General features: G+C 37.2%; 1 protein-coding gene across 1 annotated transcript; it reads right to left on the reverse strand.

Moving 5' to 3' along the window:
• Positions 1-25300: 25300 nt before the first annotated feature.
• On the reverse strand, positions 25301-26450 carry FTMT (ferritin mitochondrial). Its single transcript, XM_037508250.2, has one exon. The coding sequence runs from the start codon at positions 26351-26353 to the stop codon at positions 25625-25627; it is 729 nt and encodes a 242-aa protein (XP_037364147.1). The 5' UTR covers positions 26354-26450; the 3' UTR covers positions 25301-25624.
• Between the last annotated feature and the right edge of the window lie 117729 nt (positions 26451-144179).

The raw sequence follows: 144179 nt of genomic DNA on the forward strand, positions 1-144179 counted from the left end.
AGGCACTCTTGCAGAGGTGCACAAATATGCTCACACATTGACATTTTTTTCAGAACTCTAAATTGCCAAAATAATGTTTTTCTGATATTTTATGAAATAAGTTCTCCCTAGGCTATTTTGTTGTCTCTTGAGCATCTATATATGGCATAAAAGAATAGCTTGTCATAGTGTTTTAAAATTGCATTTTTAAATTCACTTACATTATGAATATATCAGGTTCTATATAGATAAAAATAAAGATAATGATACATAAATAACTCCTTTTGGAAGTTTTTTTTTTTATTTTGTATTTCATGTAGAAACTATTTTTAAATGGAAAACCTTTTAGATACATACATTACAAACAACCTATAATTCTTTATCATTGAGGAAGAGTTCTTTTTGTAAGAAGATAATGCTGATTATTGTGGTCATTGAAAGCTGAATTTCATGTGCTAGAACAGAAAAAATACTTTTCATTTCTTTGATCTGGAATAAAGTCATTTGAATGAAGCAAAATATGAGCTTTCATCAACTGTAGAGAATCTACACTACACTTACCCTGTAATTGGTACAGGACAAGCATGATTTTTATTTCATTGTTACCATTATTCTTCTTATGTAGATCTTTCCAAATACAAACTGAAGTTTCCTGTTGTTGTATTCAATCGATGCACCAAAGAAGACTACCATGGAATACGGAAAGATATTTCCATAGCTGCATTTTGAGATATATCCTTCTGTTCTTCTGTATTCCTCTGCATTTTCTTTTCTTTCTCCTCATTTGGGAAGATTTCTTCTCCTTCAGTGGTAGAATTAATTTTGTGTGTAAAGGAGGGCACACAGTGCCTCAGATGCTAATCAAGTTTAATTTCCAGTGGAAGCATTTTTCATGTATAGTTAAAACATTAAAGAGAGATGTGAATAATTTTAGCCAGAGAAGAAACCACATTTTTCATGAATTTGGTGTTCATTCATTCAACAACTACTTCCTGATGCCTGTAATTTGCAGGGCACAGTGCACACAGATTCATATATTAATTAGAAATTGTTCATGCCTTCCTGTAGCTTATTTACATTAGAATTCTGTAAAAACATCGTAAAACCATTTTTTAGAGCCAAGAATTTTCCCTAGAAGAGAGATAGTATTTGAGCTGGATCTAAGATACAAAAAACAGTTTTACATGGAATAATAAAGGAAAGGACATCCCGAGGAGGGAGAATAGTATCTTCAATCACAGGGAAGTAATTCCTTAGGAAATATCAAGAATTGTGGTAGGGTATGTACATGATCTCTTTTTTTCCCCCAGTTCACTGACTTTTCTCCAGTCTTTGCAAACATCTTTATCCTGTTATGGCCTGCTTCAACTAGCCCTACCATGTCACTCCAGCTAGACGTCCTGGTACATCTTTGCTAAACCTATAGACCATTTCAGACTAGAGTAAAAAAAAAATATGACTATTTTGTTCCCTGCAATAGATAGAATCTGAAATTTGTCCTATTTACCTGGATCTAGGGTCCACTTTTAGGGTGACTGACAATGAAGAGGGCCCTGAATTACAAATGAATTCTACCCATTTCTTTGGTTTGTAGTGCTGAACTTCACCCCCTCAGATCACTCATGTTTTCTTCCTCTGGCAATGGCACCTGCTCCCAGCATTCTTGTTACTGGTTGGTCTACTATTTTAATGAGATTGATTAGTCCGCAAGTACAACACAATTGCTCTTGTAAAATGTAGCTCCTTCTATTTGTTCTCCTGATGTACGTTTTCCTGGCGTGTACCCACCTCATATAAATTATTGACAACCAGACTAGTGTGACCTAAACAGTCAGTACTGCTCCTGATACATTGACTTTGAGGATTTGTGTCCCCCCTACACAGAAGCTAGTTTTGGTTTCAGGTCATCTATCAGTAAAACACTTGGGATGCTTGAATAGAAGTAACAGAAACTTATATAAGAGTGAGGCAGAGATATATTTTTTGGGAAAGCTTATCAGTCCCAGACAAAAAACAGCTGCACAATTAGGTCTTGGAAAAGGACACTTGTGAGGGGAGAAACATCAAAGTGATAAAGCGCCTCCCTTGTGGCGCAAGGGGTTAAGCACAGCACTATGAAGCAATACGCAGCCTCTACAGCATGAGTTCTATCCCTAGCGGCCAGGGAGCAACTCACATGGCTCAAAAGACCTCTCCTGTCTCACGTGATGCTCAATCTGCCTGTTCTGTTCCCCACTCTGTCTCTGGTGAATCCTTATCACCCCACCCACACCTCTGGCCTGTACCCCAACTCTCGTATGTACAAATAAATAAAAATCTTTTTTTTTAAAAAAAGAAATGATAGACTGTTCAGGTTACCACCATCATTTAGATGAATTAGCTCCATATCTTTTTTCTCTTTCAACTGTGACCTAAATTCCTGAGAGAAACTGTGCATGTTTTTTGTTTGTTTGTTTGTTTTGTTTTTGTCTAGATTGAAATATGTTTTCCAGTTCCCTTTGAAAAGGTCAAGTCAGTGTCCCTTAAATGATGTACTAACAGGACCAGAGTTAGTAGGAACAGACCAATCCCCTAAACAAATGTTAGTGCTGATACATAAGAAGCTGGAATGAATACTGGGCAAGCAAAACCAATACTGTCAACTGTACTTAGACTCCTTACTTGCTTTCAGTCTAAGTTATTCCCTCCTCATGTCCTGTGATATTTGGACCCATTATGCATTGAAACCAACCTCTGCCAGTTTATAATGCTTTTGGAGCTCCAAAATTACTTTCTTCTTTATTACACTTCTTCTTGGAACATGCTCATTTAAAGTTGGGTCAGATTTGGGTTGCTTGCCTAACATAATCAGAATCGAAAATCTTCTAGCCAGTGGATCACTTTTATTACTGTTAGTCTTCAGAGGAATAAGATGCAATATCCTACCTATCTATAGCTACAAAGCTTCATTCAGGTTAAAAAAAAAAAACAAAAAACAAATTTCAGACATAACATCAAGATTTCCTAACTCTGTAAGTTATAACTAATTCTGGTAATGTCTTCTGAAGCCTGAAAATGAAGAATGTAATTTTAATTCAAATTGCATTTGTGCCTGTTGTAGCTTAATATATTTTACAACTATGAAATATTTTGCTAATAAGATTTGATGTTTCCATTACTGACTTTAAAATTAAATATACCTTCTCAGAAATTCTCTTTTTAAAATCAATAACAGGGGCCTCCCCGGTGGCGCAGCGGTTGAGCGCTGGGTTGCGAAGCTGCCCGCAGCCTCTGCAGCGCCAGTTCGATCCCCGGCTGCTCCCCTGCCACCGGAGGAGGGTCCCACATGGCGCGCAGACCTCTCCTGCCGCCCGCTGCTCCCCTCAGCAGTGTGCTTCGGTCCTTCTGCCTGCTCTGCTCCCCACTCTGGCTCTGGTGAATTCTCTCACCCTCCCGCGCTTCTGACTGTACCCAGTGCATGTATAAACAAAACAAAGAAAGAAAGAAAGAAAGAAAGAAAGAAAGAAAACATGCCTCTCTATAAAAAAATAAATAAATAAATAAATAAATAAATAAATAAAATCAATAACATTGTAACTTTTTAAATGTATGCAGTCCTTGTTAAAAAAAAAAAAAGGCTTCTGATACTTACCCTAAACTATTTCTCATTCTTCTCAATTGGATCACTGATGAATTTATTTATTCATTGATTTCACTTGAACAAATGATGAGTGGCTAACAATTAGGAGAAGATGATATAAAGGGCATTTTCAGTTAAAATAGTCAATGATTCTGTGACTCTTAGTATTTTATTTGGCTGTTATTTCCTCTTGTGAAGAACATCTTACTATACATAACAATGTTTAATTCAATACATTGTAGCTAATTATGTCTTCATTAACTTCAAATCTGATGTCAATTAGGTAAAAATGATTGATTTAAAAATTATGTAAACCAGACGTTTTTGCACAGATCTTCTTCCTCCTCTAGTCATTCTCCAATTTAATATCCCCTCTCAACTACTTTCTGGACTTGAATAGATATTCCTTGTCACAATGGAGTACCAGGTAGGTGAACAATTCAACATAACTCCTAACAGGGACTCTAAAGATGATAGTCCTGATATATTATCTCAGCTGTTTGATTGTGGTGCATAGAGAGGTGGTAGAATTGTCAAGTTGTAAGAACCTTGACAAAAAGGTAAACAACATGGCAAGGAGTTGGAGAAAATGGAATACTTGAGCACTGTTGGTGGGGCTGTATACTGGTCCAGGACCTATAGAAACAGTGTGGGGATTTCTCAAAATATTAAAAATAGATGTATGTCCCGAAGCTCCACTCCTTGGTATCTATCAGAAGGACACAAAAATTCTAATTCAGAATTTGCACTCCCATGTTCATTGCAGCACTATATACATTAGCCAAGTTAAACAACTTAATTGCCCAAACACAGATGAGTGGATTAGGAAGATGTGATATGTATGCACAATGAAATACTACCCATCTATTAAAAAAAAAGATAAACTCTTGCAATATGCAACAACACAGTTGGAACTGTAGGGGATTAAGCTGAGTGAAATAAGTCAGAAGGGGAAAGACAAACACTAGATGATGTCACTTATAGGTAGAACATAGTGAAACAAAAGAAAGGGTCAGATAAACCCAAACCAATAACATACCCTAGAAATCTGACTGTAGGTTTGAGGTTACAAGAGAGGGAGGGGGTGGGGGATAACAAATCAGGGAGGGGGAACAATGTACCATGCTGTAGGGAAACCATGGTGGTGGGTGTGACATGCTAATATATGCCTGAAAGGCAAGGTCCTATACCTCTAGATCATATATAATATTGTAGACCAATGTTGCATCAATTAAAATACAAGGCAGAAACATTGCAGCCTCTGCAGCACCGGTTCGATCCCCAGCCGCCAGGCGAGGGTTCCACATGGCACGCAGACCTCTCCTGCCGCCCGCTGCTCCCCTCAGCAGTGTACTTCATCTGTCTGCCTGTTCTGCTCTCTCCTCTGGCTCTGGTGAATTCTCTCACACTCCCGCGCTTCTGACTGTACCTAGCATTTGTATAAATAAATAAATAATATCTTTTAAAAAAATTAAAAAAAATACAAGGCAGAAACAAACAATAGCAGTAACAGAAAAAAAGATAATTTCAATTTATTTCTTGTATTTGAGTTACTATTTATAACAATAGTCATCACCATCATCTTTATCATCATCATTATCTGGTGATTTTGACCACACCTCAGTTTCTTGTGCAATACACTTTAGAAATATTCCATAAGGACAAGCATAGATACTGAATTTTCTTGGATTAAAGGACAGTATACACACTGATGTAAGGAAATGAGAGGTGAAAGAAGCCATTTATGTTCAATGTAATAAGTTTTATGACTAGACTTCTAGAATGCAATAGAATATTTTTAATCTGAATTCAACTCCATTGTTTTCAAAGAATGCTTAATATAAATGCACTGGATCAATCTGGATACAGTTGAAAGCAATATCATAATATACAGAATATTTCTATCAAATCTTTGCTGCCAGTGACTCGACTCATGATAGAGTGCATTATTGATTTCAATAAAAAAGTTATTAAATTGATAGTATAAGTATATAAAAATATACTTTAAACAATTAAGCAAGGCTAATATGTTTTTGAAAGATATATATTGGAACTAACTCAAAATGGGATACATGACTCTTTTCCAAGAGGCATAGTATAAAAGTGTGTTACCACAAGAAGAAAAATAAATGTAATAGTGATGTGAAAGCAATAGATTTATGAAGGTCTTTATGAAATTCACTGATACATATTAAGTGCCTATCATAGGTCAATACTGGGTGAACATGCTGGAATAATGATTTTTAAAGGGTAGTGTTGGGGATGTAACAGGATATATCATGCATTTCTCATGTAAATGCTCCTCAGAAAGGTAAGTGACATACAGCACTAATCTTGAAAAAGTTACCACCTCACTCCATCAAAGTCCTTGGCCTGAAACTGTTTGCAAGTTTGCAGGAAGAAACATCTTTTCATAGAGTTAGATTAAGGAAATAGATGTTCAAGCAGCCAATCCATAGGTAACCTTGAATTTCCAAATGTGATTTCTTACCCAACCCTTTCCAATGACAGTCAAGTTCTACAACTATTTGAAAATAAAAACCACCCTTAACTCCTAGTCATCTAAACAAGTGATACACAAGAGGCAGAGGGCAACTGCAGGCCATTCCTCCAACCCAGAGCCAGTCAGTTAGCAATTGCCTAAAGTCAGCCAAATTTGAGAAAATGAATAAATGGAAGTACGTAATTTACTAGAAAAGAGTTTTCTCTTTACTAAAGTTTAATCCCTTTAATATGCTACCCCTTCCCCTAAGAAATCTGCCTAGTAAAAGCAAAAGAAAAAAAAAAAAAAAGCTTCTGATACTTGGCCTAAAGTATTTCTCATTCTTCTCAATTGGATCACTGATGAATTTATTTATTCATTGATTTCACTTGAACAAATGATAAGTGGCTAACAATTAGGAGAAGATGATATTAAGGGCATTTGATTAGAAATGGTCAGAAATGGTTAAATAGGTTAGAAATGTTTTGCTGCCATAAAAGCCAGTAAAAAATTACACTTATTTTGTGAAAGAATTTAGATCTTTGTCCACATATGTTACCTTCGTTTTTTTAATGCAATATGATCCAGTTATGATAGATGAGAAAAACATGAAATGAAGACAAACCAAAAGAGTTCAAATATTTTGTATGTACTAAATCTCCCCGTCAAAAAAAAAAAAAAAAAGAGGTTTATACTTCTATGTACATTAAAAAAAAAAATCAGATTTTCTTCCTCCAAGGTTAATGTTAAATTCATATTTAAAGACTGTGGATTTGATGGAGTCTTAGGTTTTAAGGCTGTTTGGGGTATCTTGATTTGCCTCCAACTTATATATGGAATAAAATCAAGATGGTCTAGTACAGTCACTAGTAATTATGATGAGAAGGACGAATTCAGGGAAATACTGAGAATTGAGCTTACTCTTAAAGTGAATTAAACTGGGGGAAAATGGTGACATTAAGGGGATTTTGGCTTATTTTCGAAGACTTTTTGTCCATTTGTGAAATACTTTTGTTTCAGGTAACTAGATTTAAATTTCAATAAATCTATAGTCAAAAAAAAAAAAAAAGAAATCTTGTCATTTGCAATAATATGGATGGACCTTGAGGACATTATGCTAAGTGACTTAATTCAGTTAAAGAAGGGCAAATTAAGAATACCTTATGATCTCACTTATATCATGAATCTAAAATAAACCCCAACAACTCTAGAGAACAGACTGATGTTTGCGGGAGGTGAGTGGATAATATGGGTGAAGGTGGTCAAAATGCACACACTTCCAGTTATAAGTCCCAGTAAAGAACGGTAAAGAACCGTGGGGACACTATAGTTAGTAATACTTCATTGTATATTTGAAAGTTGCTAAGAGAGCCTATCTAAAAGGTTCTCATCACAAGGAAAAATGTTTGTAACTATGTGAAGGTAGATGTCAACTAGACTTATTGTGGTGATTATTTCACTATTTATGCAAATTTTGAATCATGTAAAATGAATATGCTATGTGCCAATTATATTTCAACAACATATGCACTCATAATGTTTCACATTTTCACCTTTTTTTAAAAGATTTATTTATTTATGCATACAAGAACTGGGATTCAGGCCAGAGGTGTGGGGGTGAGAGGATTCAGCAGAGACAGAGTGGGAAACAGAGCAGGCGGATTGACTGAAATACACTGCTGAGAGGAGCAGCGGACAAGTCAGGAGAGGTATGATGCACCATGTGGGTTGCTCACTGGCCCAGGATTAAACTTATGGTGCAGCAGCTGCAGATAGCTTCACAGGTTGCATCTTAACCCCTTGTGCCACCAGGGAGGCCCTCACATTTTCACTTTTAAAGAGTCATATATTAAGTAAGATGTTGTGGTCTGTCTTTTATATTCCTTTGGGCTTTTCATCAAGACATCACTTTTATAGCTAAAATATTTGAACAGACTGCTCAACCTTTACTCACCACATTAACTGAAGCAGCATCAAACCCATTACAGGGAAGGTAAGCCAGCTACAGGGTGAAAGTTCTCGTAAAATAGTGTCATTATAGTCTAATGGTCTGTGAAGATTCAAATCGTTCAAAGAGTCGAGTGCGTTCTGTTCTGTGTACTATAGTGTGGGTGGGAAATACAAGTTGTTTTAAATCTTCATCATTTAAAAGAAATCTAGAGGAAATCAATTCAAACTCCATCAAAGTACCATTTAAGTCTTCTCCAGAGTGGATATTTTGTGAGCATCAATGCAGAACAGTATTTTTTTTAAACAAATATTATGAATGATGGCTATTTCACAGTCTGGTTTATTTTCAGGCATGGGAGGAAGTGAAATTAAATAATATCCATTTATTATAATTATAATAAACTATCATTTTTTATCATATCCTGCTTGACATAGACCAGTCATTGTGATAAAATGCCTTACATACTTTAGCACTTTCAAAACCCTGTAAAGAAAATGAGAAAAACAATGCAGAAGTTCAATAACTTAACCAAAGTTATTGACAACAAATAATAAATGAAGAAGTTAGAATTCAAAGTCAGACCCATCTGATAAAATCCAGTTCTTTTAATTCCTTCTCCACTAAGTGGATATAATCATTTTTTCAGTCAGGTGCTAGTGTGTTAGTCAAGGGGGTTTATTGAAAGGGATAGAACCCAGCTAAAAATAGCTTACTCAAAGAAAAAAGTGAAAATGTGTTGGAAGAATATAAGACAATCCACAGAAGTTTAAAATGTGCTAGAAAACCATCATAGTTGTTTCAGAGGTCAGGGAATAGGAATCAAATCAAGTTCATTTCTCTTCATTTCGTAGTGATAAACAGAGAAATTTTACACATACTATTATATGTCTTTGCAGACATTCTTTGGATAAGCTTCCATTATTTCTTTTGACAGCAGTGATAACTAAGACATAGTAAGTGGACTGGTTGGTGCCAGATGGGTGGCTGATTGGCCACAGAGGCTTAGAGAATTAGAGGCCAACCCTCTAGACACTTGCATAGTGCTCCAACAATCTACCTGTGTTTTATAAAGCCCAATTATATCAGTTTCCCTATAAGTTTTAAAGCCCCTTTTTATGTTAGATAAATAGATAGGCTAATGGAGACAATAACACTTTTAAAATACAAAATAACTTTGATATGTGAGTCTCAAGTGCCTCAGAGACCCCTATGAATATTGACTGTATGAAACCTTGGAATGTGGGCAGCTACTCTACATATTATCTAAAGTACTCACTGCTATATTTTAGTAGTAAATGAAAGGTTAGCTTTACTAATGGGGTTTTATAAAATTGTCTAAAATAATTTATTAAAATATTTTTCTAACAGATACCTATTTAAGAATGTAACATTTGGCTTATACATGATGCTCACGGGGGAATGGCTCTTTCGATAAAAATAAGTATTTAGTACTTTTTTTTAACCTTAACCTTATGTAGGCAGACTAATAAAATAAATATTGGTTAATTCATGCTATACTGAGATCTCATTTTCATTTTTGTTGTGAAGGTGATTTCAAATGTACAGAATAAAGATAAGCCTCATCCACAAGATGGTGTCCTAACATTACCAACCAATAAGTTGATCTTGCAAATAAAATTGACTTTACGTGGCAAAAATGTTTTTCAAGTTGAAAATGCCAACTGCCCATGCATAAAAATAATTACTCCTTAGACTGTGGTTTTATGCAAAATGTACTTGGGAGAATGTATTGTTCAACTCAATTTGATTAACTCTCTTTGTCGTAGATTTGTATTTATTTACGTTAATGCTAGACTGGCATACTCACTTCATTAACTTCTAATTTAGCTAAAACAGAGAGGAAAACTGTTTTCCCTGCAAATCACAACAAATTTTCAAATGGCAAAATAGCTGAACTTGGTGTGATGTGCGTTTTGTCCTATGTCATTAGAAAGAGACTTAGAATTTAAGGTTGTTTATTTTGTTTTATTTCTCTATAATGGTTTGCTTTTGAAATCAGGCATGGTAATGTCTAGTTAATCTTGCACATGACTGCATTTCAAATTTGAAGATGGTGAGTTGTATGTTGTTTTCTCTACTGAAACTGGTTGTTTTCTGCTTTTTAAAACCAGTATTTAGCTCCAGAATCCTGAGAAATTTCTGGCTCTCATAGTTCTTTCTGGTTATCACTGACTTTGAAATACATCTAGAAATTTTGTAATACAAATACTGGAGGTAAAGGAGATTGACTGTACTATATTGCTTTTAATAGAACCTGAAAAGATAAATTGTTTTAAATAAAAATTGGTAGGCTGATAATGACCTCATGCCCTACCATCGAAAGAGGTACTTTGGCTGTTAAAAAAGATTTTTTCCATCCTTGTATTATCTTTACCAGGCCATACATTGTTAAAAAGAAGTTGATTTTAGACCTCTCTTTATTTTCATATAAAATGAAACTTCATATAAAATCACTTGGTTATGTCAGAGGATAAGAAAGAAATACATTGTGAGATACAGTGAGATAAGCCAGAGGAAAAAGAAAAACATCACATGGTTTCACTTATAGCAGGAATATAGGGGAACCCAATAAGACATCAGTGTAAAAAATAATAATAGTACAAAGCACAACAAAGCAAAAACAGACAATTATAAATCAGAGACATCCTGCAGAGGGAGAGGGATCAGAGGGAGGGAGGGAGGAGCACAGGGGACTGAGGTGATGGTGCACAGGTGCATTGGGGAAGGAAACTATGGGGATACACCTGAGGGGGTGGGGGGAAGCAAATATTGTTTAAAAATGAACAATGAGTTAAAAAATAATTATAAAAAAGAAATAAATACATTGTGAGATATACAGAATCATTTTAAACATATTTATCTGCATTAATGGTCTAAATATGAATTTTACAGAATATTGGAAACAAATATGGCAATGCCTATCACTCATGTACATTTTCTTACTAGTCCCATCTTTGGATATCCATTCAGCAGAAATAAAAAAATACCAGATTACAAGGATAAATATACTATGATGTTTACTCCTGCGTTGTTTTTATGGAAGCCCAAACAAAACAAAACAATACTGTAGCAAGATAAATGTCCAACAAAAGATGAATGATTGAATACTATTGAAACTATACAAGTTGCCTGAGGATTTTACACTGCATATCGTTGAATGGGAAAAAATAAGAACTGTATAGTGAGATCCCATTAAAAAGTAAAGAAACATCTTATCATATTTACAATACATATGCGTTTGATTATACCTGTGTGATTAATTATATGTATTAGGTATATATAATGTATATTTATTGTAGATGATTAAGTCATTATGGAAGAAAGTATGAGCAATTTACATTAGTTTATTTACACGGGATCCTTCTTGAGGTCCCTCACAGGGGCTCAAGCAAGCAGACTCTGAAACAAATGTTGGCATGCAGAAAGTTTATGGGGCAGTGTTCCTAAGGTTACCCAGTGTAGGGGAAGAAACAAAGTAGATTAAGTAGAGGTGGTGTCTGGACTACAAAGCAATCACAAGGAAGTCCTCAGCTGATCCCACAGGAACCCTGGAGCTGGGGGATGTTTCTCCAGTCATCACAAACTACAACAGTGGCCCTTTTTGGCTGCTCCTCTCTGGACATCCTGCCTACTAGTCTTTGTATTGACTAGCTATGGGTTTGGACCGCCCCAGAAGGAGGTTGTGATGTAGCAGCAGCTCTTTTCAGCCGAGGGTAATACTTTGAAGGGAGGATTCCTCTGTAAGTGTCATCAACTGTCCACATTCCCAGCAGCTGAAGGAATAAAATATTTTAGTTCCGAAAGGATAAGGAAATCTAGCTGGCACACCGTAACATCCTCTAAAGGGCTGGCTAAAGAATGATATGCTTAAAATGGTGGAAGACAGAGGTAGCCAAAAGTTAATGAAAAATTATTTTAATAAAAGCATTTCAGTGTTAATGTGCATCAATTATGTGTGAAGGGAGTAGCAATACTAGGAAAATTAATAATGTTTTACTTGGATAAACCTGCTTCCAAAACCTTTCTTGACCCAATTTTCTGGGTCTTCCTTACTTTCAATGTACCATATTTGCTTTGACAAAACTGAAGGGATAAAGGGCTCAGTCAGGGAGGATTGAGAAGTAAGATTAGACATTTTCATTTTCAGAAGGCTGATGAAGGCAGGGCGCATTATCCTCTGCATTTATTGCAGTATTTTGGCTCTGGCAGCAGTATTCTCACTAAGATGCTGAATTTTGAGGGAAAAAAAAAACAGTTGTAGGTAAATAGATAAGCATGTTGATAATACACTGTGCATGCTTTATGTGTTATGATAGAAAGGCTCTGAAGTACTTTAACTAGGCTATTCACATAGCTTTGTAATTTAATCCATTTATTGAATAGCTATCATATGTCTGTCAGGTAATTAAGTCTTGGGGACTAAAAACTCAAAACTACTGATTCAGAGCATTTTAGGATGGATGGGAAAATTAACCGACAATCACGGTGTGGTAAAGGATATGGTATAGATGGAGTGCTGTGGGATCCCCAGTCACTACTTAAACACAAGCCAGAAGACTGCAGGCTGAGAGTGTTAAAACTTCCAGGAAGAAAACACTTCTGATATCGGGGGATGATATTGGGACAGGTGAATAATAAGGGCAGGTGAAGCTCTGGGTATAATAAGGCACTCATATGGAGTTGTAAGTAGCCTATATTGCATGCAGTTGCAATTGAGACTGCAAACTATGGATTGGGATGAGGGCAACGTAACAGTATCAGAGATTATCTTGGAGACAGAAGCAAGGGCTGGAGAGGAATTAAGGGCACAATCAAAGGATGATTTCAAGAAAGCATAAGAATGCATCTGTTTACAAAGATGTGGTAGAATAGTCAGGTAAGGTTTGAATATTTCCACCCCATGTCTAGGACAGTGAGAGTAAGAGGGAGTTATTAGCAGTTGAAGACAGAGTCTAAGTAGAGGGAGCTGCCTTCCTTACAGGAGATAGCAGTTCCTCCAAGGGGTGAGTGGTATTGAAAGGAGGAAATTCTAGAAAAATGCCCCGCCCCCGCCAAGGGATCACAAGGCAGATGAACCCATAGTTCTGTAGGCTAGAAAGGAGAAAAGTGATGAAGAGTAGACAGTGGTACTGGAGGAGCAAACAGAAGATCTCTTCTGTTGCAAGTGGGAGATTCAGTGGGAGCTAGGTAGATGAGGAAGGGAAGAAGCAAATGCCAAGCAAATGGAACAATATGCCCAAAGAGTCTGTGGTAGCAGAATGTATGGTGAATCTAGAGACTAAAATAATGCTAAAACAGCTAAGATGGTGAGTGCAAAGAGGTGGGACATAACATTCTAGAGCTAGCATGCGGCAGGCCTTACAGGGCCTTTTATGCCAAATGAAACAATTTTGTCTTTGTCCCAAGAGCAATGCCACGCCACCAGAGAGTCTGTTCATGGGCACCATTATCAGATACTTGTTTTGTAAAAATCACTATCCCATTGAAAAGCAGACCGGGCATGTGTAGTCCCACAGTGGAGGTGGGAAAATGGTGTAGAAGACAGTCACAGTGGTCTGGGAGAGTGATCTTGGTGGCTTAGATTAGGGACATAATGGTGGAGATGCAGAGAATGGACAAACCCAAGAAATGTTTAGGCGGTAAAACAACAGACCTTGGTGACGGTTTGAATATGGAGGTAGAGAGAAAAGGAATTAGTAATCATGGTGATTAAGTTTCCGACTATACCAGAAGCACTTTCCTAATACTTAAACTCTTATCTATATCCCCATTAACTCTTCTCTCGACCTAATATTTTGTAATGCTCATTTCTTATGCCTAACAAGTGTTCCACTGTTACATAATGAACTTGTTCCTTTTCTTACTTACTATTATGTTTTTTTTTTTTTTTAAGATTTATTTATTTTTATACAAGAACCAGGGTACAGGCCAGATGCGTGGGAGGGTGAGAGAATTCACCAAAGAGAGAGTGGGGAACAGAACAGACAGACTGACGAAATACACTGATGAGGGGAGCAGCAGGGGAGACAGGAGAGGTCTGCTTCGCCATGTGGGACCCTCACTGGCTGACTGGGATCGAACCCTGTGCTACAGAGGCTGAGGACAGCTTCACAGTGTGGCAATCAACCACCTGTGCCACCAGGGGAGGCCCACTAATTACTATGTTTTAACAGATTTTCATTCATACATTTCTTCTTTTAAGAATGTTTACACAGTACCTTACTTTTTCCTGCTTGTCCCACCTTTGGATTCAATCTGTGTGGAACTAGTAATGGATAGCAGTAGCATGCTACCTATTAGAATTGTCACTAAGTTTACTTTAGGTTTGTGACATGGAAATGACTCTTACTTACTTTTATCTGTTATAAGTTACATCTTCTCGAATTCTCTCCTTATCAAAGTGAATTTTATCTTCTACTTTTTCAAGATTATTAATATTCAATGTCTAAAAATAATATGGCCCTTCCTCAAATGGGGAAGCTTTTTTCTCAAACACACTTTGTATTTATCTGTAAGGAAAATATTTGAAATAAATATATCAAACATTTTCTTACTTAATCATTGATAGACTATACTGAACTCATGTCAATAAAGGAGACATTAAAGGGAATCCACACAGTCATTTTGTGTGGATCCTGCTCAGTTATAAGAAAATCATGTTTTTCCATATAACTTTATTAATCTAGTAGTATATATATCTCATAACACAAAGAATTATAAGAGATTTCTATAAAATTCAGGTACTGTTCACATTTATGACATTTTCTGTGCAAATTAATGTGAGTGAAAACACATCTAGCGGTTAAGAATATGACATCATTCTAGTCCTTTAATAGCTATAACTAAACCAATAAATCATTTCTTCTTCAAAATTAAGTGTGAAGCTCATATTCACTGGAAGTGGGACATAACATTCTAGAGCTAGCATGCCAATAAGTTTGAAAAAGTTGGCAAGTTTCTAGATTAATATAGTTTACCAAGAATAATCCAGGTAAGATATAGTTGATTTGAACAAAGTTATCACAAGCATGGAAATTGAAAAGGCAATTAAAATCTTCCCCCCCAAAAAATAAAAAATAAAATAAAATCTTCCCCCCAAGAAAGTGACTTTCAAAATATATTTTATCAAAATTTTAAAGAACTAAAGCTCAAGTTGTTTTTAAAAGTACAAGAAGAAAGGATACTCCCTGGTACATTTTAAGATGCCAACATTACCCTGATATTAAAACCAAATAAAAATAGCACACAAAAAATAAAAAATTATAGACCAATATCCCTAATGAACATCAATGCAAAAAATCTTTAACAAAACACTAGCAAATTGAATTCAGCAATGCATCACAAGAAGTATATATCATGATCCAATTGAATTTACCTCAGGGATGCAAGGTGGCTTAATACACATAAATCTATCAATAGAATACATGATATCAACAAAAATAAAGATAAAAAATTATACAATAATAACAATAGAAACAGAAAAAAAACATAAGATTCAGCACCTATTTATGAAAAAAATCTCTTAACAACATGGGAATATAATGAATCTACCTTAATATAATAAAAGCCACATATCTCAAACCAATAGCCATTATAATGTTTAATGGTAAAAAAAAAAACTAAAACCTTTCCCTTTAAGATTAAAACAATACAAGTATGCCTACTATCACCTCTTTTGTTTAAATTAATATTGGAAGTTTTGTCTAGAGCTATCAGACAAAAACAGAAATAAAAGGAATGTCAATTAGAAAGGAAGTAAAACTATCACTATTCTGAGATGATATGATAGAAAATCCTAAAGAATCCCCCTAGAAACTATGAAAGCCATATGTAAATACAGCAAAATGTCAGGTTACAAAATCCATATACAAAAATCTAGGGCTTTTATATATACAAATAGTGAACAAGGAGCAAAATGAATTAAGAAAAAACTCCACTTGTAATTGCTTCAAAAAGATACTTTAGAATTAACCTAACTAAGGAGGTAAAGGACTGCTAAAATATAAAACAGATGTTATTCGGAATTTAGGGGGATGGAAGTATATCTCATGCACATGGATGGGGAGAATCAATATAACTAAAATGACTACCTTGTCTAAAATGATAATATACATAAAATGAAATCCTGATCAAAATAACGGCATTATATTTCAAAGAAATTGAAAATATATTAAAATAATATGGGACCACCAAAGGCCTGAAATAGTAAAAGCACTAGTGAAAAGAAAAAAGTAGAGAAACAAAACCATCACCTTACCTAACTTCACACTCTACTGTAAAGCAGCAGTACTAAAAATGGTATGGTATTTGCACAAAAATAGAGATACAGATTAATGGAACCGAATCAAAAGTCCAGAAGTAAATCATAACACCACCTAATCTGTGGCAAAACAGCTATATTCTTACAATGGGAAAAGGACAGATTTTAATAAATGCTGCTGGGAAAACTGGAAACACACACAGAAGGATGAAGTTGGACTGATCTTCATACAAAAATAAATTCCAAATGTATTAGCGATTTAGCTATAATACCTGCAGTCTTAAAATATACAGAAGATAACATTGGTGATACGTTTCATGACATCAATAAGGATGTTTTTAAAGACTCCACCCTATGACAAGGGAAACAAAACCAAAAAGAAACAATTAGAATTACCTCAAGATAAAAAGTTTTTACACAATAATAGAAAAATCATGAATATTAAAAAAGATATCCTACTGAATAGGGAAAATATTTATAAAATATATAAATAAATGATAAGATATATGAAAAACTTATATAACTCAAAAATAGAAAAATAGGGGGCCTCCCTGGTGGTGCAAAGGGTTAAGATGCAACCTATGAAACTGTCCGCAGCCACTGCACCACGAGTTCCATCACCAGCCAGGTAGCTTCCCACATGACACAGCAGACCTCTCCTGTCTTGCCTGCTGCTCCCCTCAGCAGTGTATTTCAGTCAGTCTGCCTGTTCTGTTCTCCACTCTGTCTCTGGTGAATCCTCTCATTCCCCACACCTCTGGCCTGTACCCCAGCTCTTGTATGCATAAATAAATAAATCTTTTTAAAAAATAGAGAAATAACCCAATTAGTTACTTGGCAGCAGATATGAACAGATAATTCACCAAAGAGGAAATCTGAGAAGTCATTACATGTATGAAAAAATGTTCATCACCACTTCCAGTAAGAGACTTTAAAATCACAGTGAGATTCTATCTCAAACCTGTGAGATTGAAACATATTAAAAAAAAAATCTAACAAGAAGTGTTTCTCTTTCTGGATTGTCCGATATTGTAAAATGTTACTTAGACATCATTGGGAGGCAGAGGGGCATCATGATCATATACCTAACTGTCTGAAGGTAAATTAAAAAACAGATGTACAAGGAACAATTACAAAAAGATTGCGTAAGAAGTAGTATGATTAATAATGAACTGATCATGATGAGATCTGCTGATTATGTAATTATTTGTGGATTAAAGAGCAAATAGTTTGTTCTTCATGCAAATTCTTTTTTTTTTTTAAAGATTTATTTATTCATGCATACAAGAACCAGGGTATAGGCCAGATGTGCGGGAGGGTGAGAGGATTCACCAGAGAAAGAGCGGGGAACAGAACAGGCAGACTGACAAAATACACTGCTGAGGGGAGCAGCGGGCAAGACAGGAGAGGTCTGCCGCACCTGGAATTCTCGCCGGTGGAATTCTCGCCGGTCAGCGGGGATCGAACCTGTGCTGCAGAGGCTGCAGACAACTCCACAGTGCTGCGCTCAACCACCTGCACCATCAGGGGAGGTCCCATGCAAATTCGTATAGCATAGTAGCTAAAATTTGAACCATGTTGCTGAGGGATTGTTTTTATTTAACTAAAATGTAGTAATTGAAATTTGTACATATTGGAGCAATGTGAAATGAGGATGTGTGTCCATTTACTCAGTGACTGAGGAGAAAGCAAATCAAACAAGCAAACACACAGTTTTGAGAAATGCCTTTGGCTAGATAAATAGGAGAGTATAATGAGTTCTCTTCCAACTTTCTATTTAGATTACTTCTTAATTTAATGGGGGGACACATTATAATGCAATGCAGCATATGCACACATTTAGAAGAGAGTAGCATATTGATGCTATTTATTTGCTGCATTTAAAATTTATGGCTTTTTAAATAAATGATAACTTCAAGTGGTTAAAATTTCAGGAGAAACGAAAGGTTGTTTCATTCAAAAAGTGTTACATGCGTCCTCTCAGCTACAGTTTCTTTTCATTGATGGCAATGACAGCAGACATGGTCTTTGCATATACAGGCAAAGTATTCATAAACACATAATTTTCTCTCCTTTTAAAAGACCAGTTCTATACAACTAATTTTTCTCTCATTTATTTTTTTGTATTTTGCATCATTGTTTATTTTTCAAAGAAATGCATGCTTTCTCCTCTTGTGTGTAGTCCCCATAAAATTCCCATCACTAATTCACCCGTGCACCATTACCTGGCTTATATCACTGAGCATGATCCCTTCCAGCTCCATCCAGGTTGCTGTGAATGGCAGGAGTTTATCTTTTTCGATCGTTGAGTAGTATTTCATTGTGTATGTATCCCATGTCTTGATCCAGTCATCTAGTTTTGGCATTTGGGTTGTTTCCATATCTTACCTACTATAAATAGTGCTGCAGTAGACAGAGAAGTGCAGGTATCCTTTTGAATTAAAGTTTTTGTGTTCTTTGGGTAGATACTCTAAACAACTAACATTTATCAAGCATTTGTCTGTACCAGTCAATTTACTGAACTTTATGTCTCATTTAATTGCTACAATAAACCTTGAGATAAGTTGTTATTATATAGCTGGGGGAAATCTGCATCTGAGTATTTAACTTTTTTTCTCAAAATCATGCAGTTGGCACGTGGTGGAGCAGCTTGTCTTACCGAGACATTCTGAATTTCCAACTCCCAGGCTTTTAATCACCAAGCTACACTGTCTACGATCAGTGTATGTCATGCAATAGCATTTGATTAGTCTAGCAATTCTTTTATGGTGCTGAAAATTCCTTTTGCTAACTCAGTTTATGAAAACATGGTGCACAAGGAGCTTGAGGGAGACTAAGGTATGTCCAAAAGCATTAGATCTTTCTTAGGCGATTGTTTGGCCACCATTTGTAGTGGGAATTTGGCCAACTTGCTTGGAAGGAGTCCAAACCTGAGTGTATGATTATGATCTGTTATCTGGGTCTGCCAAGTGGTCCCTCTCTTTCTTGGGCATTAAGATTCCATTTGACACTAAGGTTGTGGATGAGTGTGCACACATATAAAATTTGTTCATGTATTCATAAAAAGATAAACTCCTTTAGGCGTCTTAATAATGCAGAATAAAAAAATGTAAAGTTTAGGAAAGCTAGCAACATACACAAAAGCCTCCGCACCTTTCTGATTTCATAAACTGAGTGCTGCTTGATGGCTTGCTGGTTCGTGATTAATAGTGTCTTGTACGCAGACATGCTCACTCCCTTTATGGTTTTGGGTTAGCAGTTGTGCATGTTTCTCCTCTGCTTTCCAGCTGTGTCTTGTGGCACACTTTTGGAGGGAGTGCATGTGTGAGTCTTGTAAAAAGTCCTTTTCACCACTATGTGTAACTCTCTCCTTTCTTTGTTACAGTGGAGGTGAACGTTTTCTGTTGCCTTTTGAGTGGAAATCTTGAAGTTGAAGTTTTGAAACGTCAAGTGAATTTTCTTGACTTCAGAAACTCTGAGTCACAGAGTTTCTGCAAAACCAAAGTTTCTACAACACACACACACACACACACACACACACACACACACACACTCTGTCTTTGACTATTCTGGCACATAGATTAAGTGCTTCTCCAAGGAATTTCTTCCCTTTTAAATGTCCTGCACAAAACATGTTTACATTTGAAAGTGAAGGATGATGATTTTCAAAAGCTGCTTGTATTAGGGATGATATGCTATGTTTTCCTGTTAGTCTGCCACCCAAACATCTTGGCATTACTGGATGTTTTTGTACGAGAGTGAAACAATCTGTCATGATATTGAGGGACTGAAAGCCATTACATTCTGTATAGTAGGTTTTTGTTTAGATATTGAGCCTCCATTGGCTCAATTCCAGATACTCTAATTCATGAAAGCTTTTGTCTTTATTTTATTTATTAAATTACAGTAAAGACTATATTTCACCTTTAATAACTTATATTTACTAGTTTTATAACATCTGCTAAATGAAATTAAAATATTTCAATATAGAGAGGTATTTCAGAAGTTGATCTAATTTACTACTTATTTGGAAGTTTGAGCTCACCCAATGTAAACACCCTGTATGTGTCCTTTTCTTATCTTAAAATTGATGTTTCTTCTATGGATGCTGATTGGAAAGGTTATGTCCCTCAAGGTTATACCTGCATTCTTTATCTCATGCTCCATTCTCCCCTCCTGCCTCATGCTATCACTTGCTTTTAAAATCTCTCCTTTTCTATAGCTCCTTTCATAATTCCATCATTCCTCTGTGGCATTTGATGAACTCTCTCTCATCTCGTGCTTCCAAGACCAGAGTTGTTAATGACCTTGCTATTTTCATTTCTTTTCTGTGTGCCGTCAAGGGTTCTATATCTAAACTCCTCTAAATATAAAGCTCCTCCAATTTTCCAAGTTTCTATATTTGATTCCCTCTCCTGTCTTTCTTTCTTTTCTCTCCTCTTTGTGATTTAAGTCTTTCCCCAGGCTTACTTATCATTTCTGCACAGGCAACTTCCAGATTCACTTCTCTGAATCTAACTTTTTGAAAGATTCTGACCAATCAGCTCTTTCAGCTTGCTTCTGGATATCACTCACTCACTCACTCACTCACTCTCATACATTACTTTCATTGAGAATGCACTGAAAAAATAAATACTTCTTTGGAACTGTGGAGATAGTTGTGGAAAAAACACAGATCCTCACAGAAATTTCATGCTAGTGAGAGAGAGCATAAGCAAATAAAAATTGTGTCAGGATGTGTCAAATTCTGTGGAGCTAAACAAATCCTGTAAGAGGATAGAGATGGGAATCATGGAGACTAATTTAGTTTGGATCATCAGTAAAGTCTATAAGATGCCACTTGACAGAAATCTGAAGGAAGTGAGACACTGAAGAAAGTGAGAATGTAAACCATATTCATGCTGGGGGGAAAGTTTCCTAACAGAGTAAACAGGTACAAGGAAGCAAATGCAACTGGAGTAGTCAACAAAACAGATGTTCCATCTTTCACTATGTAATATGGAGGTAGATATATCTGATGTGGGGGATGGTGGTGAAATACCTCTTTGTCCTAATTTTATATGCACTGTCACACACAGATAATAGGCACAGAGTTACCGGGTGCTTACGTCACATAGGACTTCAGAGGATATGATAAGTACTTTGACTTTTATTCCAAGTGAGAGAAGCCATTGAAGGGTTTTGAACAAAGAAGAAAGTTCCACTTAAAATGAAACACTTTGGCCACTTTGTGGAAATGTGACCCAGTGCAAGCTGTTAGTCCCGTCAAGAGTGTCATATAAAATGTACTTATGAAGGTGAAGACGATACCTGTACAAAGTGGCAATCATGAATGTTGTAAGAAGAGGTAAATTTCAGCATTTATTTTGAAGGAACAACTGAAAGGATTTTCTGAAGAACTGGCATAAAGTATGAAAGAGTAGTCAAGAATGAGTGAACCTCAGAAAATAGTAGAATAGAGCTTCCATTTATTACACAGTCAAAGATTTTGGGTGAAACAGCTTGTGGGGGTTATTGAAGTCATCAAGAGTGTGGTTTTGAACATGTTAAATATGAAATGTCTATTAGACATCCGAGGATAAACATTAAATATTTAGATGTGCAAGTCTGGAGTTGAGAAATGAGGTCAAGTAAACTATATCAACACATTCTCAATGCATATTTAAATAAAAGTCATACAGCTAGATAACTAGGTAATAAATACAGATAAAGAAGGGAAGAGCTTCAGAAGTGAAGACCAAATTCGAAAACATGCTTATGCTTAAAGTTCAGATAATTGGGGGAGGGATGAGACAGAGATATAAAACTTTAACAAGTGCTTCAAGAGAGACATAGGAAGTCTTGCTCACTGGTTGAGTAAGAAGACTGAGAAATGCCTGTTGGATTTACCAACATGGACATTTCTAATGACCTTGACATAAAACAAAATGAACTGGGGCTAGGGAGTAGAACTCTTAAGAAATTTTGCTGTAAAAGAAAACAGTACAAAGTGGTAGCTTTGTATTTGCTGGAGGGGATAAAAGTCCAAATGTGACTTTTTTTAGTGTGAAAAAATAACACCATTTATTGCTTCTCATGGGAACCAACAAATAAAAAAGGCAAACTTGATGATGTGAGTGAGGATAGTTATAAGTGTGATGTCCTTGTGTCCTTGGGTGGATAGAGGGTTGGGCTTCAGGCCACTGTGGGAAGGTGGTTTTGGGAAACAACATAAAAATACTTCAACCATGTACCAAAGCAAAACCACACTCTTGATGACTTCAATAACCTCCACAAGCTGTCTCACCCAAAATCTTTTGCTTCATTTGTGAATACAGATTATGTGATTGATGCAATGATAAGAGCGTGTAATTTTTTTCCTATGATTACTTCTAAATTCCCAGTGAAATAAGAGGATTATCAACTAACAGTAAGAAGGAGGAGGAGGATTGGGAGATTTAAGGAATACTAAGTATGTGTGAAATTATCATCTGTGGTGAAGGCTATTACATGTTTTTTTTTTTTTTTTAAACAGTAACATAGAATTAAAAAAAAAAAAAGACTATCCAGCATGCAAAGGCATGAACACACACACACATATACACATACCAAGAATTTCAAGAGACTTATTTCACTTTCATTTTAATACTATTTAATTAAGGGAAGGTGGATAGTGACTTACTAATTTCATGACATAGTAATGGTTTGAAAACACTCATGTAGAAGAACTGGGACAATGATCTGAAGAAATCTGAGTCTTTTGTCACACAATAAAACAGTAAGGATGGAATGTAAAGTGATATTGTTCAGCATAATCAAATGTGAAATCTTATGCATTCTCTTATCCCCAATACCTCCTCCTGTAGAGACCCCTCTTACTCTCAACTCCCGTATTTTACAGTAACTCAGGCTTGAGACCTATCAGTTTTCTTCCTCTGCCCATTTTCTGTAACTCTCTCCTTAAATTTGCCATTGAAAAGTTTCTGCCTCTAAACTCTCACGAGCTTCTTTTTCTGTTTTCATTGATTTCACCCTAATCAGACTCTTATTACTTTCTCTTCATCTATTATTTGTACTTTTATTATGATAATAATGGGTGTCCAGGATGAGATATTTATTTTTAAAAGACAAATTACCAAAGAAAATAAAAGTCATGCTTTCATTGTTAAGAGATTGTCCAGTTTCACATGTTGGAATATACAATTCCATATATCTTATGTGTTTATGTGTTATGTAATTTCCTTATAATTGTTTATATAATTATACAGTGTGACCCTGACTTGTAATATGCTTGATTTTAGGAGAAAACATTGTGAATCTCTGCCGATATCATTACATGTTTGACGAAAAACATATTGAATAGTTGTAGAACATTTCATGCATGGCATTTTAATTTAAACCATTTTGCTGAATTTATAGTTCTTTGCATGTTCTTCTCAGACCTGGGGCTGCAGGGAGCTCAATTTGCCATGGGCTTCCAGGCATTATGCTCTAAAATTAGTCAACTCTTAGTCTGTTGCAAGGTACAACTTCCTATGGGTCACTCTTAGTCAATAACAGAGTGCTGGAAATGTAAGTAGACAGACCCACTTCTTGGAGACTTGGGGCTCCTCTGATGTGTCATGTTAACTGGAGGTCTTCCTGATAGCCTAGAAAAACTCTCCTGAGATCTATTCCCAACTTTCCCTTCTTCCTTCCCTCCTGAGACTTGCAAGAAATCTGAAGGTTTTCCCCACTCCTTTCCCATTATCTCTTAAAGCCCTGTCTTTTTCCCTCTAGTGATTTTTGTGCACTTAATTCCTTGGAGCATCTATTTCTCAAAGGACCCAAACCAACACAGACATTAAAGTTGTTTTCAGATTTTTATTCTGTACAACTCAACATATGATTACTCTACTCTTAGCATCTTAGCGTTTTCCTGTTCGGAGTCCTTCAAAGCACCACCCTTGTCCACTAAATTAAGACCAAAGTCTTCCTCCTCACCTCCACAGTATGGTCCTAGCCCATCTTCCCAAACACCACCAATATTTTGTCGAGCCCAAGACCTGCCCACTAAATATTCTCCCTCTTATTTCATTCCCGCACCCCCAAGCCCCAAAATACATCTGTCCAGGGGAAACCTACCTCAGTTTAAATCCCTTCTTGATTTTTTTCACCCTAATGTTTGTTCTCCTCAATTTCTGCAAAGTATTCACTTTTTGATATGTTAAAAGGGAGGTAATGTAGGTCAGTGTTGAAGTGTATATAGTCTGTTTTGTAATCAGACAGACCTGGCTAGTTATGTCATCATGAAACACATAAAAAACCCAGACAACTAGTTGAAATTGAATGGGTGATTGGAAACACTAAGTAAAATACCTAAATTTAAAAATTTCACATTTTTTAGTTTTCTCTTTGTTTTTAATTGCAGGAATTCCCAGAGCCCTTAAAAGGCAAATATAACTTGTGACTCACATCATTTATCTCAAACTTACTTGACATAAAATTCCTCTTAAAAAAAAAATATATATATATATATATATATCTCCAGGGCCTCCCCTGGTGGTGGCACAGCGGTTGAGCGCTGGTCTGCAAAGTTGCCCACAGCCTCTGCAGTGCCAGTTCGATCCCAGGCTGCTGGCGAGGGTCCCACATGGTGCGACAGACCTCTCCTGCTGTGCTCGCTGCTCCCCTCAGCAGTGTGTTTCGTCAGTCTGTCTGTTCTGTTACCCTCTCTGGCTCTGGTGAATTCTCTCACCCTCCGGTGCTTCTGACTGTACCCAGTGCTTGTATAAATAAATAAATCAATAAATCTTTAAAAAAAAATCTCCAAACCCTTTTTTTTTTGGAACACACTTTGGGAAAGGGTAAAGGTGGTCATAACACTTTGAATGTATGGTTTTTACAGTAATATATATATTTTTTATCTTGTTGTAGTTATTTACTTTACACATTTTTTCTACTTTAGCCTTTAGCTTAAGAGCTTGAAAGTAACTGGCACTTATTAAGTTGAAAATCAAGGACTTTTAGTGAAGATTCATGGTCTGGAATAATATTTATTAACAGGAGAAAGTTTGCATTTATTTTCAGTAGCCTTTTTTGCAACCTTTTTTTTTTTTTTTCCTTTAGTACCACAGTATCCTGGGTAACCTTGCAGACTAGGGGAATTATTTTGATACTGGACAGAAAGTCCTTGTTAGCATGAGGCTAAATACATTTTCTCTACATGTCTTTTTATTGGAGGAACAGTGTAACCAAAGAACATGAAAGTGGAAGAACATTTTAAAATCAAGGAAGCAGGAGGGCTGAATCTGGGTTCTGGCACCCCTAGGTGGTAGGGAGGCTGCCTGTGGCTTACTTCTGATTGTTTTCATTTCCAAGGGTATGTTTGTCAAAAAGGTACTCCGCCAGACTAGATTTGGGGGCCCCCATCTTAACCAAGTTTTGCACGTGGTCACCTAATTCTTTGATAGACTTCACCTGCTCATTCAGATAGTGGGTTTCCAGGAAGTCACACAAATGGGGGTCACCTTTGTCTGAAGCCAGAGTGTGCAATTCCAGCAAGGACTGGTTCACATTCTTTTCCAACAGCAGCGCACACTGCATGGCGTTCAGTCCGCTTTCCCAGTTGTCCTGGGCTGGTTTCTTGATGTCCTGCAGGCATATCTGCCCTCCCCGCTGGTTTTGCAGCCTCATCAGTTTTTCTGCGTGCTGGGTCTCCTCTCGCGACTGGCGAAGGAAATAGTTGGCGAAGTTGTGCATGGCCACGTCATCTCGGGAGAAATAATAAGCCATGGACAAATACACATAGGATGCGTAGAGCTCGAGGTTGATCTGGCGGTTGATGGCAGCCTCGGAGTCTGGATGGAAGTTCTGGCGCACGCGGGAGGAGGCCAAATTCGGTTGGATTGGGTCCCCAGAGGAAGTGGCAGCGCTCAGCAGTCGACGAGGGGCAGTGGGCCGGGGTTCCAAGGGTCGCCCTGCGGCGCAGCGCAGCGGGAGCGCAAAGCCTGGGCACCATCTGCGCAGGGACACCAACGAAGTGCTGATGTGCTTGGAGAGGCACAGGAAGCAGGACAACATGCCTTCTCCTCTTTACAAGCGTGGAAACTGACGCCAGGCCTGCTCTTCTAGCGCGCAGTGGGGCGCTGGGGAGATCAGGTCTGAATCAGAACATGGCCTTAGGCCACCTGCGATGCGTCATAAACCTTTTCACATCACCAAGTTCCATGCTCGGGGAGGCCCAGGGCATGTGCACCTTGTGCTGCGGGCTAAACTTGACAGTCGAACAGCTCCATTTATCTCGGTAGTGCCCCCACTGTCAACGCCAGATTTCCCCTCTGGGGCATTCCTAATTTACTATTTCACCTTAATGGAAAAAGCTGTCAGGGAATTAGTGTCACTTGCCAAAAGAGGACTGAGCCAGCCTTGCTTGGCCTCTCTCTCGGCCTCTTTCTGTCCAAAGGCCAAGGGAAAAGGCGGAGGCTAGGGAGCAACCTGAGGAAAAGTAAAAGTCACCACCAATGCATTTGATGGAGTGAAGGTCCACAATCAACGAGTGTTTTTATAAATTGACTTTCTGGCTATTATAACAAATTTAGGTAAAGAATTGCCAGTTTAGTTACATTTTCAAGAGACTATGATAAAACCGTGTTTTCTTTTAAGAGACATTTTATTTTTAGGGCCTCCCCTGGTGGCGCAGCGGTTGAGCGCTGGGCTGCGACTCTGCCCGCAGCCTCTGCAGCGCTGGTTCGTTCCCCGGCCGCCGGCGAGGGTCCCACAAAAAACAACATAAAAAAAGAGCCATTTTATTTTTAATTATAATACTTAACACACATTATAAAGAAGATGCTGTAAAAATAGGAAGAATATATAAACTAGCTCTACACTTGATGTTACCTTCCTGCCTTTTGTTAATGCAGATGCATATTTTTAATTTTTAACAATATTTTGTTAACATTACTTTGCATGGTGTTTCACACAATGCATCATTATAACATTCCACATCTATATATGCTGCATGAAGTATCATTCACCATACAATGGACCCCTTTTACCCACCTCCTTCCCCCTTCCTTCCTGGTATTGTAGTATTATGTAGTGTATATGCACCACATCTTCTTAATCCATTCCTCTGTCCTTGGGCACTTAGGTTGCTTCTATAACTTGGCTATTATAAATAGTGCTGCAGGGCCTCCCTGGTGGTGCAAGGGCTTAAGACACAATCTGTGAAGCTATCCACAGCCACTGCAGCACGAGTTCGAGCCCCGGTCTGCCAGAGAGCTACCCTCATGGTGCAGCAGACCTCTCTTGACTCACCTGCTGCTCCCCTCAGCAGTGTATTTCAGTCAATCTGCCTGTTCTATTCCCCACTCTGTCTCTGGTGAATCCTCTCACACCCCCACACCTCTGGCCTGTACCCCAGTTCTTGTATTCATAAATGAATAATCTTAAAAAAAAATAGTGCCGCAGTTAGTGTTGGAGTGCATTTATATCTTTAAGTTAGTGTTGTTGTATTGTTGAGTAGCTACCTGGGGGTGGAATTGCTACATGATATGGTAGATACATTTTTAATATTTCGACAAATCTCCATGGTGTCTTTCTGAAGAACTGGACCAATCTATGTTCCCATCAGTCATGTACATGGTTCCCTTTGCTCCAAAGCCTCACCAACAACTATTGTTTCTGGTGATTTTGATATGAGCCATTCTTATTGGTGTGAGGTGGTTGCTCATTGTGCTTTTGCTTCCCTTTTCCTGATTGTTAAGTGATGATGAACATTTTTTTCATATGCCTGTTGGCCATATTTTCTTTGGAGTTTTATGAAATTGATGTAATTTGGATTTTACTGCTAAAAAGGACACCTTTTTTAAAAATCCAAAAGGACACCTTTAAAAATATTAAATTTAGTTTGTGTTGTAGGGTATTGAGAAAAGGAGGACAAATAAACAGAAGAAATTTTCTTTAAATTCTTAATTCTTTCTCTATTCATTGTTAGATGTTGATGCTACTTCTTCAAGATTTAAAAAAACAGTAATAAAAATGTATTGCAGAAAAACAAAAGCAAATACAAACATTTTAACAGCTTTATACAAGTATAACTGACACACAATAAACTTAAGTTGCCTTAAATGTACAACTTGATAGGATTTGACATATGTACGCATCTGTAAAACCCTCACCAGAATCAAGATAATCAGAATCAACATTTCCATCAACCCAGTATTGTACAATATATATGTTTCATCAATTAGAAATAGAAAACTACGTGACGGTGGGTTGCTATTCACAAAGTCATGTTTTAATGCAATATACAGATAGCATCTTATATTATTTTCTTTGAGACATTTTATATTAAATACTAAATTACTAAGAATTTAACTACCTTGGAAAATATTTAAAAACACTCTCTACCTTTACATTAATAGGTGGAAGTTGAGCATAAATAAATATGGATGCCCAAGCTATAATTGTACTTAAATTTTGCTAATAGAATGTGCTTGATATTCATCAATTTCTCACTAATATTTGCTTTTCTACACCCATTTTTGCTTCTATTTCCCCCAAACTTTTGCTACTTCTAAAATGTACTTCCCAAAAGAGAGGTTATGAAAATGATTCTTTAGAGTGGTATTAAAAGCCGACTGCTTCTACTAGCGTGTTAAGAGAAATAATGCTTTTCATATAAATGTTTATCCCTAAGGTAATAAAAAGCATAGATATAAAACAAATGCAATACATGAAATGTAATGCAAAACAATGCCATAAAACAAAATACACATTTAAATATCCCATGTTAATTTGTCAAAAATGGTTCTTCTTCCCATTACAAAGTTTGTCATATATTTTGCTAGCCTTTGAAAATGGAAGGACCTGGAAGATTTTTTTTTTTTATCCTTTGGGCATTTCAATTTCTATATTCATAGCAAAATTAATGTCCTATCAAAAATATAAACCTGGACCCCTCTTCACGACTCATTTCTTTCTCACTTTTAGTGGCTTCTTCTGTTTCTTGATTCACCCCCACACTCCAAGCTTTTATGATTCTCTGGGGTTCGCTTCCATTCTCACATTCCTCTCCTTCCTGACTAGCCATCTTTCTTTCTCATCTTTTTTCACTCCCTCATGAAATCCATCTCATCTTTTAAGTTCTGTATAATATGTTATCTTTTCTATAACTTCTTACAAAAACTCATTTGAAATTAATCACTGCTTTTTTGTTGTTGTTGTCAAAGTATTTTGTTTATATTGAGTTGTATCATATTATAGTTACTTATATATGCATTTGTAAGTGTGTGAAGTGGGTGTGTGTATGTATCCTTAAGGGTAAAGCCTACTATTTTATTTATTTTAAAATCCACAAGCCTAGCATAGTGCTTGAAACTTAAAACACATACACATAAAAATAGACTTTTTAAAAACTGAAATGAATAGGGATAACATTCTTATTTTATATAGCACATCAGATTAGCCTAGTAAACTTTGATAAAATATATTAGGAGATATCTTTGCTTTAATTTAAAGTACTTGAAGCTAGCCAGGAAATTTCTGTGTTTTGATGATATCAGTCACCAAAGGAATAAAATATCCACTGTTTGCCTTTCTAGCTATTTTAGCAGAAGTGTTTATTTTATATATAAAATGGTTTGCAAATTGGAAATTAAAGAAGTACATAAATGTGAATGTCTTTTTTTTTTTGGCTTTTTTGTAGTGCTTTATTATTTCATATTATGAGAAGAATATTTTTCCTGAAACTCCTGGAAATTGCCCTGCTGCCAGAAAGACAAAGCAATAATCAAATAATACCTGGTAAGTGGAAGCACCAAAAGTCTTACAGAATAGGTAGACAATACACCTACAAGATTGTAGCGCAGAAGCCACACAACTAACCTCATGGAAAACCTTATTTGTTGCTCCTTAGCCTTTCTTCCTTTCTTTCTTTCTTTTTTTTTGGCAGTCTATATTATTATTCTTTTTTATAAGTTTATTATTCTTTTTTAATAATTTATTTTTAAAACATTTTACATCATTGTTCATTTTTAAACAATATTTGTTTCCCCCACCCCCTCAGGTGTAGTCCCCATAGTTTCCTTCCCCAAGGCACCCGTGCACCATCACCTCAGTCCCCTGTGCTCCTCCCTCCCTCCCTCTGATCCTTCTCTGGTTTGTCTCTGGTTTATAATTGTCTGTTTTTGCTTCGTTGTGCTTTGTACGGTTATTATTTTTTTGCACTAATATCTTATTGGGTTCCCCTATAGTCCTGCTATAAATGAAACCATCCAATATTTTTCTTTTTTCTTCTGGCTTATTTCACTGACCATTAATTCCTTCTAGCTCCATCCACGTTGCTGCAAATGGCATGAGTCTGCCTTTTTGATCGCTGAGTAATATTCCATCATGTATATATGCCACATCTTCCTGATCCAGTCATCTATTTTTGGGCATTTGGGTTGTTTCCAGGTTTTGCCTATTGTAAATAGGGAGTGCAAGCTGGTCCAACCACTATGGAAAGCTGTTTGGAGGTTCCTCAATCTACTAAAAATGGAGCTACCATATGACCCGGCAATTTCACTCCTAGGGATCTACCCAAAAGACACAAAAATATTGATCCAAAAGAACATGCTCCTTTGTCTTTTTACTGACTTCCACCATCTGTCCTATGAATGTTTTTTGCCAAAACCTGTGATTTCATTGTGATATATGCCTATTAGATATGGCTCATAAAAAATTAGGGACAAGTAACTTAATGGACCCACCATCCTCCAGGCTATGGTCTTCACCCCCTCCCAAGTTCTGTACTCAGAACCTGCTGCTCTTCTTCTTTTTCTTGTCAGGAGTTTTCCATGTTGAGATTAATTCCTGTTTACTCCTCCTGGTCTATCCCAGCTGTGGCCTCCTACCCATCCTCTCCACCACTCACCTCCAGGACTGCTTGCAGCTGCAGACCTGCTTCCCTTCTTCTTTTGTTTTTTCAGGGCTGCCCCAGTCCCCGCGATTGTCCGCAGGGCCTCTGAGAGCAGGTTCTGGGAAGAGAAGGAGCAGTGGCGGATGGGAGGGTCTGATCATAGAAAAAGGCAGGCGTGGGTAGTATAAAGTGGGTCATTATTTGTGAAATCATGTTCTGATTTTTTCAATCTATTGATTACATTTTATGATATGTTTTGTAGAAACCATTTTATTTTAAATGGTTTAAACTATACACTTTTACATTACTACATGGAGCAGAGTCAGATGATGAGGGACAGGAAAGATGAAAAGTAACTGCATCCTTTGTATTTATAATGAAGCCATTTTTTTCCTTTTCTCATTTATTTTTATTTTTTCTTTGACATTTAAGCAAGGTTAGACACATAAACAACTCTTCATTTTAATTTCTGACCCTGGCTCTTTGTAAAATTATTTGTCAGAATCCTGGGATGTGAAAACACCAGGGTGGAGGGAAGTCCATTGATCACTATGGGTTATGACTTGCTGTTAATGGAATATTTGAAGGTTTTCAATAGCGAACAACAGGATTTTGACTAAAGAAAAGAGAAAAACAGATCATTTATGTATTTCTATTTTGTGTGTTGTCACTGGGAAATCTCTGGTTTCTGAAGAAAGTGATTGGACTTACCTGGAGTGCACTTTCTTGCCTCACTCTGGGATCCTCTCAAAACTGGGAAACCTGGGTGACCTCATAAGTGAGCCAGAACCAAATTCCTGAGTGCAATATCTGTAAATCCAGAAGAAGTCTAAGAAAACTCTGTTGTTCATTCAATTTATTCATTTAGAGTCAGAGAAACAAGGTGCTTTTTTTTTTTTTTTTTTTTTGAAATAAGAGTCTTCCTACATAAAATCAAGTTAAAATGAGATCATACTGGATTAGGGTGTGTACTGTTTCAATGACCATTGTTCTTACAAGAGGAGAGAAATTTAGTCAGACACATGGACACATAGGGGAGGAGGCCATGTGAAGTCAGAGTCAGAAGTTGAAGATACGTGTATAAAACCCAACGAGTGCTAGAAACCAACAGAATTAGCTTTTAGAGGCATGGAAGGAATCTTCCCTAGAATCTCCAGAGAAGAGTATAGCCCTTCCAGCTTGCCAGTTTTGAATTTGTAGCATGTAGAACTGTGAGGTAATAAATTTCTATAAAGATACCCAGTTCGTGATATTTGGTATGATGAATAGAAAACTAATAGAAGGGTCCAGAAGAGATGTGAGTCAATTTTGAGAAGACAGGCATTGTCCTGTAGAACACCTATCTTTGTCCATATCTCTGGGTAGTCTCTAGACAAGGTGGACTGGAGCATGACTGTCCATTCTAATAAGAGACAATATTCTGCAAGACAAGAAGATTTCAGGAAAATCTGCCAATGGAATAAACTTAAGTGTATCTTACCCACATGACCCCATCCCAAATCTCAGTCTATCTCTATCAACTCCTGATTTTGATTAGGAGCCTGCATTCAGGCTTCACTCATTCCCTCCGACTTTTACATTCAAGTCCTAGGCTTTGTTTCCAGCTCAGGCCACTCTAAGTTGGTAGAACAGTGATTCCCAAACGTTTTCAATACAGGACCAGATAGATATTTTACATTTTGTGAACCAGATGGTCTCTGTTGCAGCAATTCAGCTCTGCTATTGTAGTATGAAAGTAACCATAGATTGCATGCTAATGTGTCAACATGTTCTAGAAAACTCTGTGTGTTCAAACAGTGGTGACTCAGACTTGGACTGAAATTTGAAGTTTTCTGACTCCTGTTCCCAGAGATGAGGACCTCTTTAAATGATGTGATGGAGTCTTTCTTATGTTCACACTGTTACATTGGTAATTAACTCCATTGTACCTATCATTTTTCTCTTCTTAACACATCAACAAAACCTAATCGATCCCACATTTCCACTATAGTCCTCAATCAAGAGTGATACTGTATAAGTCAAACATCTTCTTTTATCTGTGTTGCATTTATATGCTAGAAATCTTGAAATTACAATGCTACAACATTCAAGGAGCTACCACACTCCTTACCACCAGTGTAGAGGGCATGGTTAGGGTGATTTTTATTATTTGATCAGTAAGGTGATACAATTCCTGAATCTTAGATTTGCTTCTTAGGAACATTTCCAATAAAAACAGTTTTACAGTGCATTCCTAAGCAAACTTTAAGAACAGGACTCATTTGTAAGTGACTTATTGAGAAAATGCTGTCAGGGGGGAGTCTGAAGGAAATAAGAGAAATGTAAGAGGGGAACAATAATGGTTGTGATTTCAGCAAAATTAAGTACGAATACAGTTGGCTTTGTGACTCTTTGACCACATAGGCCCCAAACTCAGAAGCTCTCTGTGCTCTTTTAATGTTCTGCTGCTAAAGTCTTAACAGTCACAATCATTTTGTTTTTGAATTTGTATTTTATAAGTGCCATCTGATGGGACAATGCAGTATGCACATGAGCAGAGAGGTGTGCTGTCATTCCTTGCCTCCCATTCAGATGTATCATTCACGGCTCCATGAATATAGAATTTTGGTGGAACAGCAATGAGTAGTTTACAAGACTCAAAGCAAATGTGTTGAGTCTGTGTCTGAGTAAGTAAATGGGGATGCCAGCAGGCCTGAGAGGCTGACTTTTCCCTCTGAAACAAAATTTCTTTGGAATACAGAAATCACTCCTAGAAACACGAGCAATCAAGGAAACATATCTGGTCTTTTCTTACTAGTGTCACTTACCTGTGACACTTATTTATGCTAAAATTAATAACCTAAAAGAAATAGGGAAATCAAGCAATCCATAGTTCATTTTGTTTTTAGTCCTTCTTTACTAACTGGTAACCCAGTGCTAGATTTTTGGTAGGATGTGTGCTTATCACGAAATGGACTTAAAACCACATCAGTTAATTAATGTGCAGTATTTCCACTGTTCTGGCAAGAATGAAATAAATGTGCATGTATAAACGATGGAACATAGTCGTGCAATTTCATTCGTATGCAATATTTCTCTTATATTAATTAATATAAGAGCATATGCAATTGATCTTATATTAATTAAAATAGGCATGCAATATAAAAATGAACATTAATATTAATGCATAGAATTTAAAATTTTAAGTTTTTCTAAACTTACAATCACATTAAATGTAAATAAAAATCAAGGGCGTCCACAGAAGACAGGAAAATATTTTATATTTCATTATTCTTAATAGGCTCCCCTCCTCCCTTTTGAGCATATTAGACATATATTCTCCTTTCACTGGATTCTGAATGTACAATAATTTCTGTTGATGCCACAGGGGAATGCTGGAGCATAAGCTTGCCTCAGAAATTGTCCTAAACTAGGGAAAAGAGTTGTTTACAAACTCTTGCTCCAGCCAGTCATTTTTAAGGACTGCTCTGTCTGCATGTCCTTGCAAAACAACCCCGATAGCCTGATGGCTGTCTTACTAATAGTGTGAAACACTCTCTTGTTAGAAGCAGCATCCAGAAGAGGGGTATAATCACCAAATGGTAGAAGATTTCCAAGGGGATCTGGAAGAGGAAACTTGTATTACTATTGCCTGATTGTGATCAGTGCAGGCCTCTGTAGAAAATAGCATCCTTCAATTAGAATATTTCCTCAAAGGTTTAGCATGAGTGTCATATACAAATATATGGAAAGGGAAATCAGAAAAGACAGTTTACTACCCTGGAGCTGGTCTCAAGGGGAGTGGTTACCAGAACCCAGGTGAGAATGAGCTGTTCAGAGAGAACCACCTAGAAATTTGCAATGACACCTGGCTAAGAGGCAGAGCTAACTCAGGTAAACTTGAATGGAAGAAACCAGAGGAATAAATATTCTGGCCCCACTTTCTTCCTTCCCTTGGATCTCTTGCTACAACTCTGCATATATTGAACCTAACGTAAAGCCACAGTGTAGGGAACTTGTTGTAGAGCATTTGGATCAGTCCTTGGGAAGATAACAGGATCAGGGTGGTTGGAGGATAGATCTGTAGGGACAAACATAAGCTATCAATTTGTCTTGGACTCTTCCAGTCCACTATCCACAGAGTGTCTGCCGATGGCCTACAGAAAAAAACGAGACATGGGTTCTAGAACCCCTTCAGAGAGAAGAAAAAGTAGTAGGACCACATTCAATCACATATGGGGAGAAATGAACATATATAAATAAATCTTTAAACATGGCAAATCACTCCAGCCTGAAGAGAGTCACTCATGGTGGCAAAAGTGTGAGAGTAAGGTAGAGTTGATGATAAGAAAGAACAATTTTTTTTTCTTTTTAGAAATAACAGTTTCTAAAGCTCATGGTTCAGGATGTGATGGTAATGTAAATTAGCAAATGTTATTAGAGAATTATGATAAAATATATCAGAAATATTTTCAGTCAATCTTTTATGAATTGAGTCTACTTAACCATGCCTTATAACAGGTAAGCAAATACAGGTTTTACTTACATCTTCTCTTTTTGGGTAAAAATTATACAAAGTTCAGCTCAATAACATTTGCAATAATTTCTACCTTTGAACGTGAATAAATTTTTGCCCAGAAATCTGGAATGTGCCTTAATAAATCAGAGTTTTGTGGTTCATTTAATTGGAAGCCCAAAGCTAAGCTGTGTATTTATCTTCATGATACAGAAAAATGGTGTTATCAAACTTCTCACTCACTGAATTGATGACATGCAGTCATGCATAACTACTGGAAAAATGCTAACTAAAATAAAGGAAATCTGGATGTACTTTAGGATACTGCATGCAGGACGCTTTTGAGTCTGTGCCTCTTACCCTAATAACTATTTCTGTAACTGTAGAAATGATTCATTTTTTCCTAATTAATTTTTGTATATCTCGCTTTTTTCCTCCTTCTGATAAGGTAGGATTTTGTTGTTTTGCATTTAGTAAGTACTCATCAGATACTTGGCATTCACAACTTATGTTTCTCTTCATAGTATAATACATTTAAGATCCAATCTCCAACGAGGAAGGCTGGTAGAAGCAGGTATATAAAGGTGTTCTACTAGTCCTGCTTTTTCTAGCAGAAGCAGGTATATAAAGGTGTTCTACTAGTCCTGCTTTTTCTAGCAGAAGCAGGTATATAAAGGTGTTCTACTAGTCCTGCTTTTTCTAGCAGAAGCAGGTATATAAAGGTGTTCTACTAGTCCTGCTTTTTCTAGCAGAAGCAGGTATATAAAGGTGTTCTACTAGTCCTGCTTTTTCTAGCAGAAGCAGGTATATAAAGGTGTTCTACTAGTCCTGCTTTTTCTAGCAGAAGCAGGTATATAAAGGTGTTCTACTAGTCCTGCTTTTTCTAGCAGATAAAAGATTTCCTGAAGCAAAACCAATCACAAAGATAGCTGGAATTGCATTGTTGTGGAATTCATACTTATTGACATCCCTTGCCCCACTTTGGAAATCTTCTGACCATTCTCCTTGATCTCCAAATTGGCCTTAAAATCTCCTAGACCTAAAATCTTCCCAGATTAACTATTTGGATTATGGAAGTGGTGCTAAATTGGTGTGTTTGTTGATGATGTGTATTGATCCCCAATAATTCTGAATCCCACTACCTGGAATGAGACTGCCACTTATGATTATACTCTTTGTATACACTGAGGGGCCAATAGGTGACCAAAACCCTATCTGCGCTTGTTACTTAGCCTGTATCCTTTGAAGAAAGCGATACTCATTGTTACCACCCTGTTTATGTGTCAATCTGGGTCGGGAGTGTTTGCCATTTTCAAATTTGCACAAAGGTAATGTATAACCTACCAGCAGCCCTGACTTGAAGGATTTTAATTTTGCTCTGCCTTATGGCATTTAAACTATGGTAGTGATTGTACTTCAACCTTAAATCTGAATATCGAAATTAAAAAAGTTCAAATTCAGTTCTCAACCATGAACTGTTCAAGAATAGGAACCTTGTCTTTCTCATTTCTAAATCCCCAATATCCTGCATATTGTTTGGCGTATACAACAATAAACAGTTGATGAATAAATGAGTAAATAAATGTGAAATGGGTTGATTCCTTCGGATAACTTCAAATGTTGCATGAATGGATGAAGATTAAGTGAAGGGGAATGGCACCCTTATAAGACACTACCCTGGGTTGCTATGAAAAATTAGCAAATGTTTTGCTTTATTTTCTGATGTATATAAAATCAGGAGATTTTACTAAGGAAGTGTCATTTGATTGCTCCAATAATGAGTATGTATACCAAGACACATGTCTAGAAGTAGGTGAAAATCTGTGATGGGGTACAAATGGAATGTTCTAGGCTTTCTAGAGTTGAATAACTTCTGGATAAACTACAGAGTTTCTGTAAGACCCTAAAATCTAGATTTCAGTATGGTGGTTAGTATTTTATGTCCTATCCCAATCCACATGTTGAAAGTCTCAACCCTCCAATGTGACCACACTCAGAGACAAGGTTTTTCAGGATGTAATTAAAGAGCCATGAGATCACAAGGATGGGGCCTTAGTCTGATAGGGTATTACAAGATTTATCTTATAAAAGAGACATCAGAACTGTATACTACACACAGAACTGTGTATAACTATACCAGAGCTCTATACTGTGGGACAAAGCAAGAAGAGAGCTCTCCATAAGTCAAGCAAAGAGATGTCAGCAGAAACCACCATTACTGACAGCTTGATCTTAGAATTCTAGCCTCAAGATCCTAGTGGCACAAGCAGTTAAGATGCAACCTATGAAGCTATCCTCAGCCACTGTAGCATGAGTTCAATCCCTGGCCAGGGAGCTACCCACGTGGTGCAGCAGACTTCTCCTGACTCCCCCGCTGCTCCCCTCAACAGTGTACTTCAGTCAATCTGCCTGTTCTGTTCCCTGCTCTGTCTCTGGTGAATGCTCTCACCCCCCACACCTCTGGCCTGTACCCCAGCTCTTATATGCATAAATAAATAAATCTTAAAAAAGATGAAGATATATGTGAAAAAAATGTTTCTATTCTTTAAGCCACCCAATCAGTGGTGTTTATTATGCAGCCTTGGAAGAGCAATCCTTTGCTACTATTACTCTGCAATTTACTTTCACAAGAATTCTGTGGAAACTGTTCATGAAGAGATAACAATTGGAGAATGGATACATTAAGACCTTGCAGAACCACCAAAGAAATATGACAAGACACAGAGTATATTGAACACTTACTTGATTCAGTCATTTTTCAGAATTTAGTGATAGTAAGAAAAGAAAGTTAATACAGTTAGAGGAAAACACAAACAATAATCTTTTTCAGATAAAATCACTAAGTGGTTTATCATGTCAAGGAGAAATGATGACTACATTGTAGTATTAGAGCAAGACATACAAAAGGCAAGTTAGAGACCATATAGGGCCAGGTAATCTAACAAGTAGTCACTGCGGGCCTCCCCTGATGGCTCAGTGGCTGAGCACTAGGCTGCGAAGCTGCCCACGGCCTCTGCAGCGCTGCTTCGATCCCAGCCCCCAGGCAAGGGTCCCACATGGCGCGCAGACCTCTCCTGCCACCCGCTGCTCCCCTCAGCAGTGCTTTCTGTCTGTTTGCCTGTTCTGCTCCCCGCTCTGGCTCTGGTGAATTCTCTTACCCTCCCGTGCTTCTGACTGTACCCAGTGCTTGTACAAATAAATAAATAAATCTTTAAAAAAAAAAAGAAAAAAAAAAACAAGTAGTCACTGGTATTCTTTTGTAGAGTAATATATGTTTCCATATATGAAAGCTTCTATTTGGGGGGTAACTGATAAAAAAAATGACTAAATAATATGCACATAGTTCAAGTTTGATACTCTTTCTGAAAATACAGGCCTTCTTGATGCCAAGGCAAGTTGTATTCTATATTTATTAAAGTTTTGAGGAAGGCTTTATTTTCACGTTAAGGAAGTATCCCCTGGGGAAAAGGACTGCCATATTATTTCAAGTGTAGAGCTGATAAATCCACTTACTGGTCGAAAGAGCTATTTTCTGATAAGAATTTAAAGAGATTTGTATTACTTTATTGGCATTTGATTTTGTTACTTTTTTTGGTTTTTGGAATGAATTTAAAATTTTAAGACAAATTTACTTCTTAGACTAATTATTTCCCCTTCATATAGTTTAATTTGAAATCTTAGCAGTGTAGTGCATAGATATTCATGTGAGTGTCATTTAGGCTTTGGTAAAATTATTTTTCAACATTACCTCAAATGATAAAGTATTTCATTATTCTTCACAGTATGTATGAGCCTGAATATAATATATATTTATTCATATAAGCATTGTTCATAGAAATCTATACATTTCTGAGTGAACTTGCATGATCATTTCTGAATAAGTTCTAAATTAGGAATAATATATCCTACTTACATAATGAAAGCAGTTGGGGAAATAAAGTTATCTTTATAATTTAGAAGCATCGAATTTATAGCTTTCTCTGCATGTGCCTTATTTGATTGCTAGAAATATTTAAAAATGGTATTCTTGAAAGTCATAAATCAGTTCAAAAGAGGGGCTTCTGAAAGCCTTGCAAAGACTACTGTGCTATGAGGTATGATTTTAGCAGATATGCATCATCATTAATATTTATCTTTTGTCTCATCCAACGGCTTTGGCTTTAATTCACAATCAATCACAGGCAGAGCCAGGTCAGGTAGACAGTTGCTCTGAAATGATTTAGCCCTCCAATCATGACATCCTCTCAAATACCAACAGGTCACAGGATTGGCCTGGCCCTTCTTATTTAAAAAATAATAAGTGGTAGGGATCCATTGTGGTTCTCATGGTCTGATACCATAACTTCTGACTCAAGAGAGTCTAAAAAGGAACAACCTGATATCGAATGTATAAAAGAAAAGATCACAACTTGGCAACGTGTTCCCAGCTAGAGTAAATAAGCCAACTACATCTACAATAAACACAGTTAAAATTATTTTTTTTCTTCTATATAAAGTTATATTTGCTATGTTGTGAGGCAGAGCGATGAGTGAGCGAGCTGATGCAGGTGTTCTGAGGCTTAACAACAGCTATTGGATGACTTGGGAGGGCATCCTTCCCCAGTTCAGTGATGACAAGATGTCCCAGGCAACAGCTTGGGAATAATTTCTTGAATGACTCTGAACTAGAGGCAACAAGGTAAATTGCACCTGGAGTCCTGAGCCACAGAAACTGAGGGATAATAAATATATTTTTGCTGTTAATTTTGTTTTGTAGCAGTAATTAATATACTGTATTTATTAATTTACTAATATTACTTCATTAAACCACTTGTCATTTATTTTAATGGGTGTAATTTTCAAATGCTTTCTTAATAAAGACAACATAAATTGGATAATGCAGATTTTCTCCATAGAGTTTGCATTTATTTACTGTTTATATTATTAGTACTTTTAAGGGAAAATTATGTTTAAAAAAGGATTGAAAAGTCTTGTATTTGTTACATATGATTATTAAAGTTCAGGCATACTTATATTCAGGAAGGGAAAAGTAAAAGATTTAGAAATAAAAATTATAAAATGAAGTCATCAAATCCATTTATTTTAAGATTGTTGTAATCTTCGAACATGATTTTTTCTAGCACTTCCTCATAACTTGCTTCAGTGGATCGATGCCTGTTATATCTAAAGATAAGTAAATAAAATGGAAATATATATCAATGTACGTTCTATTAAGGATTTAGTTACAGATAAGTATTTGGTCAGGGAACTTATTATCTTCTAACTATGGAGGACATCAAACATTCATAGTGCATCTGAATGTGTATTGATATACTGTATGGTGACAAATTGATTATGGCTGTTTCCACAAGTGAGCTCAAAGCACTTTTTCAGAGTAAAATTGCCATACCCAGTGCAGTTCCAAAATACGGTAACAACCATTCTATTGATTTAAAGAGTAACCTGAATTTTAAACCTCTATCAATAAAACAAGGATGCATAACGTAGTGCAAGAAAAATACAGTAATATGCATTTGCTTCCCACCTCTCCTCGACTTATAGAGAAAATTCCAAGCCTTAGATCATATCGATGGCTTAGCTGAAATGAATAGTAACACACGTTAAGCAGTGGACTGCTCTGTTTTTTCAGTGTGTATTATCACTCCCTTGTTAGGTTTCTACTTTTCAAAGTGAAGCAGGTGCTAGATTTCCTTGAAATATGGATGAAAATATAAATTATGGAATGTAGGCAAAATCTTTAACTCTAGAGAATGCAGACCATTTCGGAATAAAGAATAGACAAGCAAATGTGCTTGGATTTGTCATTCAAGCCTATCTTGAATCACCAATTACAAAGGCTGTTCTGGTAGTATTCTGGAGATGCTGATGACTGTCTGGAAAATGGCTACACTGCTGCTTATGCTTGTGACTATCCTATGGTGGCCTTAGCTCCAAAGTACATGTCAAGAATTTTGTCACTTCTTTTTCTTTTTTGTAGTATGGTCTGTGAATTGGAAAAACTTCATTTCCTCAGTCTAGTGCAAACATGGGGACTTTTAGTTGGCAACAAAGTACTGAAATGTCAGCCTTAATGAGAAAGGGAAAGCTTCATGCAGCATTTGTGAGCATTTACACTCCTTTGAAAAAGCATCTTCCTAATCAGGCTAATCAGGTTTCACCATGACACTGCAGGGTAATGGAAGGATATTAAATAATTCTTATTCTTCCTCTCTCTTGCATTGAATGAGCTTTGGAAAGGTCAGAGGAAACTGTCTGGAAGAATCAGCTAAGTAAGTGATTAAATTCTTGATATAACATGAAATAAAATGTAATAGTCACAATACTGTGAATTTAATCATTGCTTTCTTGCAAAACTATTATCAGCTTCTCTACCATCTCGTTGAATGGGGTGACAGAACAGTGAGGTGCACAAATCCACAGTATTGGGAGAGGTGACAGGGCAGAACTTTGGCATTTGCTGCTTCAACAGCATTTCTAAAATCACTGTCATAATTTCCCATTCTTCTAAGACTTGAATTTTAATTGTGTGTCCATGTGGAGAGTTAGATGTGGGAAATGAGTTCTCTAGCTGTTGTGGGAGCTCTGCTTCATTTTAATATCTGTAGTCCAAGAAAATTTCATTGGTCTATACTAGAATTGAGTATTACTTTTGAGCTGCTATGGGATTGGATGATGTGGGAAAGTGCAAAAATTCTTCAGATTGGTTCTATAAAAATTCCAGAGGCCTACTGGCAGCTAGAGGCCAGGTTACCAGAGGTCCCTGAAATCAGTAGAACCATCTTTCAGAATTGGGCATATAATTTATTAAAAAATTCAAGGAAGATATTTGGATTTTCTGATTGGCTTAGAAAATTCTTCCCAATTAGAGACTGCATATAAACTGGCTAAAGACAAGGCTCTTTTCTCAATTGATGATCCATAAAGAGTAAGCTTTCATAATTCTCTAGATACTCTATGTAAATGTTACTATCCAGAGAGAAGGAAGTGGTGAAACAGTTGGTGGTGGTTACTGCTGTAGGTTTATGGAAAATGTAAATTTTTATGGTCTTGTTTGTACCTCGTGGTCTATTTTTCTGGCACTACTATGGTCCCTGAAAATCATGGTGTATTCTGTTTTCTGCAGGTATTCCATGGGAAAAATTTTTCTTGTGAAAAAACTTAAAAAAAAAAATTCTTTAAGGTAACTTTTGGTGATTTCTTGAGAGGTAGAAATGGTGATAATTTGTACAAACTGCACTTGAACAGTAAAGAGGTAGTCTTTTTAGTATTTCTAAAATACTAGTATTAGTATTTGATGCTTTTTAAATCATAGATTGTGAGAGACCATGTTGGGAATTTTATCATTACACTGTTTGACAGTGATCCAAAAGTCCTTGCTAGACACCTAGAGCCTATACTTGACTTTTTATTTTTGATTTGTACAAGCCAAATGCAATGATGAACTAACAGTCAAAATAGGAGAGTTAAATTATGCTTAGCAGTAACAACAATATTCAGAAAAAATGTGTTGTAAGGGCAGATCATGAGTGGAGAAAATAGGACTCTTCATATCTTGGCCAATGGTTATGAATGGTAAAATCAAATTGCTCCTAAAGGGTAGACTACCAAAAAATAAAATTCTTGATCATTAACTAACAAGACCTCAAGTGGTTGGCTAAAAACTTTATTTTATCTGAATATTGATGATGCAATATTATACATTTTTCGCCACCAAGCCTTAATAACTTTTTCCCCGGGGCAAAGAAAAATAGTCTACATTAAAATGGAAAAAAAGAAAACAAATAGAAAAAAATTAAGACAACTACAAAGACTCTTGCTCTTGCAAGACAAGCTAAGCGGAATTTTAATGTCACTTACTGGTCATAGTTGATGAGTCCTAGATGGTGTTCTGACAGCCATTCTTTGCAAGTTCAAAGGAACTTTATGGGAGATGTCACCTTCCCAGAAAGCACAGGATATATCTGTTTTCTTATCTCAATAGAGTCCACTTTCCTAATGTACCTGGTACTGCGAGATGCCTGTTTCTTGGAGTCCATGGGCTGCTGATAGCAAAGAAAGAGCTTCACTCTGGTTATTTCCGGTTCACGGCCCTTTGGAAGCTATATTGTTTCTGTCCCTGGGGGCCCTCTGTCCTCTGTGACAACCCATTTATGTTAAGTACACATGGCATTGTCCAAGAGCAGAAACATATATCAAATTGACATTAGTCCAGTTCCAAATCATAAATCAATTTGACAAAAGTTAAATTTAAAAACGTATGAGCAGTCCAAGACTGTGATCCTTTGAAGCTATTTAAACAGAAAGGTTTGGAGATAATACTTAATTCAGGGAAGATTTTTAGGGAAGGTTGAGAAATATGCTAAGAACTCTCCAGAATCCCTAAGAAACATAGCCACCACTAAAATAATTTCTTTTTAGTAATAAAAATTGCTCATGATAACAGTTACATTGGCTTATTCTTATTCTTATACTCATCCTCAGGTATATATTGGATATTGTTATGAAAAATTCTATTGTTTCTTTTATTAAAAAAATTGTGTACCTTAAATACATCCTGGATTTATAGATGTCCTTACATTCCTTAATGTCATATTTTTCACCCTCATTTATAATTGCCAGGCAGAGAAGATAACCTTTCAAATTTAAGGTTTTAATATTTCAAATCATTCTACACTGCCTGAATAAATCACTCTGTGCCAGGAGATCCTTTCCTGGCCAGCAACTAAAGACACCTTATGTTAGGGGATATAATTTTAGACAGCTATTAAAATACAGTTCTGAAAATGTTTCCCTATAAATGGTGAAATGTTGTTTTAATATAGTTTTTTAGTTCTTATAGGCACTTCCTGGAAGCCCATGATGCATCTGGGCTTAGTAGAATTTTGTTCTCTAGTACTGGCAAATTCATAATTTGGAGGATTACTGTATTTGGATACATGACGGCATTTAACAATTTAGTCTCACTTTCTGTGACCAAACTGTGGAAATCCAACTTTTCTTACTTATTGTATATACCTTAATGTACATATAGAGAACAGTAGCAATATTCTGTAGGAAATTTTCTGATGCTTTGACTTCTGTAAAAGTTATAGAAGATAGGAAGAAGGAGGAAGGGTGAATTCTTAGGGGGAAATGTTTTTATATATTTCAAGAAGGTGGAGGTCTTCTTACGCTGGGTGTGGTGTGCTTAAGACTGCATTTGCAAACCCACTCTCAAGGCTGGGTTATATCTTGCCTATATACAATGATCATGGCAGCCTGCATTATTTTTTTCTTTCCAAAGGCCTGCACCAACCCATCTTTCCAAACCCATGTAAGTGGAAGCATGCATCATAGGTGAAAGAGGCCTGGGACACGAAATAGTGGACTCAAGGCCCACAGTGGCTGTGAAACTTTGAACAAGCAGTTGAGCCTCCCTCAGGCCCAGTTTTCTCATCTAAGATGACAGTTGCAACCCTGAATGCTAAACTTTGTGAATGTATGAATTTCCTATTAGAACTAGAGAGTACCAACTGTCACCATCTTTCATCCCTTGCCTCATAGTCTTCTCCAGAATTGTCTTTTATCACCATCTCCATTTTCTTACCCCTCATTCACAGCTCAGTGAACCACTCAAACACTTAAGTAGACACTGTGCACCACTCACACCCCCTCAGCCCACCCTGAAGTTTACCTGCAAGAATAATGCCAGTGGCTTCCGGGGTTTCTGACTGAGGTGTTCTGTTCCTGAGAGTTTGCTCTGTCCTCCTATGGGCCAAACTGACAGTGCTGGGGCAGTTGCCTCCCCTGGGATAATCCCTAATGAGTGAAGGGTTGGAGTTGGTGCAAAAATCCCTCTTTCTTACCTGACAGTCAACAATTTTAAAGGAGAGCTTTATAATGTGTCTCAGAGGATCCCTTAGCAGTCCTCTCTTTTTCCATACAGATTTTCTGTCTGGCTTGAGTTTCGCTGTGACTAACTTGTGATACCTTCTGGGAAGGAATCAGGTAATATGAATTATTTGATTTTGATGATTCCACACACATGCCACCCCCGGCCCCTCCACCCAAAAGTAAAATGTTCCTATTGACATGATACTGTAGGTTATTTTGGGGGTAGTTTTCCCAGACCCCCAAAATAGCTCCTCAAATCATACTAAATTGGAAAGTACATCTTTTGGGAAGTGGGAACAACCTGTATAAGTTAAATTCTTTGGCATTTGCATTTGAAACTAGCATCCCATAATAGAAAGATGGACAACAAAAAGCATGCTCACAGCAAAATGATAATTTTTTTCTTTACTGAATGAAATGATGTACCAAATAATAATAAAATGGGTGGAGAGACTGTGGAGGAAAGAAAAAGAAAAAAACTTTCTACATAAATTAATAGCAACTTCCCTCTCTCCCCCCCCCCACATTCCCACATTGATCTCAAGAAGGGGCTCCATATTTTCATTTCACACCGGGTTCCCCAAATTAGACAATCCCTTGCCATTGCTTGCCAATCCTGCCCCTCCACCCTGAGGTGCAAGAAGTGACCAGGTAGTACATACAGACCATCTGGTTATTTCTCTATGAATTGAACTAATAGCTTTCTTTACATAAATAATTCAGATTTAAAAAGAGCTTCTGGTTGTTCTTTGTTCTGGAACTTAAGTTCCACAAGTTTAATGATTTAAGACAACACCAGTTATTTTAATTTGATCTAGGTGGCTCTGAGGACCAACTGACTTCAATAGGACTGTTCACGTGCAGGGCCTGTCATGTCAGACCGTGCTTAGCAAACATTTCCTCACTCACATGTCTGGTGATGAGGCTGGGTGTTAGCAGGAATGTCAACTTGGGCTGCCCGCTAGAAGTATTATATATCATAATATATGTGTCCTACCACTCCCCAGCTGCGATCGGGTGACTTCCTTGTAAGAAAAGTAAAACATTTATTACATGGTATTCCTCTCATTGAAATTGAAATGTTTAATACAGAACAGAGAAAACATCTTCATTTTTGTTTTTTGAAAAGCACTATTTTGAATATTTGAGTTCCTGTCCTGGTTCCATCTAATGTCAACCTTTACTTGAGTTATTTAGTAGTTATTTTCTACCCAAAATGTTGTGTGAATTAACAATAAATATGTGCAGAATCACTTTGTAAACTATTTAGAAAATGTGAATGTGAGTTAGGAAAAAAGCTACAGTTCCATTGGCAAACTTGATCACAATTTATAATTAGTTCTGTAAATTTGAATTTTACGAAGAACCTTTGATACCTTGCATAGAATAATTACCTCCTGCCCTGACCCTTCCCATCTGCTCTATTCCCCATCCAATGTCTGCCTATTTGATTAGTTGTTTCTTGGAACAGTTTATAGATGATATCCTTTTATTTTTTCATTTGCTATTTTCTAACTATATCCCCTATACCTATCAACCACTGTAAACTCGTTAGTATTTTTGTTTTGGAGAGTGTGGGAAGAGAAGGAAAAAGGAAGAACCAACAGAATAGTGATTTATCCTTAAAACCCAACAGAACAAAGCATGCCAGTGCAACCTACAAAATCCCAACCCCACCTGTCTATGTAAATCTCCTCTTCGATGTTGATCCCTAGAGCCTTGATTGTTACAAAATTGGCACTTACCAACTTATATTTGCTTTTCTCACATGTGTGTTATCCTCCCAATCATCAGAGAAGACACCTAAGTTTTGCATGTCTTTGATTCCGCCTTCAGTCCATGATAACATGTTCCACATTGTTCTATACTGCTAGAGTGCCATACATTCTGATACAGTGATTCATATTAGCAGTTTCTTCATTGTAAACTCCGTGGTCTCCCATTGTTCCTCATCGGGTCACTTAAACCCTATTACAGTGTAAACTGTGGAATCTTTGTTAGTGTAGTTGACAATGTGTCTCTTTCTTGTTAGCTAACTCTCAGGTTGCTATATTAATACAGCCATTTAAGGAGCTGACAGATCACCATTGGAAATAAAGATGGTAAAATATGTTTGGAGTACCTACCATGTTGGAGGCACTGCACTAGGCCCTGTACCACTGGTGTTCTACTGTTGTGATCTATGAAAAAACTGGCTACAGAATTGTTTCTCAGAGCACAGGATTCTACCTCTATACATTAAATTGAATTTTCTGTTTCTCCCTAGGGTGTTCATCATGTACTATCATTGCAAAGTAGATTGTTTCTCCAGCGGGTTGTGTCTTCTGTGAAAACAAGAACTGTGTTAACTCAATTTTAATTTCTGAAGTGTTTAATATAGTGCTAATCCCTATAGAGATGCTCAATTACTTTGGAAAATGGTAACACAGGTAGTGCCTTCACAATATTTTTAGACTGTGTGTTCTGCAACCATCCCAGGCCAGGTAGATTCATTGCAGCTTAAAAGAGAACCTTGGAGCCCTTGGCATCATCCCTCCAGGTTATATTAATACTATGCAGGGGAAACAAACCAGCAGGAAAATAGCCATTGGGCTCCCCTGCAAATCTCAATATGCGCTTTCCTCCGGGCTACCTCTTGTATCCATTCTCTGCTACACACCATCCTCTGTGCGATGCTGCCCTTACAGCCACGGCCTCCAGGCTCCCGTGTGCCCACTTACGCTTGCCCACACCATACTTCAGGTGCAGCCATCAGGCATGCGTGCAAGACTACTCATAGATGCTAATGGCGCTAGGGTGGAAAAGCCTGATAACTTCCATTTACCCTACACTTAATTTCCATTGCCTTTTTTTCTCCTAAAAAAAAAAAATGGTCTTGGGCCTCCCCGGTGGCGCAGCGGTTGAGCGCTGGGTTGCAAAGCTGCCCACAGCCTCTGCAGCGCCGGTTCGATTCCCGGCTGCTCCCCGGCCACCAAAGGAGGGTCCCACATGGCAGGCAGACCTCTCCTGCCGCCCGCTGCTCCCCTCAGCAGTGTGCTTCGGTCCTTTTGCCTGCTCTGCTCCCTGCTCTGGCTCTGGCTCTGGTGAATTCTCTCACCCTCCTGCGCTTCTGACTGTACCCAGTGCTTGTATAAATAAATAAATAAATAAATAAATAAATAAATAGATAGATAGATAGATAGATAGATAGATAGATAGATAAATAAATAAATAAATAAATGACATCTTTAAAAAAAAAGAAAATGGTCTTGGGCCTCTCCGGTGGTCCAACAGTTGAACACTGGGCTGCGAAGTTGCCTGCAACATCTGCAGTGCCGGTTCGATCCCCGGCAGCCGGCAAGGGTCCCACATGGCGCACAGACCTCTCCTTCCACGCCCTCTGCTTCCCTCAGCAGTGTATTTCATCAGTCTGCCTGTTCTGCTCCCCACTCTGGCTCTGGTGAATTCTCTCACCCTCCCGTGCTTCTGACTGTACCCAGTGCTTGTACAAATAAATAAAAATAAATCTTAACAAAAAAAGGAGCCTTTAAAAAATTAAAAATAAATAAAAAATTTAAAAAATGGTCTTTTCCCCCCATCTCCAATTGTAATTCACAAGTATGTCTCGGAACAGAAGTTAAATTCAGAAAATCATTTTTCTATCTTAGAGGTAAATTATTTTTATTTTATGCAAGAGCATCTTTGGATGAATTTCATGGCTTTGTAAACTTTTATGTATTTTAAATTAAATTCAGTAGTAACCTTTTCTTCAAACTTCAGTTTTTGGGCTTTTTCTTTGGTGACCTTACACTTCGTACTATGTGATATTTTTTGTTCTCCTCTCTAAATCAACAGTCCCTAAAGGAAAAAAAAAACATAATAAATTTAGTACAAGTTAGGTTGTAAAAGATATTTTAAAAAATCCTGCCCAAATGTTTTAATAAATATTTCTGGGGAATAGTCCTGTTCTATTGTTTTTACGAAAGAATGAGCGTCCTTTTTCATACTTTTATAATAATGAAACAGTTCCTAAAATAACCCCAAAACCGTTTATTTTTTTCAAGACAAAGCAATATAATTCCTTTAAAGGAAAAGTCATTGAGCAACACAAAGTTGCTATAGATGTCATCCTCTGATTTAACATGCAACCAAAGCACCTGCAGATTTCATTAAAACCCAGATTGCTGGGGCCCTCCTCCAGAGTTTCCAATCCAGCTGGTCAGGGATGGAGACTGAGAATTTACATCTTTACGCAGGTGATGCTGATACTGCCTTCCAGAGCCCATGCTTAAGATGTATTGCTCTATATTTTCGCTGAGAATCACGTCTCAAGTTAATTTTATGGCATTTTAAACTGTTAGGCTCCAAATAACTTCAAAAGGAAAATTTCTGGAAAGTTAAATCTATTCTTAAATGAATGCAATTTCTAAAACTATTTTGCAATCAGTTAACTTTTTTTTTCCCTTGCAGAACATGTGTGTATGTGTGGTCAAAAAAGAAACTCACTTGAATAATAGTACGCATTTAGTTTTGCATTTTTTATTTTTTTAATATTTATTTATTTATGCATACAAGAACTGGGGTACAGGCCAGAGGTGTGCGGAGGGTGAGAGGATTCACCAGAGACAGAGTGGGGAACAGAACAGCAGACTGAGGGGAGCAGCGGGCAAGTCAGGAGAAGTCTGCTGCGCCATGTGGGTAGCTCCCTGGCCAGGGTTTGAACTTGTGCTGCAGTGGCTGTGGATAGCTTCACAGGTTGTGTCTTAACCCCTTGCACCACCAGGGAGGCCCTAGTTTTGCATATTTAAATCCTGCCCTTACTAGTCTACAGCATTGTAGGGGCAGGAATGACACAGTGCAGGTTTTCTGATCCAGCAGACCGGGTAAAGGAGGAGTCAGAGTCCTCAGTGGCTTTTGAGGGTCTTTTATTTAGATTTACCAGGCATATGGCAGGCAGGGGTGCTGAGGGGCTGGGAGGGTGGCAGTCCTCCCAGCCCCCAGCAAATCCTCACTCTATCTGAGCTCTCTGGCATTCTCTCTGCTTCTCTGCTTCTTCTCTTGGCTTCTGTTCATTCTAGGCTTCTGCTGGCATCCCCGTGACGCCGCCCTTAAAAGCCCAGTCTCAGCCCAGGTGAATCCCATCTACCTATGCCCACACCCTCCTCCAGGTGCCACCCTCAGGCATTCAGGACCGCAGGGTTCCTTCACCTATCCTAATGGCGGGAGGGCAGAAAACCCTGATACTTTTTTCCTTACCCTACAAGCATCTAAAATTACTTTCACCATATTCTTTTATTCCAAGAATATTCACTGGATGCCGAGTCCCTGTCTCCAGGGAGAGATCTGGTAGTACACACCATAAATATGAAGTTTACATGTATATTTATATGACAGTGCATCGGCTATGGCTGTATTGATTCTTATAGCCATTTGAATATTAGAGTAGGCTCAGTATGAGGGTTAGGATTAAAATATTTTGTGATGTTAGACTTCCTCCATAATATGAATACTCTGACAACACTGCATTTAAATATTTGAGGAAATGAAAATTTTTAAACATTTTGTTCCAATTCTGAAACCTGATGAACAGATTGAGTATGGAATTAAAGGCAGGGAGTGGACCTTTTCTTCAAGTAAGCAGGTTTTGCCCCTTCTCAGAGTGGTTCATCTGTAGAAGTTATTTCCAGTCATTTACTGTCTACGTATCAATATATAATGTTTATGTAACATATCTTATGTGCTTACCTTCATATAGATATTAATATTTAAACTGCTATGATCATTTTTTATACTGATTCTCTGTAATATTCTGTGAGGTAGGTTCTATTAATATACCTACTTTATAGAATAGAAAATAGGCTCGGAGAGATCAAACAAAACTGGTCCAAGCTGCTCTACAGGTAAATGATGGAGCCAGGTGTGATTTTACCATCTGGTTCCAGAGCCTACTGTCTTCCCCATGAAACTCAAGAGACCTGGTACTAGTCATATATTGTTTTAGCTTGCATTTTTGTTTTTAGCAAGTAAATAGTTTTCCAGTTACTAGTAAGGTCTTTAAAGTCATTTTCTATGTTTAACACTTCTTGTATCCTGTGTCAAATATAATACTTTATGTGTAATAGGTTCTCAATGGATTGACTGGCAAAATTCCCAATTATTACAATTTTACAAAATATAAATATTTCCCTTGATAGAGCAAGCTAGAAGTTTGCTTAGTTTCTTCCTGGAAATATAAATCTTCAGATATAAAGAATATAGGTATATGAATTGCTATGGAAGATATTGTTATTATTTTGATGGTCAGACTGACCTCAAGACTTGAAATTAAAGCATTAAAAATAAAATATTTTAAAGCTAGATGTAACACAGATGTCCCTGCACCCAGCCCGTCCTTATTTTACTGATTAAACAGCAGAGGAATAGAAGACTCACGTTACATAGGTCACCTGTATAGTTAAAGGTTGCTGGAAAAAAAAACAAACTCAGATCTTTCAACTCTTAACGCTAAGGCAGTCTTCTTCTCCCACCCCAAAATAATTTATTCTCTTTGCTTTGTAACAGTGTACTTCTTGGTCTAGTGTAGACAAGTATTTTAAAATAAGTTATAGCTCTTTCCAAGGAAATGCCATTCTTTTAGCAAACAAACAAAAATCCAGATTTTCAGACTTCCTAGTAAGAGATATAGAAGAGTTACAGGTAGTTCTTTCAAGATTACATCCAGATGTTTATATAAAATTCAAAAGGCCCTTACATTGTTACTTTGCTGTGTGACAAACACAACTAATATAGTGGCTTCAATCGTGTAGTCTGTTTTACCTTCTATTTAGCAATTTCTTCTGGACTGGCTCAGCTCAGCTGAATTGACTTAATTCCTACGCTGTTAATTTGGGAGGCTCTTAGGACGTGGTTGATTCTGGATGTTTTTATTCACATGTTCACTATTTGATGCTGCCGTGTTAGTCCTCAGGCGGTGTGTAAACATCACAAGACCAGGTATCTCTCATCAGTCGGTAGGCTATCCTGAACATGTTTGCATCATGGTGGTGGCAGAAGACGACGCAGTAGCAGCCAGGAGGTAAGCTCTCACATACAAGGGTTTTTCAACCCTAGGAGAGTGCTTGCTAAGGTCTTATTTACATGGCAAATTTAAATGTCCAGTCTAGATTTCAGAGGTGGGAAAATGGATTCTGCATTTGTATGAGAGGCGGAATAATTATCTAAAACTATCTGTCCTCTGTAACAATCATCTGCACATATAAGTAGGATTTTTTACATTACAACCTCTTGTAAGATTTTCATATTCACGACTCCGTTTTCTTCTCCCCCACTCTCTTTTTAAAATATGACCTCCCTTATTTCAGTGTTGAAATTGCTTTCTCAGTGCAAGCAATGACCTCCTAATTGCTAAATCTAACATTATCTCTCTATTTCTTCAAACATACTTGATCTCTCAGCAGTAATGGAAAGTATTAATAAGGTTTGTTTGAAATTCTCTGCTTTCCTTTATACAGAACTGAAGTCTCTTGACTTTTTACCTATTTTTATCAGCTGTGTTCCATGTTCTATGCTCTGGTTCTATTTTTTTTCATCTTATCCCTCAGTAGCAGAATTATAAATTTGATTAATGCTTGATTTTCAGTGGTCTGTATGAATAGTTAATCTAATTCACTTTCCATGACTACAGAGCTCACTTCTGTGTTGATAGCTCTCAAATCTACAATAATTTTGCCATGTCTCTTGATTTCTAGATTAATTTTTCTCTCTACCTGCTGAACTTTCCACAATTTTTTAAACTGAGATATAATTGACACATAACATTATATTTGTTTCAGGCATACTATGTAATGATTTGATATGTGCCTATATTTTGGAAAATAATTACAATAATTAACATCATCACCATACATAATTACAGTATTTTTCTTGTGTTGAAAACTTTTAAAATCTACTTTAGTAGCATATTTCAAATATACAACACACTATTATTAACTTTAGTAATCCTTATTTACACTATATCCCCATCATGTTTATTTTATAACCAGAAGTTTATACCTTTTGACCTTTTATACTCTCTCTACCCCACACTCGTGACAACCACTAATCTGTTCTCCTTACCAATGAGTTTGCTTTTTTGTTTGTTTGAGATTCCAAATTTAAGTGATATCAGATAGTGTTTTGTCTTTCTCCCTCTGTCTTCATTTCACTTAGCAGAATGCTCTCAAAGTCCATTCATGTTGTTACAAATGGCAAAATTTCCTTCTTTTATGATCAATACTATTTCAGTGTGTGTGTGTGTTTGTGCGCGCGTGCACACCTTCCAAACTTATTTGTCCATTTATCCATCAAGAGACACTTAGATAGTTTTAATGTCTTTATTATTGCAAATAATACTCCAGTGAACATCGGGGTATATATATATCTCGTTCTCAATCCAATGTCCATAGTCTAATATTTTCAGCTTTATAGAAGTCATAAGGGAAATAGTACTTTTATCACATCTACATTTTTGAGGATGTAATTGCTAGAATAAACTTTAATTCCGTTTATTATATATATGAAAAAATGTATTCTGGACACAAAAGTAACACAACAAAATATTCACCTGATCTTTTCAGTGTTACCATGCTTTTGATAATCAATATATAAATTTCCTTAGTTACTGAAGTTGTTCTCTTTGATTACTATTCTAAACATCTGCATAAAATGATGCAGGCAAAACATATACATGATAAATATTGTAGAAAACCCTACTGTTTGCTTCACAGCAGGTCAACTTTTCATAAATATTTATGTGTATATATTAGTGTTTGTAGAAGATAATGGTATGCTGGCTCTTGAAGTATCCATTCTATCCCCTTCTGATATACTCTCCTGAATTATTGAGGGTTAGAAGCTAAATTTAGTAAGTTAAAAAAAAAAGCAAAACAAAAAAAAGGCTAAACTTAATTCCCAAACTCCTTGCAGCTTATGTTCTTCATGTTACCTGAGCTCTATCAGGCAGATTTATGGCTGAGATTTGGAAGTGAGAAGTAAGTTACATTATGCATAGCTGAGAGCAAAAAAGAGAGCATCGTGGGAGAGGATTTTGATTCTTTGGGTACAACTATAAAATATGTCATGAATATTGAAAAGACATATTTGGCTTTGATCAATTTGAGTATCAACAGGAAACAAAGGACACACTGTATATTTAAGTGGGGCTAAGTGAAAAGGTCTGCGCAGTGTGCAGCAGACCCCAATGATTATAGCAAGAACCATCTTCTACCAGTAGCAGAAATGTCCCTGATCATATCCCAAAGGAATGAGAAATGGGTAAGATTATTGATTTGCCTTATGGAACTTGATTTGCCTTGTGGAACACAGCCATCCTGTGGCAACTTAACACAACGAGTTACCTAAATGAACAGATGCCATAAGTTTACTCTCACTCTTCTACCAATAATCTTATTGTTCTAACTAAGGAGAGGCTACTGGTATCATTAGCCTGTTCATGGGTCTTGGAAGATAAGCTGCTGTGGATAGAGAAGAGCAAATGGTAGCTATCTGGCTCAAGACCCTTGTAGTTGTCAAATGCTTGATCCACAGTGTGACAGGTGGCTGGTAGAAACCACAGTGGTGTTTTTACTATAACAGCACCCAAGATCTGTTCTGTGCCATTTTCTTGGCTACCATCCAAATTTGTTTCTGAGGCTGAGATAGGACTATTTCCAGCAACCCAATATCCTTAATAAATCCCTTTCTGCTTTGGGGATTCTGTTTTGGAAAGAGCCTGATCTATATAATGTATATAATGATGGTAGAATGTGTGAATGAAAGGATAATTAAGTGAAAATAATCTATTATCTAACTTAAAATTATAAAATCAAATTAAAACAAGTGTAAATTATTTGGATGACATTGACATTCAATATAGTAATGATTTTTTTTTTAATTTCGTGTATATATGAAAGGTATGAGAAGACAGCTTGGCAATTACCCCTCAACAATTACTAAGATACTTTTCTAGATATTGGTTACCTAGTATAAATCCAAGCAGTTTGTGTTTAAATGATAAAGTTTATTAAGATTTAGACTCCCAATATCCATGCTAATTTGGTGTCACTGACCCCTTTTTGAATCTCTTGAGAGATGGCTATCCTCTCTGTAGGGAAAAAAAATACTTTCCTATAAAATTTAACAAAGTTTATATTTTGAAGTCAGAATTATTTATCAATATACATAAAAAAGAGTTTGCTAACAAAAGCTGAGATGTCTTTAAACTTGCTAAATAGCAAAACTGATCTTTTTTTTTCTGATTTTATCACAGTTTAAGAAGTGTCTGACTTTGCATTAGAAACTGTAATTTGCTTTCATTTAAGTTTTTGAGCTGCAGCAAGTCACACATTTCCAGGAGTCTATTTGAAACATGACAGAAAAAGCTGGCACAATTCTTAGATAAATTGGGAAACTATATTGAATATAAGCCATTAAATTTATATTAAACTATGTTTAACATTTTGAAACTGTGAGCAGTAGAAAGTATATGTGATAAGGAAGATCCATGTGAAGAGGCATATTATGAGTACATTCTATCATTCTTTCTGCCATTTATATGCCAGTCTTCAGCAATATGTCTTTAATAACAAAAAAGTAAGAATATATGTTATTTTAAGTAATCTTGAAGAAAACAACAGGGTAGACGCTACATATAACAATTTTCCCCGACCCCCGCCATGTTTCAGCATCTGGACTCAACTTGTTTTTGGTGGTTGAGAAGGCTTTACTTCCTTTCATTTTTTGAAAAGCAAATAACTGTTTTGCTGGGAATTAAATGAAGATAAAAACATAGTTAAATTATGCATCCTGAAATATGTTTTTCAGATTAGAAACGAAGAGTGGAAATTATAGTAACAAAGAGGATACATGGGGAATATAATTATATGATATTTAGGTGTAATAGTATCCCTCTATAGTGTTGACTGAGACACTTAATTTCTTTAATTTAATTTTATGTTATTTTATTTTTTTGTATTTTTGTAATGTATTTTTTACATCATTATACATTTTTAAAGTGGGGTGACTTCAAAGACCAGTGGGGTGTCTTTGTCTTGGTTATTGTCCCTTTTGCTATACAGAAGCTCTTTAATTTGATGTCATCCTAGCTGTTTATCTTTTCCTTTACTATCTTTGCTTTGGGGAATGTGTCTTTGAAGACGTTACTGATGTGTATGTCATGGAGTGTTTCGCTTGTTTATTCTTCTATATATGTTGTGGATTCAGAACTTATGTCTAGTTCTTTAATCCATTTTGAGTTGGTTTTGTGCATGGTGTGAGATAGTTGTCTAGCTTCATTCTTTTGCATGTAGCAGCCGAGTTTTCCCAGCACCATGGCAAGTCAGATTCCCTGACCTATTTGATAGTGGTACACTAAAAGAATGATTTTTTGCAAGAAGCCAGAATCCATGAGGCAACTCAATGATTTTTAATCTGAACCTGTATTGAGTTGATAGAAGATGAACCTGCCCAAAATATGCAAGTGTGCTTAGGATTGCAGGCTCATAGATCAGTTACACTGGGGAAAGAATGTCCACGGACTCCAGATTGGGGCCCTTGGAGTAAAAGAAAATTTTCTGACAATAGTACCATTAAAAAACTAAATTTGGGGCCTCCCCAGAGGTGCAGTGTGTTGAGCGCTGTGCTGTAAAGCTGTCGCAGCCTCTGCAGTGTAGGTTCGATACCCGCCTGCTAGTGAGAATCCCACATGGCATAACAGACCTCTGCTGTCTTGCCCGCTGCTCCCCTCCAACAGTGTATTTCTGTCGTCTGCCTGTTCTGTTCCCCACTCTGTCTCTGATGAATCCTCTCACCCGCCAGCGCCTCTGGCCTGTACCCCAGCTCTTGTATAAAAATAAATAAATCTTTAAAAAAAAAACCCTAAATTCATGGAATGATGAATTCTCCATCACAGAGAATTCAGTTAGAGTGGAGTGAATGTATGATCATGTGCCTCGGATTTCACAGGAAGAATTATTTGTATACATACTTTCTCTTTCACCAGTCCTCTGTATAACTCTTTGATCAATAGATGTATTTAGATATATTTTAAATATATCTGTTTGCTATGCAAAAGGTTGGTTGTATCTTTTTCTTGAAATATTCGTGACTATGAAAAACTGAAGACCTTTATCTAGGTAAGTGCCTAGATAGGAAGATACAGTTCATAAACGCTTCACGGTTAGAGATTTCTCTGAAAGTCCTACTTAGTTTACTAGAAAATTTAGGTAACCAAAATTGGTTTCAGAATGATATTTTTGGGCTCGAAGGTATTCTGATTGCTCATGTAATGCTGAGGAGATGACAAGACACAGTGCTAACATCAACTCTGCATTTTTAAATGATAAAATTTAATGTAGATGTATTTTCTAGCTTGTTTGTCTACCAGTCTTTGGGTTTTTCTAATGTTTTCATCAACAGGCAAGCATTTACCACCAGTTTTGCATATTCTGAGAGACTGACCAGAAGGTTCCAAGTATGATCCTTGCACTGGGGCATCAACTTTACTTATAAGCCTGTTACAAATGCAAATCCATGTCCTTCACTTCAACTTTTCCATCAGAATTTCTGGTGATAGAGAAAGAAAAAGAAAAATACCAGATGGTCTCACTCACAGCAGGAATCTAGAAAACTTAAGTAAGGGACCAGGAAAATGAATAACTATAAGAAAGTGAAAATCAAAATCAACAAAAATCTATGAACCAGAGACACTTTTGGGGGGGTGGGTGGCGGGAGGGGAGGGATTGGGGTCAAAATGGGGGGGTTGAAATTGTATGGGGAATATAAAAATAAAATTTATTATTAAAAAAAAAAAGAATTTCTGGTGATAGGAACCAGAAACTATTTTACCAAGCTGTCCATGAATTTCCCACTCTAATGTGGACTGAAGCTTGAGAACCACTGGTATAGTTGAAATGAGATGGGTTCAAGGTCAGACATTCATTTTATACTTGATTTTTCTGTTTACTAATCTGTACACTGATGAATCAGTGCTTGTTTTGTGAAAAGCAGGAATAAGAAAAGAAAAAAATTAGGACTGTTAGAAGCTGAGTGAAAATGTATATAAAGTAATAGACTATACCCAGAATATAATAGGGTTAATATTAAATAGCAGATTTTTCATATAGTGTTAATGATATGTACTGTTATTTGAGTATTTACCATGGTACCAAAGTAACTGCTATACATGTGTTGGCACTTGATACTCATTTGCAACTTCATTTGGTGTGTATTGTTTGACTCTTTTTACAGAAGAGGGATTGAGAATTAGGGTAGTGAATTTTCAGCTATAACTGAATAAAGGTTAATATACAACTCCAGTGGTAAGTGTGTTGAATATGCAACTTTTATTAATGATGTTGTATTTGGTAATAGTACTTTGTTTTCATTTTGAATATTAAAAATCAGAAAATATCATTGCTACTGAGCCTCAAGTTAATGTTACCTGCTTATCATCTATACAGTGGTTTACTAGTGGCTATACTTTCTATCAGTTTTAAATTATTTTTGATGATGCTCTGAATTTAATAATGCCAGAGGCCTCATTGGTAGCTACATTTAATCGCTTTTAATATTTGTGGTTTGAGTAGAACTTCTTTAGAGCATTGTTGTTTTTCATGGGATGTGGATTGAACCTAGAGTTAATTACATATTTTATACTTAACTCCCAATTCCAATTTCAATATACTCCCACTAAGAGTTCCTATACTGTCAGGTTGTTTATTGTCACATTAAAAGGATAATATATTTTCTTGAGAAAGATGTCCTGAAATCATTTTTGACCCTTTGATTAAAAAAAAAAAAAAAGACTAAGTTGAGTTCAAGGCAAATAAGTATGTAAAGTACGCCTTCAGGAGTGGGCCACTCACTTTTTAAATACAGTGCTCACATGGTATTTCTGTGAATTGAAAATCAGTGTCCTCTGGCCTGACAGGTTCTGATGGCCGTCTGAACATTTCTTAATCAGCACCGCCTTCCTGACAGTGAATAGTGGGAACTCAACTATTGAGTTACTTTTACCATGATTGCTAACTTTTTCCCACCTCTCTGTTGCAATTATTGCTAGCTCTATGGGGGTATGAACTTTATAGTTTCCAATTTTTCTGCAGTAAAAATAAGAAGATTTGATCATTTCTTTTGTTCTGAGTCTGCAGAAAATTGGAGATTTCTCAAGTGATCTTTCCAAGTTAGCGAAATACCGAATCAACGAATACATTTTATGCATTCTCTTGAGTGTCTGAACTGTAAAATGGAAGCAGGTTTCTAACAGAAACCATTTAAGAGCATTTAGTGCTCTTAATTTGCAAATTTATTTTCTTTTTTTCTTGGAGAAACAGAAAACTGCAAACTACCCTCCTTTTCATAGTATTTCATTTCATAGGTACTTATTAATTGTTACTAAATGTATATTTTTGTTTCCTTTGTATAATATTCTTGCACAATCTGTTTCCAGATGCAGTTTTGATTTTCATTATACAGATCTTTTCATAGTTATCCAGATAGTGATTGCATTTGTACTTATAAGTTAGAGACATATTTCATTGTTGGGTTTAGTGGTTTTTTTTTTTTTATGTTGGAATGGTTTTTCCTTTTAATTTCCAGTTTTTTCCAAATAAAATTATTATGATGTTTTCAAATAATATTATTTAAATATAGCAGTGGTTGCCACATACTCATCTTCTTGGTTTTTTTATTTCCATCACTGTACTTTGCAATGGGAATAGTTTGTATAGAAGTTTTGGAAATGGAATATTTAAAAATAGGAAGAGGTCAGTGCAGATGAACATTTGAAATCAGGATGTAAAGAAGGAAAAGAAAAAAGGGTAGGAGAGTGAATAGGCGTCAATATAAAATCAGACCTATAACCTCTGGAATGAAGGGGTTTATATGAACACACTCTTCAATAGAGAATTTGTGACCTCATACTGATCTAATCTAAGAAACTGTTTCCCATTGTATGATATGTACTAGTTTCAGGTAATGAAGACTTTTTTATTTTTTTTATTATTTTAAAGATTTATTTATGCATACAAGTACTGGGGTATAGGCCAGAGCTACGGGGGGGTGAGAGGATTCACCAGAGAGAGAGTGGGGAACAGAACAGGCAGATGGACTGAAATATACTGCTGAGGGGAGCAGAGAGCAAGTCAGGAGAGGTCTGCTGCGCCATGTGGGTAGCTCCCTGGCCGGGAGTCAAACTCTTGTTGCAGTGGCTGCAGACAGCTTCATAGGTTGCATCTTAATCCCTTGTGCTACCAGGGAGGCCCCATAATGAAAACTTTTTAAATGAGCCCGACCAGAGTAGACTCTCTTTTTGTATTCCATTTCCTAGAGATAGTCTCACTCTATGTAAAATATTCATCCTACCTTGGTATTACATACTGTGAATATGATTTTGATTTGATAAAAACAAGTATATGACAAAAAAATTTTCCAAAGCCCTCATATGAGCACATTTTTCTATCATATTATTTCTAGTTTGATTCTTTAAATGAGTTGTAAAAGTCCCTACTCTTTAATTATAACAAAGTAATAAAGTAGACATCAGTCTATTATTTTGAAGAATGAACATTAATATTAGGTCTATTTCCTTAATGTCTGTTTTTCTTTTTTAGTTTGTAAACTCCTTAGAAAATTACTCTATAATCTTTTATCTATCTATAGCTCAGAATTTTGCTATTTATATACTAACTAGAAGAGATGACAGATTAGTTAATGAGAGAGTAAACTGGGAATTTTAATCTACTGGGGCATCTTACATGTTAATTGCATAAATATGCAATGATTAAATATGTCAAAAAATATGAGAAGTAATTAAGTCTCTATATTCTTCAAGCCATATGCAGTTTCCCCTCTTAATTGTAAAAGAACATCTTTCAAGTGTCTTTGTCTTTATCTTTAGATGCAGTGATTCCAGATATAATTAAAATGTTACTTTACTATCATTAAATTCAAATAAAACTTTTAAAATAGCTATTAGGCAGACATTTCTTCTACATACACTAATTCTGTTCCTATTCCTCATATGTCCTTATGACATTTGCAGTTTTATTAGAGTTAGCTTTGCTCTATTACTCCTAGAAAATCTGACTGTTTTTGGCAATGAATGGTGCTCCCTTGGGTTATTTCTCATTACAATTGCAGCATAAAACACAGCCAGTGTAGTGTTTAATGACTGATTTTATATATATATATATATATATATATGCATATATGCTTACATACATATCAAAAAATTTATTATAAGAAGTAAGATTGAAATATACTTAAAACCTTAGATAAGACTCAATATCTCCTTGGACTAAACCTTAGCTGTTACCCATTATACTTGTCCCAGTTTTCATTTGTCCCACTGATAGAAATGTGTAGGGTATCATGTGATAGCCTTTCTTTCTACTGCTAACCACCTCTAGGAATTAAAAATACCATTAATGTTCCTTGACTAAGCAGGTCAATAAAAAGCATCATTTTATGTCCTAATATTTATCAAATTGCTTTAGAATCCAATCTTCTCTGTAGTCTCCATTTTTAGAGCAATTGATTCAGTTGGGATATCAACTCAGGTAGTTTTTTTTTTCTTTTTAACATGCTATTTCCAATTTCTTTCCCTTTAAAATCCCTGATATGAAGTATTTGACCTTTTTTTTTTTTTTGAACCTTTAATCCAACTCTCTATGTATTATCTGGGTATCCTACTATTCAATTCAGTTCTTATACCAACTCCATGGAGTAAATGCAGGTTAAGAGGTCAATCCCATAAGACTGCTTCTGCTTCAGATGCCAGTCTCAAGCTCATGATTGCCATCTGCAGTTCTGATCAACTGGCTGTAAGTCTTAGGTCCTCCTGGCCCCGTCTCAGATTTGATAATGTGCTAGAACAACTTAAGGACTCAGGGAAACTCTTCAGTTACTATTACTAGTTTATTGTGCAGGATACAACTCAGGAACAGCCAGAAGAAAGAGATGCATAGATTAAGAGATGTGGGCAGGAGTTGCACCACTCTCCCAGAGCTTCTTTGTGTTCACCAACCGGGAAGTTCTCCAAACCCTGTCACATAGTGGTTTTTACGATGGTTTTATTTAAAATGCGTGATTGATTAAATCTTTGGTCATTAATTCAACCTCCAGTCCTTTCCCCATCTGTAAAGATGGCCTTGTGCAACTGGAAGTCCTAACCCTCTGATCATGTCCTGGTTTTCCCTGTGACTCGTCCTCATCCTGAAGCTATCAACAGCCCACCAAAAATTTCCTCATAGAATAAAAAAATGCTCTTGTCACTTAAGAAATTACCAGGGGATTGTGGATCTCTGTGTCAAGAACTGGGACAAAGACAAAATATCTAGTTCCTATTGTATCACATCTTCCACCATCACAAAAAGTGAAGGAGGTCACTGCTTGTCTGAGGCATGCTAAAACATCCAGAATGCTTAGGACTCTTCTTTTTATTCTATTAGTTACAAAAGGATCAACCACATAACTCTAGCCTTAAAAGTCCTCTCATGCTTTTTAATATCACATTTACAAAAGGATGTAAATTTTAAGTCCCCTTTTATCTTTGTATCTTATAAAACTTTACACATTGCCTTGCACAGGGCATACACCTAAAAAAAATTTCAACAGACTCTATTTAAAACGAATACCAGAGTAGCTTATTGGAGTTCTAATATTTTTTTCGTTTTGACAAACTTTAAAAACAACCATAAAAACAATGGTTTTCTCAATGAAAATCTGAGAAAATTGAATGCAACTTGTGTGCTAAGAACTATGCTTGATTCTTTATATGAATTTGCTCTAATTCTTATAATACTATAGGGTATATCTTTTATCCCCTTTTATAGATGTAGCTCAAACAGCTTAATTGGCTTCTCCACAGCTATACAACTGAGAATCAAATATAGAACTGTAATACATTTGTAATACATTGCTCTCCACTCTCCATGTCAGAAACTTTTTGAAATGCTCTCTGAATGTTAAATGAATTTTTACAAAATGAAATAGAATGAGGAATGTTACAGTGATGTTTTGTTGCCCTATTTTCTATTTCTCAAAGATTTCAATTTGTCCCTTCTACCACTCCATGGCTTTTCCCTTTTTATCTCTATATCTGGTTCATTTTTAGCAATTTTTAATAAAGTTGATGAAGAAAAATGTAATGAAATCTGTTTTATAGTATTACATTAGAAACCTTATATCGACTGAGTATTTTGCCTTACAATTCAAGAAGAGAGAACATTTTCCCCACCTGCTCTTCTTTGCATTTAAATATAAAATGATAAACATAGAGGTGAATATATGCTAGGTGCAATTTTATCTCTAGGGTTTTTGTGTCTTACTTAGAATGACTAGAATGTTCTCTGTTTTTGGTACTGCAGAGCAACAACTACATGTTATGCTTTGAGTTTTTAATAGAAATCATTAACCATTGCAATGCTTTTCTATTGCTATTAACCATCTAGGTGGAATATTTGCTCTGTGCATCACTTGTTGTGCAGTAGTGCCAGAATTTTAACACCAGATTTTCTGTTGATTGAAGATGATATTTGCATGGGAAGTACCGGCAAATAGTGACTAGTAAATGCAATACAATGATATTGACCAAGATTCACAGTCTGCAGTCTAACTTGCCTATGCTCTGCATACAAATGGAGAAAAATCACATAGTCTGACAAATTTTAATGTTTCATATAAAATTTTTTTCTGAGTTGTCTAGTTTGCATAGATCTGATTGGAATTAAATAGCTCTTTCTACTCAACTGAGAAATCAATATTCAGAACTCCTCTGATGTCAAATTTGGATCCCAGTTAAATCCTGTGATTAATTGTAGCATCTCATATATTGCTTAATTTTTATGGTCCTTTAAAAATCTATACATAAATAATATTTATAAATATATGACCCACCACATAATTAGAAAATAATTTCAAGTGGCATCAGTGTAACAAAAATGCAGAATTTTTGTGAAGTTACCAAAGTTTAAAAATGTTTCATTATTCAATTTACTCAGGCATATTTTTTTGGCAGGAACTCAACTTCTCCAGCTTTCTTGTTCCTCTGTGGAGCACTTGCTTATCTGGTGTACAACCTCAGGATATCTCACAAGGTAAGTATGGCAGAGTGTGAAGTAAAAGGAAAAAAAAAATATGCACAACTGTATTAATATACCTCCCAGATTTATATACACAATGAAATATTATTCAGCAATCAAAAAAGATTGCCTCATACTATTCACTGCAACATGGATGGAGCTAGAAGAAATTATGCTCAGTGAAATAAGCCAGAAGGAACAAGAAAAATATCAGATGGTTTCACTTATGACAGAAATATAGGCGAACCAAATAAGACATCAGTATAAAAAAATAATAACAGTACAAAACACAACAAAGCAAAAACAGACAATTATAAACCAGAGACTTACTTTTGAAAGAGGAGTATGATTCCTATCCATTTCTATGTAACTTGCTATGCCTACTTATGAAGGAGATGGGCTTTGGAGTTTGGCCAAGGGACTATGATCAGAAATTACATACACTACATTCAGGCAGAAATCTTCAGCCATTGTGTTTGTTTCCATCAATTCTCTTGTTATTTTGACCCCTGCTATGAGGATTACATATACCAGATGATATCTCACCTTCAGCCTGGATCTTTGAGTGAAAGGATATCTAGAGCAGAAACCCACAGCTGCCACTATCAAACATCAGTGAGAAATAAACCTTGGTTGTTGTAAACTATTAAGATTTATGAATTGCTATTACCATTACACAGCTGACTAATACACACTGGTTGTGGGCATTTTAACTCCAGGGGATTATAAGTGGAGTGAGTTTATTTTAGTAACAAAGACAAAGGAAATGCTAAATTCCTTTTAAGGTTTAGAGTACAGAAGTGGGATTAATCTCATTTTAGAACTACTCTGCTTTAAGTAGTGATTCCAGAGTTATGAGTTTCAATTTGTAAACATATAAAACTAATGGCTTATTATTTAGAACTTCATTATGTTGTAATAGAAACAATGACTAGTTGCTTTTGCAATAATTGTTTTCAGTCCCAAATGTAAGCATAGAACTTTAAGTAAAATCTTTTCTTATGTGTCATTCTAATGCTATTTTTTTTGGTAAATGTAATTTTTGTGTAATAATTATCTTGTCTGGTGCACCAAATTTAACAAATCCAAATAATTAATGGAGATTTGAAACAGTTGTTTATGAATATTTTGCTATCATTGAAAATTCCCATTCTAATGTTTGTATTAGCTATAAAAAACTAACATATTTACATAACAAAAAATAGAAGCTGTACTGAAAATGCATACGAAAAAGTGAAAACTTACCTCTGCTTTATTTTGTAATCTTATTTCTTAGAGGTAGTAACTGTTAAACATTTCAATTTTTAGTTCAAAAGTTGTTAATCCTACTCCCCTGCCTATAATTCTAAATGTCATTCTTAAACCTTGACTTCTTGAGTTATTAACTTTCAAGTTTGCCAGTTGACTTGTGATATAGAAAAATAGCAATTAGAAATCTCACAATGATGTTGTTCAAACTTCTACAGGCATATAAATCACCTTGTGGACTTATTAAAATATGCATTGCAATTAAGTATGATTAAAAGATTAAATGCCCTTATTATTCAGTCTGTTTGGGATAGATTAGTCTTTAAATCTGCTGAAAAGAAGTCATTCTTCAACTTTTTTTTTTTTTTTTTTAGTTTTCCCCTGCATTAATGTCACTGTTTTTTAGTATCTTCTATTTCCTTTCTAGTAGATTTCATGTTTTGAAAAATTTTCCATCATTAGTCCTTCAGGTAGCTGCAAATTATTTTACTTTCAAAATAAAATCTAATGTCTTGGGTATAGAAGCCTAAATTCAAAATCTTGCCTTCAGTATTTTTAAGACATCGCTCCATTTTCTAGTATCCAGGAATGTTGATGGCAAATTTGTCATGAATTGTATTTTTATATCTTTGATAAAATTTTAACTTATTCTTGGAGTTCTGAATTTCATTAGGAGGAATCTAGGTGTGGGTTATTTCAAATTCATCATGCTGTGCATTTAAAGATTGCTAAAAATCTAAAGACACTTGAATCTTTCAGTTATTAAAATTACATCTTATGCTTCCTTTTTTTTTCTTTTCCTTACTTTGTTATACAGTTTCACATCTGAATAATCTGTGAGTCTGCTTCTGTTAATTTCTGATGGTGAGTGGAATTCTCCATCTGTCTTATAATTTTAATTAGATTATGGACATAATGTGTAATACCAAAAATACTGAGTGAAATGATGTTCATGCCTAGAAATGGAGAGGTTTCCTGCTATACCCTTAGGATAAAGTGTTGAGTGCATCTTGTTAGGAATGGAGCTCAGTTTGGAAGTTTTTGTTGCTATGGTTACCCTTAGTGTACCACCAGCTTAAAATTGCTCCAGTGATTCCTTGGATATAGGCTGGGACTGGTTTGCTGGAGGGTTTTCTCAGTGTTTCCTTGTACTTCCTGCTATCAGTCTTTGCTATGCCACAATGCCAGTTTCTCTCCACATTCTCCTTGCTTCTAGTGGTAGAGTGTTTGTTTCATGCTTTTAGTGCTTTCTAGCCTGAGGATATAGAGCAAGGGTTGCTGTCTTTTGTCCTGATCAGGCCGCTGTCTCAAGCAGACCTTCTGTCCCTGGGTGGAAGTGAAGGTTCCGCTATAATCCTGTACCTTGTCCCCAGGACAACCAGTCTTTGTCTTGTATATTTTGTAGCATTTATGTTGGGACACATTTTCCGTCATAAATAGACCTTCATTGGTCTGGGACTCTTGATCTGGGAATATTTCTTGGGTGATATTTTCTTTCACTTTCTTGCAGCAACAATGAGTCACTTGGACCCTGGGTGGCAGGATTTCCTTTTACATTTAATGTGTTTAAGACTTTGTTTCAGAGAGAGGAGTCCAGTGGAGCTTCAGACTTTGCTCACAGGACAATCGCTTTACTCCTGTAGCCCTACACCACAAAGAAAGGCTCTCTGAAGACTCTCACTTTGTCCCCAATTGTTTTCCTTTTTTTTTTTAGATTTATTTATTTATGCATGCAAGAGCTGGGTTACAGGCCAGAGGTGTGGGGGTGGGAGGATTCACCAGAGACAGAGTGGGGAACAGAACAGGGAGATTGACCGAAGTACACTGCTGAGGGGAGCAGCCGGTGAGACAAGAGAGGTCTGCTGCACCATATGGAGTGGCTGCGGACAGCTTCATAGTGCTGCTTCTTAACCCCTTGAGCCACCCAGGGAGGCCCCTGGTCCCGATTGATTTCCATGAGCATCTGATAGGATGAGCATCTGGAAAGGAGCTGTGAGCAGGAACAAAAGCTTATGTGCTCAACTTGCTGAGGTTGTTTACACTCTATATACCAACACTTAGGCTTTAGCAACTGTATGGTTAATTTTATATGTTAACTTGGCTGGACCACAGTCCCTGGAGATGTGGTCAGACATTATTCTGGAGTTTTCGGTGAGGGTGTTTTTGCCTGAGATTCATGTTTAAATTAGTGAATTTGGTGTCAAGCTAAATTGACCTGTATAATAGGGGTTGGCCTCATCTGATCATTTGTAGAAGTCTGAACTCCTCTGGGCAAGAGGGAATTCTGTCAGCTGATAGCCTTTGGGCTTGAATGGCAACATTGTCTCTCTCCTGGGTTTGCAGCCTTCCAGAATTTGCACTTGTCAGCATCCATAATTGTATGAATCAATTCCTTAAATTCTCTGTCTCTCTCTCACTCGCTCTTGCTCTCTCATCAGTTCTGTTTCTCAGGGGGACCACAATATAGCGATTAGAAATCAATTTACCTAAATTATTATTGTCTCAGGACATGCTTGTAGAGTGAATTTGTTCTTCTCATGTTCTCCCACCAATGAGACTGAGTGCACATCTCGTCTCCTCTAGGGTTTTAGTACTTGAGATATTTGACTGCCTTGCTAACTCAGCTCTTTATAGAGTCAAGGGAAAAAAATAAGATTTTAAAAATTTGTCCAGCTGATCCAGTGTTTCCTTGTTTGTTATATTTCTTCATGGTGGGCCCAAGATCTTTCCAGTCCTTTATGTCCTAGACAGAAAACAAATTTTCTTTATTCTTCTTTAATATCTCTTTGCATAAAGTTAAACTTTTTTAAAAAAAAATATCTTCTACTCCTTTCAATGAGTGTAATTTGGCCCTGGATTCTGTTTTTGAATCTTAAAAAGTATTTTTTATGCTGGCATTTATATTACCTAGTGTGGTGATCCTTGTTTGACCACTCACATTTGTGGATAAAGATCTGTGAAGACAGGTGATTGTCACAGTTCATATGTCTGTTACCCTAAAACCTTTACCTATAGCACAATACCTGCACATGAGTTTTCCTTAAGTGCATAGTTTTTGTCACCTGGAAGGTTAACTTTTTGTTGCTACATGTGGGAACATCCAAGCTGTCCCTGAACCATGATAATCGCTTGTGTAAGCATTCTGTATTTTGGTGGGAAATGCAGGAATATATATTATACCTAGCTGAAGCTATTTTCCTTCTCACTGTATCCCTAGCACACTCCCACTTGTCTCTTGGAGAGGTAGAGTCACTGCAGCTTTCATCTTCATTCACATTAGGTTGACCACTGGAAATATTTATTCTTACAAGGTATTTTTAGGGTCTTTATTTTATTTAAAGATTTATTTATGCATAGAAGAACTGGAGTATAGGCCAGAGGTGTGGGGGTTGAGAGGATTCACCAGAGACAGAGTGGGGAACAGAACAGGCAGATTGACTGAAATACACTGCTGATGGGAGCAGCAGGCAAGACAGGAGAGATCTGCTGCACCATGTGGGTAGCTCCCTTGCTGGGAATCAAACTCGTGCTGCAGTGGCTGCAGATAGCTTCATAGTGCTTAAACTTAACCCTTTGCACCACCAGGGAGGCCATAGAGTTATTTTCTTTTCCTCAAAAGACTCTTTGATGTTATAATAATTCAGTGGAAAAATGACATAGATACAAAAAATTTACCCCTTTTTTGTCTTCTGAACCTTAATAAATAAAACATGCCAAGTTTTCTGAGCTATACATAACAAATCTAACATCTTCATGGATAACATAATTTTCAAGCTTCAAATAGAGAAGATGATGTAAAATGAGATTAGGTAACCAAATCTTTCCTGTGTCAGATTTCATCATCTGAAAATCATTCCTTTGGGTCTTGAGTCTGTTTGTCTTTAATATATTTTACTAAAATATAAATGATCATGGGAAGGATAACTCCTTAAGGCATTATTAACTAGCATCTTTGCTGACCCCAGTTGGTTAATAATTCTGTGACAAAAAAAATATGAGACTCCAGGGTAGAAAAGAAAAAGAAGAATGTGAAGCAGAGAGTGGGAACTACACTGACTTACACAGTCCCCGAGGGATGTTATCCCAGTTTCCAGTTTGCCTTAGGGTCAGTCTCATGTTTGTGTTTGCTTTGCAAAAATACACACCAATTTTGATTGTCAACCAATTATACACCAATCCTCTACTTTCAACAAAGCACCCCTGAGAGGGACAACAAGGAATTATATTTAAAAAGAACTTTAGGACCTCCCTCTTGGTGCAAGGGGTTAAGCACCGCACTATGAAGCAATTTGCAGCCTCAAACCATGAGTTCCGTCCCTGGCCGGCAAGGGAGCAACCCACATGGCATATCAGACCTCTCCTGTCTTGCCTGCTGCTCCCCTCAGCAGTGTATTTCGTCAGTCTGCCTGTTCTGCTCCCCTCTCTGTCTCTAGTGAATCCTCTCATCCTCCGCCCTGCACCTCTGGCCTGTACCCCAGCTCTTATATGCATAAATAAATAAATCTTTAAAAAAATTTAAAAAGAACTTTAAATGGGAGTTATAATTGGGGGAAATGCCTATTAATAGAAAATAAAAATCCTATTTATAGAAATACAATAATAATAACAATATGGGTGAGCCAAGATCTCACAGCAGGCCTTATATTGTTTCCTTATTTCCTTATATTGTTTCCAAGTTTTTTCATACCCTTTTTTTTAAAGATTTATTTATTTATCTTTATTTTTTAAAAAATTATTTATTTATTTATACAAGCACTGGGTACAGTCAGAAGCGCGGGAGGGTGAGAGAATTCACCAGAGCCAGAGCGGGGAACAGAGCAGGCAGAAGGACCTAAGTACACTGCTGAGGGGAGCAGCGGGCGGCAGGAGAGGTCTGCACGCCTTGTGGGACCCTCCTCTGGTGGCCGGGGAGCAACCGGGGACCGAACCGGCGCTGCAGAGGCTGCGGGCAGCTTTGCAACCCAGCACTCAACCGCTGTGCCACCGGGGAGGCCCATTGTTTCCAGGTTTTTAATAAATAAAAATAAATTATGTTTTTTTATATATTTCTTACTATAAAGATTACAGAAGAATTATGATAATTTCACAACTATCAAATGATGATCATTTGACAACAATCAAACAAAACATGTTCAACTGTACAGTCAATTATTTCTCATTCATGAGTGGGGAAACCCATTTAATTTATTCTCAGTCCACTAATATTCTCACAGAAAGTGGATGATAACCAAGTAGACTGCCCCAAAGTTTGGTTATTTAAAAGATTTATTTATTTATGCATATAAGAACTGAGCTACAGGGCTAGAGATGCGGGGGGGTTAGAGGATTCACCAGAGACACTGGGGAACAGAACCAGCTGACTAACTGAAATACACTGCTGAGGGGAGCAGCAGGCGAGGCAGGAGAGATCTGCTGTGCCATGTGGGTAGCTCCCTGGCCGACAGAGATTGGGGATTGTACTCATTCTGCAGAGGCTGCAAATAGCTTCATGGTGCTGCGCTCAACCCCCTATGCTACCAGGGAGGCCCTGCCCCAAAGTTTTGCACACTGTGAGTGCTTTTTTTATATTAACTTATTTGACTGTCACAATCACTATATGGTATGAGCACATGTATGAGTGTGACTGTGATTTTTCCCACTTTACTTATGAAAATTCTGAGATGCACATAAAGTATTATCGCATGTAGTTAGTCACCTCAGTGAAAGCTTGATGTATAAAGATGCTTTGTGGTTGTCTGGAAAGGATGCAATAGTCCGTATTTTGTAGGATTTTCAAAGGTATGTCATCTTGAACAGTTTCCTCTAACTGTGAAGATAAACATTGTAAATAACTTAGGTACACTTTGGTTGTAAACTGTTTCTCAAAGGTGGTAATTATTTTTTTTAATGCTCAACTCTTATTTTGTGACTTTGAGTTATTTCACAGTGATCGGTAAACTATTGTTCAGCATTTTTCCAAACCTCCACTTTTAATAGCACTGTGACCCAAAACACAATCTTACAACCTGAATTTATAGTCTATTCCTCTTAGCTTTTCCTTTATACAAAGATATGGATGAAAGTGCCCCCCAAGCTCTTTACATACTGCTCTGTAGACACTGTTGGGCAGAAAGTATATCTTCAAGTTTTCAATGAAATATTTTGTCATCAATTAGTTTCCATCAAGCTACGAACCTAACTAAAGACCTCTCATTTTTTGTGGTATCTGAAAAAGTAGAGCTACTCTAATTTCACTATTTAACACATAACATTCTAGGAATAAAAAGCGTGTAGCTTTGCCATTTATCTGCTACAAACTTAACTGTTTCATGAATAAATAGAACATCATTGATCAAAGTGTGCTCTTCACAGCACTGATGTCCTAGAATGAATGCTCAGTGCAAAAGTTCCCTGATCAAATAATGTAAAACTCCATGGAATCTGTTGAGTTTTAAATTTACTAAGCTTGAGCATATGAAATATTCAGGAAAGATTTGAAATTAAAAAAAAAAAAAGAATCTGTTAATCTGGTGCTTCCAAATATAGTTGAGCAAGAACCATTTTTCTTTGAGATTTTTACAACATATTACAAAAAATTCCATAAACATACCAGGGGAAATATTGCTGTAGGTTTTTTAAAATATGGATTTATATATTGGCATGAAGGAAGTATTGTCTTATAAATATGAGAACAAAAGTTGACCTTAAAGTAACCTATGGTAAGGCCTGAGATATTTTCTTTACTATTGTAGAAAGATAAATAAATTATTTATCTATAGCATTTATTATCCTAATTGTTCATATCCTTCCTGTAGTATCTATGAATCCTGGTTCCCATAAAACATGGAAGATGCCCATAATAAATTTCATGTATGTAATGGAAATATTTTTCCATGTAAAGTGTGAAAGCAGATTGATTGCAGGTAGTAAAACTGATGGTTCCAATTCTATGCATTATAAGCTAAGAAATTCTATTTTAAATTGCTGACAAAAGTAATCTCTGTTGACAAAGTACTTTGGCTTTCTTCATTTATCATTTGGTATAATTTTTAGAAAAACCAAAACAGAAGAGAAAGAGCTATCACTATAAGTCAGGGAACATTTTAAGAGAAAAATATCATACCAATTACTTAAGAATGAATGTTTGAAAAAAATCTATACAACTTAAACACAGCAGCAGAAGAATCATGTAACTGGATGTTGCTAACTCATAAACTTCCCCTTTGGGGTATAGTTCCCTTTGCCCTCATATTTAGATTCTGTACTTCGTGGTACTTCATTTCCCTGAACCTTTTGTCTGTTAAATATGTTGTCTAAATGACTATTGCAGGGCCTCCCTGGTGGCACAAGGGATTAAGTACAGCACTATGAAGCTACTGCTGCCACTGCAGCACGAGTTCGATACCCAGCCAGCCAGGGAGCTACCCACATGACGCAGCAGACCTCTCCTGTGTCACGTGCTGCTCCCCTCAGCAGTGTATTTCAGTCAGTCTGCCTGTTCTGCTCCCCACTCTGTCTCTGGTGAATCCTCTCACCCTCCCATACCTCTGGCCTGTACCCCAGTTCTTGTGTGCATAAATAAATAAATCTTTAAAATAAATAAATAAATAAATAAATGACTATTGCAGTCTCTTCACATTGGCCCTCCATTTCTTTCCCCTGTTCCCAAAACAAATATTTCCCCAAACTTTGTTTTGTGTAGGTTGTGTGAAGGGCAATAGTTCTTATTATAGACAGGCAAGCGGAAGTCTGTGCTTTGGACTCTGCCTTAATTCTGTCTACCTTGTTTCATTCTCAATAGCTGCACCTGTGCCTGACTAAACTTATTTTCAGAAAGCACGACTTGAAAGATGATTATGTTTCTGTTTGTGTTTTCTATTGATAAAACTGTCAGTCGCTAGGTGAAGTTTGCCACCTATGAAAAGCCTGCCTATATTGAGTTTGGGTAATTAACTGAATATTGTAGCTTCATGATTTGAATAAAGGTAAGTTGGGGACATTCAGATTTTGGAAGAACAGAGGGTGCTTGTTGTGGGTCATATGACTTGTCCATTTAACTTCCGCCATAAAGCACATGCAATTCTTTTATTTTTTTTAAAGATTAATCCATTTATGCATACAAGAACTGGGATGCAAGCCGAGGTGCGGGGAGGGAGGATGGTGTGAGAGGATTCACCAGAGACAGAGTGGGGAGCAGAACAGGCAGATCTACTGAAATACACTGCTGAGGGGAGCAGCAGGCCAGACAGGAGAGGTCTGCTGCACCATGTGGGTAGCTCCCTGACAGGGGCACTGCAGTGGCTGGTGACAGCCTGACAACACTGTGTTTAACCCCTGCGCCACCAGAGAGGTTCCAGCAACTTCAGTTCTTAGGTAGGAGAGTACATGCCGTACTGAGCACATCACCAGGGTAGCTGCCAGTGTGACTTTATATGAGGGGTGAAATCTTAGTTAAAAAAGGAGTCACATGAGGGCCTCCCCTGGTGGTACAGCAGTTGAGTGCTGGGCTGCGAAGCTGCCCGCAGCATCTGCGGTGCCGGTCCAATCCCCGGCCACCAGCAAGGGTCCCACATGGCGCGCAGACCTCTCCTGCCGCCCGCTGCTCCCCTCAGCAGTGTACTTCGTCAGTCTGCCTGTTCTATTCCCCGCTCTGGCTCTGGTGAATTCTCTCATCCCCCCGCGCTTCTGACTGTACCCAGTGCTTGCATAAATAAATAATCTTTGAAAAAAAAAAAGGAATCACATGAAAGAGAAGTGTATGTCCTTCCATATGTTCAAACAAATCCATCTTAAGTCTATTTTTTAAAAATTATAGAATTGCCATCTGGGTATAATTCCCAAAGAAATAAAGTCCATTGTTAAGTTTTATAAAAGAGTTTTATTTATGTGATAGTCAAACTGATTATTTTGTTGAGGATCAATATACCCTTCTGGTAAAGGAGTGATTTTCTGAATTCAGAAAGTAAATATAAATAAAAAAATAACTAGGACCCAATTCAGATATCAACACTTCCTCTCAATTTACGCATTTATGAATAATTTTCCTGCTAATTTTGTATTACCTGGATGGCCATCAGTCTATCTCTATTTTCCCTGAGGGATCAACCAATACAGGTGTAGTTATTAGCATTAGTGTTTCTTCTAATAAAAAATTCACAAGGGAGATGGATAAGAGTATACATATCACACCCAGTGTAACTACTGAAAGGAACACCTTGCTCTTTCCATTTCATCTCTGTGCCTCTCTTTCCATGTGGTACCCACTTTGGCTTGCTCCTGTCTCTTTAGGTTTTCCTGCCAACATTTTCAAATTCTTTCTCTTTCATGAATAATAGGTGCTTGTCACTGTCCCCACTCATAGTTTCCATTTCTCGTCGCCAATTTCTTTCACAGCACTCACTCAGATTGAGAATCTTCCCACTTGCAGAAGCCACACTCCTTAAAACTGGGAGCTATAAACATAAGCAAAATTTATTTTCAAATAAGGTTAATTTAATTTGAAGTAATGTTACTGTGATATGGCACAGGGAACATACTGACAAATAGAAATTTGTTTCTGAGGATTCTAATTAATCCCAAATATAAGTTCATTGCTAGACATAATTTGTGGTATCAGTGGTTAAGTGTTCATGAGACTGTAACTTTGCATACCTAGGCAGTAGTAATTTAGGGAGGGGGACCAATGAGCACTGTAAAATCAATTAATATTTGATCATAACTTCCCTTAATTTTGATTTCTGGTTATTTGAAGGCTAGAGGAGCAGATTCTAGCATAGGGAGGGGACTGCTCAATTTGCATTTAAATAAGTTTTATTACTACATGAATGGTTTGGAATTGCTCAGAAACAGTCATAAGCCATTATTAGCTTATTATTATTACAAGGTAGTAACTGAGAACATTATGAAAATTTGCAGGAGGAGTTAGCCTCTTACCTGGTAATGTTATCCTCCTGGTACCTGCAGTGTACCAAATGGATGTTTACATGCGGTAAATTGTGTACAGCCGACCAGGCAGCCCATCTGGGAAAGTTTCATCTACTTTATTTAAGTAATGAGCAGTTAGCAGAAAAGGAGTTAGCGTCTTGAGAGAAAGAGTTATTTAAGTTTTAGTAATGTTAGTCCTCTTTTGGAAACAGGTTCTTACTGTATTGTTTGATTAAGGGAAGGGTATTACTTTGATTTATAGAAAATGACTTCAGAATGACAACATTTCGAAATCACTGTTCTTTCAGCATGTCCTTACTCTAATTGGAATGAATCACAGTTCATGTGTGCAGTCAGCTAGAACTCCCTTTTACTTTAACAGTCCCTGAATATTTGTTTCATTTGCAAAGATGTCAAAATTATTTAGTTAGTAGACTGTCTATGGTGGCATATTTAAATCTTGGTTCAAAATAATAAGTAGCACATTCATCACATATTAGGTTTTAGGAAAAAGACGTACATTTAACAAGTGCTTGTTGACTATTGCTATATATAAAACAGCTCTTGATGCTGGAAGCTTAACAATAAATAAAACTAACATAAATGCCTACATTTATGAAGCTTGCTTTTGAAACATGGACAAAAGACTCATGTAAAAATACCAAGTAAATGATATGAAGGAAGTGAAACCATAAAAAAGAATAAAGGATATAATAGCTGTGATTTTAGGTAGTGTGATTTTAGGTAGTGGGAAATGCTGCTCTGGGGATGTGCAATATGAACACAGAGCTGAAAGTACTGAAGGGGCAAACTATGTGTATTTGGGGGAAGAACATTCCAAGGAGAGGGACAGTAAGTACAAAGCCCCTGTGGGAATGTGCTTATTGGGGTCTTGGAATACATATTGATTTGATTTCAAGGAACAAGTGAGAAAGTTTTCCGAAAATAGTTCAGCAAATTATCCAGAGGACAGATAATGTATAGTTTTGTAGGACACTTTAAGAGTTTGGATTTTAAGTGTGAAGGGAAGCTGCTGGAAGATTTTGTGCTCAGTAATGATAGGATCTTTCCTTTTTTTTTTTCCCCCCAAAGATTTGTTCATACAAGCACTGTGTATAGTCAGAAGCACGGGAGGGTGAGAGAATTCACCAGAGCCAGACCAGGGAGCAGAACAGGCAGACTGATGAAGTACACTGCTGAGGGGAGCAGCAGGCGCGGCAGGAGAGGTCTGTCGCACCACATGGGACCCTCGCCTGGTGGCTGGGGATCAAACAGGCAGCTTCGCAGCCCAGCACTTAACCGCTGCACCACCGGGAAGGCCCAAAGATAGGACCTTGATTAATTTTAAATGATTGTTTAGATGGATTATTTAACCACAATGGCTATTTCTGCCTTCTCTGTGAGATACACACACACACACACACACACACACACATTGGTATAAAAGTCTGCTGCTATAGTCTAGTGAAAATTAATGGGGCCTTGATGTGGGTAGTATTAGTATGATGACATGATTTGTTATCAGGTTATATATTGGGAAATAAGAAAGAGAAGCCAAGGATGACTCCACAATTTTTGCCATGGGCACTGGCATAATATTGGTGCCATTTAATGAAATAAGCAAACTTTGGAGAGGAGAAAACTCGAGGGGAAATAATTCAGTTTTGGATGTTAGTTTGAAATGCCTATTAGACTTCAAATAGTGAATACCCAATAACAAATTAACCTGTTTTATATAAAGTCTCAGAAATCAGCTAAAAGGTTAGGACCAGAGATAAAAATCATTTATAAATATGGTGATTATATTACCAAAAATGCATCAAGCTGGAATGAATGTAATCACAAAGGGAGTAAATGTAGATCAGAGAAAGGCTAAGATCTAAGTTGTTGAGGATAGTCAAGAAGACCATAAAAAATATAGTTTATCTTAACTGGGGTTTGTCCAGCTGAGTTTGAAATAGAAAAAAATAGATAGGAAGGTGAGGATGTATGATAGACTGAATAGATTGATGGTGCCTGGGAAACCTACTTGAGTAAAATGTAAACAGTGGTGTCATTTGTATATTTTCTCTACGTATTACAAATTATTGTGTCACTAGCAAAGTAAGAGAAGAATCAGTGGAGTGATGTCTAGAAAGTCATTTGAAGAAACCATTTTAAGAAGGAAAAAAATGACTAGAAGTTCTAAAAGCATAGAGAGATGGAGGAATATGGGGCAGATAAATAATCATGGGTGTGGGAACATGGATATTACTAGTGGTCTTTATAAATGCTTTTAATGACACAGTGAAGATGAAGAGGATGTGCAACCAGCAATTTTTAAGGAAGGGAGAAGGAGCTGATAGGGCATCAAGAGTCAAAGAATGTTTATTTCTTAAATGAATAACATTATAACATGGAAATAATCCTATCAAGGAGAAAATTGTGATGTTGCAGAAGAAAGTGATCAATTGCAAAAGTTAAGTCCATGATAGGCAAACTAGGGTTTGGCCTAATGTGGAAGTTGAGGGGCCATCTTTCAGCCCATCTGACAGAAGCACCAAGTATGTGAGAATAGTTGTTAGTAGGCTGTCAGTTTTAGAAATGGTAGAATTTTGAAGTTCTCTCCTATTGTTTATATTTTCTCTTTGAAATATTAAGAATATCATCTGCTGATGGGAAGGAGCTTTTGGAAATTGGGAAGTGTTGAGAGTGTAGTGAGCATGACATCTCTGACCCAGTCAGAGAGAGGCAGCATGGACTGACTGGGTAAAATAGTAGGATAGCACATCTGTATTGACAGCGTATTCAAGGTGCGTGGTCATTAATTTAAAATAAAATGGTTGGTGGTCTTGTTCTTGCCATATTCAGTTTGCCAGGATAGGCTCAAAGTAATTAGAGTTGAAGTTATCTTAACCGGGTTTTTTCAGGTAAATTTGAAATATAAGAAAGAGATAGGGAAGTTGAGGATGAATGATGGAATCATGGTGCTTGGGAAACCTACTTGAGTAAAACGTAAACAATGCTGTCATTCGTATATTTCCTCTGTGTATTACAAATCATTGTATAACTTCAAATTTCCTTCCTTCAGTGTTATTGTTATAGAGCAACCCCAATATTAAACGGGTTCCTGGCTGTGGGTCCTCACCCGCGCGCTTTAAAGGGACTTATGAATACTCTACTACACACACACACACACAAGGTTAATAAAAGGTTTATTTACAAGAGAAAAGGAAATAAGGAAAATGTACAACTCAGGGAGAAAATAGGGAAATAAAGTCTTTAATGCGTCCTACCCGATCCGACGACCTGGAAACCCAAAGTCACTCTCAGAGCTGGCCGGACGCTGCGAGCTGGTGGAGAGCCAAAAATGGGGGATCCCCAAAGCCCACGTGTCTGCCTTTTGTATCCACCTGGCTGCTTAACCCCACCCTCCGGTCCCAGCCACCTTCCCTTTGGTGGTGATGGGATTTGGTGACCTGGGGTGGGGGTGGAGTCCACAAAGCCTATATGGAATTTGCTTTGGGACATCCTTTTCCCCCTAACATTATGTCCTCTAAAGGCATAAGTAGTTTTCCGAGCATACATCCAGTTCCAAAAGTCAGCTCAACATCCCTCTGTCCAGTAGACTGAAGAGTCTAATATGCATTGACAAGATCTCTTGGGAAAAGGAGATTGCCTTATCCAATGGAATATAAGAATTACCAAGATGTTTCATGAAACAAGATTGTTTTAAGAGCTACAAGCTGCAAACTTTTTTAGACTGAAAAATGTATTTTTATTTTATTTTTTGGTCTTGACAAAGGCAATTGGAACACGCTGAAGAAAACAACAGTCTAAAGAGATCAATCCATTGAATCTTTTGTGTCATATCTAAGCAGGGTGTTGCTTCCTGGAGCTTGATATTCTTTTGATGAAGCAAAAAATGCTCTTACTAGATAAAACTCAGGGTTGACAGCTGTAACATCTGTAGAGCAGTAAGAAAAGGTAAAAACAGCAGGTTTTTGAGTGAGCGGATGTTTGAAGATGAGGATTGACGTTATAGTTTGTTGTAAACCAGCTGGACGCTGTGACACATGCTGGCTTCATGTTCTGGTCTAGTGTTCAGATGTGTGAGGCTCTGTGTTTCTGTGTTTGGATATGGCTCTGCAAAGCTCTCTGTGTGGAATTTCTGAATGTCATAACAAATTGGTGCATTTTGTAACAAACTGATTACATTTTGTTTCCTTAAAGCAAGGCTCAACTGCCTTGTTCTTTTACAACTATGCAAAAACAATTCTGTTCTTCTCTTTACTTGAAGAAATCTACTTACAAAGCACTTTATCTTTTCTTTGAGCTGGGGGCTTAGTAGAAGGGCAACCACTAAGTGTTTCGTTACTAGATGAAGGAAATGTCTGTTCCTAATGACACTTCCTTTTTAAGGTTATTTAAATAAACTTATTAGTACCCAATGGAGGCTGCTAAATTCATATAGAACTAAACATAGGTAGTTATTATATCCAGTTTAATAAGTTTTTTTTTTTCTCCTTTGGAATCATTTATCGAGCCCTAACAGTGAACATGCAATTATTCTCCAAAAAAAATAATTTATAGTCATAAGTTTTACAGAATGGTCATAAGCTGATTAAAATTAAGTAAAAAGTAAAGGGAGCGATCCAGTCATAAAAATCAGCAAAATTGTTTGAGAATGAAACTAGTGTTTTAAAATCCATTCATTTAAAAATATGCTTTGCCATATTCCAGTATTTATTGAGAATGAAGAAGGACTGTAGCATCAAATGATGCACTTTCTTTATTATAACCTTCCTTTGCACAGTGGAATAAGAGGCCACAATCTGTCAGAAGGCAAGTTTCTCAGGAAAGACTTTCGTAATGATGTGTGCTTCTGCAAATATATTATTTGCTGAAATAAACACTTCAACTGCTCTGAGAATTTGAAGAAACTGTTCATTAAACTGCAAGGAGAATGACACAAGAATTCACTGAACAGAAAATAAATAGCCTGCGATGTGTTTTTTCTCTCTCAGATAACTTGGAGATTAATGAGATTAGATCAGTGAAAATTGCTCTGTTCTTCCCAACCCAAATCAAATATAAACAAACTAATTGAAAAACAATTCCTATCTGATGTATTCCAAAGACATTTTTTATTTCTATGAAGAACTAAGTTTAGATTCCTTTCAAAATGAATACTGTATTGCACACACTTGGAAATACTACATGATGATGGGGTGGGTGGGGGAAGTTACCCAAGATGCATTACTGGGTTTGTTAACTGAACTACTTGAGGCTAACAGCTTATCTTGCAAAGGCATAATTGATGTGCTTCTTAAGCCCTTTCTTGGAAATGGCTTTCTCCATGCCCTTCCCCATTGTCCCTATGCTTTGTTTCTGTGGTTCTTCCTGCTTGGGATAACCACAGTGTTTATGGTAGAATTACTTTATCTGGAAACTCCTGAGATAATACCTTGCTTTGTAAGGCCTCAACCTTATCAATTAAAGGAAAATAATGAATACAATCAGTGTCAGACAGATAAAAAGAACCAGTTAATGAGAAGACTGAATTACGTATTTTTTTTATTAAATGTATTTGTTCATTTTTTGTACAGTATTTGATTTCTCGCCTCAGATGTAGTCCCCATATAATTCCCACCACCATAGCACCCGCGACCCATCACCACAGTCCCCTGTGTTCTCCCCCCCTTGTTTTGACCCTCCACTCCCCTACCGTGTGCCTCAGATCTATGGTCAGTTTGCAAGTTTTGGTTTTTCCCTGACCCTTTGTTCAGTTTCTCTATATGCCACAAATAAGTGAAACCATCCAACATTTATCTTTTTCAGAAGGCTAAATTATAATAATACAATCTGTTGTAAGGATAAAGTAGTGTAGTTATTCAATCAAAGGGTCAGGGATTGAGAATGAAATATAAAAACAAACCTGAGAGTTAAGAGGCAAAATGTAACATTTGGAAATTTCCTGTAAGAAATTTGGTAAATACTCCATTTGATTCTTCAAAATTTGTGTAATATGGATTATTATACAAAGTAACATTGAGTTACTAATGTACTCAAACTTTTCTGTGAAACAATGGGGAATGTTTTCATTTGCTTCTTAAGATGTCATCAAATGATAAACCAAATGAAAAATAATTAGTGACTGCTGCCATTTGGGCCAAAAACAGAGACTAAACTAGAGAAAAATATGTAAGTGGGAACAAATATATGCGAGGGTCTGTTCTTTCTACTTCTTAAAATTGAATGACTATTGTATTGCATATTAATTGGTTTATGGGGCCTCCCCGGTGGCACATCTGTTGAGCACTGGGTTGCAAAGCTGCCCACAGCCTCTGCAGCGCTGGTTCAATCCCCGGCTGCTGGGTGAGGGTCCCACATGGTGCGCAGACCTCTCCTGCAGCCCGCTGCTCCCCTCAGCAGTGTACTTCGTCAGTCTGCCTGCTCTGCTCTCCTCTCTAACTCTGGTGAATTCTCTCACGCTCCCACACTTCTGACTATACCCAGTGCTTGTATAAATAAATAAATCTTTTAAAAAAAAATGGTTTATGAAATCCTTTCTTGAAAACTTCCCAATCAGGTCTCTTTATTTGCCAGTAAAACAAACAAATCTGATATGTTTTATGATTAGTTAACCTGTTAATAGCCTTGCCATGGAGTAGAGAGTCCACATAGGAAGAAAGCCCAAGCTGCAGGTGGGGAAGGATAGGAGACGTGCTGGATTCAGTGTAGGGCAGGGAGAGGGACCTGACTATTGTAGGGAGATTTTTGTGAAGATAACTACTGGTTTTGGGTTAGGACTTGTTTTCTCATTTACCTTCCTCAAATGAAGAGTGTAGCCACTCTCTTGGGTTCTGGCATGGAACTGGGAATGATCTACTTTAACTTTCAGGTCCTTTCTCCAGGATCCCTATCTTCTACATGAAAAATATGTTAAAGGGCCTCCCTGGTGGCACAAGGGGTTAAGATGCAAGCTATGAAGCAATCCGCAGCCACTGCAGCATGAGTTCAATCCCCGGCTGGCCAGGGAGCTACCCACATGGCACAGCAGACCTCTCCTGACTCTCCTGCTGCTCCCCTCAGCAGTGTATTTCAGTCAGTCTGCCTGTTCTGTTCCCTGCTCTGTCTCTGATGAATCCTCTCACCCTCCCCCCCTACCCCACATACACACCTCTGGCTTATACCCCAGCTCTTTTATGCATAAATAAAAATAAATCTTAAAGCAAAAAAAAAAAAAGAAAACAAAAATATGTTAAAGAGCAGAAATAGTACTTTAAGCCTTAAAAGCCTCCCCATGAGAAGTAAAAAGCCATTGTGTTTAGTCCATTTATTCTGCAGTTATAGTGAAATGCCCTGGTGCAAGCTGACATTATGACATGACTCTATGTTATCAGTAATGCTTTAAACCAAGCCAGCTTCTTGTCTTGTATTTTTTTTAAGATTTATTTATTTATTTATGCATGTAAGAACTGGGGTACAGGCCTGAGGTGTGTGGGGGGGGGTTGTGAGAGGATTCACCAAAGACAGAGTGGGGAAAGAGAACAGGCAGATAGACCGAAATAAATTGCTGAGGGGAGCAGCGGGCGAGTCAGGAGAGGTCTGCTGTGCCATGTGGGTCACCTCCCTGGCCGGCCGGGGAATCGAACTCATGATGTAGTGGCTGCGCACAGCTTCACAGGTTGCATTCTAACCCCTTGCACCACCAGGGAGGCCCCTTGTCTTGTATTTTCTCTTTGGAAATTGCAAGGAGGTGTTCTTAAAAGACATAAACAAAAATAGATAAAAAAATAGTTATAAACAAACTTAATAGTTGAAAACCTAAGTACACATTATCTTAAGTATGTGCAATAATAAATGAAACTATAAATAGAATTATAGCATCCTCTCTAAAATGAATATGATACTAAGCGAAACTTCACAGGAATTTCTGTTATTTGTCACCTCTCATTTTTAGTTTTCTTATCCATTTAGGCATTTGTAGTATAACTATAAAAGACACCAGTACTTTGAAAATGAAGAAATATTTAGACAGTTTTGGTTTTTACCCTTTGTAAGGTCTGTTACTGACCCACTAGGAATATTAATATAAATTGCTTTATAAGAATCACATTGCTCAGAATTATAAATATCATAATAAAGCATATCTTTGCATAATAATTTCAGAATTGTAGGAATGCACGACTGAACATAAAAGCACATGTGGTTGTCTTTTCACATCATGAAGGACTGCTTTTGAAATCAGAGATAAAAGTCAAAGTCAAAGTCAATCCTGTCTGCCCATAAGAAGATTCTGATGTCTGCAAGATAAAACAGGAAATCCAATTAGAAAAATAATGAGAGAATATATGGTAAAGGAGGAAAAAGGTAGGGTGAGTGAAGGGGAAGGGAAGAAGAGAGAGACAGAGCGTTATGAATTTTGAATGTCAGGGGAAAAGAATTGTTGAAGCAAGTTGATAAACCCATAACCTGTCAGTGTTTCTTTTAATGTTTATTATCAAAGCGTTATTTGTAGGATACTTTTGTAAATAAGCTTAATTTGAGTAAAAGAAAACGTGAAAAAAGTTTTTGTAAATTTGGGAGAATCCAAATTTGGGAATATGCATTTCCTACCTCACACTCAACAAACACTCCAAAGAACTCTAAGATGAAGGAAGAAAATTGGTTACTGAGAATTAAACTTTTAATCAAAACCATGGCTGTTAGGAAAATAACATCTGAAAAAATTACATGTCTTCCAAGTGTAAGACCTAAAAAAGTAACATTTTACTGATAAACTGTATCAATCTGACGTAGTTTTGAAGTTGAGTCATCTAAGTATACCTAGACTAGAAGGGTAACAGACATTTTTAGCACTCAAATTTAGCACTGTCCAAAAAAGAGAGAGACTTGGTCCCCAAACTTTAATATCTTCAGACTTTTGTTTAGTAGATTTGCAAATTTTTCTTATACTAAGAAGTGCAAAACAAATACCACATCTTTATATTTTTAGAAATTACCTAGTGGGCATCTTTATATTTTTAGAAATTACCTAGTGGGCCTCCCCTGTTGGCGCAGCGCCGGTTCGATCCCAGCCGGCTGGCAAGGTCCCACATGGCGTGGCAGAACTTTCCTGTCTCGCCCACTGCTCCCCTCAGCAGTGTATTTCGTCAGTGTGCCTGTTCTGTTCCCCGCTCTCACTCTGGTGAATCCTCTCACTCGCCTGTGCATCTGGCCTATGCCCGGTTCTTGTATAAATAAATAAATAAATCTTTAGAAAAAATAAAATAAATAATAAATAAAATAAAATTACCTAGTTATTCCTCATTAAACTGTATTTTTCTGAAAAAAAATATATAAAGTTTGCCTCTAAAGATCTAACTTTAAAATGGTTCTTCAATCTAATGTAATAATTAAAGAATCTTTTAGATGAATAATATTAAAATTCTACTCACTTCTTCATTTGGTCATATGGGCAATAGTAGGGTGTATCTTCTGGGTGATATAAGGCAGGAAGGGTTTTCAGATATATACAACATCTCCTGGATTCGTGTTGATCTCTGCTGCATATAGTTCGTTGAGTCAGGGCTACTACCTACTACTGACGATTAGTCTCTAAGTTGTGTCAGTACATTTCTCCAGTTTTTCCCAGCTGAACTTGGTTCTTGGTGATACAACCACATCCTGCCCTAGGGATAACCTCTTACTTTCTGACTTGAGATCACTCTCTGTTTTGCTACAGGAGACCACCTAGAGTGGACCCATAAACTCTCAACTCAGCCATATTCCATGTACCCATGAGATATGTGGGAAATTCTCAGTTCTCACATGGTTTAAGGGAGATTCTACACGGAAACTAGGGGAGTCTTGGTCTTTTTCTCATGGATATGTTTATTTTTATATGGTTGATTCTAAGGCTGCTTGGGTGTAGTCTCTAAGACATGAATTCCCCCAAACTTTCTAATATATCACCTCTGTCTGGGTCATTGTCCATGGAAAAGACTATCAGGTATGTGCCTGAGTGCCTGCTCCTACAGGACTGAAAATGTATTCTCTTCTGTTTGCTATGTGGCCAGCATCTCCCTACAATAAAACTTCAAGGTGAGGAAACCTGAATTCTAATTCCAAAATGTTTTCAGACTTACTGAGAAGTGGATTATCTCATTTTTCTCTTATTCTTGTTTTGACAAGCTGTGAACACTCTCTTCATCCCTATTTAGGTAGACAGAGGTTGATTCTAGGGATGTCATGTGGATAGTGATGTAAAAAGAGAAAAATACATTTAAATAATACAAAAAGTATTCCTAGCTTTACAACAGTTTAGAGCGCTCCCATTGAGATAACTGCTGTAGGCTAACAGAGAGGCAGGAGTGATTATAATCTTTATCTTGAGTTTCTGAGACAAGCGAGGGAGAATACCTACAACTAATTTTCCATCCTTGTAATTGATTTTCCATCCTTGAGAGCGTTTATGTACAATTTCACTATAAATAGCATTTCTGCTGATAATCTTAAGTAGTTTGTTATTTGCCTACTCTGAGGAATGTTTTGAAACTGAAAGTTTTCCTAGACACACAGTTGAGTTAGGTTTTCACGGTATGTCTTATCCTGTCTATGTGGGAGTTGAGGTGACAGGAAGGCATTTTTATGTGATGGTTTTATTTTTCTGCTTCTTTATCCATTAGCTTCCTTATGTTATTTGTGATCAGAAACACAATTTTGGAAACATGCCTTTCAGCACGAATTACCTAATTTAGTGTTTATATTAACTCTGTTCCTGTACTTACCGAATCATTTTTATTTTGTGCTTCTTCCATATGGTATTCTATTTTCTATATTTTTCAAAGGTAGTTAACTTGCCATGGACAACGGAATATACTATTCGGGTGATGATGCCTGTCAAGTTCTCAATGTGGTTTTTATTATTGTTTACATCTTGAGAGTAAAATACTGGTCCTCACCTCTCAGCTAAGCTTCTGCCTCATTTCTTACTTTGGCAGACCAGAAGTTATGTTTGTATGGGTTCCAGAAGTGAGAAGGGAATGAATGTGTAATCGTTCGGCCTTGGCATTTTCTCTGGATGTTTTATACCAGGGATCAAATACAAGTGCCTCTTCAAGATTGTTTCAGTCTGCTCTCCCTTTCCTCACATCTTTCAGTCATGCTGGCCTCATTTGTGTTCTGTGGAGCTTTTGTGGTTCAGTCTTCTCTTTGAAAAGTGTGGCTCTCCTGGGTTTCGGTGTGATTTGTTCAGATCGACGGGCCATCTCTTCACAAAGTTCTCCTCTGACTTCTCTAATCAGGCTGTGCTGGCTCTTCCCCCAGAAAACAACTTTTTATCATCAATCATGCTTTATCATTTAATGGTTATATTTCTACACAACACCTAGCACTGCTGTAACCAAGCATCACAGACTGGTAGCTTATACATCAGAAATTGATTTTCTTACCATTGGAGCCTAAGAGAGATCGTTTTCTGCCTTGGAGGTAGCCATCTTTTCTCTGCATCTTCACTGTGGAGCTCACTCTCTCTCTCTGTGTCTGTCTTTGTCTAAACTTCCTCTTCTTATAGGATGTCAGTCACCTTCAATTAAAGCCCTTCCGAATGGCCTCATTTTAACTTCATTACCTCTTAACGACCCTGTCTTAGAAATACAGTCACTTTCTTGGGCACAGGGTGGTAATACTCCAACCTATGGATATTTGGGACAAGGGGGCATAATTCAACTGTAACAACTAATAGCAAGTGTCTGAAACAACATGCTCCTTTTGTTAATTTACTTTTTTATCCCTTTCTCCTCTGAAAATAAGCACTGGAAACTCAGCCTTTGTGTGTCTTTCTCTGCTCTCTGTCAACACCAGCTAGACTCACCCCTGGTTCAGGATATAGGCTTAATGTTCTTTGTTTTTTATCTAAATTGCATTCTTAATGAAATGGAAATATGATATATCTTTTCCCCAAATTCTGAAGATTTACTGGCATTACTGAAATTCTGCATCATTTGCTCTGCAAATGATAAGGAAATAATAGGAAAATGAGGTAAAGTTTAGAAATGCCACCTTTCTTCTGTTTTGGCGCCATTTCTGCATGTTGTGTTACGATTACAAATTTCTAGAAACCAGCTCAGATTTTCTTGTTACATCAATAAAACAAAGTTTTTCCTCCCCATATTTTAACATGACTCCCACACCTGAAATGTCCTTAATTCTAAGACAGCTTTGAAGGCATTTCTTTAGGTTAGCCCATTATGAATACTATGTTACTGTATTTAGACTTTCTACAAAATGCATTCAATTTTGCTGTTAATTTTGTTATGTCCTAACATCATGCAGTACCATAGTGCCTAAATGATTTTGCTGCTCTTTATATAAACTAACAGTATTGAATTTTACCCCAAGCTCTTGGAACAGAGTATTAAAAAAATCCCTTCCTTCCTTCTTCCGTCTTTCTTTTTTCAATTTTTTTTTTGTTTTGTTTTTGGTTGTTTTTTTTTTTTTTTTTTAAGTAACATTGACAATACTATGTTTAATTAGGGGTAGAGGGCCATGCCTCTTCATATGTTTGTTACCATGCCATGCCCACAATAACTTTAAGTATATGAAGTAGTTTCTGCAGAAAAAAATCCTCGTCCCTGTGATGCCATAAGACTCACAGAAGCCTCTTATTTATCTATAACAAGGGACCCATAATGTGTCCCTACTGATCACTGGGAACAAAAGCTTGTTAATCAAATGTTATTTAAGCTTCCCTGCTTCCCTGAAGCCTCTGAATATCGATTCACCTTCAACTTGCACTCGTAGCTCCATAATAGCTCCTCCTGAGAATGCACCAGCCACAGGGCAGAACTTTCTGTTCCTACTCTCAGAATATGTCACCCTCACTTATCCCAATTTCCTACATGGCACAGTTTTATGTATCAACATGACTTGCTAAACGGATGGCCAGACTGTTGGTAAAACATTATTTCTGAGTATGTCTCTGCAAAAGATTAGCACTTGAGTCAGTGAACTGTGTCAAGGAGATTGCCTACACCAACACAGTGGGCACCATCCAATCCATTGAGGCCTTGAGTAGGATAGGAAGGCAGAGGCAGGATGAAATTTGCTCTCTGTTTGAACTAAGTCTTCTTCTGCCCTTGGTCATAGGGGATTCTGTTTCTTGGGTTTGGGACGCAGACTAGAACTCATACGATAGATCCCCAACCTCAGCTCTTCTGACCAGGACTGAATTACACAATTGTTTTCATGTCTCTTCAGCTTTCTCATATATATTCCTTTATGTAACCTACTGATAACATTTCGCTGAAACATCCTGATGGATACACCACTACTGGTTCTTTCTAGGCTTATTTACTCTTTCTTTTTGAAGAAAAGCCCTTTTTGCCTATATTTTGAGAGGCTTATAGATCTTAGGTCAGAACTTTTTTCCCATTGCAATTGTTTCCTTCCCATTTGAGGAATAATACTTTTGAATAAAGTCTGTCCTTAAGCCTGAATTTGCTTCTTATTTTATAAATGGATCATTGAAAATTTATTTTTGTAGCATTGGAAGACAAGAAAATGAAATACGTGGACTTGGCTTCCTAAAATCTGTCTTGACCTTTTGTATGAGCTAAAAAATAAGAAAAGTAAAGGCCACTCAAAGGACAGGTACAGCTCATCTTAACAATTTTGATAAGCTTAAATCTTAGCAGCCACTGCTGGTCACATCAAAAAATTTATCTGCATTTTTGAACATAAAACTTTGTTTTTTCTTGTGATTTTCCCCAATATATTTTATATGCTGAAAACATTTAGAACTGAGAACTTGTGTGGGTTAAAGGAAGTGGACTCACTTAATGCCAATTAATTATGTAATCATCTTGATTCCAGGTACAAAATTGTTAAACAAAGTTTTTGTTGGAAATTTGTTACTAATAAGATAGAATAAACCCTGAAAAAGCTCTAACTATATTTTATTAACATAACTACTATGATTTTGGTCCACTTTGACATTTTAAATTTCAAAAGCAATTCAAGCAAGTATTGGTAAATGCTTTTCTGTAAAGAACCAGTAAGTTCAGGAATCCTAAAGAATCACCCTCAGATTTAGTGATTCACTAGCATTACCTTCATGTCTCGGAAGAGTTATTTCCCCTTGGGTGCAGTTTATTAGAGAAAGAATACATATTAAGGGCTTCCCTGGTGGCACAAGGGGTTAAGCACCGCACTATGAAGCAATCTGCAGCCTCTGCAGCCTCTGCAGTACGAGTTCAATCCCCGGCCAGCCAGAGAGAAACCTACATGGCGTAGCAGACCTCTCCTGACTCACCCACTGCTCCCCTCAGCAGTGTACTTCAGTCAATCTGCCTGTTCTCTTCCCCACTCTGTCTCTGGTGAATCCTCTCACCACCAGCATCTCTGGCCTGTACCCCAGCTCTTGTATGCATAAATAAATAAATCTTTTAAAAAAAAGAATGCATATTAAAATCTGCTAAGGGCCTGCCTGGTGGCACAGGAGTTAAAGACAGCACTATCAAGCTATTGCCAGCCACTGCAGGACGAGTTTGATCCCTGGCCAGGGGGCTACCCACATGGTGCAATAGACCTCTCCTGTTTCGCCCGCTGTTCCCCTCAGCAGTGTATTTCAGTCAGTCTGCCTGTTCTGCTCCCCACTCTGCCTCTGGTGAATCCTCTCAACCCCCACACCTTTGGCCTACACCCCAGTTCTTGTATGCATAAATAAATCTTTTTTTTTTTTTTAAAGTCTGCTAAGGTAAAATGAGCATGGGCAGTGTCCAGGAGAAACCAGGCTCAAGCTTAGTCGTCCTCTCTCAGTGGAGTTATATGAACAGGACTTTATTCCCATAGTGGTGTGTGACTACATGAAGTCCTGCTAACCAGTGAAGCTCACACTAACTTTGGTATTGAGGTTTTACTTGAGTTGGTGTCCATGTCCTCCAGAGAGCAAACTCATAATTTATAACCCAAGAACAGCACCATAAATCACATTGGTAGCATAAACTATCTATCATGACTCAAGCCCTCAGATAAACAAAGCTAGTCCTACCAGGCAGGACATTCTAGCTGCGTTCAGGTTATTTTTTAGGAGCCAGTCAAAAGCCAGACATTTCTTTGGAAGATACAGTGTTTGACAGCCCTCCCCAACCTCCGAACTATTTAGCCAATTATCTTGCTGTAAAGGAGAAGGTAGTAAATGTTTTTGGCTTTGTGGGCTAAACAGCATCGGCCACAACTAATCAATGCTGCCATTTTAGTGTAAGTGCAGCTAGAGATAATATATAAGTGAATGTGCGTTATTGTACACCTATAAATTTTTATTTACAAAAACAGAAGGCCTCATTTGACACTGAGGCTATAGTTTGCAAACTCTTGGCTTAGAATATGCAAGATAAAATTGAATGCTGGAGACTCTGGAAATTGAATTCTATCGGATGGGTATCCTTGCTTTATTCTTCATTTCTATGTAGCAACAGTAAAGGTAAAATGTTCTAAAATGATGAACTGCTAAGTTTTTAAAAAATTTGTATTCTAATAAATTTGATATCACATGTCTGTTACTTAAGTACTAAATGACAATTACTCTGCTTGTACAAATAAGTGTGTTATCCTCTTTTTGAAATAAGCTTGAAATGAGGCTAAAGAGGGAATTATAGCATTCCTAGATGAAAAGTCAGATTATCTGTAGTAAAATGGAATGGTGCAGTTTTTAATTAATTGGGAAATGTTGATAAATATTCACATGGTCTGCTTACTTTCTTTTTTTTTTTTTTTAAAGATTTATTTATTTATTTATACAAGCACTGGGTACAGTCAGAAGCACATGAGGGTGAGAGAATTCACCAGAGCCAGAGTGGGGAGCAGAACAGGCAGACTGACTAAGTACACTGCTGAGGGGAGCAGCGGGCAGCAGGAGAGGTCTGCGCGCCATGTGGGACCCTCGCCAGGTGGCTGGGGATCGAACTGGCGCTGCAGCGGCTGCGGGCAGCTTCGCAACCCAACGCTCAGTCGCTGCGCCACCAGGGAGGCTGTGGTCTGCTTACTTTCTTTGAGGAATCTGTACTTTAACTTTCATGAGTTAATCAAGGCTCCAGTCTCAGTATTAATACATTAAATATTGAAAATAATAAAGTTTTCCATTGTTATGTGAAGTTTTTAGATCATAAACCCTCAGATAAAAACACATCACTTTGGTTTTATTTTCTAAAGAGAACTAAGAAATCCCTGTCTGAATCCCCTGTATATTTCCCCAGTACAGAAGGTGCTGATCCTGCAGATGAGGGTCTGTGTGCCTTGGGGCAGTGGGTCAAGACTGGAATCCCCTTCAGTAGTGTTGGGGCTTTGGGATATTTTATTCTTTTGGGAACCTCAGTTTTCTCTCCTGTAACACATATTGCATTGTTTTCACAAGTTTTCGGAAGGATTTTAATTAGGTGTTACAATTAAAAGTGCTGAGAACATAATAAAAACTCAGTTACTATAATGGAGATATACTTGAGTATGTATCATGTATCTGGTAATGCTGCTGTACCTTGCATACTTCTCATGTAATCCTCACAACAACCCAATGACTCACATTCTGTTAGTGATTTTACAGATGAGGAACCAGGATGAGCCCATTAGGCATGAGCCAGGCGACGCCAGTGGTGCTAAAGCTGCAGCTGGGCCTTTAATTCTGTCAGCCTGGCTCCCTGGTCACACTCCTGAGTGCTCTGCAGTTGATCACTTCTTGGATTGCCCAATGCTTGGCCCTCTGTTGCCTTCTATACTGAGTCTACAGGCATTTCGGAAGCTTTGCTCTATTTATCACTTCCAAGTTTCTTTCCATTGCAGAAGTTAAGTGGCTGACTTAGAATAACAAGTTTTAAAATCCTAAAATATGGCCTCCCTGGTGGCGCAAGGGGTTAAGATCCAACCTATGAAGCTCTTCACAACCACTGCAGCACGAGTTTGATCCCGGCCGGCCAGGGAGATACCCACATGGAGCAGCAGACCTCTCCTGTCTCCCCCACTTCTCCCTTCAGCAGTGTATTTTGTCAGCCTGCCTGTTCTGTTCCCCACTCTGTCTCTAGTGAATCCTCTCACCATCCACACCTCTGGCCTATACCCCAGCTCTTGTATGCATAAATAAATAAATCTTTATAAAAAATAAAACCCTGAAATAGAAAAGACCCTCCAGTTACCATGTTTAGTGGCCTCTAAACAACTTTAAATATTTTTATTGAGTTAATACTGGTTTACATCATTGTTTCCATAATAGAAGTGCAGGATCTCCTCTTCAGCATTGTTGCCACAGCGCACCCATCACCAAAGAATCAGTAATCCAGCGCCAAGGATGCCTGTGCTTCCTCCCTTCTTTGTTCTCACCCCTCCCCTCCTCTCTACTCCTCTGTCCTACCCCTCCTCCTCTGGTTGCTCTCATTCCACAGTCAGCCCACTTCTGGGTTCTGGAGATGCAGTTCTTATGCCACAGAACTCTAAAACTGTCCTAAGCCAAAAGCTAGTATCCTACTGAAACTGGATTTAGAGTTGCTGAGTTCTAATTCAGTTTTCTTAGTTGTGTTCTATAATTCCCATTGCAATGGTAAAATTTGGTTTTCAGAATCAAAGTTGCATTGTGTGATAGAAATGTTCCAGCAAGGACTACAGCAAATTAAAGAACTTCTGCACAGCAAAAGAGACAATAACCAAATCAAAGAGAAACCCCACCAACTGGGAGAAAAATTTTGCACCCAACACTAATGATAAAGGACTGATCACAAAAATCTACAAAGGGCTGATGAGACTCAGCAAAAACAAAGAAAATAATACAGTCAAAAACGGGCAGAAGAGTTAAAACGAAACTTCTCAGAAGAGGAAATACAAATAGCCAACAGGCATATGAAAAAATGTTCAACATCACTTGCAATCAGGGAAATGCAAATCAAAACTACAATAAGATACCATCTCACACCAGTGAGAATGGCACATATTAAAAAAACTAGCAACAACAAATGTTGGCGAGGGTGTGGAGAAAAAGGAACTCTTCTGCACTGTTGGTGGGAGTGCAAACTGGTCCAACCACTGTGGAGAGCTGTGTGGAGATTTCTGGACCTACTAAACATAGAGCTTCCACAGGATCCAGCAATTCCACTCCTAGGTATTTACCCAAAGGACACAGAAACATCAATTCCAAAGAACACCTGCACCCCTATGTTTATAGCAGCACTATTTACAATAGCTAAGCTTTGGAAACAACCCAAATGCCCAAAAATAGATGACTGGATCAAGAAGATGTGGTACATATACACCAAGGAATATTACTCAGCATTCAAAAAAGATAAACACATGCAATTTGCAGCAACATGGATGGAGCTGGATGGGATCATGCTCAGCGAAATAAGCCAGAAAGAAAAAGAAAAATACCCGATGGTCTCATTCATAGCAGGAATCTAGAAAACCTAAATAAGGGACCAGGAAAAAAAATAACTATAAGAAAGAAAAAATCAAAATCAACAAACAACTATGAACCAGAGACACACTATGAGGTGGGGGGGAGGGGAAAGGAGAGATAGGGGTCAAAATAAGGGGTTGTAATTTTATGTGGAATATAAAAATAAAATAAAAAAAAGAAATATAAAAAAAGAAATGTTCCAGCAAATATTACTTTTTGTGTGTGTGTGAAGTCAATCTGAGGCTTGTTTTGATAGGAGTATCAAAAATTTTGAGGCTGTTTTACAAATCACCGATGAAGGTTCAGTTAAACATTAAAGACTAGCCAGTAGCCCAAATATCTGAGAAAATTAAGGATGAAATAAAAAACTTTTGTGGTAAAAAATAGATGATATATTTTTGCTTGTTTATTACTACCAAATTTCTCAACTCTGTGGTTAAGACTTAAAGTTATTATTCAAAAACATTCCTCATTTGAACATTGTCAGTAACTTCTTCATTTCACTGTGCTATTGATTATCTCAGAACAGTTTGAGATGCTGAGGGAAGAAATACTGTTCTTGACAGCTTTCTTAATTCTTTTGAAAGTGGAATAGAAAACTGACCAGAAAAATTTGGTATTAACACAACATAATCAGTTTTACCATTTTCCATTGTAGTAGATACTGTTAAAAGCAAGTAAATACTCTTACTCATTAACTGGTTTGGTATCCTCTAAGGTAAATTTCTGTTTTGCTGTTGTTATTGTTAAGCTTTGTGAAACTCATAGTTTCATACCCTTAAGATTAATTTTGTGGGCCAGCCCCCAACACTCAGGATCCTGGGGAGTGATGCCTTGCTATTGACCTCTGTACAGGTAAATGATCTGCTCTTACTGTTTCAAAGTATCTCTATATAAGAGAGTTTACACATTTTGTGGATTATTTAGTACTCCTGATGTCCTGTGCTTGTTCTGAGGTTTGACACCCATCATGATTTTTCACTAAGATTTATGGAATTTGAAGGATGTTTATGAAAACAACTGCTGAATGATTTCACTCAGGAGGAAAATAGAGAAACAACACAAAAGAACAGACCAAACTAAAGAAATACAGAGCCTAGTAACATGACTGCAGAATCGAGGATATGGAGCAGGAGGGAGTGGGCAAGGGTACCCAGTGGCCGAGGGTAAAGGACTATGGGTGCTTTGGCAGTGGGTGTGGTAGCATACATCTCAGGAGGGGCCAACCTATTCCCCTAAATCATATCCAGTGTTGTAAAACAGTGTTACCTCAGAGAAAGAGGGAGGAGTGGAAGCAGAGGGAGAGAGAAGGTAAGAGGGAAGAAAGAAGTTTGCTAAAGTGAGGAAGGGTGAATCCCTGCTGTGTGATGACCTGCAAGTGAAGAGTGATCTTTCCTTTCAATCTATATTATTAGAGGTGTGCTTGAGATGTGAACACAAAGAAGAGAGTAATCTAGGATGGGATAGAAGCTATACAGTGTCTCACACACCAGTGAATCTTTTATATCCTGCATGAATGAAAGATTGCGTAAAGACTCCTCTAAACTGGGGCCTCCCCGGTGGTGCAGAGGGTTGAGGGCAGCGCTGTGAAGCTGTCCACAGCCTCTGCAGCACCGGTTCGATTCCCAGGAGGCCAAGGAGCAACCCACATGGCACAGCAGACCTCTCCTGTCTCGCCTGCTGCTCCCCTCAGCAGTGTGTTTTGGTCCATCTGCCTGTTCTGTTCCCCACTCTGTCTCTGGTGAATCCCTTCACCCTCCTGCATCTCTAGCCTGTACCCCAGCTCTTGTATAAATAAATAAATCTTAAAAAAAAGACTCCTCTAAACTGCCTTTCCTCCTCTTACTCCCCAATTGAAGTGTCTATGTCACCTGTTGATGTCCTCATTTTCCTACAAGGTCAAATTCTAATAGTCTCCAGGGTAATTCATTATATCAAAGTCTTCCATTATTTGCTTTTTATAGAATTATTAACATAATTGAATGAAAATGTTTCTTCCTACACGATCACATGTTGTTCTAGATTCTATATCAAATGGATTTTATTGTTTTTTGAAACATTTTTTATGTTTTATAGCTGTGAGCATTGTTCTCATTTAAAATTTAGTAGACACCAAATAATGTTTTTATAAATATTAGATTCACCTTAAATAATTAAATCATTCCTTAGTCATTTGGATAATCTCTAGAGTGCTGAAAGTCTTGGTAACTTTTCTGTTTGATTCTTCCTTTCCTAATTGGGTTTGATTTTTGTTCATTATCTGCTGATTTCCCTGCTGTCAAAGATCTATATAATCCGTCTTCTTCCTTTCTATTTACAAACTGAGAATGCATTATTTTCTTGGGCCTCCCTGGTGGTGCAAGGGATTAAGATGCAACCTATGAAGCTGACCGCAGCTACTGCAGCACGAGTTCAATCCCCAGCCAGGGAGATACCCACATGCCACAGCAGACCTCTCCTGTCCTGCCCGCAGCTCCCATCAGCAGTGTATTTCAGTCAATCTGCTGTTCTGTTCCCTGCTCTGTCTCTGGTGAATCCTCTCACCCCCACCCCACCCCACAACTCTGGTCTCTACCCCAGCTCTTGTATGCATAAAAATAAAATAAATCTTTTTTTTTTTTTTTAAGAATGCATTATTTTCTTCCCCCACCACCCAGCTTCTAATATTGGGAAGGTTGATTTTAATTGTCCTTATTTATTTTTATACTATAAAAGTGTTTTTAAATCACTCATTAGTTAAATGGTGAGTAGTAGAGATTAGTAGGAGAGCTTCTAATCTGCATTCTCCTTTTGTCCCCTAGTCAGAGTCATGTTTCAGCAGAAGATGATTGTCCAAGTGAAGAGAACATTTTTCTGCTTTCACTCCTGCCAGGAGTGACGATGTCACTCTTAATTTGGCCAATGAAATGTCTGTATGTGGAGGCATCTGGGAATCCTAAGTATAAAAGCCAACTTTTGCTCCAATTTTTACTTTTTTGCTCCTTGTACACAGATTTAATCCTTGGAAATCTTAACTTTCTTTTTGAACCATAAAGATAAGGACTTCTCCCTAAGGATGCCACAACATAAATTGAGAGGGATATTGGTTCCCGGATCATGAATTCAAACTACCTCATTCCTTGAGTCTGTTTAAGAAATAAAATTCTATCTTGGTTTAATCGATGCTATTTTAGGTCACTGTTACTCTTAGCTGATTCTAATTCAGACCTATGTGGCATTAAATATATTAACATTAAAAATTCCTGAATTCTCACAAAAAAGTCTTTAAAGTCTCCCAGATAGGTAATTTACTCAGTAGTGATGTAAAGATGATTATAATCTTATATTAGCAGTTTACTTAGACTTTATAGAGAATTGTTTATAATATAATTTGAAATTTCTGCTCTGTAGAAATAGGACTAGCATATGTCAATTAGTTGCCGTGTCAGATCATTCTAAGCTCTGCAGGATTCTTGTTCTCATGCTCTCGTTTGCAATCCTGAGGTGTGTTTTTACATCTCCTGGGTCCTTCTTCATAATCTAAAAATTTTAATTAATGCTTCAGTTACTTGAGTTGACTTGCATAATTTTTAAGCTACTTGGGTGAAAACAGTCATTTGACAAGAGATGACTTGACAGTTTTATAAACTGGTAATTGGAACTCAGTGTGCTCTAAGCTTCAGGCAGAAAACATAATGAACAGGCCAGTCCATAGGGACAAAAGATTATATGTTAATACTATAAAAAAGGTCAGAACTGTACTAATTAAATTAAACCTGGGAGCCATTCCCAGATCCAGTGCTGAATTACATTGATCCTTTAGAGAATAGAGGGTTGGATAAGTGATAGTTGTATCCCACTGAGTCACCTATCACGCCTGCTTAATATCCACTGCATTTATGTACAGTAAGAATTCAACAGTATCATTCTCTTTGTAAAAAGCAAGCGAATATCAGTAACTGAAATGAAAGAAACTGTCCTTTGAAAGCATACTTAGCTCTGCTAAGGCTTTAAAAATATAAGTAATATATCTATCAAGAGATGTATCTTTAAGAAGATACAGTTATTTCCATAACAGTTTACATTTACCTGTATTATAACACCTGGCAATTTTTTAGTATAGTTAGTTGTGTTTATTTCTGTAACTCCTGATTAAGTTCTTTTTGAAGGCAGAAGATGTATTTTTTAGTATTCTTCAAATAAATATCAGTTCTAGCCACATAGTGAATAATCAGTGTTTTTGGAAAGCATTAGATGAATAAATATTTGAATGAGTGACTGAATGAGTGACAATGAAATTGGAGACTACTTGTTCTTAAGTTTTGTGAAAGGTGGTGAATTTTTGCCTGTTGAATTCACTAATGTATCTCAGGAGTATAGAAAATGCTTGGCTCGTAATGGATATTTTGTGAAGTTAACATTTATCAAAACAAAGTTACCTGGAATGTTGTTTTATAGCTCTTCTGATCCTCCCAACAGTTTTATGAAGTAGATGACACTATTTTGCTCCTGTCTTTATTTAGTATACAGATCAAGTTGCCTTTCTGGAAGTATCCAGACAGTGGGCCTATATTGATCCCCTAGAATGGCATTAGGATTCATTTGTGGTTCACCCCAGTTGATTGGCGGTGGCTGCCTGGAACATCATCTTGAATATTCTAAAGCCTGTTCTAGGAAGAATGACCTTATTGACTTACCTGTCAGACAAGTGCTCAGGAGGGATAATAGAAAAGTGGTTTAGTTTATTTTCGTTTAATTAAGAAGCTCTCATTTTCTCATCTGCTCTGAGTGATATTGCTCTGAGTGATTCTTGTGTTTTCCTTGTTTGTTTCTAAGTTAAATAGAAGCAAGCAAATATTCTGATGTGTTAAGATATTTATATGTCAGCTCAAATCAAACAACAGTTATGCTAGATCAGAATAATATTGACTGCTCTGATTTTCAAGAGAATTAAATTTATATATTGAGTAAGCAAAAACTTGGGTACTAAAGAGCCAGAAATTGGAAAGTATGAAGAAATATGAATTTATAGTATAATAAAAAACCTTTTTTCTATTTTAGTCAGTATAACAGAAAGCCAAAACTTTCTCTGAAAATTATAGTACTTTGTTAATTTAATCAAATAATTGTTTCAGCAATTATTATAATCACATTCTAGAACTTGGGTGAGTTGAATCTTGGGTATTACTTGAATTCACTGAAAATGTCATTTTCATTTGTGTTGAAGTTGAAAGGTATAGTATAGTGTTTTCCTTTCTTTTCTTCTTGTTTTCTCTTTTCTTTTTCTCTTAAAGAATGAATCCTTCTTCCTTCTTTGTTGCTTTTTTTTTTTCATTCTCAGATTTTTTTTATTTTTTAATTTTGTATATTTTTTACATCATTTTTCATTTTTGCATAATTTCTGCATTTTCATCTTGGTTATCATCCTCATAAAATTCCCACCCCCTCTTGTTTTGATCCTACTCCCTTCTCCTCCCCTGTAGTGTGTCTCTGGTTTATAGTTTCTTGTTGATTTTGATTTTTACTTTATTATAATTAGTATTTTTCCTGATCCCTTATTTAGGTTTTCTAAATTCCTGCTATTCATCCAGTATTTTTCTTTTTCTTTCTGGCTTATTTTGCTGAACATGACCCCTTCCAGCTCCATCCATGTTGATGCAAATTGCATGAGTTTATTTTTTTGATTGCTGAGTAATATTCCATTGTGCATATGTACCACATCTTCTTGATCCAGTCATCTATTTTGGGGCATTTGGGTTGTTTCCAAAGCTTACCTATTGTAAGCTATTGTAAATAGCTATTGTAATACCTATTGTAAATAGTGCTGCGATAAACATAGGGTTGCAGGTGCCCTTTTGAATTAATGTTTCTGTGACACTTTGGGTAAATACGTAGGAGTGGAATTGCTGGATCATATGGAAGCTCCATCTTTAGCTGACTGAGGAATCTCCATACAGCCCTTCATAGTGGTTGGACCAGTTTGCACTCCCACCAGCAATGCAGGAGAGTTCTTTTTTCTCCATATCCTCGCCAACATTTGTTATTGCTAGTTTTGTTTTTGTTTTTTTTTAATATGTGCCATTCTCACTGATGTAAGATGGTACTCATGTAGTTTTGATTTGCATTTCCCTGATTATCAACTATGTTGAGCATTTTTTCATATGCCTTTTGGCCATTTGCATTTCCTCCCTGGCGAAATTTCTTTTTAGCTCTCCTGCCCATTTTTTGACTGGGTTATTTACTTTGTTTTTGTTGAGTCTCATCAGCTCTTTGTAGATTTTTGTGATCAGTCCTTTATCATTAGTGCTGTGTGCAAAACTTTTCTCCCAGTCAGTGGGGTGTCTCTTTGTTTGGGTTACTGTCTCTTTTGCTGTGCAGAAGCTCATTAATTTGATGTGGTCCCATCTGTTTACCTTTACCTTCACTATCACTGCTTTGGGTGATGTGTCTTTAAAGATGTTACTGATTTGTATGTCATGTAATGTTTTACCTATATTTCCTTCTATGTATTTTATGGTTTCAGGTCTAATGTCTAGTTCTTTAATCCATTTTGAGTTGCTTTTAGTGCATGGTGTGAGGTAGTAGTCAAGCTTCATTCTTTTGCATGTAGCAATCCAGTTTTCCCAGCAGGATTTATTGAACAAACTATCTTTGCTCTGTTGCATACTCTTTGCTCCTTTGTCAAAGATTAGTTGACCATAAATTTGTGGGTTTATTTCTGCATTTTCTATTTGGTTCCATTGGTACCATTGATGTATTATCCCCTTGAGGATAATGTAGTCACTGTCTGGGTCTCTTTTTACCTTTATGAGTTTGAAATCTGTTTTATCTGATATAAGTATAGCTGTTCCTGCTTTCTTTTTTGGTCCATTTGCTTGTAGGATTGTCTTCCATCCTTTTACTTTCAGTCTATTTTTATCTTTTGTAGTTAGATGTGTTTCCTGGAGACAACAAAAGGCTGGGTTTTGTTTCTTAATCCAGCCTGCGACTCTATGTCTTTTTATTGAGAATTTTAGTCCATTTACATTTACAGTTAATATTGATGTTAGCTTTTGTATTTGCTCTTTTGTCTTTTCTGTGTTTTTATTTTTGTCTTGTTTCGTTCTTATTCATCCCTCTGTTGGATCCGGTTTTAGGACTCCTTGTAGTATTTTTTGGAGTGGGGGTTTAGTTGTAATAAATTCTGGGGTTTCTGTTTGTCTGGGAAGGTCCTTATTATTTCTTCATAGAGGAAGGAAAGCTTGTGGGATAAAGTATTCTTGGTTGGCATTTGTTGTCTTGGAGTTTGTTGACTATGTCCCTCCACTCTCTCCTTGCCCGTAGTGTTTCTTCGGAGAAGTCTGATGTCAGTCTAATTGGTTTTCCTTTGTACATTATCTGTTTCTTCCTTCTTGTCAGCTTCATTATTTTTTCCTTGTCTTGGATTCTTGGGAGCTTTACTATTATGTGTCTTGCTGTATTTTTCCTTTCATCATGGAAGTTTGGTGTTCTTTTTGTTTCTTGTATATCTATTTATAGCTCCTTCATGGTTGGGAAGTTCTCTTCAATTATTTCCTTCAATATTTTCTCTGTTCCTATGTCTCTCTCCTCTCCTTTTGGGATTCCTATAACTCTTATATTTCCTTTCCTCATGGAGTCAGGTAGTTCCCAAAGTCTTTCTTCATTCTTTTTCCTTCATACTTCTCTTTCCTTTTCTGTTTTGGTTCTTTTTATTTCTGTGTCTTCAAAAGTACTTATTTGTTCTTCCATTTCATCTATTCTGTTTTCATTGCTTTTCCCAGAGTTCTTCATCTCCTCCATTAATCCTTTGATCTCCTGCATTTCTTTCATTTCCCTCTTAGGGCTCAATTTCATTCCTCTGATTATTGATTATTTTTCCCATATCATTTTCAACTTGTTTCAGTTTTTTAATCATAGCAACTTTAAATTCTCTACCAGGAAGGCTCAGAAGTTTTTCCAAGTCACTGTTGTTGCAGTCTTGTGGTTGATTTTATTTTTTTATTTTATTTTGTTTATTTAGTGCTTTTGCCCCTTCCATGTACTTCACTTTAACTGTTTATAAAATATTTATTTATTCATTTTTATTTTTTACATCATTGTTCATTTTTAAACAATATTTTCTTCCCTCCACCCCTTCAGGTGTAGTCCCCATAGAGTTTCTTTCACCAATGCACCTGTGCACCATCACCTCAGTTCCCTGTGCTCCTCCCTCCCTCCCTCTGATCCCTCTCCCTTCTCCCCTGCAGTATGTCTCTGATTTATAATTGTGCATTTTTGCTTTATTGTGTTTTGTACTGTTGTTATTTTTTTTGCACTGATGTCTTTATTGGGTTCCCCTAGATTCCTGCTATACGTGAAATCATCTGATATTTTTTGTTTTCCTTCTGGCTTATTTCACTGAGCATAATTCCTTCTAGTTCCATCCACATTGCTGCAAATGGTATGATTTTATCTTTTTTATTGCTGAATAATAGTCCATTATGTATATATGCCACATCTTCTTGGTCCAGTCATCTATTTTTGGGCATTTGGGTTGTTTCCAGGTTTTACCTATTGTAAATAGTACTGCAATAAACATAAGGGTACAGGTGCTCTTTTGAATCAATGTTTTTGTGTTCTTTGGGTAGATCCCTAGTAGTGGAGTTGCCGGGTCATATGGTAGCTCCATTTTTAGTAGACTGAGGAAACTCCACACAACTTTCCATAGTGGTTGGACCAGTTTGCACTCCCACCAGCAATGTAGGAGAGTTCCTTTTTCGTTGTGGTTGATTTTCTTTTTGTGGTGTGTCCTTTCCCTGAAGACTTGCTTGGTTGATTTTAGTTTTTCTTCTCCCTGCTGCTTATTTTCTGATTTGTCCTATGCATTGGGACACCTTGTCGCTGGTACTGGTCGGCATCTCTTCGGTGAGCTCCTTCTGAGATGTCGGAGGCTCTGACAGTTTTGGTGAGGTCAGGACACTAACCTCCCTGTCTTAAAGATGGCACATCTGTCGGAAGCTCCCCTGCGCGCATGGTCTGCCCCAGCGGTGGCTGGATCCCCCGCTGGCTTCTGGCTTCTGTAGGGTTTCAGCTCACCTCCGACTGTGGAGAGAGCCCTTTCTCAGTTCCACGCAGTATTGGTGAGGACAAGACAGGAACCTCCCTGTGTCAAGATGGTACATCTGGGGGACACTCCCTTCTTTGTTGCTTTAAGGAAAAAATTTGGGAAGCATTGAATATCTTCTTTAATTTTGATTTTTTTAAAATTTTTCTTTCCTAGTAATGTTACAGGGCAACCCCAATGTGAAATGGTTTGGCCTGACTGTGGGTCCTCACCCAAGTGTGCTTAAAAAGGATTTATAATGAGACTTAACTACAGGTACACACAAAAAAGGTAGTAAAGGGTTTATTTACAAAAATGGAGAAATGAAGATCTCAGGGAGAAAGAGAGAAGTCAGTGAATGCATCCTACCAGTTCTGCTGAGCTGGAACCTCAATAACATGCTGAAATCTGGTGAAAAACCAAGGACCCCCAAGGCCCACGTGTCTGGTTATATACCAAACCTGGCTGTTTAACTCCACTCTGAGTTCCCAGCAACCTTCCCTTCGGTGGTGATGACTTTATGGGATTTGCAGTCCTTGGTGTTTTGGATCTCTCTGGTCTGGGGTGAGGGTGGGGTCCATAAAAACCTACTTGAAGAGTTCATTCAGGACATCCTTTCCCCCCAACAGTAATGGTGCTAGTTCCTCTCGGAGAATGTGGAAAGGTTATATAGCAAATAGTGTTCTCTGTACATTTATGTCATCTTAAGGGTTCTATATATTATATTTATGAATATTAATTCCTGTTACAAATGTCATTATTAAACATACAATTTAAGCATTCATTTTCTGAGAGAACTTACTGACCAATATTAGTTGGCAATTTGGGTAAATTTGATTATTTTTTTCATTATCATTTGAAACCCAATCTTTAAAAATTGTGCAGATAGAGTACAGATAGATAAAACTATATTATTATATTCAAAGGGGATTTTAGAGAATTACTATTTCAAATTAAAATGTGTGTACAGACCCAGAGATTTTTTAATATGGGATGTTTCTTTCAGTGTAAATCAGTGGAGATATGAGGCCTGACTAATGATAGACATGCAGCAATTCGTGAAGAATCTTCAGATCTATAACACACAGGTAAGTGGCTTACACTACTGACAATTTTCAAAATTATTTTTGAAATGGGAGACAAGGCAAGGAACACTATAGATCCCTTCTGGTCCTTCGACTCATTTGAATTTGACTATGAAATTTCATTGGGATATTTGTGATATGTTGGCAGGATCAACATTTGAATTGTATTAATCATACTTCTTACAGCTTCATGTCCTTTGTGGACACACAGACTTGTACATTTTCTTGGCTTATTCATGGTTGATAATTTTGGGAAACTCTTCAGCTACCACTTCATATCAGTGTAAAATAGCATGTGTCACCTTGGCTAGTGTGGGAGTCTTGAAATTGTTTTGATTTGAGTATTTTTGGTGCTGTCCTGAAAGGGACCCCTTTCTGGTCAGTGTGAGATTTCCTGTAGGTAAACTCCTTCAGCTCCTTCCATAATTACATTGTAAAAAGACATATGGAATGGGATATATTGAACAACTATATTTGGAAATATATTTTGTCACAGTTTGGTTCACTAATATATCCTAAATATCCATATTGGTGCTTAGTACGGAGGATGAACCGAATACATATTTGTGTAATGAATGAATAAATTATTCATTCATCGTGCCTTGCTGACAATAAGTGGAAATGAATGTTTCATTCTACCTGGAAATAGCATAGCCTGGAAAAATATAGACGTTTACTCCCTGGTACTCTAAGTATGTTCATCTAGTTTTATGGTTACTTAGGCAATCTGTTGCCAAGACTTCTTATTCACTTTACTACTCTCTTGTAATGTTGGCCTACGCAGAAGTGGGAGTAAATAGGGAGTCAAAGTTATATCTAATTTTATTTTTCCTTGAAAAATACCTGGAAATAAAATAAAACAACCCTCTCAATGAAATGCAGTGAAGCTAAATGTTTTATAGCATTTTTATCTCACTTTTACACTTTTACCACATAGAATCACTTCCCCTCTAAGAGTCTGAGTGTCTGGGCCTCTAGGTGCACTGGGTGGGTGTGACAGACATATGGAAGAACTGAGTACAGTCCCATCAGACTAGCCAACTGACGAGACATGCATGTCCATTGGCAATTTGCTCATGCCAGAAAGTTATGTATGAAGTGACACAGCATGAATTCTGCTTGGATTCTACCCTTGAGGTGGTTGCTGATATTGTGGTTTCTGTCTCTTGCTTTCTTAAGTGTGTGGTTTCTCTCGCCTCCGTGTCCCCATTCCTTAGAATATTGTTAAAATCTGGCTTTCATTATTAGGAAGAGAGAAAGTTTTCTCTCAATCATTCTGAAATTTTCAGTCCTCAGAAACAGAAAGTTTATAGCTTTCATTTTAGTTTAAATGTCTCGTGTGGCTTTATAAATGTCTCGTGTGACTGCCAAGGTTGAAGTAGGGAAGTTGGGGAATATGAAAGTATGGGAAGTTAGAAGTACAGGAACTCTGAGTAAAACAAGGGATTCTATGACCTATAGTTAGAAATACTTTCCCAGCACACATTCAAACACACACACTCACTCACATCCTTACGCACTCACACTTAAACACACACACAATCAAAAGTATAGCAATGTTCTGTTTGTATGCATGCCCAAGCCATAGGATGATCAGCTAATTTATCTCCTATATCATAATAATCTTTGAGAGCTAAATAAGGAGCTATTCATATTATTGATTATGTACTGATAACAGCATAAACCAATGCTGTTTTGAGCAAACTAGGACTATGGTCAGCCCAGCAACAAGCCACTCATAAGTATGATTCAGAACTCCAAATAGGGATCCTTCCAGATAGATATTTTTTCATGTAAAAATGTAAAACAAGGGCCTCCCTGGTGGTGCAGGCAGTTGAGCACCACACTGTGAAACTGTCCGCAACTTCTGCAGCGTGGGTTCGATCCTGGCTGCCGGCGAGAATGTCACATAGCGAAGCAGACCTCTCCTGTCTTGCCTGCTGCTCCCTCAGCAGTGTATTTCATCAATCTGCCTGTTCTGCTCCCCGCTCTATCTCTGGTGAATCCTCTCACCCTCCCATGCATCTAGCCTCTACCCTGGTTCTTGTATAAAAATAAAAAAAAAAAAAATCTTTAAAAAAATGTAAAAAAAAAAAGTCTTCTCTGCGTGGGCACATTTTATCAATTTCATGTTAAAAGTCCTAAGGTATCATATTGGCAACAAGGGGGTTGGTGGAAAAGGGGAGAAATAGAGTCATATTGGCTAGTCAGTGATTGGATGCTATGAGATTTCTATAGAATATGACATAAATAGAAATAAATTTCTTATTCACTTTACTGCTTCCATGAAATGCTGGCACCCTCAGAGGTGGGAGTAAATAGGGAGTCAAAGTGTTATCTAATTTTATTTTTCCTTGAAAATAAGACCTGGAAATAAAATAAAACAACCCTCTTGATGAAATGCAGTGAACTTTAATGTTTTTAACATCACAATTTAAATGAAATTGTGTTGATTTACCATTGACTTATAAAACTATATAAATTTCAGAGGAACATCTTCACTTCTACATGTACATAAGCCTTACCTCACCTGCCACTAAGGTTCTGGTTGTTGCAAAAGATAAGATTTCATCTTTTTAAAATAGCAGAGTAGTATTCCACTGAGTATATATACATTGTAACTTCTTTATGCAGTCATCCTCTGATGGGTATTTAGATTGTTTTCATGCTTTAGCTATTGTGAAGAAGCTGTTATGAGCATAGGGATGCATAAATCTTTTCAAATTAGTGTTTCTATATTTTCCAGAAAGGTGCCTAGAAGAGGTACTGCAGGTTCAGATGGTATTTTCATTTTTAGATTTTTTAAGGAATATTCATAATGTTTTTTTATATGGTCTGCACCAATTTACATTCCCAACAATAGTGAACAAGAGTTCCTCTTTAGTACCACCTTTGCCAACACACACTGTTCCCAGTCATTTTGATACAGGCCATTCTGACAGGTGTGAGGTGATAACTCATTGTGGTTTTGATTTGCATTTCCCTAAAAATAAGTAAGTTGAGCATTTGTTCATGGGCTCTTAGTCACCTGTATATCTTCTTTGCCCATTTGTTGTTGATGGGGTTATTTGTTTATCTGTTGCTGAGTTATGTGAGTTCTTTATATATTTTGCATACGAGGTCCCTGCTAGATATATGATAGGCATTTGCCTTCTCTCAGTCAGTAGGTTTTCTTCCTATTTTTGTGGTGGTTTCTTTTGTGGCAGAAACTTTTTTAGTTTGCTATAGTCCTATTTATTTATTTTTGCTTTTGTTTCCTTTGCTGCTTGAGTAGTTTCTAAAGATGTCTTTGTGGCCAGCATCCAGAAGTACATTTCCTAAGATTTCTTCTGTGTGCTTTATGATTTTAGGTTTTATATCCAAGTCTTTGGGAAAAGTAAGTTGGGTTTGCCTCTCTTCTCAGGAATGGTTCAAGAAATGATGGTAGTGACACTTCTTGAAATCATTGTGGACCAAAACAAAATATCGGAAAGTAGACTTTATGGTTTTGCAGTATTTCTATTGTATTTTCAATTTCTATAATATTTTCAATGTACTTGCCAAGATCAGTGTTTTTGGAGACAGATGCTTGCATTAAAACCTAGGCTCCAATGCCTATTTAATTTTGTGATCTTCCTCAGGTGCCTCAACTTGCTGAGTCTTTGCTCCTACAACAATTAAGTGGGGGATTTATAGTACTTGTGTCATAGGAGACTATAAATTATTTTATATGAAACCAAATGCAATATCTGACAAAAAGAGCTTGATTTAGCACTTATTATTATGATTCCCTATTTCAACGAATGGCATCACCATCCACATATTGCCAGAGTAAGGATCTTGGGAGTCATTGTCACATTTTCCTTCATTTTCCCCTAATCACTAAATGTCCATAGTATCACCCATCATTAAAGTAGAACATTCTCTCAATGGCTTTTCCTCACTGGAATATGACTCCACAGCCATGTGATAATCACAGTGCAGCCAGAATGACTTTTATAATGCATGTGATGATAAACTGCTTCTCTGCATATATCCTTTCTGTAGGTCTTTGTCCTTGAAATGACTTTACTAGATCTGTCAAAATTTAACCTCTGTTTACTTAATTCCCCAGTCTCATTTCCTGCCTCATTGCTCCATGAATAACTGCTGCTTTTGAACCTGAGTTCCTTCAAGTAACACTGTAAGACTTTCTCCCTCTAGTCCCTCACTTGGGCCTTAAAACTTCTTATCCTTCAAGGTTCAGCTTAGCTGTTACTACTTTCAAAGATATCAGACCCTCTTAAGTCAGATTAAGTTTCTTCTCAGTGCCTCTCCAAATGCCTGTGCAGACTCCCTTCACCCTGCACATTCTAATACAAGTATAATCTATCTCTTTTCATAGAATTTAAATTTCTAGGCAGGATCTGTGATGATCTGTTATATTTCTGTTCCTTGCACAACATATGTCTGTTAGAAAGATGTTAATGGAATGAATCAGTGAATGACTACATAACTGTGGTGTTGCTTAATAAATTATAAGCAATTATAAAGGCACTTTTGGTATTGGTTTTGACTTTTCAAATAAACATGCTAACATTTTTCCCCCTTCAGATTTAAAGTTATTTTCCTAAAATGGCCTTTAAAAAAGTAGGGTTTTTCTACTTCGAAAACTCTTGTGATGAAATCAATTCTCATTAAATTTGTAGAGTCACTTAGAGATAAGGAGAGAAGAGAGCATAAAAAGTTAATTAAGGAAGCAAGAATTCATGGAAATGTTATGTCATCCCTGAAATTGCAAATAGAATTGAAAACACACTAATTCTTATGTCTTGTTGTTATATATTTTTTGCACTGCATTTTCCATTAACTTGTCTTCCTTGGTCTCAGCACCGTATTTCCATTGATAGGATGTAGAATGCCCAGCCAGATAAATGTCCACCATGAGGAATCCCACATTTTGCCTGGCAGCAATAAAAGTTCAAAACTATAACCGCTGATTATATGTTAATGCTGAATAACTGAGTATAGAACATGAGGACTTATTTTTGGTGAGAATAGAAGTCTTTTAATTATTATTGGATACTAATAAGCATGATACTTTGTGTCTTATTTAAGAGTATATTCTTATTATAGAAATAATTCTTCCAATTGCAAATTGATAGCAAATATCCATTCCCCTAAGGCTATGCTGTCAATCAGGCATCCCCATTTGAAGTATGTTTAGTCCAAATAGAGATTGCTATACATTGCAAGTTGCAAGGAATTGTAGGGAAAAAAAGAATATAACTTATTTCAATAAATTTTCATATCATCTCACTTTTTATAATACTTATATAATTATATATTTGCTGAAAAATATTTTGGATTATTAGGTCAAATAGCATTATTGATATTCATTGGACCTCTGCATTTTTAGTTTTTTAATATAGATAATAGAAATTTTTAAATGACATATGTGACTCACATTCTATCTCCACTGGAGAACTGTGTTCTAAGTGACTGTTTCGTAATCTGTTTTGTGTCCATGGGATTCTGAGAAAGTTTGTGACCAAAAAACATTAGGCCAAGGCCCTCAACAAAGCCAACATAGTACATTTATATCAGTGTGCACAATAATCTGTGCATACTGTAGGTAAATGTACATGGGTACTTTAATTTTGTAAAATATATTTGAAACATATCAATCATCTGATATATCCTTATGGATAGCTGTAGTCTACTCTTTACATCTTGGTGAGATATTTTTTGTTCTTTTAAACATTTTGATATAAAAATCTTGCTTCTGAATCTTCACTTGAATTCTTATTTGTTATTTTCTCTAAAATTTCTGAAGGAAAGTGAGGAAGTTACAACTTTTATTATTATTTTATTCAGGTGACATTACATTATAACATCTTTTTCAGTTGCACAGCGTTAAAAGTCAATATATGTATATACAGCATTAAGTTTACCACTAAAAGTCCAATTCTACCCTTCACTGTACAACTTTTCACTGACTTACCTGCTTCTCCCACCTTTCCCTCTTGTAACCACTCATCGGCCTCATACTCTAAAAATTATTTTTATTTAGTTTCTTCATTTGCTTGGTTTATCTATATATTTTTTAAAGATTTATTTATTTATGCTTGCAAGAACTGGGGTGTAGGCCAGAGGCGTGGGGTGGGAGAAGATTCACCAGAGACAGAGCAGGGAACAGAACAGGCAGACTGATGAAATACACTGCTGAGGGGAGCAGCGGGCGAGACAGGAGAGGTCTGTGCGCCATGTGGGTAGCTCCCTGGCCGGCAGGTGATCGAACTCGTGCTGCAGAGGCTGCGGATTGCTTCATAGTGCTGTGCTTAACCCCTTGCGCCACCAGGGAGGCCCTATCTATAATTTTTGTGTTATTTCTGTTATATTTCTCTAAAACCTCTGAAGGGAATCGGGATATGGCACCTTTTAAATGCTTGCTTATCACTGTTGACTCCCATCCTGTCCTTTGGTGTAGTCAAGCAGGCTGAGGCATGCAGGCCAGGAAACTTTGTGGGCAGTGGGCTTGCCCACTAGGGGCAATGGTTGAAGGCAGCTGGTCCTGGAGTCAGTCCAGGGGAAGCTGAAACCAAAGCCCAGCTGGGCCGTTAGCACAAGAGTGACAGATACGGCATAGGCTGCAACAGTTGGGAACTAAGGAGATTAGACAAGTGTGAGAATAAGTAAGTATGACAAACTGAACTTGAAAACCCCCTAAACAGTAGGACCAGAGGCAGATGGTATTTTTATGGAGCATCAATGTCATTGTGGTGTAGGCAGAGGGGTGGGGAGGTTATTAGGATACCAGAACATTTCAGATAAGCGATGACTGTACAAATAAGGGTGCATTTTAAAATAAAATTTCCAGTTGATACAGAAACAATGGATTGAATTTGTGAATTTTGCCAAGCAATCTTTCTGCATTATTAAATTAAAGCAGTAGTTTTGCATAATTAAAAAAAAAAACTTTATGTCCCATATAAAGCAGAAATTGAATACGACACTTGGATTTGAAATTTGTACCTAACTTCTCTTGTATTTGCTTTTTATTTTGGTGTTTCTGTCAAACATTAGCTCTCTGGGCTTAAAGAGACCTGATACATGGTTCGGGAAATAGAAAACAAAGCGTTTGTTTGGTAACTCTTCGATAATATACTTAAACACACACACACACAAACATACCAGGAACAATAATTTTATGTGTGTTTGACTAATATATTTTTTAAAGATTTATTTTTATTATTTTATGTATATAAGAACTGGGGTACAGGCCAGGGGTGTGGGGTGTGAGTGAATTCACCAGAGACAGAGTAGGGAACAGAACAGGCTGACTCACTGAAATACACTGCTGAGGGGAGCAGTGGGTGAAACAGGAGAGGTCTGCTCCACCATGTGGGTAGCTCCCTGACCGGCCAGGGATCGAACTTGTGCTGCAGAGCCTGCATATAGCCTCACAGTGCTGTGCTTAACCCCTTGCGCCACCAGGGAGGCCCTGTTTGACTAATATTTTAATTCTATGTAAATTTGCTCTTCTTGAGATATAGCTCCAGTACGGTGAACTTGTAAATGCTAACATTTTGACATTTTTACTAGTTCCTTCCTGTTAAGAATTATGTTAATAGATTATCCTGATTATTAAGGGGTTACACTGGTCCAAAGCAAGCCCCATAAATATACCATCTGCTTTTGGTCTTATGGTTTAAGTGACTCACTCGCTCTTAGGAAGGGGATGGAGGGAGCTGGGAACTAGGAAAGGGCCTAGGAGTGAAGTATTCTATGGCTCTGAGAATGAGTCTGTGATTCAAACTTCACTGATAGAGCAACAGAATGGGGCCAAAAAGGAAGGGAGAACCTTCAGAACCCTCTCTTCGGAATTTTGGTAGTGAATCCTCTGCTATTTCTGCTTCTCCTTTTCCTACACCATGGAAACCTTATGTCCCCCAGACTCCTTGCACTGCTGGTTTCCCACTCTGTTGTTTTGACTTCACCTCTTAGCATCGAGTACACAGATAGGTACCCTATGATGACATAACTCAAGTGTGACCACAAATTGGTTTTGTTTCCTTTCTGTAGTTGAAAGCCAAGAGGAAGGACAGGCAGTGGCTATAGCTAGCCTGATGAAACATGAGTTCTACAATCAGGCAACAATTCAGTTAGAATACGAGTTTTCCTACTTCCTAGTTGGGCAACTAACACCTTATTTATGTTTGTTTTCTCTATAAAAATAGAATTAAAAACAGCATTTCTTCGATAAGCCTGCAGTCATTGACACACAATCTTATATGTCATAAGTAATAAAAGATGGTGGTTATAGTTATTTTTAAAGAGAAATACCTCAGTCCACTGCCACATCTTTTTTTGTGCTCCTTCTAGGTATCTCCTTAGGTAGACAGGACTGTAAAATAGGTTCGAGATTGCACAGTGTATTGATGGTAGACCAGTGATGGGCTAATATAATTCAAAGTATTCTTAGGGCAATCCTATGTCAAGCATAACAGGCCCTATTAAAACAGTCTGATAACTATCATCAAATTTCTGTATATGCAGAAACACCATGGAATTCAAGTATTTTTAATGAAATTCCTCAAACAAACTTTCTCAAAACATAAATCATGAACAATCTTTAAAAATTAAGGCTGCCTTTGAGACTGTCAAAATGTGACTCTACAGTGACTTTGGTTTATTAGTTCTATTTATTACATCTTTTCTCTTTTAATTAAAAGCTGGTGGATAGTCAATCATGCTATGAAATGTACTCTATCACTTCTATCAGCACTTTTGATAGGAGAAACAGAAACAACTTCCTGAGAGGAGATTTTTTTCCCCTTCTGTTGGCATTATTTTCAGTTATCAGATTAAGCACTACAAAAAGGAGAATATTGGGTTGACGAATGTCTACTTCTGAACTTGAATCACAGCAAAGCAGAGCAGTAAAATCAGAGGAATTAAAATTTAACTGGTGACAGAAGAGTGACTAATGAAGGAGTCAAATAAAATGTCACTATTTGTTGAATGAACATTCAGGAAAAAGTTCTAACGTACTTGATGTTACTGAAATCATAGGTAGTTCAAAATGAAATTTATATAAATTTTGCAAGTTGAAAAAGTTCTAACGTACTTGATGTTACTGAAATCATAGGTAGTTCAAAATGAAATTTATATAAATTTTGCAAGTTCTCTATCTCATATTATTATAAATAATTTAAGTCAATTAGCTCCAGAAATTTGCAACTTTCATTGAATATTTGAGAATCAAAGAGCAGTAAATTGTTCTCTATTCTCACTTTTTAGAAATAAAAGCTATATATCTGAGAGAAATGAGAATACACTTCTGCAAGAACAATTGATAGGATGCCCTGAAGGACTGAAAATAAAGGATTTTCAGACAGACACTTGAGATTAGAAGGCACTGTGTTCCCCAAGGCAAGTGTTTATAGCTTGGAGAATTCACATTATAGGGATTTTAGTGAATCAATTCATGTGAAGTTCTTAGGAAAATTTGCCACATTATCAGCATTCTATAAATTAATACTATTGTTTTTTTATTATTTATATTGTTATTGTTCCATATAAAGTTATTGTTTCTTCAGGTGTAGGACCTAATTCTTGTTTATTCAAAACTTACTTTAGGATTAATCAATGCTGAAATTCTAATTGTCGATATTAACTTCAGAAAACATACTAGTTCCCTATATCGTTTGAATTGGTGGATGTTGTTATATATGTCTTAGACTAGATACAAGGAAACTTGTGGATTTATGTAATAATTTTTACTAAGGTAACATTGTGTCATAACATTATATAAGTTTCAGGTCTGCAATCATTAAAAATAATGATCTGTGTATAATAATGAAGTTCACCACTAAAATTCCCATTCCATCATTCATCGTAAAATTCACCCCTTTTACCCAACTTACCCATTTTCCTGCCCCCTTCTTTTCTGGTGACCACTAATTGGTCCTATAGTCTAAAAGTTTAATTTTGCTATAATTAGTTTGTCTGTTTGTTTTGTCTATATAGCACATATGAGCAAAATCACACAGTGCTTGTCTTTCTTCATCTGACTTATTTCATTAAGTCTCTAGGCTCATCCATGTTGTTATGAATGTATTTCTAATTTCACTTTGTACAATGTACTTATGTTAGTGTGATTCGAACCTTATATCCTGGATATTGTAGCAAAAGCATTGGACATTCAAGAGAAATGATTCTATCCTTAAATATGCACCTTTCAGAAACTCTTCAGTTACAGTTTCCTTATCTATCTTAGTATTCATCAGATTTCCTCCAGCTCCAAATACTACAACTCAGAGTATACTCATGATGGCAAGGATTCTACTTCATAATATAAAATTAATGTTGTATAGATCAAGCAGTAAAACTATATAAAGTCTCCATTTATAAAATAAAAATAAGGTTAAAACATAAGGACTCATTTATTTTTTTTAAAGATTTATTCATTTATGCGTGCAAGAGCTGGGGTACAGGCCAGAGGTGTGGCAGGGGTGAGAGGATTTACCAGAGACAGAGTGGGGAACGTAACAGGCAGATTGACCAAAGTACACCACTGAGGGGAGCAGCAAGTGAGTCAGGAGAGGTCTGCTCTGCCATGTGGGTAGTTCCCTGGCCAGGGATCGAATCCATGCTGTAGCGGTTGTGGACAGCTTCATAGGTTGCATCTTAACCCCTTGCACCCCCAGGGAAGCCCCCAAGGGACTCTTATTTATGATACATATTCTGTTGTAATTTTTTAAATTATTTTTATTTATTTATGCATACAAGAACTGGGGTGTAGGCCAGAGGGCCGGGAGGTAAGAAGATTCAGCAGATCCAGAGTGGGGAGAACAGGAAGATGGATTGAAATACACTGAGGGGAGTAGCGGGTGAGACAGGAGAGGTCTGCTGTGCCTTGTGGGTCAGCTCCCTGGCAGGGGGGATCAAACTCATGCTGCAGTGGCTGGTGATAGCTTGATAGCGTTGACTTTAACTCCTGCACCCCCAGGGAGCCCCTTGTAGTGAAATTTTTAAAATGGTTCTAATCTCCCTCCCTATATTTTATAAAGAAGAGGAGGCAAGTTGTTTACAATATTTACTTAACTTTTAATTATATATCCCACTTCCTCAACTAGGTTGTGCAGATGTCAAAATCAGGAAACTCAATGTATGTGTAGCCTACCTGACTGTATATCCCTGGTTTTTATTCAATAAGTGACCAATGCTCTTTAAAAAGGATACCTCTAAAATGTTGTAAATATTGCATATTCTTAAACTTATATTACTCAACTTAGATGTGTTTAGTAGAGGGAAGTCTAAAGTCCAGGCTACGGCAATGGTGTGAACTAACACTCAATAGTAAGCATATATATGGTACGTGTAGGAGTAGTGTGTAGACTAGTTTGGATGGAACAGAGTGTTTGGGGGAGTAGACAGAGAGCTTCAAAGTTGGATGGGGAAAATATTGTTCAGTGTCTTCAATACCCTGTAAAGATAGATACATAATTCTGCAGAGAAAGTGGAATGATTACAAATTCTTAAGAAAAAGGATAACATATGCAATGTGTTTTTTGCTGAGATTAATTTGGCAGCAATGTTGAACATAACTTGAATGTGAGAAAGTGAAGCCAATAAAGTTAGTTAAGATTGCTTTAACACTAGTAGAAATAAAGAAGAAATGAATGCAAGCTCTGCAAATACCAAAATACAAGTACAATCTTATCACTCTAAGCACACAGTATACAATAGATGCTTAGTTTTGTTTTTAATATAAAAATTTGATTACTAAGTAGATGTTGGGAGTCTAAGAGAAGGATAAGTCCAAAGCAATTTAAAAGTTTTAAGCTTGGATGATTGAAAAGAGTACTGACATGAATTGATTTACCTTTGGGGTTTACAAGTTGGGATTTTCAGTTTTATACATTTTGAATTTTAGCTGAAGAGAGACCATTTATTAGTTTGTACTAAATTTAATAGAAGATATGTCAACCTGCACACTCAGATAATGGAAGAAGTTTGAAAAAAATCCTTGTGAAAATAGTTTCTGTATTTTAGAACTGGAATGAAAATTCCATTTACAAAATGAAGTGTCACAACTCAATTGCATATATAGTGAAAATACATAGTCATTGACTAGTCAATATTATAACCATGTTTTTGGCTTGATAGAATATTTGCCTTTATTTAAACTCTCATTATAATGATAATGTTCAAAAGATAATGATTAAAATTGCCAACACTGCTATGTGCATTTCACAAGAATTGGAGACTTAATTTAAAATAGTTAGATACTATCATATGATGTAGAAATTCCATTTCTAGGTATCTCTCTGAATAATATGAAAACAATAATTCAAGAAGGTATATCCACAACCTCCATATTAATTGTAGCACTATTCATAATTGTGAAAACATGGAAACAAGCTAACTGCCCATCACCAGACAATTAAAGAGGTGATATATATACACACAATGGAATATTACTCAGCTGTAAAAAAGCTGAAATTTTCCCTATTGCAACAATGTGGACAAAAATTAAGATGAGCATGCTAAGGTAAAATGAGTCAAATGGAAAAGGACAAATGCTAGGTGATTTGTCTTTAGATTCTGACAACAGAATGGTGATTACCAGAGGAGAAGGGGATAGGAGTGGAAAAAATGGGGTAGAGGGGGGTCAACTGGATAGTTGGATAGTGGTGAATTGTACTAGAACTTAGTGGAAGTAATGGTGTGATGTATACATACATACATGTATATATACATATATCTATCTATCTATATAGTGATAGAAATGGTGTGATGTGTGTGATAGAAATGGTGTGATGTGTGTGAGAGAGAGAGAGAGAGAGAAATGGCATTGAAAAGGTATTGGGCAGGGTCTCCCTGGTGGCGCAGGCAGTTGAGCGCAGCACTGTGAAGCTGTCCCCAGCCTCTACAGTGCCTGTTCGATCCCCGCCGGCCTCAGAGCAGCCCATACAGTGAGCAGACCTCTCCTGCCTCGTCCACTGCTCCCCTCAGCAGTGTATTTCGTCAGTCTGCCTGTTCTGCTCCCCGTTCTGTCTCTGGTGAATCCTCTCACCCCCCGCGTCTCTGGCCTGTGTCCCTGCTCTTGTATAAATAAAACATAAAAAATAATTTTAAAAAAAGTTATTGGGCAGTAAAGCTGTGATGATACACTGACATTTTAGAAAATAAGGTGCTAGTGAGGAAAACAGGAGACATGTTCAGTATTAAGACATTAGCAGTCACATACATCTCTAAATAAATACACATAAGCAACATAAATGACATGGACAAACTGTTTTGCAGTATACCTTCATGTTTATCTATTCTTCTATACAAGTCAACATCTATTTGTTCTTTTTTCATGAAGGGTGGAAGGTGTGATTAAGAATCCTTGGTTAGAGTCCATCCTTACGGAATGACCTGACTTGTAAAAGGACCCGATTCACAAAGATGGCTATTCAGTTACATTCCTTATCAAGTCATACATAATATCAAATAGTGCTTCTTCTCTGTCATACAATCTGATCTTCAGAAATTTTGCTATCGATATACTTTTCAAAATTTTATATTAGTTGAATTGATTGGTAACAAAAATAAAGAAATTTGAAGTAACTTTTTGTGTCTGGCTTATGAATATTGAAGTTTCAAATATTAGGTTAACTGATTTATAATAAGTTTATTCTAACGATTTATCCCATTTTCTTCATGGACATATTTTTTATTTACTTTTTTTTTTTTTTAAGAATTCAAAGGCTCATAGAAATAGCAAAATCAGGACTCCCTGGAGGCACACGGGGTTAAGGACAGCATTGTGAAGCTATCTGCAGTCTCTGCAGCACAAGTTCGATCCCCTGCCATCCAGGGAGCTACCCACATGGCCCAGCAGACCTCTCCTGTCTTGCCCGCTGTTCCCCTCAGCAGTGTATTTCAGTTAGTCTGCTGCTCTGTTCCCCAATTTGTCTCTGGTGAATTCTCTTAACCCCTGTACCTCTGACCTGTACCCCAGTTCTTGTATGCATACATAAATCTTAAAAAAAGAAATAGCAAAATTGCTTTATTACTGCAATGATTTAATTTTATTCATGTCCTCTGAGATATTTATTTGTTTATGCATAGAAGAACTGGGGTGTAGGCCAGAGTAGCCGGGGGTGACAGGATTCACTAAAGACAGAGTGGGGAGCAGAGCCGGTGAATCTACTGAAATATACTGTTAAGGGGAACTGGCAAGACAGGAGGTATTTGCTGCACCATATGTGAGTTAGCTGCCCAGGGCCTGAACTCAGGTCATAGTGATGATAACGCTAAGACTTAACACCTATGCCATAAGGAAGCCCAAAGTATCATCTATTTTCTGAAGACAGTAAATTTATATCTCTGTCTTTGATTCTTTGCCCTGAACTCCACACTCATATATTTAACACTTTAAAATATAGCTCTGCTTAAGTCTCTAGTAGACATGTTAAACATATTTAAATCAGTATTTTTGATTACCCCCAAACCTGTTTCCTGTATCTCTTGTCTTTGACTTTGTGTATAACATTTATATACATCCTATTGTTGAGTAAAATATTTTAGAAACATTGTTACTTTATGTAGTCCCGTAAATAGCCTGCACTGTCAGCAAATTCTGTGACTGCTTTTTACAACTGTGACTTGAATTTGAGCACATCACCATTTTACTTCTACCATAGTAACATCACATCTCATCTGCTTAAAAATATCCAGTGGCTTTAAAAATCAGATAGGGCCCTTATTTGCAAGTCGTAGAAACCAATTCATACTAATTCTGACAGTCTTACTTCAGGATGGTTTCCATTTATTCCCCAGTACTCCATCAATTTAGTATACATGTCCTAAGCAATCTGCTCCCACACAGGATACAACCGACCTGTGCAACCAATAATGTTTTATTAAAATGATGAAATATGACCCCTAAGGCTAAATCATAGGAGACATTACAGTTTCAGTCTTTTTCTTCTTGGATCACTTTAGAGGAAGCCAACTGGCATGTTATGAGGACATTCAAGCGGCCTTATGGAATAGCTGATGCAGCAAATAACTGGCCTCCTGCTCACAGCTAGTAAGGAGTGGGCCTCCTCATAAAGGCATGCTAACCTTTGGGAAAGAGAGAAGTTAGAGAGTAGAAGTCAGAGGGGATGCAATATAGTGGAGGCCTCTGTGTGTCTTGGTGGTGAGTGTGGTGTGTAACATACATCTGAAGAAGGTAGATCCTGTATTTCTGAATCATATAGTGTTGTAAACAAATGTTACCATAATAAAAACATTACTAAAAGTGGATGGGGGGTAAAAAAGGTGGGGGAAAAATGCCATGTGCATAACACTCTGGAAGCAGATATCCCAGTTACTGTCAAGCCTTCAAATGAATAAATCTCTGGCTGACATCATTAATGCAACCTCAGAAGAAATTCTGAACCAGAACCATTCAGTTAAGATGCTCTGACATTTCAGGCCCCACAGAACTATGTGACATAATAAGCATTTAGCATGGTTTTAAGCTGGAGAAAAGCTGGAGAATTTGATTGATGATGCAAAAATAGATAAGTAATGTATTAATATAAGTAGAAAATCACTTAATAGAAAGTTAATAGTAATTTGAAGAATTTGGCTCAGGGGCAGTGTGGAGAACTTTGTTCAGAGTTACACAGCCAGGGGCTACCTCATAGTCATACTGTAGAACTGGTCACAGTCTTTGCCAATGGTTGGTGTGCCTACAGCCCTCAGTTTGCTCCTGCTCAGGAATTCAGACTCTCTACAGCCACTGTCACCATCCAAGAGAGCTTCTTGTATTTCCTCTTACTCTTTTGTTGCTTCAACAGAAGCTGGAAAAGTTTCAGTTCCTAGAGAGCAAAATGTAAACTTTTCTAACCACCAAGGTTCACAGGATGGGGAGAGTCTCTTCCCCTATAAAGGGTGGTCAAATTCTGGGCAACCAGATAACCATTTTTGGTAATGTCTCCTTGCAAATAGATTAGATTGCAATTAGCATAAAATACAGGCACCCTATTATGATTTAGGAGATTTTATTCAAATTGGATTGTCATCTTTTTTTTAACAACTTCATCTACCTTCTTCTCCTTTATAGTAACTATGCTCCACCAGACATGTTGGAAATCTGTCTTCCCAACACATCAAACTTCTTCTTAGCTCTATTTCTGTACTTACTATTCTGTCTGCCACAGACTGTTTTTCCTAACACCTTCATGATAGTGACTGGATTCTTTTCCATCTTCAGTCTTTAGGTTTAATGTCATCTTCTCAGAAAGGTATTTTCTGATCATTGTGACTAAGTTGTGACCTCAACCCCCTGCCCCAGGTGTTCTGTCTCTCATTCTATTATTTTTTCACTTTTTGAAATTCTTCTATTTTAACCTTATTTGTTACATTGTCCTGCTGTTGGTTGCCCATTTTTGGGTATGAGCTCCTCAAACTAGAGATGTCTGCCCTTGTTCACCATTGTGTGCCCAGTGCCTAGAATAGTGTCTGAGAACTAACATATTTTAAGTAAATGTTAGTTAGATTAATTAAGCCTTCTTTTAATATATGTAGACATAAAAGATATGTAAAAGACATATAAAAGATAAAGCAGTGTGATCCCTTCTTTGAAAAATGTCTTTTGAGGGCCTCCCTGGTAGCCCAGGCAGTTGAGTGCAGGGCTCTGAAGCTGTCCGCAGCCTCTGCAGTGCAGGTTCCATCCCAGCCGGCCATGGAACTACCCTCATGGTGCGGCAGACCTCTGCTGTCTTACCCGCTGCTCCGCTCAGCAGCATATTTCAGTCAGTCTGCCTGTTCTGCTCCCTGCTCTCTCTGGTGAATCCTCTTACCCTCCCGCACATCTGACCTATACCCCGGTTCTTGTCTTTTAAATCTTAAAAAAAAAAAAAAAAAAGATTTATTTATTCATGCATACAAGAACCAGGGCACAGGCCAGATGTGCGGGAGGGTGAGAGGATTCACCAGAGACAGAGTACAAATATGTATTCTTATAAATATTCTTCTGTGTTTCTCTGGAATGGTGTATTCCTCCCTTTTCTTATAAAGCGCTTACGGGTTAAATTAACGCCATACAAAGTTAACCAAATCAGGCATTCACATCCCCCTGATCCTCACATTCAGAGACTAACAAAGGAACTGGATGGTTGAAAGGAAAGGAAGTCTAAGATTGTGTGTGGCTTTTGCAGAAAGACTGCATTTCTGCCCTTTCGTACTCTGGATAAAGAAGCATGCAAATCTAGTTAAGGCCAGTAACTAATCTGAGAGTGCAAAATTATCCAGGCTTAGACAAAATTCTTATTTGGAAAAGAGTGTAGCAACAAAATGAAATTGGGAGCTTACTAACATTCCTAGACAACTAACCTTTCCTGTTCCAGTTATCTGAGCCGCTAAATGCTTTGTTTTCTAATACCTTCAGCTCACTGTAATTTGCCAGATAAAAAATCAAATAGGAATTAAATTTCCTTCTTCTTCCAATGACTCATGGGGATTAGTTTTTTGAGTACCATATATATTTAAACAAATTGAAGACAGATTTCCTATTTATTAGTAATTTGTTTTTTTCCTCCTCCCATCTTAGAAATGAACCTTCACAATTTAATAGGATAAATGGAAAATAATCTGGTAGTGATAGATAAATTTCATGGTTAGAAAAAGGTATCAGACTAGCATTTTCTATGAACATAGCAACAATTAAAATGGATAATGATAATTTTATGCTCATACTATAACACAAGGAAGGTTATATTTCTTTTTGAATTATATTCAGTGTCCAGTTATGTTTGTGCTTGTGTCAGAGGGCATAATTCTTGATAGTTGTTCATAAATGATGATTTGCAACACATTAGACAACTCAATTCAACTTGACTTTTAAAATCAATTTAGGTATGTAAAAATAGGAGCTATTTTCTTAATTGTGGTTCTTAGAGATTTTTCTGGCAAGATATAGAAATCATTTTGGTTTTTTCTTTCATTGAGTGTCCACTATCACCATATACATTAACTATATATAGGTCACACACAAATGTGTTTACATAATCATTTTCTATATACATAAAAACATATATCCACACAGTACTTATTTATCTATAAAAGTATGTTTATATGAAAGTAAGCTGTCTTCTAAGCAATTTTCTTATGCCAGTATACATAAATTATTTTTATGCAACTGTCCTCCCTATTAAATATACATGAATCTGATTTAGAGAGAAATTATTTGAATAATGTGCCATTGACTCACTGATACAGGACTGTTACCATGCTAAACAATATGGAAATTATCCAATAAAACTTGACTTTTTTGGGAATAAAGTTTGACTAAAATATAATGTAGAAAATAGATATGTGCACTCAAGTTGTACACAGCATTTCAGTGTTCTAATCTTGTTCATCTGAGGTGATCAGAGTTAATGTTGCTTGTGTATCCTTTTGTAAATCTTTTATAAATCTAGAGAAACTTATGAACAAATCAAAGATAATAATATTCTTTGGGGTAGAAAAAATTTGCTGAATGAGTATTGCAGAAATTAAGGGAGATTTTTAATTTTCAAAATACTTTTACAATTCTGTTACCTCAAATTTTCAATTAAAATAACAAATATGTATAATGCAATTTCTGAGGAAAAAATTGCTAATGATATGCATAGTTATTCTAGAAATTTTTGATAAGAGGTCAATGTCTGGAACTAGGCATCACCAGTGAACTAGTTTCACCAGTTCTGACTCCTCCAGGCAGTACGGCTAATCTTTCTTCCAGACTTTTCTGCTATTATTCCTTGTTGATGCTTTTGGATCTTAGAAAAGAGAATAAAATGACTGGTTCTAGAAATAAAAGTAATGATTTACAGTGATTAAAATGTATTGAAAACACTTAGGGGAGGTTGAGGTAATCAGCCCCTAATGATAAAAACAAATTAATAGATAAAGACTGATAAAAAATACACATACCACTTTCAATGTGGTATTTTTTCTTAATTTAAAAAAAAAATTTAGACTTTTAAAAAACAATATAACAATTTTTAAACAAAATTATAATAATTTTAACTGTAATATTTTAATTATAGCTATAATTTAACTATAATTTTAATTATAATTTTATACTAAAATTATTAAACAAAGCAGCATCTCAGTTTTTTTCTTTTTTTTAGATTTATTAAAAGGACCAAAAGACACTGCTGAGGGGAGCAGCGGGCGGCAGGAAAGGTTTGTGTGCCATGTGGGACCCTCACCGTGGCTGGGGATTGAACCAGCGCTGCAGAGGCTGCGGGCAGCTTCTTCCCAGCACTCAACCGCTGCACCACCAGGGGAAGCCCAGCATCTCAGTTTTCTAATCTTGTTGGTCTGCGGTGATCAGAGTTAATGTTGCTTGTGTATCCTTTTATAAATATGCTTTATCCTTCTTCATACTTTGACCAGATAGCTGACATATTTGTTACATAAATTTTGCTGTGAAATTTCTAGGTCAAGGAGTGTTTAATTCAGAGTAAGTTAGGTTACCTTGCACTATCCAACAATCCCAAAGTCTAAGAAGCACAAACAACTGAAGTTAATTATGACTTATGTTGTGTGTACATCCATGGTTGGCTGAGGTCTCTGCTCTGCCCAGAGTGATGAAGCAGTCAGTATCTGGGCCTTTGCTGGTCAAGTCTCAACTATAAGGGTTCATGGATCCCGGGCCTCCCCTGGTGGCGCAGCGGTTGAACTCTGGGCTGTGAAGCTGTCTGCAGCCTCTGCAGCACCGGTTCCATCCCCAGCCCCTGGCAAGGATCCCACATGGCAGACCTCTCATGTTGTGCCCACTGCTCCCCTCAGCAGTATATTTCGTCATTCTGCCTGTTGTCTTCCCCACTCTGGCTCTGGTGAGTTCTCTCACCCTCCCGGGCTTCTGACAGTACCAGTGCTTTTATTAATTAATTAATTAATTAAAAAAAAAGTTGATGGATCCTCATTTGTAAATTTTGTGCTTGCGAATCAGTCTTTTGATTTCAGTTGAGCAACATGCATGTTTCCAGCTGGGGTCAAACAAGGTAAGGCTCTGCCTTCTTGTTTCAACACTCATGCTACAAATAAGTGACTCACATTGCACTGTGCTGAGGGGCGCTTTCTCTCATTTTGTACTTTTTTTGTTGGTAATTGTGTGGTTTCAATTGGCCCCAAGAGTAGTGCTGAGTGCCGCCTCATGTTCCTCAGCACAAGGCTGTGATATGCCTCATGGAGAAAATAACATGTGTTAGATAAGCTTTACTCAGTCATGACTTTCAGTGCTGTTGGCTGTGAGTTAAATGTTAATGAATCAACAACATAGCACCTCCAGGAAAAGCAAGAGAACATTTGCCAATCTGTATGGAAGGCTGCTCTACAAAGTGCTGGAGTTTTAGCTGTAGTATGATGATCTCAACTATATAGTAACAACTAACAATATGGAAAAGATGGAGAATGGTTAAATTTGTGATTTCATAAGATGTTGACTGATTTAAAAAGAGAGTGTTGAGCACTGTTGCTAGGCTGAAAACCAAAGAAATGTTTGACTTGTTATCCAGGATGAGGAAAATGTGTGGTCTGCCCCTCCCTGTGAGTATTTTATTATAAGGAAATGCTGGATTTAATTAATTATTTGTAATAAATATATATATATTCAATAAGGTGACTTTAAACATTAATATACATGAAAAAGGATTATTGGTTGCATTGATCGGTTGATGAAATACTGTGACAGGAAGCTTGCAGGAACCGCACCCTGTATTTCTCCTAGGAATGAAAGGTGACAGTATTTGCTGCCTTCATTTTTCAGAGGCTTTACAGAATATAACTACTATAAATGTTGAAAGCTGACTATAGTTTGCACACACTCTTTTTAAAAAATTATTAATGCATACATGAGCTGGGATGTAGGCCAGAGATGCAGGAGGGTAAGAGGATTCACCAGAGACAGAGTGGGGAGCAGAACGGGCAGATCTCGTGAAATATACTGCTGAGGGCAGCAGTAACCCACAGTGTCATGTGTGTTATCTCCCTTGCTGGGGATAGAACTGCAGTGGCTGCCTATAGCTTCATAGTGCTAAGATGTAACCCCTTGAGCCACCAGGGAGGCTCTGCACACACTCTTAAAACTTAAAATGTGACACATTTCTGTTCAGAATTCTATTGTCCAAAGTCAGCCACGTATTCATTACTAGCTTCGAGGGAGTTAGGAGGAAAATTTTCCTAAAGGAAAGAAAACTGAATGTTGGTAACAGTAATTCATCTACCAAAAAGGGCTCGTATTAGTCACATTCCCTCTAACCAGATGTTCTTCCTAGGAGGAGCTGGGAATGCCTATATATCTGCACACTGTGTAACTTTCCCTAAATACATTCCCCTAAATACTGTTGTTCCTTTGAGCGTTTCCTCTGATGAATTGCTTTCCCCATTGTCATTTTTTTGGCCTGTCAGACTGCTTCTATGTCTGTCATGCATGGCAGAACATTGGGAAAGGGTTATTTCTTTCGTTAGCAAAATGGAATTACTTATGTTTACATTAGTATATATAATCTAGATGAATGTCTTTTTTTAAAAAAAATATATTGAGCATGTTGAGGGTCTTAGATTTATTTTGGGATGCAGCACTGTATACAAGCCTTTTGAAAGTTTCTGGAAAAATAGATCCTAGCCTTGGTAGGATCTATTTACATACTCATTTAAAATCATTTACATACTCATTTAAGAAATTTTTTATTCAGAAAAACTAGTTCCAGCATCCACCCTCATTCTCAAGTTGAAAATTCAAACTCCATTTTACTTTTTGTTCTATTATTCAATGTGACATAATCTCCCTCACGGCTTTTGTATTTATCTTTTTGTAGTTTAAAAATATTTTCCTTTGTATGTTTTAAGAACATGTTATTCAGTGGAAAGAATTTCAGATTATTATATCATAGTGTGAATTGAATCTTTTTTCTTCAAATAAGTGTTATTGCTTTAAAGTATATTATTAGTTTGAAATTTATGATTTTGTTTAATATTTGTATGACATGTATTATTGAATTCTTTTGGTTTCCGTTTTTCTCTAACTTTATGTTGTAAATGTACTGCAAAATAATTTGTGTGGTCTAACAATCTTTGTCATTTTTACTGGAATATCCAATGCATTTTTTTTTTAAGATTTATTTATTTATTTATCTATCTATCTATCTATTTATTTATTTATTTATTTATTTATTTATGCACTGGGTACGTCAGAAGCGCAAGAGGGTGAGAGAATTCACCAGAGCCAGAGCGGGGAACAGAACAGGCAGACTGACAAAATACACTGCTGAGGGGAGCAGCAGGCATGACAGGAGAGGTCTGTGCGCCATGTGGGACCCTTGCCGGCGGCCGGGGATCGATCTGGCCCTGCAGAGGCTCCGGGCAGCTTCGCAGCCCTGCGCTCAACCACTGCGCCACTCGGGAGGCCCTCAAATGCATTTATTTTAATGCAATTACTTGCATATGTGAAATTAATTTTACAACCAAACTATATGCTTCTGTGACTCCTTACCCCAAACTATTGTTTGACTTGATAGGTTCAGCCTCTTGGCTTGAAATTCCTCAGATGTCTTTTCTATGTGTCAGCTAAATTATAGATGATGTCAGTAGAGTCCTTGAAACTCTAGAGGAGTCTTCCTTTGGATTAATGTAAGAGGAAGGATTCTCTCCCATTTCCCATGGAGTAGTACTAGCTCACAGAAAACACTTTTCAGTGAAGCCCTCTATGTAATCTTCAGTCTTCATCTTAAAAATAAAGAAGTTAGGGCCTCCCTGGTGGTGGAAGAGGTAAAGTATTGGCACTATGGAGCTATCTGCAGCCACTGCAGCAAGAGTTCGATCCCCCCTCCAGGGAGCTAACCCACATGGCACAGCAGATCTCTTCTGGCTCCACTCACCACCACCCCTCACCTCCCATCCCACACCTCTGACCTGTACTCCAGTTCTTGTATGCATATATAAATAAATAAATCTTTAAAAAAAAAAAAAGATTGGTGGGCTTCCCCTGGTGGTGCAGGCCGTTGAGTGCCCACTGTGAAGCTGTCTGCAGCCTCTGCAGCCCCAGTTTGATCCCAGCCGGCTGGTGAGGGTCCCACACGGCGTGGCAGACCTCTCTGTCTTGCCCGCTGCTCCCCTCTGTAGTGTATTTCAGTCTGCCTGTTCTGTTCCCTCCTCTGTCTCTGGTGAATCCTCTCACCCTCCTGCACATCTGGCCTGTACCCCGGTTCTTATATAAAATAAATACATCTTTAAAAAAAAAGTTTGGTGACATATCTGACCTTAGAGGGTCTTAGAAACTTATCTCCTGCTCAGGCACCGGTGAGCTAGAATCTATGGTGAGCTAGAATCTATGGGTACTTGGCATCTACTCTGTAGTTCTCCACCTTTCGATCCTCAGTCAAAACCAAGGTTGCATAGTCCCCTCCAAATGTTACAAATGCCACTATTTCATCTTTTTGTGAACTGAAATAAGTCAGAAGGAAGAAGACAAATCCTGGTTGATTTCACTCATCTGTGGAGTGATGAGAAACAAAGCAAAGGGAGAGGCAACAAAACCAAGCCTAAACAAACCCTAGAAATCTCACTGTAGAATTAAGGCTACCAGAGAGGAAGATTGGGGGTGGGGAGCAAGCAGGAGACAGGTCTCAGTAGACTGTGGTTGCCTTAGTGATGTGTGAGGTAACAAACATCTGAAGAGGTGTGCAACTCTACCCCTCACTCACATATAGCATTATAAACCAACATTACCCAATAAAGAACAGTGTAATAAAATAAGCAAAACAAAGGAAGAAACCAAAGTAGGAAGGCCATCATTTTGAACTACTATTGGTTTAGTTCCTTGAGAATATGCTATATCCCCTAAATTTTGTTTTAAGGATTGGCATAGATTTTTGTATTTCCTTTAATATCATTTACCTAAATTGAGTTTAATAGTTTTATTTTCTTCTATTGAGATCATGTCATATCTTTTCTAAAAAGTGTGTCGAGACAGAGCTTGTCCGACTCCATTGAGATTACAAACCTTGAGTTCAAGGCCATCTTAATGATTATGTTAATAAAATGAGCTTTTCATTGGTTGACGTTCAAATAAAATTTGTAAGTGCAGTTGGAAAGAGACTACTGGCAATAACACTCACTCCTAAACCCTACAATTGAAAAGATTATTTTTCTTACAAATTACTTCTTGCAAAAAGCTAAATAAATTGGTGGAATAAGAATTTTGAACTTGTACTTGCTGTCCAAACTCTGTTGTACCAGCGAAATAGTACAACATTCAAGTCTCTAGACCAAAGGCTGTACTTTAATAGGTTTGTGCACATGTGTTTTCTGTCTCTCTTTTTTTCATGTTCTTTCTCTGCTACTTACATACATACACATATATTTGAAACAGAAGAAAAATTGTGTGGTTTGATAATGGTTAGAGGGCTCTTCTTTCTCGTCCAGGGTTCATTTGACTGATTTGTAGAAGTTTGTGGGATTTTGATATATTTTATAATAGATACATTTTATTGAATTTTTACAATATCACAAATAGGTCTTGAGAATCATTAGGCCTCTTGTTTCCAAGCTGAACAACAAACAGCCTGCGGTCAGTTTGTTTTTCAGAGATGTAGATAACATACACACTTTTTCGTGTATTATTGAGTTCAACTCATGTGGCTTATGGGATCAAAGAAGCTGAATTTGAAACAAGTTCAATGCTAGTAGCTTTCTGAGATTGAGATATTGAACAAGCGATGCTTAGAATTATTTTAACCCTACAGGTAGATTTTTCTTTCTTTTCCTTCTTTTACAAGTGAAGTCTATCAAATTTCTATTTATTTTCTTGTCATGCTTTTTTAAAAATTGAGGTTACATTGATTTATAACATTGTTTGTACTTTAGAGGTATAGGATTTCTCTCTGCAGGTGTTGTTACATTACCACACCCATAGTTCTCTGTCATCATCCGTTGTGTTTCTCTACCTTCTGTTGTCACCCCTCCCCATTTCTGGTAGCCTCAGTTCTCTAGTCACACTTCTGGGATTAGTTATTAGTTTGGCCTTATCTGAGCCTTCATTTTGTTTCTCTTTATTATACGTTTAAGTGACACTACTGTCTCTCTCCTTCCAGCTTATTTAGCATTATCCTCTCCAGTTCCATCCATGATATCCCAAGTGGCAAGACCTTTTCTTTTTTTTTTTTTTTTTTGTTTAAGATTTTATTTATTTATGTGTAGAAGAACTGGGATGTAGGCCAGAGGCATGGGGGATGGGGTGAGAATATTCACCAGAGACAGAGTGAGGAGCAGAACAGGCACATTTAGTGAAATACACTGCTAAGAGGAGCAGCAGTCAGGCAAGAGAGGTCTGCTGTGCCCTATGTGGGTTAGCTCCCTGGCTGGGGATTGATCTCAGGCCTTCGTGGTCATAGTGCTGAGACTTAACCCCTAGGCTATCAAGGAGAAAAAAAGATAAATTCTATGTATTTTTTAATAGCTGAGTAGTATTTCATTGTGTATGTATACCACATCTTCCTGATCCAAGCATCTGTTTTGGGACTCTTCAGTTGTTTCTATACATTAGCTATTGTAAATAGTGCTGCAATGAACATAGGAGTGCATATTTCTCTTTGAATTAGTATTTTTGTATTCTTCAGGTAGATGCCTAGGAGTGAAATTGCTATTGCTGAGTCAGATGTTAGATCCATTTTTTATATTTTGCAGATGCTCCATGCTGTTTTCCATAGGGTCTAGACCAGTCTATAGGTAGATTTTTCTTCCATGCAATTTCAAATAGAAACCTGCTTTCCTAAACAAAGGTATCTGTGGGGAAGTGAGCAAATTCCAACCTCATCTTGTAATAGAAACTCAACCTCATCTTGGTCATGTGCTGTACTTAACTGTAGGTCACACTGATATTTAGTTCATAGTAGAATGAATAAGGATTGACATAGGTTACATGGAAAGAAGTCAGTAATTAGTAAAGATAAGAGGCAAGGTCTCTCTTGATTTTGTAATGGAAGCAAATATTTGTGTAATTTTATTTGGGGATGATAATAAAAAGTAAATTTGAATTTGTTTGCTTTTTGGCATCTACAAAATCTATACTTCATTAGCATTCAGTAAGCATTAGGTGAATTGGACAACTGAAGAGTAGTTCTGATATATTCATTGGTGTATCTGAATGAGCACAGTAGCCTAACAATGTTGGCTACAGTGTCCTTTCATCTGCTCTCCATAGTCCATCCACTCTGCAAATAGATTCCCTAATATGTGTAATCTAAAGTAATTCTGCTTTACCTGCCAAATTTACGATTATCTGTTACACATCCTCTGTTTTCAGCAATCCTTGTGACTTTTTAACGTCTTCTCATAGCCCTGGGATATATAGTCACAAAACCTTCTTCAACCTGAAAACTATTACCTGGGCAGATGTAAGGCAAATTGTAAGTTAGATATTGGAATGTATGGATTTTCTCCCTCTAGTATACCTCGACTTGGCTGGAGAGCAAGTAAAAGCACTTCTGAAATTCAAGCCTCAGCACTCAAAGTATGTGGCAGGAAGAAGAGATACAGCCTCTCTGACACAAAACTTGAGGTGAATGACATTTAGTATTTTTATCTCCACTATATAGATACAGGGAGAGAGGCTTAAGGACTTTGAGGCATTTTTTAAGGTTACATGGAATGATATTATTCTTTTCAGAAGTTTCCTAACTTTATTCTCACACAACACTGGGTAATATGTCTCCAGAAGTTGCCAGAGGAAATGACAGTGAACACTCCTTTTGAATGCATTGTGCTGAGACATATCTTGGACTTGAATTCGCATCCAGTAAGAACAATATAAGCTCTAACTTACAAAGATCTGTAGAATTATCAAATAACCCAATTCCTATTCAATTAATAAGGAAATTGCTAATTTAAGTAACTTGAAGATTTATTCAAGGTCACAAAACTAATTTGCAGGGTACTCTGAGTCCAAATTCTTTCCCATTTTTAGTATACCTGCCCCTTTGGGTTTGGATTAATTTTCTGCCACACAGTATTGGGCAATACTATGCTAATCCTTAGCAAAGAACATCTAAGTTTCTTGACACAACAGAAAAAGCTAAAGATCTGTGCCCAAACAAGTCATGTATTTGAATCTCATCTCTTGCATTTATTACCTATGGTCTCCCCTTAAATGACCAAGTTTCTCATGAATTTCGAGTTCAGACTGTCAGGCATATAAAAGGCATATAACACCATCAAATTTTTAAGGTTGCCTTTGTATGAGACAATATATTAGTAAAGACCACAAAAGAATAAGCTAACAATAAGTAATATATTTTCATGAATATTTATTTTCTTTGTATTTATACCTCAAGCAAGTTATGTTAACAGCAATAAAAGGGGGGGGGGGGGGGATGTAAAAGGAAGAACCATTGCCATGTAAATGATTCAACTTGTGGGGGGAGGGGGTTGTTAAGTTTTTGCTAATGAACTGTATCAGAAAGTCACTGTAAATTCCAAAGAGGACAAGTATGAGTATGCAATGTAAGCTTGGGAAATCAGACTGACTGAAGAGGTGTAGATAGAAATTCAAAAGGCATTTCTTGGTCACACATTGGCCAAGTCCTGGGTGACCAGTCCATTCATGATGGGTCCCCAATAATATGGTTGCAGGAGCTAGAGGTCTGTGCACATCCCTAGCTGCAGCAGGTATTAAGGAAACTAGGAAGGAGATAGAGTCAGAAATCAAGTTTATCAAAATATCTGAACATGTCCTGAATGGAACTGGAGATATCAATATATTGAAGGGAAAAGACTACAAAAGCCTCAGTACCTATTCCTAGAAGAGTATATACTGATCATTCCTTCTGGAGGAACTGAGAATCCTGAACTAAATATACTCCAGCAACAATCTGCCCAGGAGCTAGAACAGGGCTGAACGTGGAGGTCAGCCCGTGAGGGACTGGGGAAGATGGAAGGTGGATGCAGGGGACAGGAACTCAAAAGCCCACCAGGAAGCCCACCTGGGGGCAGGAATGTGGAAGCCTGCCTAGAAAAATCAGACAATGAACCTCTCCCAGCCCTACAAATATTTTCATGCCCTACAAACTTTTTCCCACCCTACAAACCCAGTTTCCTGACCTCTCCTCACCCTATTAAAGCCTGCCTTCCCCTGGCAACGTGGGCAACTTCACCAATCCCCACCTTGGGTTCCTGAATCCCGCCCCGGGGCACAATAAATTTTCCCTGCCTTTGAGAAACTTGGCCTGGCTCTTCTTTAATTTACCACACCGAACCTTTCAGAAGACAGATGCTGACCAGAGGGAGAGAAGACTGAGACGGAAGCAAGATTGCTGCAATGCCTTTTGCTGTGATGAACAGTGAAAGTCAGATAATCATTTAGCAGTGGTTGTCACTTGTTTGTTGATTGGCTTTTTTTAACCCTTCTCCAGATAGGAGCAGCTTCTCCTTGCTCACAGATGACAGGAAGGACTGCTGGGTGGCTACATGCCAAAACTGCAGAGGCTCTAGATTTGCTTTTAGAAGTGTTGTGCTTTTGTGTGTGTATAAATATGTTTAAAATATGTGCACATGTAAATAGTGGTATGAATATGCAAGAAATAGGTCTATTTGGGTGTGTAAATATGAATACAATATGCATGCATCAATATATGTATGAATATGTGTAGAATAGAAATGCACATTATACATATGTATGTATGCATATATATTCCATTGAAACAAAGGCAGAACAATTTTTAAGCACTGGAATTGTTAGGGGGAAAAAATATGTCCTAAAGCTTATTCCATACAGGTTTTGTGGACTCCACCCCCACTCCAGGCCAAAACCAAAAGACGTTGGGAGAGACAAATCCCATCACCACCAAAGGGAAGGTTGCTGGGACCTGAGGGTGGGGTTAAGCAGCCAGGTTTGGTATAAAACAAGACACATGGACTTTGGGGGGGGGGGGTCCCTTTTTGGCTCTCAGCCAGCTCGCAGCGCTTGGCCAGCTCTGAGAGTGCCTTTGGGTTTCCAGGTCGGCGGATCGGGTAGGACGCATTAAAGGCTTTATTTTCCTATTTTCTCCCTGAGTTGTACATTTCCTCATTTCCCTTTCCCTTGTAAATAAACCTTTTATTATTAACCTTTTGTGTGTGCCTGTAGTGGAGTATTAATAAGTCCCTTTAAAGCACGTGGGTGAGGACCCACAGCCAGGCACCCCTTTTTTATATCGGGGTTGCTCCGTAACAGAATGAGTTAGTAAAAAACTACCGGAGGACTTCATCAGGGAGATTGGTCACTGTCATTAGGTTAGTTGTATTTGCTAATTGGCACTTATCAAAGTTAGATTCCCAAGGTCCAACAAAAGACTAGAAGACCTTATTTTTCTTGATGATTTCATTTCAAAGGAAGGGCTCCCTTGTGCTGAGAAAGACATTTTTGAGTTGAATAACTGACAAGAGACTGGGAGAAAATTTACGTCTCAAAGGGCAGAGAAAGAATTTGTAATTGCAAGTTTTCTAATGAGTATGCTCTAAAAAACAGAGTTCAGAAGTCTTTAGTCAGGAAGAAATCAGTCTAAAATTTAGTCAAGCTGAGGGGAACATTAAGGCCTTCTTGGTGTTATATGGATGTTTCAGATGAGTTGGTAACTTCAGACACAACTAGAATGCAATGAAATACCAATGCTGGTAATTAGATGTAAACGCTAAAATATATTTCTATTAGCCTGCTTTTAAAAATTAGCCCTGGTTGTAATTTGAAAGAGAAAATAAGAAAGTTTGCAGTCAGATGACCCACAGACTTATCAATTGATTAATCAGTAAAAGATTCATCTTCTTAGACAACTCTGAATCCTGCCCTTTCTAGCACAGGTATTTAAAAACCCGAATGCATCATTAATATTGGACAATGTTCCATGAATCATGCAAAAACAATGGAATTACAAGTACTTTGTCAGAATTCTTGCAAGCAGAACTAAAATAATGCAAGCAGCACTATAAACAACATATGGGTGGTCATAGTAAGAAAAGAAAGAACTAAAAGTTAATTAAAATAACACCTAATTTACCAAGAAAAGGAAAACCTGTATTTTAAAATATTGACACAGTAGTTAAAGATATTGTAACAAAAGAAACTGTCTTGTTTTTGCCTTTTGGTTTTCGGTGGCCATATTCTTAATATTTTTTATGCTTGCTACAGTGGTATATGTACTTAGTAAATTATTGTGAAAAGAAAGAAGAATGAATGCTAAGAGGGAAGAAGGAAGGTTTGGGGAAATAAAACAATCCCTGTGCCAATGTAGAAGAGAGAAGAACACAATTTAACGTTGCATAAGAGCCATCAGATTTATGTGTGTATAAGGTTGCATGAAATTGACTACGAAATCTAGACAGAATTTCACATGAATTTATAAAGTGAAGTAGAGGTGAATTAAGAGTTACTACCACTTTGAAAGACCGAGAACTCTCTCTGTGATTACCTCCGATTTATCATGTGAGAGACTCTAAATCAGTCTTTGAGGTGCGGGTTTAAGGTTCCAAGAGTCAAGATCTCCAATGAAAATCAAAAGGTCAGGCCTCTTATTTTGAAAATGTCACAAGAAGGAGGGTAGGAACAAAGTGCCCCCCTCCTCTCTGTGAAACAAAGAAATTGTGATCTTTGTTTACATCAGAATTGAATGCTACCTCATTTTATTTTACTGGAGGACAGAGAGGGTATTATAGGAAAGAAAGAGAAGGAGGGTAGGACTGGGGGGTGGGACATCAAAAAAAAAAAAAAACGAAAGTTCACAGATGAAACAGCTGGGTTGTGTCCCACACAGCAGGAGGGGCATTCTGCCAGTGCCCTGGGGCAGGGGAGAGCTCCAGGAATAGCAGATTTCTTTTTGTTGAGTCAGGTGAAAAGACAAAAACAAATTACTCCCAACTCAAGAAAATGCTCAATTGCCCTCTGGTGCAAACCTGAGAGAAGGTAGGTTGCATTTGACTTCCTTGATTTCCTGTTGAGTGATTTTCCTCTTCTATTCGCCAAGCAGTAGGGGCTAGAGCACAGAAAAGTTTTACAACTACTTTTCTGCAAAGGAAAACGGTTTTCCTCTTCACTGGTCTTTGGCTTTTCATCCACTGCTCATTCCCTCTCTCCCCGGCCTTGAACCTTTAGATAAAATGGCCTCAGTACAGGATGGTAAAGATATAAATGGCCCGAATCTGCCTAAGGGTCTTTTAGAGGGTGCCTTCTACACACACCCTGAAATGGGGGGCTTGGGCTGTGAGTGTCTGTTGCAGAAATAAATTCTAGCCTTTTACCCAGGCAGGGGAAGAACAAGCTGTACTTTAGGAATGGTGAGGCCAGGAAAGCTTTATTACTCATGCATGAGGCCTCAGACCTGGGTAGTCCCATAAGGTCTGAGCACTGGTCTAGAGACAAAGAGTTTCTTTTATACACAACCACTTTACACTGATAAAGTTGGTTAGTTAGCATACAAATTCTTGACACAGGAAAAGGGGAAGGATACAGATCTTCCAGGATGGCCTGGGAGATCAATCAGCCTAGCAGGCTGCCAGACCTTGTTTAGATATGCTTATTAAGGAAGCAAACTTATTATTTACCTTACATTTCCAGGTCTATGACTCTTTAACAGGGAAAGATTTCTTTTTCTTAGCAGTTCCCTTTCATGTCAATTTGTGATTTGCAATCTCCTAAACTGAGATGGGATGTAAAGGAAATACTTTCTACCATATGACAGGCACGAGGAAGATAACATGTTCAAATTTCCAGCATCATCTCGAATTTGATGGTGATCCTTGTGATCATTATATTGGGATGGAACTGGGGGGGATTATGCTAAGCTAATAAGTCAGTAGGAGGAAGACAAGTACTGAAGGCATCACTGAGGAATATAGATAATGTCAATTTGGAGAGGTGTTGGGTTCAGAAAGTGGGCCCTTGGGTTACCTCTGAGAAAAGTTTCAACAGACTTCCATTTCATCGGCCTGCAGTGAATTTCGAGTTTTCACACAAGACAGAGATGTTTAGAAAGAACTGCCCCTGAAAGGCACAGGCTTGCTAAAAGAGACACCTGCACAGACACAGGTCAAGCAGGCAGTCTTCGGAGGAGAGCTGCCTCTGCTGCTTTGCAAAGGGAGAAGGTTGTGAAGAGAAACATCTGCCTAATCACAAGCAGGCAGGAGAGCTGCTGCCTCTTGACAGCATAGAAATTGCACTGATAGAGTCTTCTCTTTGGGAGGGGTTCATTCCTTGTGTAATTGTTAACTGCTATTAAATAATTATTTCTCTGGTTGGTGCCTAAGGATTTTTTCCTATTTGGTTTGACTAAGTCAATTTGAAAGTGTTAGGGGGAAAAGGATGTCCTAAAACAAATTCCATACAGGCTTTGTGGACTCCACCCCTACCCCAGGCCAAAGCCAAAGACACTGGAAACTACAAATCCCATCACCACCATAGGGAAGGTGCTGGGACCTGAGGGTGGGGTTAAGCAGCCAGGTTTGGTATAAAACCAGACATGGGGGCTTTGGGGGGGGGGTTCCCTTTTTTGGCTCTCCACCAGCTTGCAGCGCTCGGCCAGCTCTGAGAGTGTCTTTGGGTTTCCAGGTCAGCGGATCGGGTAGGACGCATTAAAGACTTTATTTCCCTATTTTCTCCCTGAGTTGTACATTTTCCTTATTTCCTTTTCCCTTGTAAATAAACCTTTTATTACCCTTTTGTGTGTGCCTGTAGTGGAGTATTAATAAGTCCCTTTTAAGCGCGCGGGTGAGGACCCACAGCCAGGAACCCGTTCAATATCGGGGCTGCTCCGCAACAAAAGGACTTGTGATATTTTTACAATGGCCCTCAAGCTTCACATCCCTACCTGGTCTGCACCTCAGTCTGCACCTCTGAATACTTTACTTTTCTACAGCTTGTTTAACGACTCTGTTAATCATTTCTACCCCCACCTCAGGCTTCTGGCCTTGTATGAGTCAGTTTCTGGTCCTGTGATGACTCCTTTCCAAATTTTTAGTTGAAACAGTGAAAATGGTTTCATTACATCATAGACAAAAAGGGAAAAAAGGCCAGATAAAACCAGACTAATAAGAAGTCCTAGAAATCTGATTATAGTACTGAGGCTACCAACAGGAAGGATGATTGTGGAAAACTATGGTGGAGCACCTCAATGGTAGGTATGGTGTGGCAGTACCACCCAAAGGGGGAGATCCTAAACTTCTAAACACAAACTTGTAACCCAACATTTCTTCAATTAAAATATTGTCCTAAAAAAAAAGATTCTTCCAGATACTGTATTGACCCTAAAGAACCTGAAGAATTTGGTCATCAAATTCTTTCTAATCCTTTTTTCTGAGAGGTGTAGAGCTAAAAGCAGTTGTTTCCATAAATGTTCCAATTATGACTTGCAGAAAATAAGTTTTTTTCTCATAACAAAACAAAAAATTTCTGTCATTCACTCTATTTTACTCTTTTCCCTAGAGAACCTGTTTTTATGTTCCATTCCCCCCAGAAAATTTATGTTTTGTAACTGTAAAATTCAGGAGATTTATTTTAACTTACCAGTTCAGATAACTGCTTCATAATTAAAATTTACTGTTAACACTAAAATTAATCCCGTTTCAAGGCAAATATTATTTATAAAATATAAATATTCTTTAAGAAACTGTATTTCCTTTGCTACCGAGAGCAAGAAGTTCTTTTTTTTTTTTATCTGTCATAACCACCTGGTCCTGGAAATTTCTAAGTTTGGTGGACTGCCAATATAATTCAGCAAGGTAGCTATAATACAGATTTTTTTTTATTGTTATTTTGCCTTCCTCTGAACAGTTTCAAAACTAGGCCACTTTTCAGTAAAATAAATTTCAAAGCTCAAACAAATGAAGCCTCTCAATCAGTCCTATCTGTCTACTAATCCTTTAAGTGCGAAAAATACTCCTGTATTTTTTCACTTCAAACAAACTTTTGACATTCGCACATGACAGTGAAGTCGGTTTCATTCAGTTTCCACTAGGCTCAATTCCCTTTCTGTCCTTACATCAATGGGAGCTATGATTACACATTTCCAACATAAATTTTTTTTATTTATGCTACAAGAACTGGGGAGTAGGCCAGAGGTGTGGTTGGAGGAGGGAGGGGCGGTGAGAAGATTCACCAGAGGCAGAATAGAGCAGAACAGGCAGACTGACTGAAATACTCTGCTGAGGGGAGCAGTGGGTGAGACTGGAGAGGTCTGCTGCACCATGTGGGTTATCTCCCTGGCCGGGGATCGAACTCCTGCTGCACTGCCAAAGCTTCAAGGAACTGAGGCTTAAGTCCCTGTGCCACCAGGGAGGCCCCAACATAACGTAATTTTTAGAATGCTGTTTTATCTGGGCTCTAGAGGTGTTCAATCTCCTTCTTGTTGTGCAATGAACAAACAATAAGGGAGTTTTGTTGTTTTATTTTTTTAGTTGTGGTTACTTTGGTTTACAACACTGTACGTGACTCAAAGCTTTGGACCACCCCTTTTCAGATGTATGAGACTATACCTTGCAAGGTCAGCCCTCCTCTGTGGCCTACCTGCCCCCTCCCCTGCTATTTCCCCCTTCCCTCTGAGCCTCGTGCCACAATTTCAGTCAGATTTCTAGGGTTTGTTATTATTTGGTTTTATCTGACCCAATGAAAATTTTACCCACTAGTTAAGTTGGATGAAAATCAAAAATTCTCATTCTTCATGTGTTTTCTTGAATTGTGACTTCTTGCTTTAGAAGTTAAGAGAATAAAGAAGCATGTCTGTAAAATGCTAACTTTTCAGGAATTTATTTCAGAAAATACTGACATGTTGCCATAAAGATGAGTATCCCTTTTCTCCAGGTGATCAAGACCATTTAACTTTTATGTGAGAACTCATTAACTGGGACAAAATTACTTTATGTCTGTCCTTTCAATATTGGTTTTTAAAAGAAAACAGAATAAACTAATAAATGAGCAAAAGTATCATTGAAAGATTGTAAAAATTAGTAATAATCCTCTTTAAAAATCCTTAGATCAAATTTAAATACATAATCTGGGAAACAGTGATCTTCCTTATTATATTCATTCAATTTTGGAGACTTACTGAGTAACCATTTTGCTGCACAACAAATGACAACAACAATAAAAATCAACTGATGAAATAGAAAAAGAAATGTGTTTGAGTACTATAAAAATCCTCATGCTTAATATTTTCCTTTCTTTCTACTCACACCCTAATCAATATAGTGTTTGTTTTAAAGATTTATTTATTTATGCATATAAGAACTGGGGTACAGGCCAGAGGTGTGGGGGTGTGAGGATTCACCGAGACAGAACAGGGAACAGAATAGGAAGATCTACTGAAATACACTGCTGAGGGGAACAGCAGATGAGGCAGGAGAGGTCTGCTGTGCCATGTGGGTTGCTCCCTGGCTGGGGATCGAACCTGTGCTGCAGTAGCTGTGGATAGCTTCATAGGTTGTGTCTTAACCCCTTGCACCACCAGGGAGGCTCCCATTTATGAAAAATTTTGATATGACTCAAGTCACTCTCCAGCTCTAATTTTATATAATTTTTGACAAGAGCTGCAAGTTTACTTTGGAGTATTTTGCATTTAATTTGTCTCATTGTTTGACGTTTAGAAGACTCAGCTATCTCTGTGAGAATTCCTGACAAAGGACTCAATAAAATGGAATAAGTGATTCAATAGTGATAAGCCAGAGAGGGATGTTTGAGTGGACATTAAATATTTACATATATTTAGTTAATGAGTGTGTATTTTTTAAGTTTTCAACTTCAGAGACTTGTGTAATAATGAACATCACGTATAATGGACAATCTCAGACCTTTTAAATATGCATCAGAACATTAAGCCTGCTTTCCAAAGTGATGGTAACTAAATGACTGCTATAAAATACAAATTCTACCTGCAGCTGTCCGGCAAGATTTCTTTAACCCACGTTTATTGTTTTTCGTCTGTAATTAGAATTTTAACTAGTTTGTAAGGGAAAAAAAACAACCCTCCTATTAGTACTTTAGACTCTTTTGAGCTATTTTTTGAGTTTTAAATTATAATTGCTTAACAACCAAAATATTTGTTTTAGAATGCAATAGAGCTAATGATGATTAATTATGTGAGACTTTCCAAAAATGTGTATAACGTGACCAAAACTTTCTGCCATGCACAAAATTTTCACCGGCTTATGAAATATTTAATTTGTAACATTGATTAGTTGATCATTACATAATGATTTCAATGAGATAGTTGATCAACCCTAGTAAAATTAGGTAGCAACCTACAGGAATTGTTTTACTTTAATATAAAATGAAAACTACTCAGAAACAAGTAATTTAAATATGAGTTGTCTTTTAAACGGTACTAAAGTGACAGAGTTTTGAGAACTGACGTTTCTATCAAATTGCCTCCACACTGAGGTACTTATTGAACAATGACTATCAATATGAGTTTCTTCTTAAAAAGTAAAAGTTCAATGTAACATATTTAGCTTACAATTTTGTCAAAAGTGATGAGAATTCAAAATTCACGTGTGATTCATACCTAAAGTGAAATGAAGTCAAACACCATGAATTATTTATAAAGCCTAGTTGCAGGTCAATACACAGAATGAATGCCTAGAGAGAGACTTGTCTCTCTGCCCTTTGCCTATGAACATGCTGGATCATTTAGCTAGCAGGTATTGCTTGAAATTCATGTTTTTATTTTATCATACTTTGTTACTAAATATATTTTATTCAGAACTGTTCTTCCTTTTAAATAACAGCAGTCAATAGGAGATGCAATTATGCAATGTTGATTTTGATGGTGCAGGTTCAGACAATACAAAAAAATGAATGGCCATTGGATTCCTTTATTATTTAGTTTTTAAATTTTTAAATGAAAGTGGGACTTTTGGTTTCTTGCCAGCTCCTGTTTGAAAAGCTATAGATTAGAAATTAGGTTCTTCTGAAGAGAAACAAAGCTACCTCATGTCAGCTCTTGTCATGGTAAAATGAACTCTGATCTTGAAGCTTTTCTCCCTACTCCTGAAGTTCTCCTAGGTAGTATTCTCCCAAATGTGTGCACTTGAGGAATTCCTGCACTGACTTGAGCTGTGAAGTTGCTACATATTTTTTTTTTTTTTCCTTCTCTAATTGTCTCAGTGAGTTTGGCCTTTTCTACTTCATTTTCTTGTTATCATCAAAATAGGACACACACGGAAAGGATTACTGGGGGACGGTCTCCTCATTCCTCACCCATTTCTCATGTCATCTGGTTCCCTGTGTGCCTCCTCTCTTAAGGGTGAATTAATCAAGATGGGAAGAAACAAAACTTTTCAATTTGTCTTAGTCCCCTCTTATTATCTTCATCTGCCAAAACAGATGTTAGTGTACTGTCTTACACTCAGCCTTGTCCACAAAGATATAAATTATGAATAACAGCACTCTTTCCTGCCTATAGAAAATATGATTTAACACATTACTCCAACTGATTGACATTGGCACATGAAATGAAACTTATTTGCCTTCTCATTTCCTGAGAGAGCCTAGAGCCTTACGTTGTTACACCTAAGGTAGGAAGACAGGCTGTCACACATGGTTTATAGTGGGTTACACCACTCATCACAGACTTCTTTGAGATTAGGAATGCATTTTTGTTTTTGCATAGAAATGGTGTATAATTGGGCTCCCTGGTGGCGCAAAGGGTTAACGCAGCACTATGAAGCTATCTGCAGCCTCTGAAGCATGAGTTCGATCCCTGGCCCTCCAGGGAGCTACACCCGTGGCACAGCAGACCTCTCCTGACTCGCCCACTGCTCTCCTCAACAGTGCATTTCAGTCATTCTGCCTGTTCTATTCCCCACTCTGTCCCTGGTGAATCTTCTTGCCACCACCCCACACCTCTGGCCTGTACCCCAGTTCTTGTATGCATAAATAAAGAAATCTTAAAAAAAAAAGAAATGGTGTGTAATTGTGGTTTGTGTCCCAGGATAATAAAAAAATGATCTTATTAGGATATCATTTATTGTGTAGTCATATTCAAACAATCCTTAGATTGTTTGACTCTAAGTTCTATGGGAATTTTATATTAAATTTTGGTTCAGGTCTGCAGAAATAACTCTCTCTACATTCTGATTTCCCTCTTCTTCCCTCCCTTGGCTATTGATTTTGAATTCCATTTTGGCACTCATGTATTTGGAGGTAAGAGGGCTTACCTTTTCGTAAGCCAGCTTTTAAATGCTTCCTCTTCTGGAATTGCCAACTTTTGCATCTTCATGGTTATGAATATAGGTTGTTAGGTTGTTTTGTAGTGGAAGTGTGATAGATATAAATTCAATGTGAGCTAACAGTGGATTATTTAAGATAAATAAGAAACATAAATAGGTATTCAATTTAAAATATAATCATTAAATTTTTATTGTTGGTAGAACATAGGCAGTTTTACTCAGGTAACATTGTGTATAAGTGTTCCTTTTACCACCTTCACTAGAGATTATGTAGGGCCATTTGTGTGAGTTAATAAAGGCCAAAAGGCTGGCAATTACCTTGAACACCTGCCAATTTTGGTAATATGATATGTGGTTAGGGACCCATCAGAGCTCTCTAGTGGGAAGCAATCAATAGGCAAAATTTCACCTTCATTTGCATATTATCCCTAAGCAGACAGCTTTTCCTGTAAAATAGCAGCTTTGTGTAAATCTACAAACTCTTTTCCACTTTCCTTTGATCTCCAGTCTTCCAGCAACTTAGGGCTGTTGGTCTGTGGAGGAATCTGAGGAGGAAAAGTAGGAAATATCTTAAAATAGAATGTCTGCTTTGGGAGAACTAACATTTTCTAATCAAAGTTTCAGAAAGTCTGAGTCACTTCCATTACTCTGTCACTATAACCTTTGCAATTTCTGCTAAGCTACCTTGTCTCCAGTCTCTCAAAGGAGATTGAAGTTATGGAGTACTAACTCCTATATACAACTTAATCTTTACCTTAAATCATCAAGAGAGTTATATTTGTCTTGCTGCTTCAAAGAAAGTGTGCACCTGTACATTCTACATCTAGTACCTTCTCTCTCTGTATATTGCCCTTAGTATTAGCCTTCCTGTCTAATAACTTCGATACCTCTTTTTCCACAGACTGCCTCTTTTTTCATTCCCTCATTTAAAAAAAAATACCCAACTCTTAGTCACTCATGATCATCAATTTATTTATTTTAAATTTGTAAAGTACCTTTTCACATGGTTTATCTGTGGTAGGCACATCTTTTAGCACCGTATTAGTTTTCTTTTCTCTTTCTTGACTCACTCCTGGAGGTACCTGATCTAAAAATGTTTCCTCTGAATTCTTATATAACACCGTAAAATTTAACTTCATATTGTATCACACAAAGGTATTTTTTTCTTGAAATTCCTGTGTATCCTCTAAACAAAATTCATTCTTTTAAATTTCTGAGCATTTATCCTAGTAGAAATTGGCACTATTAAATAAGCTTTTGCTTTTCTTTTTTTTTTAAGATTTATTTATTTATATGAGAACTGGGGTACAGGCCAGATGCACCGGAGGGTGAGAGGATTCACCAGAGACAGAGCGGAGAACAGAACAGGCAGACTGACAAAGTACACTGCTGAGGGGAGCAGTGGGCGTGACAGGAGAGGTCTGCCTGGCCATGTGGGACCCTCGCCAGGCGACTGGGATCAAACCAGCGCTGCAGAGGTTGCAGAAGGCTTCACAGCGTGGCACTCAACCACCTGCGCCACCAGGGGAGGCCCACCTTTTGCTTTTCTTGAATGTTTTTATTGTTTTTGAATTTTTACTCTTTCTGTTTTGTTTCTTAAATTACCATTTCTTCCCTTTGAATCTAAATGTGAATATTGCTCAAGCCTCCACTTTTGA

Source organism: Talpa occidentalis, unplaced genomic scaffold (genome assembly GCF_014898055.3).
Source record: "Talpa occidentalis isolate TD23 unplaced genomic scaffold, MPIMG_talOcc4v2.1 talOcc4.13, whole genome shotgun sequence".
Taxonomy (NCBI): Eukaryota; Metazoa; Chordata; class Mammalia; order Eulipotyphla; family Talpidae; genus Talpa; species Talpa occidentalis.

What these genes read in the sequence shown, in the direction of transcription:
- FTMT (XM_037508250.2), bottom strand. Translation starts at nt 26,353, where the DNA reads ATGTTGTCCTGCTTCCTGTGCCTCTCCAAGCACATCAGCACTTCGTTG.